The sequence below is a fragment of the Hemiscyllium ocellatum genome, chromosome 12, assembly GCF_020745735.1.
Source record: "Hemiscyllium ocellatum isolate sHemOce1 chromosome 12, sHemOce1.pat.X.cur, whole genome shotgun sequence".
Lineage (NCBI taxonomy): Eukaryota > Metazoa > Chordata > Chondrichthyes > Orectolobiformes > Hemiscylliidae > Hemiscyllium > Hemiscyllium ocellatum.
The window spans coordinates 59,302,074-59,446,252 of NC_083412.1; the positions used below are offsets into that span (position 1 = coordinate 59,302,074).

The window sequence follows — 144,179 nt, forward strand, 5'->3', positions numbered from 1 at the left end:
GATTTGGGTGCACTGCTGTTTGTCATTTTTATAAATGACCTGGATGAGAGCGTAGAAGGAGGGTTAGTAAATTTGCGAATGACACTAAGGTCAGTGGAGTTATGGATAGTGCAGAAAGATGTTGCTGGCTATAGAGGGACATAGATAAGCTGCAGAACTGGGTTGAGAGGTGGCAAATGGAGTTTATTGTGGAAAAATGGTGAGATGATTCACTTTGGAAGGATCAACAGGAATACAGGGCTAAGTTTCTTGGAAGTGTAGATGAGCAGAGATCTTGGTGTCCATGTACATAGATCCCTGAAAGTTGCCACCCAGGTTGATAGGGTTTTTATGAAGGTGTATGGTGTGTTAGCTTTTATTGTTAGAGGGATTGAGTTTCGGAGCCATGAGGTCATGTTGCAGCTGTACAAAACTTTGGTGCAGCCGCAATTGGAGGATTACGCACAGTTCTGGTCATCGCTTTATAGGACTTAATAGAGACATATAAGATAATCAGAGGATTAGATAGAGTGGATATTGAGAGCCTTTTTCCTCAGATGGTGATGACCTGCATGAAGGTACATAGCTTTAAATTGAGGGGTGACAGATGTAGGACAGATGTCAGAGGTAGTTGCTTTACTCAGAGAGTAGCAAGGCAGTGGAATGGCCTGCCTGCAACTGTAGGAGACTCATCAACTGTAGGGGCATTCAAATGGTCATTTGAAAAACATATGGATGATAATGGAATAGTGTAGGTTAGATGGGCTTCAGATTGGTTCCATTGATCGGCTCAACCTCACGGGCTGAAGGGCCTATACTGCGCTGTAATGTTCTATGTTCTATGAAGGCCATGATAACTCTCCTCAATGTGCCTAACTTGACGTAAAAAAGAAAATGTGATGAATTTTCACTCTTTTAACTGACTGTGCAGTGGCTGCTGCCAAGCTGGGATTGTGTGAGTGGATGTGGAAAGATAATGGGATTAGATTTGGTAGTTTCATGCTTGAATCAGTGATGCACAGGTTGGGTGAGATACTGCACGGACTGTGGCTCTCATGGAATCAAACCCATACAATGTGCTTTCATGAGAAACTCGATGACTTTGCATTTCTCAACACTTGGTGTTACATGATACTGTACAGCTCCTAGACCTTCAAGCTTTTTAATATCAGTGCTGAGAATTTGGGTCTGCTCGCATTTTTAACTATTATCACCAGTTTCTGATGCAGGGAGAATCATTTGAAGAAAGTTAGTCAGCAGCTGAGGGAGATGCTGGTAGAAAGCAATAATCAGAACACAGAGGGTACAAACCATAATCAGAACACAGAGGGTACAAACCATAATCAGAACACAGAGGGTACAAACCATAACCAGAATACGGAGGGTACAAACCAAAGCCAGAACCCAGGGGCGGGGAGCGGGGGGTACAAAGCATAGCCAGAACGCGGGGGGTAAAAACCATAGACGTAACACAGATGGTACAAACCATAACCAAAACACAGAGGGTACAAACCAGAGCCAGAACAAAGAGGGTACAAACCATAACCAGAATTCAGAAGGTACAAACCATGGCCAGAACACAGAGGGTACAAACCATGGCGAGAACACAGAGGGTACAAACCATAACCAGAACACAGAGGGTACAAACCATAACCAGAATTCAGAAGGTACAAACCATGGCGAGAACACAGAGGGTACAAACCATAACCAGAACACAGAGGGTACAAACCATAACCAGAAGACAGAGGGTATAATCCATAGCCAGAACACAGAGGGTACAAACCAGAACCAGAAGACAGAGGATACAAACCATGGACAGAACATACAGGGTATAACCCATAACTAGGACACAGAGAGTACAAACCATGAGTCAGTCCATTAAATTCAGTACTTGAGGATATTACATTTCTCCATTTAGGTCATTACAGCCTTTTGTGACAGGGCCTACTACCAGCTAGCACCATGCTTTTCCAGAGCCTTTCAAAGTCTAATCCTGAAATTGTTTAGGAAGGAATTTAAAGACAAAAAATGTCCCAAAAGACTGCAGGTGCAGGAAATCAGAAAGAAAAGTAGATATTGCTGGAAAATCTCAGCAGATAGGGCAGCATCTGTGGAGAAAAAGCAGAGGTAACATTTGGGTTCAGTGACCCTTCTTCAGAACTGATACTATCTAGGAAAAGGTTGATATATATGTTAGGGGGGTGGTGCGGATGGGGGGGCCGGAGGGGAAGGAGTAAATGATAGGTGGCGATGAAGACCAGAGAAAGAGAAAAATAGTCAGACAGGTAAAGGAATGGGTAAAGATCAGCCTGGGAGAATGAATAGCTTCTGATGGTAACCATTACAGGCTGACAATGGGTTGCCTGTGGTTGCAGCCTACGTGATGACATGCCTGATGTATAGGGATTGTGGTAAGGAGTGTTCAGGTCTCAGAATTATTGAACTTAATGTCACTCCAGCCAGCTGCAGGGTCTCCAAGTGGAAATACATGTAGAAGGTGGTGCTAAGGCTACCTGATTGAGACAAAAAGACTGTGGATGAACTTGACAGCAAGTTAATATGTCGCAATATGTTGAACATTTGGATCCAATGACATCCTGAAAGGAACCAGTAAAGCTTGTTCCCATCAGTTGTTGCCAAATTTGACTAGCATTTAACTTGTTAAAAGAAAACACTCAGAACTTCCCTAACCGTACAACACTGCTGAATGTGAAAGCTAAATTTGAGTCCCCTCAATGTCCAAACCCCTCCTCATTCCTAGAGCTTCCCTCTTCAGATTCCAACCACTCCCCCCCTTCTATGTTCAAAATTTTGTAAGACTATTCCCCCAAAACCAGAACTTTGCAGTGCTCCCACAAACTAAAACTTCAATGTCCCTGCGCACTAGGATCATTCTGCTTAGGACCCTGCAACTAACCTTGCCAGTGTGGGACTGCAGGACTCCTTCTTTCATAGTATACACTCTGAGATTCCAACCATCTCCAACACTGCACTGCTCCCTCACCTATAGCCCTTTCCAGCACTTCCACATCCATCTGATGTTAGTACATGAGGGTAGGTCATGCAGCATCTGTTCAAAGAGATGGTGTTCACGTTCCAGCTCCTGAAACATTAATGTTTTTCCTCACTGTGATGATGCTCCCAAAGCTGCTTTTTCCAGAATATTTTTGTTTTTAATTCAGATTTCCATCATTTCAGCATTTTACCATAATGTACTAAATCATTACCCCCGTTGATTTGATGTATAACATCTGTAATCTTCAATTTATTGCTGGCAACACAACATAATATTATCTAAACTCAAATAACTGAAGTGTTTTATTAATGGATTTTGCCAAACTGGATGTTAAAAGGTGGTCTAGGATGTCACCTAGTGGACAAAATCTGCAATCACGTGTTCATTGATCCAAGCCTAGGTTGTTCAACTCATCCATTTACTCCATTCCTTTGCTATAATAATATGAAATTATTGCTTTAGGCATAGCAGAGAGTACCAATTTGATCCAATTAAGTTATTGATTTTTCCTGATGTTAATTTCTTGCATGCTCTCAATAAACACAGTCTCTCAACCTTATGACTCAATTATACAGGGTTGCTGTCTGATTTATGCTGTTGAGACAAATTAGCTTTCAGTCAGATGAGCAGGTAAAATCAGACTGTTGAATGAAATGAATAACTTGGACAGAAATGTTTTTAAAAAGATGTTTTTACCAGTTGTGCATGCTGGTACATTTGATTTATTTACCAGTTACGTCATGGAATTCCCTCAACTGTCCACCATAATTTTATCAATGCTCTTGAGTTATTATATCTCATAACCATTTATAATTGGGAAAACATCCATGGAAATTGAATCCTCCTCTGCAACTGCAGTAGGTATAACGTCTACCTGTTTACTCCTCCGCCCTCAGTATAAGGCCCCAAACACAGCTTTCAGGTGAAACAACACTTTGATTAGATTACTTACAGTGTGGAAACAGGCCCTTCGGCCCAACAAGTCCACACCGACCCGCCAAAGCGCAACCCGCCCAGACCCATTCCCCTACATTTACCCCTTCACTTAACACTATGGGCAATGTCACATGACCTAACCTGTACATTTTTGGACTGTGGGAGGAAACCGGAGCACCCGGAGGAAACCCACGCAGACACGGGGAGAATGTGCAAACACCACACAGACAGTTGCCTGAGGTGGGAAATGAACCCGGGTCTCTGGCACTGTGAGGCAGCAGTGCTAACCAGTGTGCCACCCACTTTATCCGCACTTCACTCACCTTTGCTGAATTTGTTGCTCACAGTATAGTCTCCTCTACTCTGGGGAAGTGAAGTGTAGATTGGACAACAGCTTCGCGGAATAACTATGATCTGAGACCCTGAGCTTCCAGTTGTCTACCACTTTAACACTGCACCCTGTTCTCTGGCCAACATCTCTGTCTCAGGCTTGCTGCAGTGCTCCAGTGAAGCTCAGCGCAAGATGGAAGAACAGCATCTCATTTTCTACTTTGGAACTCTGCCTTCTGGATTTCATTTCAAGTTCAACAATTTTAAGGCTTGAGCACCTTTCCCCCTCCCCCACACACCAGGTCTTGGTCATTATCATCTTACTACCATACACTACTCATTGTCAGCTACTAAGTCTCCATTAGCAGATATTTATTCTTTCAGACTGATCTTTAACTACTCCTTTGTCTGTACAATTGTTTTTTCTCTCTCCAGACTCTATCTCCACCTATCATTTACTCCTCCCCCCACCCCCACACTCTACCTTCTGCATAAAAAACAAACTTTTCTGAGCTACTATCAGATCTGAAGAAGGGTCACTAGACTCGAAACGTTAACTCTGATTTCTCTCCACAGATGTTGCCAAACCTGCTGAGTTTTTCCCGCAATTTCTGTTTTTGTTTCTGATTTCCAGCAGTCACAGTTCTTTCAGTTTTTTGTTATGGAAATATAACTGCTTGTAGGTGTTTTAGCAATCAACAGGTTAGAAATGGGGCAGCACGGTGGTTCAGTGGTTAGCAATGCTGCCTCGCAGCACCAGGGTCCCAGGTTCAATTCCAGCCTCAGGTGACTGTGTGGAGTTTGCACATTCTCCCTGTGTCTCCGTGGGTTTCCTCTCACAGTCACAAGGATGTGCAGGCCAGGCGAATTGGCCATGCTAAATTGCCCCTAGCATTAGGTGCATGAGTCAGAGGGAAATGGGTCTGGGTGGGTTACTCTTCAGAGGGCCAATGTGGACTGGTTGGGCCGAAGGGCCTGTTTCCACACTATAGAAAATCTAACCTAATTATATGTATATTCAGTTTAAGAAATTTAAACAGTTATTCTGAATTTGTTAAATAAAACTTCAAGGGACTGATTGCTGTCTCAAAGTTATTTGTATGTATTTCTTCTCCCAAAGTTAAAAATCACACAACACCAGATTATAGTCCAACGGGTTTAATTGGAAGCACACTAGCTTTCAGAGCATCGCTCCTTCATCAGGTGGTAGTGGAGAGCTCAATCCTAACACACAGAATTTATAGCAAAAATTTACAGTGTGATGTAACTGAAATTATACATTGAAAAATTAATTGTCTATTAAGACTTTCATCTCTTAGATACAGTGATAGTTTCACTTATTTCACCACAAAACCTTTTTTTTAAAAGTTGTATTCTCAGGTTAGTTGTTAACAATGGTGATAGCTAGACAATATGTTGAAGGTGTTAGCCCCCTGTGTTCTCTGTCTATGCCATGATGGTTAGATTGATTCTAATCTAAAAAGTGAGATAACAGAGCTTTACATGAATGCATGCAGTTTTCGAGCAAAGTACAATGTAATCCTGCAAGTACAAATTCACCCCATAAAATATATGTGTGCATGTGGATCTTTGTCTGTGTGTGTGTGTGTCTGTCTGGGTTGGGGGTTGTGAGTGTGAGAAAGTGTGTGTGTAGTGAGTGTAGACTGTCTTAAGTCTGTGAAGGGGTGCATGTATGAGTGTGGGAGTGTGTGTGTCTGTAAGGGTGTGTGTGGGTGTCTGTGTGCACGTCCGTGTATATGTGTGTCCGTGTGTGTGTCCGTGTGTGTCCGTGTGTGTGTGTGTGTCCGTGTGTGTGTGTGTGTGTGTGTGAATAGTGCAATGGTTGTCACCCGTAATGTGACATGAACCTAATCATCTCATTCTCCCAAACATGCCATGTAAGCTGAATATTATAATGTGTATTTCAGCATATTGTTCCTTTGTTTAATTTTTCCAAGATTTGAGGGTTCAGTTTGTTTGACTTTGTGACAGCAGATGCTCCAACACATTTGATATTTTGAGGGTTGAATTTATTGCACAAACATAGCCCATCTGATCTATGCTAGATTTCACATTCCCCGTGAGTTTCCTTTAACCTGCTTCATTCAGATTGATGCGGATAACCTTTTATTCTTCTCTCCGTCATGAACTTACTTAGCTTCCACTTAAATGCACCTGTACTATTCACCTCAACTACTTCACAAGATCGAATATTCCACTTTCAAACCATTTAGCAAACATGTTTTTTTTCTGAGTTCCTTGTTCTATTTGTTTACAATTATCTTATATTTATAATCCATAGATCTGGATTACCTTGTTAGTGGAAATATCTACTCTGATCTCTCAACCCCAACAGAATCTTAAAGATCTCTCTTCAGTGCCTTCTGCTTTCTGTTTTCTAGAAAAATAAATCCCAAGCTATTGAGTATTTCTTGATAATTATTGTTGATATGCCTTTACTTTACTGTTTTGTCTTTGTTAGAAATAAAATGTAGACAGAATATATATGAATTGTATTTTCAAAGCAATGACACTCGTAATGTTATTGAAGGATCACTTTCAAGAACAGGGATATTACAGTCTGCTTTAAAGGTAGGTTCATATAAATAAAGAAGGCGGAGAAATGTGGAGTTTAAAGAAGCTGAAACAAGAAAGTATTTGTAATACACTGTTTGGATTTCTATCTCAGCAGGATTAGAGTATCACAGCCTGTTGCCCACAAAGCTGCAGCTTGAGGACTGAACTAACAGTTTGGCTTAGAAAGCCGAAGAGCCTCCGATCTCTGTTCGACAATCAACTTGTGCCCTTGGGTAGTAACAAAACTTTGGCTGCATTCTCCAGGGAAAAATACTACAGAAGAGCACGATGTGAAGAAATCGCACAATTCTCTTTACTTAGACAGAAAAAACTTCTCTCACTTTCCAGACTTGATGGTATGAGCAGGTTTGAAGGATCCACTTCTGGGTGCCCATTCCACAGTGAACTTAGGGAATTGTATTAGTAGATGGTCAGTTAGGTTGTTTAAGATTAAGGTTTCATTAATAATTAGTGAATTATTAAATATTTTACTGTCTCTAGATTTGTGAATATTTTTAATGAACAAAGGATTTTTCCAACAGCTTGGCCGGCCAGTCAAGAGCTATGATTAACATAAACATTGAATCAGGGAACTGCCCAGCACTAGTGGGATAAGACACACATGTCAGTAAGAATATGAAGTGCTTCCGCTCAGTTATGTAGCATATACCTCAGTATTCAATCAGGCACCATGACGAACATCGCCTTTGTAAGAGATTTGTTTGCTTAAACTCAAACAGGACAGTAAAAAGTAGCAACATAAGTGACACAAAATTGGCATGGAGTTGCAGGAGTGAGATCCACAGTGCCACTCAGTCAGCAGTTAAGATATCTACTGGGATTATCAATGAACTTGAGAGTAATCCCTCCCTACTGTATTCAGCGCAATTACATCAGATCCTTTGCTTGACAGAAAACGAAACAAAAATATATTTGGGAGGTTGAAGGTTTGTATTAGCCTTTTTATGCCAAACAAATAGTTTGCAGTTAAATAATGATTAACTGTTAGATGCAGACAGAGTAGGTTCATGTTGAGGGAGAGAAATTAATTTTAAGACCAAAACAAACATCAGTGATCTATTTTGCTGTCGGAAAATGGGATTGCAATGAAAGCAAATCAGCTGTTCTTTTATGTTTCATGTGCTGCTTCTATAAGTATGTCTCCTCTCTGCAGTTTCATGCTACAGTATATCTCACCAAATTGAGAGCAGCTGAAATCTCTGTGATCTCTTTCATCACCATTAGGAGCAACGTAAATATGTTGCTTCCTTTCTTTTCCAAATATCAATACTGTCTTGTATTAATTAATTATTTTATCTGGCATGTGTTGTGGTTGTGCTCAGTGAAACCATCTGGGATTAGTTCTTCTTACTTGTATTAGTCTAAATTATTGATATCAGGCAGGCAAGGATGCCCACACAAGGCCTTCAGCAGAAGAGAGGCTTGGTCTTGTTGAACAGAAGAATTTTATTATATTATACATTAAAACCAATTAGACTATATCTGATGAAAGCAATGTCTTTCAGCGTTGGAGAGCTGAAATAAAAATGGAAAGTACAGGAGAAACTGAATAGGTCTGGCAACATCTGAGGAGAGAGAAAAACAGAGCTAACATGTTGAGTCTGAATTTCTGAAGGAAAGTCATAACAGACTCAAAATATTAAGCCTGTTTCCAGTTCCACAGATGCTGCCAGACGTGTTAGGTTCCTCCACCACTTTCTATATTTATTATGATAGTCTGTTGCCAGAACTCAGGTGAGAATTAAGTGTAAATACACAGTACTGTGTTTTTTAATCTACATTGAATTTAGCTCTAGAACAACAACTGGTACCTATCCAAGCTCTTCCAAGGAATAGTCCTTTACCCTAACCTGAGGAACATATCTCGTGATGTCAGTTAGACCTTTCAGGTACTAACTACCATATACAGTACAACATTAAGTACATCTGTATAGTACCTTTACTGTATATTGATTTCCTCTGGAGATTAGTGTTGAGGTTTGAAGTTTACCGTTCAATGTATCTTATCAAATTATGAATTTATAAATGTTGCATGTTTACAAATGACCAATTTGAAAAACTGCATACGTAATCATGTCTTGGAATTATTACATATAATTTGGCATGTTTCAGTAAATCAACTATAGGAAAGAATCAGTAATAAAAGTCAAACGAGAATAAATAAGGCTTGAACATGTCAGTATGTTATTTTTCATTTGCTCATGGGTTTTGGATGGTATTGACCAGACCAGTAGTTATTACCGTAACCAGTATCTATCATTACAGTGAAGAAGGTAACGGTGAACTGCCTTCTTGAACTGCCATAGTTATTGGGATACAGGAACACGGAGAGTGTAGTTCGGAGAGAGTTCCAGGATTTTAACCCAGCTCCAGTGAAGCCGTGGTGATAGATTTCCAAGTCAGAACATTCAAGTGGTGAGGTTCCCGTGAATATGTCACCTTTATCATCTAGATGGGAAAGTCATCAGGTTTGAAAGGTGCTACTGGAGGAGCCTTGGTGACTTAATGGCATACATCTTGTAGATGATACACACTTCTGCCACTGTGTACTGAGGTGAAGAGAATGAGGGTTAAAGATGATAGGTCAAGCGGGCTGTTTTGTTCCAGACGGTTTTAAGCCTTTTGAGTGACGGTCAAGTTGGACACCTCCAGGCAAATGCAGAATATTCCATGTGCGCTGTAGACGGCAGATAGACATTAGGAAGACAGGAAATCCTATTCACATAGAATGTGTAAGCTTTGAGCTGCTCTTGTAGCTCCATTCTGGCTGGGTATTTATATGTCTATTGTAGTTCAGTTTCTAGTCAATGGTAACTCCCATGATGCTGATAGCAGGAGATTTAGCAATGATAATGGGTTACTCTTTGGAGGGTCGGTGTGGACTTGTTGGGCCGTGGGGCCTGTTTCCACATTGTAGAGAGTCTAATCTAATACAATTGAATGTCAAGATGATGATTAGATTTCCTCCTGAGGGAGATAATCATTGCCTGGTGCATGTGGCATATTTGTACTTACCATTTATTAACTCAAGCCTAGTTGCTGTCCTGATCTTGCTGCATATGAACACAGACTGCTTCAATATCTGAGGAGTTCACGAATGGTGCTGAGTATTGAATAATCATCAGCGCACATTCCACTTCTGACTTTATGATGAGATAAGGTTACTTACGAGGCTGCTGAAAATGGTTGGAACCAGGACACTACTCTGAGGAATTCACAGTGGTCGAGTCCCTGCCTCTGGGTGAGAATACCTAGGTACAAGTCCCATCTGTACAAGGAAAATTGCGTAACATATCCAAACAGGTTGGTTCAAAATACTTATCCCAAGTAACTGCTGCATTGATGTCCTGAGACTGAAATGATTTGACTTCTGACAACCCCAAATATCTTCCCTTGTGCTAGGTATGACTCCAACCAGATTAGGTTATCTAGGGCTGATAATTCAATTGGTATGACTCCAACATGGTTCATGATGCGTGATTACCTTGTGCTTGATTCAGTTGAGGCAGCCAACTTGTGAATTTTGTGCTGCCCCAGTTCATTCAACAGATGTGGCATGTAGCTGAGCACAAAATGTGCTGCTGAGTGGTTACACAGTATGATTATTTTCTTTTTTTTTATATAGGATGTCAGCTATTGGCAAGGCCATCATTTACTGTTCACCCCTAATTGCCCTTGAATCTCGAGTGTCTATATCATTTAAGAGGGCAGTTGGGTAAAGTTATCAAGGAATTTTCTTTGTACTTTTGTTTTTGAATGTTCATCAAAAACTGCAGCAATGATCCCTCGGAGACAGACAGATAGTTGGGAAATTTTGCGACAAATGCGGAAGAGATTTTCTAGGAACTGCAGTATGATTAACTATTCAAGGATATCTCATCTGAAGCAAAAAGGTTCCAGGTGCTCCCTTCCTTTCTTTTCATTTTTGCACTCAACTTATTGAGCCCCTCTTTCTCTTCTGCCTCTGAAGGTACACACTGTAGAGATAGTGGCATGGCTGTGTATGAGAGTGAGAGAGTAAGGTAATGAAAGATGCAGTATCCATGTCTCCACGAACTTGGAGAAATGCTGCAAGAGTATTGGCCTGACCACACTGGAAGTTGTCCAGGCAGACAAATGATTGTTTTCTAATATGTTTGGGTTGTTCCATGAAGAGCCTAGTGGCAGCATGGCTTTCATTGTAGGCACACTGTCCACTTGTGGTCACTGAAAAACCAGATGTACAATGTGTACTCTGGTCACTAAGCAGCCAGAGACTGGTTTACCATCGCTCACCATCAAGTATACTGAATATAGCTGTCTATTGAAGATGAAAGTATTTAACCTGTTGCCAGCACAGCAAACATTTATCAGCGCAATGTTCTGTGCATAATGTTACAATAATATGTATTTTTTTTTCATAATGCAGTTTCTATTTTTTCTTTTCCTGTCTGATTTTTTTGTTTTAACACTGACCGACCGTGGACAATCCTTTTTTAAAAAAGACAGACTCTACCAGCATGCCCACAGCTGTAAATGAGCAAGATTTGTATTCCTGAAAGTGGGTGTGATACCGGGGAATCAAACCCCTAGGGAACATGAAAGGCCAAATCTCCTACTGAATTAAACCACTTTTTCAAATGTTTCTGAGATCAGATATCCAACTACAATTACCTTTTTTTTGAAGTAATAACTGCTGCAGACATGAACAAATAGAATATCTGTGAGATATACACATTAGCAGAGTTCTTCAAGGGTTTTGCCAAGGAGGAAGATGAGACCAAGATAGTGATGTGTATGCTCTCTCTCTCTATCTGGAATGATGTGCTCAGTTCTTCAAATGTGATCAGAATTGACAGAAAACTAAGATCTTTTAAAACATGGAAATCTGCCTGATGTGACTACATCCAGGAAAACACCTGAATTAAACGGTAATAACATGAATTCACTGCACTGTGACCAATCAAAGAATAACTAAATGTATATTCCATTGTTTCAACTTCCATGAACTGTAAAATCCTTGTATGTCTGGTCTCTTACTCTTCTGACTGTCCTTTCATACGCGTGGGCAAAGACAGAGTGTGTGTGACTGTATGAATGGGATTGTGTTTCCTAGTGTTTCTCAGTTCAAGGAAAAAAACATTTCAATATATTTATCTTGCTCTTTGTTTAACCGAAGTAAACTAGTCACCGTAAATCTTTGTAGCCTTAAAACACTTATAAGATATACCGCACTATCAAGAACATTTGCTAACGTGGCGCATCCATGCACTTCCGAGTATGAACAAAGTCTATGAAATTCTTCTTGTATACAGAGTCTCTGATATTTCTCTGACGCAGCAGTACATGGTGAACTGTAATGTTGCCATTGTCAGCTGTACCCTACCTGGAAGGGTCCACTGGCCCTTGTAGATCTGTTTCAAGGATGTGGCATGGTTCTGTGACTGTATACTTGGTGAAAAACAGCTGCCTCAGACACTGCTGCTGACTAAGCTGTAGGTGGGGATACCCTCAATTTCCCAGGTTAGTACAGTCTCCTACTCAGAACCCATCCAGTCTTCATCCCTCTAAGCGGTGCTCCCATCTCTACACTCCATATCCCTGTCATGCTGCACTCCAAGAGAAAGTGAAATTCTGACCCCTCTTAGTGGAAGTAGGCCTTCAAAATCCTCTAGCCTCCTTGTCAAAACCCAACATTCTGAATTACTTGACTGAAACAGAACAGCAGCAAATGAAAATCAAAAGCACCTCACCGAGTAGTTCCATGGTGATTCCTTTAAATAGCATGATTTAAGGTGGGAGGGGGAGATGGTGTATTACATATACAACAAACATCACAGGTTTTTAGTTGGGATTATTAAAAAGAGGCCATCAGCCAAACCTGTGGGGTTGATAATGTCAGGTCAGATACCAAATCAGTAATAGACATTATTGATATCACTGTCAAGTGTGGTGCTGGAAAAGCACAGCAGGTCAGGCAGCATCCAACGAGCAGGAAGCTCAACGTTTTGGGCAAAAGCCCTTCATCACAACTTATCCACTCTGCATGCTGTCAACAGACCCTTACAAATGTACTATTTTCAAGGCTCTTAATGGTGGTACGGAGTTTAAATGTGTGGTCCTAATGTTAAAAGTGTGAGCATGGTTGTTAAATGTAAGTTCACTCGAATTTACTCTCATGCAAATGTTTGACGCTGTGTTTTTATTCAATTAAAGAAACAGGGTATGGATTTATTTTGACTGTTATTTACATTATACTACAGCTATCAAAGGTAAAGCTGCTTTGAAGAATTGCGAAATCATGAATTTAACCTTTTCAAAGTATTCACATTTTTAATTGACTGAACAACTCATGTGGAGCTGTTATTGTGTTGGCTGTTTCCTCCTCAAACCCAAAAGGGTTTTCACAGATAGAAAGTCATTAATTCCTTCTATTTGCTTTATTGATTTTTTTCTTAAAACATTAGCTTGAAGCAATACCATCATGCTTCTTACTGCAATAGCTCTGATGGAATAGGTTCCTCAAGGCAGAGAGAGCAAGGTGATTGATAGGGATAGTGAAGCATGATGTGTGCATTAGGGCAGGAATTAAATATACACCGTGTTCAAATTGGAAGAGAAATAAATTTCACAACCCAGAGCACCAGTGAGTATCAGACTTGTTTAATACTAAAGTAGTCAGTGAGACTGAGACCTTAAAACACCTCAAATTTTGATGTCAATTAAAATTGTTTTTTTTAAAATGGAAGTTTTTTCCACATTTGGAAGTATGACCACTAATGGAAATGTATCTCCAAGAATTGATATTAAAAAAATTTGATATCAGAATGCTGCCTGACCTGCAGTGCTTTTCCAGTGCCACACTTTTTGACTCTGATTTCCAGCATCTGCAATCCTCATTTTCTGCAAGAATTGTTATGTTAAACACACTGCTACCATGAATCCTTTCAGAGGTGCTAAAATATCTTTTTCTTTTCAGATCATAAATTTGTATACTTTCTAATAAATTCCAAACTGTATGGAGTGTTATGAACAGTTCTGAACAAGAGTAAGACAGAGTTGGTGTAAGTAGTGGTCAGAAGCAGGTTTCCTACTCAGTGATACTGATAACAACACAGAAGGATCAATTTGAGGAACAAAAATGGTGTAATATTAAGATATAGGAATAAATAAATGCAATGGAGAAATATTGAGTTTTAAAAAGGATTAAATTGTTCTAAAGCTTATAGTTTCATCCAAGCAGAGTAAAAATATCAAAGGTTGTTTCTTACAACAAAGGTATAGCCTGAGGAAAAACAAATAACAGGAATTAGCAATATGGCATGAAAAGGCACAGACCAGTCATCTTTCCGGCAATGACTTCAAACACTAGGTGGTCAAACAAGCTCATCTAGGTTGTATTCAGCATGAAAAGAATTATAAAATAAAACATTATTACATATGTCCTATTCTCCCCGTTCCTTCATCTACATCGTATCTGTTCGAATGATACCAACTTCCAAAACAGCGCTGCTAAATAGCTTCGTTCTTTCATAATCATGGTTTCCCATCCACTGTGGCTAGTATGGATGGGTCGGACTGAGGGAGTCAGAGAGTCATGGATATGTACAGCATAGAAACAGATCCTTCGGTCCAACCCGTCCATGCCGACCAGATATTCGAACCCAATCTAGTCCCACTTGCCAGCATCTGGCCCATATCCCTCCAAACCCTTCCTATTCATATACCCATCCGAATGCCTCTTAAATGTTGCAATTGTACCAGCCTCCACCACATCATCTGGCAGCTCATTCCATACACATACCATCCTCTGTGTGAAAAGGTTGCCCCTTATGTCCCTTTTATATCTTTCCCCTCTCACCCTAAACCTATAGTTCTGGACTCCCTGACCCAAAGGAAAAGACTTTGTCTATTTACTCTATCTATGCCCCTCATAATTTTGTAAACCTCATAAGGTCACCCCTCAGCCTCCGACGCTCCAGGGAAAACAGCTCCAACCTGTTCAGCCTCTCCCTATAGCTAAAATCTTACAACTGGCAACATCCTTGTAAATCTTTTCTGAACCCTTTCAAGTTTCACAACATCTTTCTGATAGGAAGGAGACCAGAATTGTACACAATATTCCAACAGTGGTCTAACCAATGTCTTGTACAGCTGCAACATGACCTCCCAACTCCTGTACTCGATATTCTGACCAATAAAAGAAAGCATACCAAACGTCTTCTCCACTATCCTATCTACCTGCGACTCCACTTTCAAGGAGCTATGAACCTGCACTCCAAGGTCACTTTGTTCAGCATCACTCCCTAGGACTTAACCATTAAGTGTATAAGTCCTGCTAAGGTTTGCTTTCCCAAAATGCAGCACCTCGATTTATCTGAATTAAACTCCATCTGCCACTTCTCAGTCCATTGGCCCATCTGGTCCAGATCCTGTTGTAATCGGAGGTAACCCTCTTCGCTGTCCACTACACCACCAAGTTTGATGTCATCTGCAAACTTAGTAACTGTACATCTTATGCTCGCATCCAAATTATTTATGTAAATGACAAAAAGTAGAGGGCCCAGCACTTATCCTTGTGGCACTCCACTGGTCACAAGCCTCCAGTCTGAAAAACAACCCTCCACCACCACTGTCTGTCTTCTGCCTTTGAGCCAGTTCTTGAGCCCGAGATATTGATTCTCCTGCTCCTCGGATGCTGCCTGACCTGCTGTGCTTTTCAAACGCCACACTTTTTGACTCAAACCTTCCATACCTGGCAAATCTTTTCTGAATCATCTCAAGCTTAACAAAATCCTTCCTATAACTGGGAGTCCAGAACTGGACACAGTGTATCAAAAGAGGACTCATCAATGTCCTGTACAACCTCAACATGACTTCCCAACTCCTATACTCAAAGGACTGAGCAATAAAGGCAAGCATGCCAAATGCCTTTTTAACCAAACGAGTTTTACATGTGTGTGATGTAAACTTCAAAGAATTATGCACCTAAACCTCAAGGTCCTTCTATTCTACAACACCACCCAAGGCCCTACCATTAATTGCATAAGCCCTATCCTTGTTTGTTATACCAAAATGCAATACCTCACATTTATCCAGATTGAACTCTATCTGCCATTTTTCAGCCCATTGACCCATTTGATCATGATTTCCTTGTATTCTTAGAAAACCTTCTTCACTGTCTACTATGCAACTAATGTTGGTGTATTCTGCAAACTTACTAATCATGCCTTCTATATTCTCATTCAAACATGTATGTAAATGACAAATAAAAGAGGACCCAGAACAGATCCTGCAGGTGACAGGCTTCCAGTCTAGTCCGTCATCCGTCTCTAGGAGAAAGTGAGGACTGCAGATGCTGGCAATCAGAGCAGAAAATGTGTTGCTGGAAAAGCGCAGCAGGTCAGGCAGCATCCAAGGAGCAGGAAAATCGATGTTCCTGAAGAAGGGCTCATGCCTGAAACATTGATTCTCCTGCTCCTTGGATGCTGCCTGACCTGCTGTGCTTTTCCAGCAACACATCTTCAGCATCATCCCTCTCTGTCTCCTGCCATTAAGCCAATTATGTATCCAACTGGCAAGCTCATCCTGAATCCCATATGACTTAACTTTACTAATTAGTCTACCATGTGGAACCTTGTCAAAAGCTTTACAAAAATCCAAATAAACAACATCCACTGCTCAATCTTCATCAATTTTTGTTCACAGGTCTTGACAAGTTGACAGGTTCAAGGGGTTTAATCCACCTTTTATGCACAATCTTCTCTACACTTAACAGTCTAAAAGGGCAACCAAACCCGAACCTCAAAGGATATCAGCCTCTACACAAAGACTATCTGAAATGCACCGAAAACAGACCTGCTCTTAACTGATCTAATCCCCATGCTCTGTGTTCCATACTTCAGGGACTTCAAAGACACACAACATCAGATATGTTACTAACTGTGAAGAATAAGTACAGCATAACCAACTATCACCTGTCTCAGAGTGTCTCTTAATCACTCTGAAATTTCTCTCACTATGTCCAAAAGACTGCCAAATCACCAAGTCATGAGTGAGCATCACCTGCAAACTTGCTGCCACAAGTTGAGGTGAAAAAACTATTGTCTTTCATACTTCTTCATAGCCCTGGTCTTCTGGACTGCCAAATGCCACGCACTCACCTGAGCTTTAAGTTGTCAAATTAGTGTTTGAGCTTTGGGTGCAGAAAGTGTGGCTGGAAATGGTGAGAAAATATTAAGAATACGCGGTCAGAGTAGAAGCACGGACATTTCAGAGTTACAGGAATAAACTGTGAGAGAGTGGTGCAAAATCATCCTTCACCTAATTAAGAAATTCTTTTTCCAGTCCATCTTTGCACACATCAATAATTACCTTAAATATTAATTAATGATAGTCACAAGGCATTGGTGAGGACACTTTTAGAATAATGTGTTCAAATCTGGTCTCCCTACTATAGGAAAGATGTCATGGTTCAGAAAAGATTTACAAGGATGTTGCTAGAGTTGGAAGGTTTTGGTCTATAAGGAGAGGCTGAAAGGCTGGGGCTGTTTTCCCTGGAGCATCAGAGTCTGAGGCATGATCTTATGGAGGTTTATAAAAATATGAGGGGTGTGGCGGTGTCAATTGGAGCATACAGAGCCCAAAGCTCAGCAAACTGGTCCCAGAGTCTGCGCTTGGACGTTCCGATGTAGAGGAGACCACATTGGGAGCAACAGAAGCAGTACACCAGGTTGGAGAAGGTGCAGGTGAATCTCTGCCAGATTTGGAATGATTGTTTGGGGCCTTGGATGGAGGTGAGAGAGGAGTGGAGGTGCATGTGATGCTCTTCCTGAGGCTGCAGGGCAAGGTGCCAGGTTGAGGAGGTGTGGGTGGGGAGTGTGGAGCTGACGAGGGAGTCACAAAGTGAACAATCCCTGCATACAGTTTACGTGTTTTTTTAGTACATCCAGATCTATCAAGTAAGTTTGTGCATCAGTTCTGCTGAAGTATGACTCCACAGCCACACCTCCAAGCGAGGTGGCTCCTTTACTGAGCTCACCCTTCACCCAATCACAGGGAGGGAGGCCAATCTGACCCCGCCCATCGGCGTCTCCACATTCCAATTGGTTCAGATACCTGTCGGTCAGCTGCCGGACGTTGGATTCGGTAATGCCCGGATGGGGCTGAGCCCTGGTCCCTGATTGGATGAGGTGACCGAGCGTCATCAGGAATCACGTGGTCTGTGGCATGGGACACTCCGCAAGTTCAGCACCGCTGACCGGGGGATGAGGGCGGAATGGAGAAGGTGCTCTGTGAAGAACATGGTATGTTACAGTACTCCTCGAGTTGTTCAGGGAACTGCCTCTGTTTGTGTGAGCTGAGCTCTCCAGTCAAATTGGAATAAATCCCACCTTTGGTTTGAACCGTTTTAACTTTAGGTTAGCAGGCATTTTAATTGGTCGTCGGAGTAGCCAATCGGCGAGGGCCCTGCGCTTTAAACCGGTCGCGGGGGCGGAGCTCTGAGGGGAAGCCTATGATTGGACCAATCAGTGTTGTAGGATGTGTACTTCCGGTTATTTCCCACAATGGGAAATGATGCAGGGACCATTGTCACCCTCTAGCAGCTGTGCTACTGAGGAGAAATCTCATTGATTCAGTGTCTCCACCCTGAGCTGAAATGTTGAAGGCATTTTTTTTCCTCTTCCACCCTTGCTTTTGGATAGACAAAGCTAATAATCATACAGCACCAGGTTTATTGAGCAATTAATTGCATGATATTATGAACGTCTGCTATAAATTCCTTGTCTTATGATCTTGCTCCACTAACTACCTGATGAAGGAGCAGTGCTCTGAAAGTTAGTACTTCCCAATAAACCTGCTGAACTATAACTTGATGTGTGATTTATAACTTAGACTACCAGAGTTGAATACCAGCACCACCTCATCACTTGGAAACACGGGCAGTGCTCCCAGAGTTATAGAACAGTACAACACAGAAGGGGTTTATTTAACCCATGTACTAGCTGTTTGCAAGAGATTCTTGGTTGACGTAACTATCTTGTCCTCTATCCCCCAAACCCTGCAACATTTAAGCTATGTCTGGTCAGATAGTTCATGCCAGCTTTTTCACAAATAATTTTTCTTCTGTGCTGTGTTGATTATTTCATCATGTGGAGGTGCTGGTGTTGGATGGGGTGGACAGAGTTAAAAATTGCACAATGCCTGGTTATAGTCCAACAGACTTATGTGGAAGCTCAGCTCCTCCATGAGCTAGCTTGTACTTTCACAAACCTGTTGGACTATAACATGGTATTGTGTGGTTATTTCAAAGTTCACATAAGGTAATGCCTTCTGGTAATCAACTGTACTGTTAAGTTGCCCTTGTCCTTTAGATTCACTCCATTGGCTTCTGTACTTGATGGATCATCCTCTATTTTGACACTATTGCTAAACACATCTTCTTTGAAATTTTAGTGACCTGTAGGGAACTTCCTAGTCAATTTTTTAGTCAGTACCTTCCCCTACTATGGCATGTTTATCTGCAAATTTAGGAGATATAGTACCTCTCTCACTTTATCATCATTGATGCTCCTAAATGCTCTTTCCAAATGGAATAGACATTTATTTCTCCTTACATTTTGATATAATATTCTTCACATATTTCTATGACCTCAAACAAAACACTGCTTGTGATCCAATGTTTAGGAGAATCAACCCTCAGTATTTACATTCTGATGAATCAGCAGTCCAAAGCCTATATATATCATTCCTAAAGGCAGAGTTCTGAACTATATATTGTAGTATCATTATGTGCAGCATTCCAAGGCTTTATGTAAGTCTAACAAAGCATTTTCCCTGCACTTTCTAGCAATTTTCATGCCCAAATATAAACAGTCAACATTCCATTAATCTTTATTAATTATTTCTTGCACATGACTGATATAATAATCTATTTCGATTTCCCAAATGAGAATTTGTTTACAGTGCAGAAACAGGCCATTCGGCCCAACAAGAACACACTGACCCTCCGAAGAGCAACCCACCCAGACCCATTTCCCTTACACCTAACACTATGGGCAATTTAGCATGGCCAATTCACCTGACCTGCACATTTTTTGAACTGTGGGGGGAAACTGGAGCACCTGGAGGAAACCCATGCAGACAGTGGGGAGAATGTGCAAACTCCACACAGACAGTTGCCTGAGGTGGGAATTGACCCCAGGTCTCTGGCATTGTGAGGCAGCAATGCTAACTGCTGTGCCACCATGCAGACTTGGGGTGTGGGGGTGTGTTATTTTAATTTTGAAGTTTTTGATTTTTGAAAGGAATTGATAAAGTAGTTAGAACAAAATTGTTTCCATTGATGGACAATAGAACGTAACAATAAAATCGGAACCCGACTATTTGGAAGAAGTTAAAAACACTCCTTTAGAAAGGGTGGTAGAATTGTAAAGTTCTTTTCCAACAAGAAACTGTAAATGCCAGGTCTCCTAACTTATTCTGAGCTTAATAGATTCTTCTAGTAAAGGGTATTACAGAATCCATTGTGACTTTGTGACTCACAACACATGTTACAGAATTCATTGTTGTTAAGTGGAATAGAGAACAGCCATGGTCTCATGGGATGATGGGATAGACTCATGGTGGCCTACTCCTGTTCCTTTACTATCAACAAAGGTTGGAATTGCTGACCAAAACCACCAAAGAATTTCAAGGTGCAGCACGTTTGAAATATGCTGACCAAGAGCTTGAAGTAAAGATATTACATGTTTTGATCCAAACAGGAAACATTGTAAAGGAACAGGAATAGGCCACCATGAGTCTATCCCATGAGACCATGGCTGTTCTCTATTCCACTTAACAATGGATTCTGTAACATGTGTTGTGAGTCACAAAGTCATCCAGAGTGCATTTGATGTTTTGGTCCTTATGTAATTTCCTGTTTGCCAGAGTTGATTTTAAAATAGTTCACTTTTGCAACTAAATGAAATGTGCCTTCAAAGTAGTGTAACTTATCAAAATAACAAATTCTCATTTAAATTCCTTTTAAGAAAATACCTTTTGTGCCTTGAAATTGACAGCGATGGTCTAGTATCAACAATCTTGCTTCCTGAGATAGTGGATTCAAATTCCATTCCAACGATTTAAGCAAAAAACATCAAGGGAATCATTCCAGTTACGTACTCCGGGCGGTGTTGCAATACTGGAGGTGCCAACTTTTGTTTCAAAATCTGCCCTCTCAAATGATCTTAAAAGATTCCATGCACTATTTGCAGAAGGGCAAGGGTGTTCTGATGGTACCTTGACAAACATTGATTTTGAGCCTATAGCCAAAATATATAACTTGAATACTTTAACGTTGTTACAGCTTTCAGTGTGCAGATTGACTGCTGTGCCTTCTACTTTATACCAGTGATTACACTTTAAATGTAGATAATCAGCTGACATTTGACATTTAGGATAGGTGCAATATAAATGTAATTTTCCCTGATGTTGACATCCTAACTCATTTCTTGATTGTGCTTTTCTATGTACTGCAGGAACACCCTGCTTTCTGAAGACTGGCGTCAGAGATGGAGCAACCAAAGGAAAGAGTTTCTATATCTGTGGAAACCGTGGTGGCTCACCGTGTATGTTCACACAGCTTGCTGAGTACGTATTGTTTGTTCAGGATCCTGATATTGAGGATGAAGTGCAAGTAATGATCGTTTTAGAGAATATTTTTAATAATGTTGGAACATTTTGGTCTGCAATGCAGTCCTTTGGTCCCACCTTTGGTGCCAAACGCAATGTGGAGTTCCAGGGGTTGTTGGAAATCAATGTACTGGGAATGACAACATTAAGTATCTTATGAATTTCTGTTATTGGTCAAAACATTTCACAGAATTACAGAATTGTTATGGTACCGTAGGAGGTTATTTGACCTATTGTCCTTGCATTGGATCTTCAAACAATTATTATAGGACAGATCTCCCCTATTGTTTTGACCAACATCTCCCTTAAGTAGCACCTGAATAAATCAATTATCTAATCATGTCTGCAATATCTAACTGTATGCACATTTGAAACAAAAGTGACTGTACTTCTAAAGTAACTAATTGTCTATAAAACATTTTGTCATGTCCTGAATGTGAAAGATAATTGTAACAATTCACATATCTGCCCAAAACGTCTCCATTGGTTATTCCTGTAAGTGAATCCCAAATATTGTTTAAGTGGGAATGAGATGATGCAATATGTACACCATGTCAAACATCTAATTGAGATATCATAATTGGGGAAGTAACACTAGTCTCCTTTGTGCTATGAAATGGAATCTTTCACATGAACTCTTGTTTAATCACTGAGAAATACTATTTTTTGTGAGTAAAGTCAGAAAGTTGCAGCAAGTGAGTGTAGAGTAATAGTTAAAATCAAATGTCCTCTTGATCTGCCTCATTTTCATTTCTATTTCAAAATGAAGAAAGTGAATAAGATACGTTTCTTTATTTGCAGTCTCCAAAAATTACTTTCCTTGTGCATGCATTTTTCTTTACAATCTGGACGGCTAGCTAAGTTATTGATGACTTTCTGGTTAAAAATGATCTTTCCAAATTTCACTGGTTTCCCCCTCCATGATCTCCAAAATCATTCAGCAAGATTCAATGTTTTATTGTCCAGTTTCCTGTCCCACAGCAAACAAGTTTGATTCCTGATCCATCTTCATATTCTTGATTGTCCAGTGCTGCTGATCAAGCTATTACTAAGGCATCCCAAATCTGTGTTCCAAGATAACAGCTCCAATTCTTAAACTGAATGAGACCATTTGGCCTACTGAGTGGAATTTTAATTCCCTCCACCCTAGTGAGATTAGTGGGGCTGGGGGGGGGACGACGGGGACATGTGTTGGGTGGGAACCAGCTGCTTTCCCACCTGTTTTTGATCGGAAGAAAGGCCCATGGATGGTTTTCTCACACAGCTGTCAGGTAATGCTGTTAATTGGTAATTAATGTCTACTTAAGGAGTTCATTGTGCCTCCATTGATATGGATGTGTTTAAAAGAATATTCTCCCAAAGAAGGGTGGTAGTTTAGATTTGGTTCTTTATAAAAAGATAATCTCACCGTAAGTTTAGTTTGAAAGTTCCAAACCAGAATTGTTTATCTAAAACCCGTAAGGTGTTGTTTGCAGCTGAAAAAGTGTAAACTCAGTTCTATGAAGACCCGAACAAGAGGCTGCCAGAATCTCAAGACTGGAAATTGAATTATCACTGAATTTAAGCCCTGTGGGTGTGATAAAGAAGTGAACTTTCTCTAGAGTTTGAATATTGGCAAGGGGTGCAGTTGGAATTAATGATATTGTTTTACTGCATGTTTTGAAATCTTCCAAAGTTTGTGATCTTTAAAGAGTTTGGTTCACTCTTTTATGTTTGTTTCTTTTGTGTAATAAATGTCGTTTGTGTTTTATGTTTAAACAAGATATGCAGCATTACGTGCTTATGTTTCAGTAAAAGACCACCTTGGTAAAAACAAAATACAGGGCGACCCCCATATCCGCGCAATCATTTTCTGCGGTTTCAGTTACCTGTGGCCCAAACATATAAAGGGGAATGTTCTAGAACCAAGGACCAGAAGGCTGCAGGGAAGGTACATTTCCCATTTAAATGAATGGTTTCACTCCTATCTGCAGATTTGGCCTTCCACGATAGGTCCTTCCTGGAACATATCCCGTGGATATAGGGGGGACTACTGTATACATATATGATCAATTAAGCTGGATTTCAGTCTAGTTGGAGCTGATTTGATTTGATTTATTGTTGTTGTCATGTGTACCTAAGTAGTGAAAATTTTTGTTTTGCAAGCAGTAGAGGCAAATTATAACAAACAAGAACATATAGATCATAGGGTGCTTGGACAGAGCGAGGCATACAACATCACGACTGCACAGGAGGTGCACAAAAGCAAGGTCAACAAATCTAACCTGACCAGTGATAACATCAGCTGGGCCCACAACAATGGGCAACTCTCAAAAGATGCAGTGTGGTTCTCTCGCTGCCTGTTCCACCAGCAAGAGTTACCTTAATGCTTCCATTATATCAAATAAATCTTGAGTAAGCTTATTGTATCTACCACCTCTGTTCAAAGTGGAATATAAAGAGCAATGTTCCACAAATTTGTTTACACAGCTTTAATATAGACACTGACTTCTCCTTTATTCTATGTGGTTAACCAAATGATATGTTAGTAAATTACTCCAAGATGCTTGTGAAAATCTCATGAGAAAATCTCAATGTCAGTACATGAATACAAAATTCAATGGTAGCATCAAAATTCATCTTTATTTACAAAATAATGACAATTACACTATGAATGTTGCACATGTACGATTGTAATTTTTTTGTTTCGAAAATAATCTTTGGATTAAATGTACCCTGTGTATTTATAAACTTGATTCCCCTTCTGATTTCAGTATAAGTGATGCAGACTCACATTTTTCAGGATAACAGTTAACACTGAGAGTCTTAACTAATTTCCTTCTCTCTCAATGTCCACCTTGCCTCTTTTGGGGATTCTGACACCAATTACAATGCCTATCATGTATTCTGTGGTTTGTGGTGATATTATCTGTCTTTCACAGCATTCCTGTGTCTCACTGCCTAGTACATACAGACTCAGTTGTGGAACTTCAGGCTATCTCTGCAAAATCAGGCACCCAGTCTTATTGGTAAGATTTACTGTTACTATTATGCAAGCAACTCCAATTTATATTTCTCATGAGCATGAAATTCATGTGGTATGCTTCTTACTCTGAAGGGCAGGTGATAGAGGGAACCTTATCATTTTTGCATTGCTTCCTGTAAATCTTTCTAGAAGTTTTCCAAGCTGATCTTGTGGAAGAGATGCATTAATTCATAGACTAGTGGAGATATTGCAGTTTCTTCTTTATACTGTGGTTTGGATTCTTTGGACATATTCTCCTTTCCAAGTGGAGTGAACTGATTTAGATATATAACCTTTTTGAATCCCAAAGTCTGGCTGTACAGCCATAGGCCTTAATTTTAAGTCGCACTGTCTGAGACAATATTGTCATTGCTCACTTCCACAAAGCATCATAATCGTTGTTTTGCTTCTGTGTACAATAGATAGCCACTGACTGAACTGGTTTAGTTTTCTCAATACAGTCTCCAATATGTGTTGGCATATATAGGTTTATTGATGTGAAGCATTTATCAGCATATTAATTTCCCTCCCAAAGCAGAACGATTATATAGGGCCAGAACATTTCTGATTTTCTGTACTTATCCCCTGCTTTTTCTGTAGGTTATACTATCGCTGTGTGAAAGGGAAGGCTGATAATCTGAAATGGTGTGGAAATATTCCTTGGCAGGTAAGGGCAGTTAGGAATTTACATTTGACATTTGTCAAATAGCTATGTTTTTGTAATGCTGATGACCAGTTACATTCTGACAAAACCAAAGACTTACATTATTGTTATTTTAAGATGTTGGAAAGTTTTGCCATGGTTCCAAGTTTTTGTTTTTGAACCAGTGTCATCAAAACACAAAGGAAAACCTCACTTTTTTTTTAAAAGTGTCTTCCTTTTATCCAATTAACCTGTTAATTTTTTTTCACTGTTAAGGAAAGCCACATGAATCCAAAACTGCAGGTTGGACATTAATTCCTGTGCTTTACTTAAAGTCTCTTCATTTATAGTTACAATTTACAGGAATGTAAACCCAACTTTGTGAGGATATTATTGTGTGAAGCCTGTGCACGACAATTGCTGTTGGTGAATTCTCCCGACTCCAGTCTTCCTTTCCATTAAAACTAATAAGACAGGTGAATGTTAAAATTCCCTGCAGAACATGATAGGGAATGCCCACAATTATAGGTAGCCTCCAGAATTGTGTATTCATATTTTCTCAATTATCCATGAACCTTTCAGGACAAAAGAATTGATTATGCTTTTAAAAAGAAATCGATTCAGCTTTGTGCACAAATTTTTTGCTTTAACTGAGAGGCTGAAGGTTTGCTTCAAGCAAGACCTGAACAGTGTGAACAGCAATATTTTTCACTTTGCCTAAACTGGTGTAGAATTTGAACCAATGGTGCTCATAAGAAACATGGTTACTGTTTCTTTCTCAAACCTTTGCTATCAATACCAGTCAACTGCTTATCTGTCTATTAAAGCACTGCACCTTTCAGACCTGCAAATGCAAATCAATTTGTTGATATGGCGAATCTCTGTTGTGCTAACTAAATGAAGTCACATTCATTAGTTGGTATGATTCAATTGTGTTGATATTGAAATTACTCTTCAATCTCTTTCAAAGAGACCAAAGAATAGAATCAGAGAATTATTACAGCCCAGTAAGAAACCATTCAGTCCATAGTCTCCGTGCCAGCTCCCTTCAAGAGCAGCTTGTCTTGTCCCACTCCCCTACTTTTACCTGTAGTCCTGCATTGTTTTTTTGAAGAGAATGATCAAATTCTCTTTTGAACGCCTCAATTTAAGTTTGCATCTGCCATGCTGTCATGGAGTGAAAGTTTGGAAAGTGGAACTCTTCTGTAAAGCTATATACTTTTATTGTGCTTTCAGTTCAGGAGCAGTGTGAATGTTATGCTTTAAATACTGTGTCCTGTATTCGATCTTTGCTCTTCTCGTGCTGCCAGCATATGAGGCTGACCTCAAATGCAGGAATGGTTAATTATGCATTTAGGACTGGCAACCTTGTCTTGATAAAGAAACAATATTCCACATGGATTTATTCAACTGATTCTCAGATAAACTACAATTTGCCAAAATAAAATAGTAGACCATGTGTAGCATGCATTCTTTTTTTGACTGTAAACAGGACATTGATGTTTGTATTTTCCAGGAACCAAATTCAACAGAGAGCAGTACCCATCATGATGGAGAACTGTCCCACCGTCATGAAAAACATAATCGAAATCCTTTCCGAATACCGAGTGGAAATGGGAGTTCAAAGCCTTTTACCTGGAAAGCTGCCGCTGCTAATAGTAACAAAGAAACATCTGAGTCTGCAATAGATAAGAAAGATAATAAGGATGGTGATGACTGCTTGAAGTCAAACGGTTTACCAATTACAGATAAGCAAATAGTGAAGAAGTCTCCTGATGGGTTCAAGATCAAGGAGAAGTCATGTAGTGAGGCTAGAAAATCTGTTACTAAAGGTTCTGAAGGAACTCAGCATGATGTATCTCATCTCCCTGCATATGATACTCATACAGAAAGAACTGATTCTTCCAAAAAGGAGAAGGGTAACCATTTACAATATATAAAGCCATCTAGTCTCTTGGAAACAGACAAAGAAAATGTGTTAACACCATCCCCAGACATGGACAAAATGAAGGTGCAGTTAGGAACTGAGAAAAAGCATGTTCATGAAGAGTTATCTAAGCACTCACCACATCATGGGGATACTGTAATCAAGAGCAGTGTGCTCTTGAAAGGGAAACAACAAAGGGACACACAATCATCAAGCAAGAATGGTGGATTTAGTTGCAAAAGTGAAAAATCAAATAACACTCTGAATTGCTGTACAGCCAGGATCCCCCAACAGACCAAATCAAAAGACAATCTGGAAAACTCCCCAGTACAGACTCAAGGCACTAAAGCTGAATGCACTGCTACTGCAGACAATTCAGTTCTTTGTACGCACAGTTCTAACTCAAATAGTAAAACGAATCAGGAGCTGAAATCATATGGGCAAATTCATGCAGAATCACCTGTCTGTATTACAGCAGAAAATAGCTGCTCCAAGTTAGAACAAAGTACAGATGGCAATCAGTTGGTGGACATTAAGCAGAGAGCAGCTACTGAAAAAACAGATCTAAGTAATGGACAGAGAACGATCACAGCCTTTCCTGGTTTTGAGTATAAATCGACATCCATGGAGACCAAGGAATCTGTGGCACTACATAATCACCTGACTGCTCAGCTTAAACAGAAAAAGGTAATAAGCACAAGTCGTGATAACACAAGAATTAGACATCAGCGTTGTTTTATCATTCTTAGGAATGGCAAAGGTGCTTACATCCCAAACTATCCTTTTGAAGATGTGATGGGCCTCTTGAATTGGAGGAACTTGCTGGATGGGCAATAATAGGATTAAAACATTTAAAGTCAGCAAGAATGCTTACTCCTTTGAGTGTGGAAAGGAGTTAGAATGTCATTGTTGAGATTGTACAGGGCGTTGGTGAGGCCTCGTCTGGAGTATTGTTTGCAGTTCTGTTTGTCCTGTTATAGGAAGGATATTATTAAATTGGGAAGGGTTCAAGAAATGACTTACCAGTATGTTTAGATTAGATTCCCTACAGTGTGGGGGCGTGCCTTTGGCCCAACAAGTTCACACTGATCCTCTGAAGAGTAACCCACCCAGACCATTTCCCACTGAATGATGCACCTAACACTATGGCAATTTAACACAGCTAATTCACCTAACCTGCACATCCTTGGACTGTGGGAGGAAACTGAAGCACTCGGAGAAAACGCACACAGATGTGGGGAGAACATGCAAACTCCACACAAACAGTTGCCCGAGGCTGGTATTGAACCTGGGATCCTGGTGCTGTGAGGCAGCAATGCTAACTACTGAGCTACCGTGCCACCCCTACCTCAATAAAACAACAGATGACACAGTGTTGCTGGGATCGGAGTGTGAGAGTTATAAAAATAGCTTGGGAACTTTGTCAGTGGAGTGTAGGAATTGAGGGATGGCCTAGAAGTTTATAAATCACGTAGGACATAGACAAGGTGAACAGCAAAGGCCTTTTCCCTAAGGTGGGGAAGTTCAAAACTAGGAGACATACTTTCAAGGTGAGAGGAAAAAGATTTTAAACAGGACATGAGGGGTTAATGAGTAGAATTAACTGCCAGAGGAAGTGGTGGATGCAGGTGCAGTTACAATGTTTAATAAAAGAAATTTGGAAAAGTACATGGATGGGAAATATTTAGAGGGATATGGACCAAACTCTGGCAAGTGGGACTAGTATAGTTTGGGAACATGGACTAGTTGGATTGCAGAGTCGGTTTCCATGCTATATGACTGTGGAAGAATGAAAGAACAGCAATGTACTTCTGATCTGGATGGTGTCAGTGCTTCATGCTGTGATGCACTTGTCCTTTTAGGAATGGAAATAGCAGCATTGGAAGACGCTGCTGCAAAAGCCTTGGTGATTTGCTACAGTATATCCTGTAAATCAATAACTTGAGTAACTACTAAGAAATGTTTGAACTAAGTACACAATCAATGAGTATATTGTGATGCTGGAACAGAGTTTGCATTGAAATGTCATTTGTTGTTTTATTGAGGTTAGTGTAGGAAACCACATATGTAAGAAGATGGTACTATTCTTGTAAACAAATCTGCCAGATAATCATTGCGTTAAAGTCTGGTTAACATAACTTTTGAGGAAATTGCATATTTTAAAAGCAAGTTGGTCAGAATATGTACTTTATTTCCCGTATGAACCTAGGCAATTTATAAAAACTTTGGTGTTCTGTGATAATTGTGATTATACATTTCATGGTCACTGTATAGTATGTGAAAATCTTATTAGTACTGAAGGAATTTGTGTTAATCCTATTCATTTGTATTACTAGTCTGTAATAAGAAATTTCAAAGTAATTTCCTGAATTCTTACGGTGCAACAGATGAATATTAGAAAAATATTTTTATTTTGGTAACTCCCATTTCCTGTCACTTCTGTTTATCATTGATCTAACCAGCATCACATCTGCTTTTCCTACAGTCAGGACGGTGAGGTAATTTGGAACGTGGGAGTATCCCTAGCTGGATTTTAATGCTGTCTGTTGATTAGATTAGATTTCCTACAGCGTGGAAACTGGCCCTTCAGCCCAACAAGTCCACACCGACCCTCTGAAGAGCAACCCCACCCAGACCCATTCCCCTATATTCACCTCTGACTCATGCACCTAACACTATGGGCAATTTAGCATGGCCAATTCACCTGACCTGCACGTTTTTGGACTGTGGGAAGAAACCAGAGCATCCGGAGGAAAGCCACGCAGACACTGGGAGAATGTGCAAAACTCGCATAGACAGTTGCCCGAGATGGGAATTGAACCTGGGTTCCTGGTGCTTTTGAGGCGGCAGTGCTAACCAGTGAGCCACCATGCCACCCATGGGCCAGCGTGAATGGAATGTATCAGTATCAAGTTTAATCTGACGAAAGCCACATACCATGGCTTTTGGAAATCTGAAACAAATAGAATGCAGGAGAAACTCAGCAGGTTTGGAGCATCTGTGGAGACAGTTTTAATTCTGAGTCCAAATTGACTCCTCCTCTGAACTGATTTAAATTTAATCTGTTTCAAATATGTGGTTATTTATACTGCTTTATCCTTACTTTATCACACAGTGAGTTACCAAAGAGACCTATGAAGAAGTTCACGAATAGTTTATTACATTCATGATTGAACAGCAGGAATAAAAAGACCTGCTTAGTTTGGGAAAGAAAAGTAAAGGATAATAATACTTGGAAGTAATGTTGTTTTCAAGTCTAAATCTTTTTGTCCAGAATACTCTGAGAACAGTGAATGTTGCTGCCCTCCCTGATAAAGGCCAGAGGTTAATAAATCAAGTTAAGGACCTGGAGGATGCTCTTGGTGCACTTTGCCTGACTCCAACAGATCTAAATGAGGAAGGTACTGTGTTGCATTTAGAATTAACAAAACACTTTCTTGAATGGGCGAGCGAAATATTTTCAAAGTTGTAGGACTGTTTTATACAGTGTTAACTTAAATCTCATAATGAAAATGAACTTTATTCACTGAAACTTTTTTTTAAAAGAAAGTCCATTAAGCCCCTTGAGCCTACTCTGCTTTCCAGTTACAGAGGAACCTCGATTATCCAAAGGACACAGGCGGGGAGTATTTTGTTTAGTTAGTTTGAATGCCGGCTAGCATAGTTTAACCAAGCTTCAGGACCTTGCGATCTTGCCGGATAATCTGATGCTCAGATAATAGAGGTTCCTCTGTAGATTAAAGCTGATTTGAATATCTGTTCCATGAGCCCACTTGATTCCATATCCTTGTAGTATTCCTGAATCTCAGAAACTTATCCATTTAAATTTTAAAATTTTCAATCGGTCTTGCCTTATGGGCCTTTTGGGGATGAGGATGTTAGATTTTTCTATCTCTTGCTTGTAGAAATGCTTCCTGGCAGCTCAAATTGGACATGTGCATGTTCTGGCCATGCTTTTCCAAGCAGGCAGCAAGTTTTGCTCTGATTTCATGGATTGGGAATTTGCGTTCAAGTAGATCAGAGACCCTGAATCTGTAGTGGTTTGTCAGTCAAGATACTGTAGTATAGCATTGTACTATATGAATTGCTACGTAATTTATAACTCTCATCTCAATAAAGTCGTCAAAGTTAAGTACTTCTTGGAAGCCGGGGTCATCTTTTATGCAATCGGAGTTGGTAATGGTTTATCTCTATTCACATTGTGCTGACAGTTAAGCCATAAAGGGAATTGAAACTCAAACTCAACAAAGTCTTTCTCTGTAGACGATGAAACAGAGAATAGTCATATCAACCCCTTCGACAAAAGTGGCACCATCTTACAGACCAAGCTTGCACCCCATCAGGATCCTCCATCTGATGCAACAACTTCACATTCCAATTACACTTCTTCCCTGGGATCAAGTCAACTTCATAGCCAGCTGTATGGAGGTAAAATATTACAAGATAGCATTTTTCTAAGAAAAAAACTGCTGTTAAGGAATGGTACAGCATACAAACAGGCCAGTGAACCTATTTTCTTTTAAGACCTTTTACCATTCCGAGTATACTGCTATTTTGGGACATAGTTTGTTTTACCTGGCATGGTTGGGGTAAGTTTTATAGCATAGTTCATTCTGTCCTCTACAAAAGTTGTCTTTGTATGGAGGGAAGGTCACCTGTGTTACATTGTTTATTGTTGAAACCTGATCTGGAGCTCAATTAAATGGAGATAAAATTGCTTCTCGTTATAAATATAGAAATTATAAATTTCGGAGAAGTATGCAATGAGAATTTGAATTACTTTTCTGTGGATTTGAGGACTTGAGTTTGAATTTTGTTGTCAAATACAGAATGTGAAATGTTTTTAAGCTGCCCTTTCTTGATTTCCTGTAGTCCCACAAGGAGTGTAATTCTCTTTGCATATTGTGAATTGACTAATTTTTATGATTTCAGCTCATTTTCAGCAACAAGTCCTATATGGAGGACGGATGACAGAGGAAAGACTCCTTACTGTCAAGAACATAACCAGTGAAGCTATTGAACAACTCCATAGATCATTGGAGTCTTGCCCAAATGCATCTGAAGAGGCTGAAGATCCACCATATCTAAAGGTAATTGAAAATGAAATGTAGTCCAGAACAATTTCCTTACTTGGTGCACCATGTTGAATACACAAAGTATAGGATATTTTTCCAATATAGTGATCTTCGTCGTCTGATTAATGTTTTTTGTTTAAAGCTGCTCAGTACAGTTAGATGAGAGAGGCAGTTTCTCTCGACAAATTCAGACTTGCCTTTTTGTGTGTATGGTTTTCTTGCTAGGTATATTAATTGTCCACTACTGTTATGCTTATGCTTAACAAGGTCTTGTCTCTGAAATGATCATTATGCAGCAACAGATAGGTAAGCGGAGTGCTGGATTTTGATGAAGTAAGATATCCCATACTTCTGCAATCCTCGGTGGCTTTCTTCTGAAGGTTTTGAAGCACTAAATATTGTAGGTTGAAGCTGTAAGACATTTGTACCTAGGTTTTGAAATGATTTGCATGATATAACACTCCAGAAGATGTAAAGTATGGGGAAGTAAAATCCGTTCCTTCCTACCATATTTTAAAACTTGTGTTGACCATCATGTATAATGGCTGCTTGTTAACTGAAAATTGCTTCTTCCTCTCAGTGTGTTATTTGGAAAACCTGGACTGCTGGATTTAATTGAAGAATCCAGTGTCAACACTGAATAAGATAAATCGGCATCTCCTGGTTGTATTGTTCTTCCAACTTTTTTTGTGGAATTCAATTGTAACAAAATCAATTGTAACGGTTTTGTTTCAAGATTCACTTTTTGAGACACAATTTCTTTCATATAAAGAGAAACACACAAACCATGATGCATGAACCCTATTAGTCCACGAATTACAGAACAGTACTTATGAATATTGTTTTTATGATAAACCAAGAGCTGGAGTAGATTTTTAATTAAGTTTGCATTTTGTAATTTTAAGAAAAATGTGTAGCATTTAGTTAACCTTGTTTTATATCTCTTGTGACTTTAGGTGTCCAGGTCAATATCAGGAATTTTGTGTTCACTTGCTTTTGTTTTTAAATGAGATTTTACAACCTCGAAATAAAGAGCAGGGGGTGAATAGCTGAGCGCACTGAAAGAAGGTTGAGGAAAAATAACCTGCTGCTGAGCAACAGGGATCCAGGGATTTGGAAATGGAAAAATACAGAAAGTTGGTCAGTTTGTGTGTGGGTGTGCTAGAAAGTGAAAACTGAAGTGTTAAATTCTTTAGCCAGGGATCCAGCACAATGACTGCTCGAAGGTTCTTTTATAGAACTCCTGCTTGCTTTTGAAGTTGAAGTTATAGTGAGTTTAGTTTAGCTTTGTTTTTGGTGTCTCTGCATGCAGTTTGAAATTTGAATGGGAACTGGCTGCATCTGGTCCAACCTGAGTAAGATCTTTGATATGGAGGTAGTGGCAATTCTTTAGAGTTTTAGAGGTTTGTAAGGGTATTACTGGGCTAAAAGGGGTAGTGTAAATGTGAACGATTTTCTTATGGAAAATTTCAAACCTTATCTAATATACTATAGTTCATGCTTTAATTTGTGTAATAAACATTTTATTCTTTATGCTAAAAATACACTGGCAAGCTTTTTTACCCCTGTAACAACAGACTCCATAGTTTTTTTTTTAAAAAAAAACAACTTTTTAAAAAAGGTCTGTGCTCCAATAAGCCATATTTACCAGGTGTGATCTGACTTGCCCAGAATGAACCTCAGCTGGAATCCTAACTGTTTGCATAGTGCAATACCAGCTTTATTGAACTTCAAACATCGTCATTTGTGGTCAGTTTTCTCTGACTATGTTATCAACCCCCCTCTCTGTCAAATAGAATTTGAGTTCAATCTCTTTTCGTTTAAACTGAAAAGCAAAAAGACTATTTTGAAGTACTGGTTATAGTTCATGTCTAAAAAGTTGTAAAATCACTATTACAGATTCATAGGCTGCAGCAGATTTTCTCTTGTCATCACATTACTAGTCATGTCTGTAAATGAGCATTCCATCTCCTATAATCTTTGTTATTCAGTATCTAATTAAAATATAGCATAACATAGAGACCTTAACAGTAAGCCAAAAGTCATCTAGCATCTCTCAGTTAATACATTTTATTTGTAGATTCATAAGGTGCCTTAAGAACACAACAAAAATATAAACAGTACAGGAAGTCCTTCAGGCAGCAAGAATATGCATTATATCTTGGAGAGGACAGGTTGTGATTTTATATTACCATCTCACTAAAACGCATTACCAGATGCGCACACTGGATTTGTGTGACATTATTGGAATAGTTGAGCATGATGGATATCATGTTGTGCAATGCATTTTAATGTGGAATAATACTATTGTTATACATTCTAGCCACAACTGATATGGATATTATGATCTGGATGCAGTCAAAAAACCTTTTTAATTGATGAAGCTGATATGTCTATTTTCTTGCAGGTCTCAAACCATCAAACAGAAAATTCATTGATCATTAGGATCATACAGCTTCTTGTTAGTTTGCTTATGACACTGTGATGGAATTATATTTGCTCCTTTTGATGTCTCTATCCCTGAAGGCAGACTTAACTGATACAAGGTTGAGATATTGTTTGTTTTAATCTATCAGCTGTATGTTCCATCTGAAATTGCATTGCACCAGACGACATCCATCATGCTCAACTATTCCCATAACATTCCACAAATAGAGAGACTGTGTGTAGTAGCTCATTTTAGTGTGATGGCAGTATAAAATCGCAAACTGTCCTGACCAAGGTGTAATGCACACTCTCTTGCTGCTTGAAAGATAACCTGTAGTGTTTTTGGTTTGATTTTATTTTTAAGGCACTTATTTTTATGAGGACACAAATTTATGAACCAAGAGATGCTAGATTTTTTTTAATTGGCCAGGCATTGCATTACGTGAATGTAGGTTTGCTTGCTGAGCTGTAAGGTTAGTTTTCAGACATTTTGTCACCATACTGGGTAACATAATCAGTGAGCCTCTGGATGAAGCACTGGTGGTATGGCCTGCTTTCTATTTGTGTTTGGGTTTCCATGGGTTGGTGGTGTCATTTCCTGTGATTATCATTTCATGTGGTGACACCATTTCCTGTTCTTTTTCTCAGGGGGTGGGACATTGGGTCCAAGTCAATGTGTTTGTTGGTAGAGTTCCAATCTGAATGCCATGCTTCTCTGAATTCTCGTGCGTGTCTGTTTGGCTTGACCTAGGATGGATGTGTTGTCCCAGTCGAAGTGGTGTCCTTCCTCCTCTGGATGTAAGGATACTAGTGAGAGTGGGTCATGTCTTTTTGTGGCTTGTTGATTATGTAACCTGGTGGCTAGTTTCTGCCCGTTCATCCAATGTAGTGTTTGTTACAGTTCTTGTATTTTGTAAATTACGTTAATTTTGCTTGTTGTCTGTACAGGCTCTTTCAAGTTCATTAGTTGTTTTAGTGTGTTGGTGGGTTTGTGGGCTACCATGATGCCAAGAGGTCTGAGTAGTCTGGCAGTCATTTCTGAGATGTCTTTGAGTTTCTGGATGTGTGTGCTTGTTTGGGTTTGCTGAGAAATCGGCAGACTGTGTTTGTTCGTTGAGTACCTGTTCTTTCTGAATACGCTGTCTCGGTGATTTTTGTTTGCTCTTCGTAGTTTTTCTGTGCTACAGTGTGTGGTGGCTCATTGAAGAAATGTTCTCATGCAGCTTCATTTGTGGATGTTGGGATGATTGCTTCTGTAGCTCAGTATTTGGTGCGTATGTGTTGTTTTCCTGTAGACGCTGGTTTGAAGTTCCCATTGGCTGTTCGCTCTACAGTGGCATCTAAGAATGGCAGTTTGTTGTTGTTTTCCTCCTCTTTAGTGAATTTTATGCCAATAAGGGTATTATTGAAGGTGTCCTCCTAATTTGTAACGTTTAGTGATGACAAAGGTGTCATCCACGTGGCGGACACAAAGTTTGGGTTCGATGATTGGCAGAGCTATTTGTTTGAGTCTCTACATTATTGCCTCTGCTAAGAACCCTGATATCGGAGATCGGTGTTCAGTTTGTTGTAGGTTTTGTTAAAGGTGAAGTGGTTGGTAAGGCATAGGTCCACTGGCTTGACAATATTGTCCTTGCTGATGTAGTTGGTGTTTGGCATCATGGTAGCCCACAAACCCACCAACACACTAAAATGGCAGCTAATGAACTTGAAAGACCTGTAGAGATGACCAGCAAAACTAATGTCATTTACAAAATATCTTACAACAACTATAACAAACACTACATTGGACGAACAGGCAGAAAACTAGCCACCAGGATACATAGAACATAGAACATAGAAAGATACAGCGCAGTACAGGCCCTTCGGCCCTCGATGTTGCGCCGACCGAATCCTACCTAACCTACACTAGCCCAATAACTTCCAAATGCCTATCCAATGCCCGCTTAAATGACCATAAAGGAGGAGAGTTCACCACTGCTACTGGCAGGGCATTCCATGAACACTCAACCCGCTGTGTAAAGAATCTACCCCTAACATCTGTCCTATACCTACCACCCCTTAATTTAAAGCTGTGTCCCCTAGTAACACCTGACTCCATTAGCGGTAAAAGGTTCTCAGTGTCGACCCTATCTAAACCCCTAATCATCTTATACACCTCTATCAAATCTCCCCTAAACCTTCTCTTCTCCAATGAGAACAGCCCCAAGTGCCTCAGCCTTTCCTCATAAGATTTTCCTACCATTCCAGGCAACATCCTGGTAAACCTCCTCTGCACTCGTTCCAATGCCTCCACATCCTTCCTATAGTATGGCGACCGAAACTGCACACAATACTCCAGATGAGGCCGCACCAGAGTCTTATACAGTTGCAACATGACCTCAGGACTCCGGAACTCAATTCCTCTACCAATAAAGCCCAGTACACCATATGCCTTCCTCACCTATTTACCTGGGTGGCAACTTTCAGAGATCTGTGTACATGGACACCAAGATCCCTCTGCTCATCCACACTACCAAGTAGCCTACCATTAGCCCAGTAATCCATCTTCTTGTTACTCCTACCAAAGTGAATGACTTCACACTTAGCTACATTGAATTCCATTTGCCACATTTCTGCCCAGCTCTGCAACTTATCTATATCCCGCTGTAACCTACCACTTCCTTCCTCACTATCCACAACTCCACAGACTTTTGTGTCATCCGCAAACTTGCTTACCCAGCTTTCAAGCCCTTCCTCTAGATCATTTATAAAGATAACAAAAAGCAATGGTCCCAAAACAGATCCTTGTGGTACACCGCTAGTAACTGCACTCCAAGATGAACATAGTCCATCAACTACTACCCTCTGTCTCCTTCCAGCCAGCCAATTCCTAATCCAAACCTCTAATGTATCCTCAATGCCATACCTCCGTAGTTTTAGCATTAGCCTACCATGGGGAACCTTATCGAACGCCTTACTAAAATCCATATACACAACATCTACTGCTTTACCCTCGTCCACTTCCTTAGTCACCTTCTCAAAGAACTCAATAAGGTTTGTGAGGCACGACCTGCCCTTCACAAAACCATGCTGGCTATCCTTGATCACGTTATTCCTATCCAGATGTTCATAAATCTTATCCCTTACCATTCTCTCTAAGACTTTGCCCACCACTGAAGTCAGACTCACTGGCCTATAGTTACTAGGGCTATCCCTACTCCCTTTCTTGAACAAGGGGACCACATTCGCTATCCTCCAGTCCTCTGGTACTATTCCCGTTGACAATGACGACATAAAAATCCAGGCCAATGGCTCTGCTATCTCCTCCCTAGCTTCCCATAGGATCCTAGGGTAAATGCCATCAGGCCCAGGAGACTTATCTATTTTCATCCTCTCCAATATTCCCAGAACCTCTTCCCTGCATATTTCCAGGCCATCCATTCTAATCATTTGTGACTCCATATTCACATCAGCAACAGTGTCCTGTTCCTGAGTGAATGCTGATGAAAAGTATTGATTTAGTGTCTCTCCAATCTCCTTCGCCTCCACACACAACTTCCCACTACTATCCTTGACTGGACCGATACCTACCCTAGTCATCCTTTTATTCCTGACATACCTATAGAAAGCCTTTGGGTTTTCCCTAATCCTACCAGCTAAAGACTTTTCATGTCCCCTTCTCGCTTCTCTTAGCTCTCTCTTTAGATCCTTCCTGGCTACCTTATAACTCTCTATCGCCCCAACTGAACCTTCACGCCTCATCTTTACATATGCCGCCTTCTTCCCTTTCACAAGGGATTCCAATTCCTTACTAAACCACGGCTGCCTCACAAGGCCCTTTACACCATGCCTGACTGGTACATACTTATCGAGGACACGTAGTAGCTGCTCCTTGAACAATCCCCACATCTCATTAGTGTTCTTCTCTTGAAGCCTGTTTTTCCAATCCACACATCCTAAGTCATGCCTCACTGCATCATAATTTCCCTGCCCCCAGCTATAACTCTTGCCCTGCGGCGCACACTTATCCCTCTCCATCACTAAAGTAAAAGTCACCGAGTTGTGGTCACTGTCCCTGAAGTGCTCACCATGAACATCAACTAGCCACAAAACGACATCAACTAGCCTCTTTCACTAGTATCCTTACATACTAGGAGGAAGGACACCACTTTGACTGGGACAACGCATCCATCCCTAGGATAAGCCAAACAGAGACATGCACGAGAATTCCTAGTAGCGTGGCATTCTAACTGGAACTTCACCAACAAATACATTGACTTGGATCCAGTTTACCACCCCCTGAGAAAAAGATCAGGAAATGATGTCACCACATGAAATGACGTTGCTAACCCAAGGAAACCTAAACACATAAATAGAAAGCAGGCCATACCACCAGTGCTTCATTCTGAGGTTTATTGATGATGTTACCTAATATGGTTACAAAACGTCTGAAAACGAACCTTCCAGCTCCGCGAGCAAACCTACATCACGAATCTCAACCTGAGCTACAAATCTTCTCAAAATTCGCTAATTGCATAACATGAATTAAAACAAAATCCTATCTTTGGCAAATAGATGGCATTTCCAGATAAGTTATTCATATTCATTTGCTATTAATCAATTGTAGCTGGAATATATAGCAGTAGTATTATGTAAATGATCAAGGTTGCTTATCTTCCTGCTTAGCACCCCATGTTTCTTAATATTTAATGACTTTCTGCCTTAATGTTTCCTTGTGAATTCCATGAACAGTTAAGTTACATTATAACGGTCACATGAGACCATAAGACATAGGAGTGGCTGTAAGGCTATTTGGCCCATCGAGTCCACTCCGCCATTCAATCATAGATTAGATTAGATTACTTACAGTGTGGAAACAGGCCCTTCGGCCCAACAAGTCCACACCGACCCGCCGAAGTGCAACCCACCCATACTCCTACATTTACCCCCTACCTAACACTACGGGCAATTTAGCACGGCCAATTCACCTGACCCGCACATCTTTGGACTGTGGGAGGAAACCGGAGCACCCGGAGGAAACCCACGCAGACACGGGGAGAACGTGCAAACTCCACACAGTCAGTCGCCTGAGTCAGGAATTGAACCTGGGTCTCAGGCGCTGTGAGGCAGCAGTGCTAACCACTGTGCCACCGTGCCGCCCATAGTTGATGGGCATTTCAACTCCACTTACCAGCATTCTCCCCGTAGCCCTTTTATTCCTCGTGACATCAAGAATCTATCAATCTCTGCCTTGAGTCCCGGCCTCCACTGCACTCTGCGGCAATGAATTCCACAGGCCCACCACTCGCTGGCTGAAGAAATGTCTCCGCATCTTCCCTTATGTGTTTGAAAGGGAGATAGAATTAGTTACTTGGTTGCAATCTGGTTACAGTGACCTTTTGCTTTTGTTTAGTTTCTATATTTTGACAAAGTTGAAAAAATTGATAAATGTTAGAAATTTTCTGCATTAAAATGTTCATTTTTATAGGTCCCATTGCTGGTCCATCAGAAACAGGCATTGGCATGGTTACTGTGGCGGGAGAAGCAAAAACCATCAGGTGGTATTCTAGGTAAGAAGGAACCTTTTTTTTAAAAATTAATAAGGATGGCGTGGTCATGGAAGAACAATGAGATCAGAGTCTAATTTGAGATGATACAAAGCACAAGCTTAATACACTACCATCTGTGGGATTGAACTGATCTTAATTATTTGTGATTCACTATTATGAGCTAGATATCATTTCAGTATTAAGTCAATGTACATTGATAAGCAGGGTAATAAATTTGTATTATGCTAAAATTAATCAAAATAATAACTTTGATTTATTAATCACAGAAGAGGGGATCAGAATCTACAGTTGTCACTAGGGCCAAATAAAAGATATTTGAATTTGATGTATTTGTAAGTGTCTAATTTGGAGTAACAGGAAAATTTATGAATTTTTAAATGATTGCCATTTATGCTTCTCTTTTAGCGGATGACATGGGTTTAGGGAAAACGCTAACAATGATTGCACTCATCTTAGCACAGAGGTGCAACAGGAAGGAAGAAAAGGAGAAAAAACCCGATGAGTGGATCTCAAAAACTGGTAAAAAGTGTTAATAATTTACAATGATTTCAGTAACTGATAAAACAATGCACAGTGTAAAACCTACGGGATGGTTAAGCTCCAAAGCAAGTGTATTTTCACAAGTTTGAGATTTGAAGTGCTGCATTGTTGGAAGTACACCCTATCTAATGGCACGGTTATCTATATACAGGTAGACGATCCTTTATCTGAAATCCCGAAATCTGAAAAGCTCAAGTCCAACGGTTTTTTTTTGTGAAGTTTTTTTTTCTCATTAACAAGGTTGTTTGGGATGCAGACAGTTAACCCAAGTCGACACCCACTTGATGCGTATCACTCAGATGTAACACTGGGTGGCGGGTGGCCCAGCACTGGCAGGCCTCAATTCTGTCTCAAGGCCTGTTTTACTGAGTGAGTCTGCTACTCTAGTAAGATTTTTTAAAAATTTCACCATCAAACTGTCACTTATACTGAAATTTGAAAAATTCTGAAAACCAGCTGGTCCTGAGCATTTTGGATAAAGGATTGTGCACCTGTACCTGATTAGATGAAATCTGGCGCTGTTGGTGCCCTGACACACTCTTGTCCTGTGTAACTGCATTGCATAAAAGGTTGGATGTCTGTCAAAGTAGTTTATTGAATGAGAAGTGCTTTTTTAAAAAATTCATTCATGGATATCACTGACTAGCCCAATATTTTGCCTGTCCCTAATTGCCCTGGAGAAGCTGGTGGTGGTGAGCTACCTTCCTAAACTACATCAGTTCTTGGGGTGTACAGACACCCACAGAGCTGTTAGAAAGGGAATTCCAGGATTTTGACCCAATGTTAGTGTAGTGTTTCCATATGTCTACTGCCTTGGTCCTTGTGGTTGGTAGATGTTGTGGGTTTGGGATGTGCTGTTGAAAGGAGTCTTGAGTTATATTAAATACCTGATTTTCTGACATTGACATTTATTTTTAGTTAAAACATTTAATTGGGAGTTAAACTAGTTTGTTATTATCATTTTGTTGTTGTACCTGATGTTGTTCTGTCTTGCAACCTTGTCTGATCCAAACCTAATATTGCATTCTAATATCCAACTTTCTACAGAGCACACACATGTCACCTCCTCTGGGACACTTATCATTTGTCCAGCATCTCTAATTCATCATTGGAAGAAGGAAATCGAAAGGCATGTCTCTGTCACAAAAATAAGCATTTACATGTACCATGGGCCAAAGAGAGAACAATCTGCAAAAGCGTGAGTAATTTCAGAAATAATGTTTCTGTCCTGCAATAGAATTTGCTGATCTGTGTATATAATGCTTTGCTCTGTGTTTTTGATAGGCATAATATTTTAAAAGACATGATTATTTTAAGTTTGCACAACTTTTCTTTAGAGAGTTGTGGTAGATATTTCTTGCAAGTTAACCTTTTCTAGATTGCTTTGTAAATGTTATCTGGTGGATCACTACATTCATCATGTGTCTTAATTAAGATACAAAGAACGGTACAGCACAGGATCAACTCCTTCCAGTACAACAAGACTGCACCAACACAATGCCTTTCTGTGCTAAAATCTTTATGCCCCTATGCGGTCTGCATGCCTCAATTCCTTGCCCATTCGTATATCTATTAAAATGACACTCAAATGTTGCTATTGTATCTGCCTCCATGTCCTGTCGCAGCACATTCCAGACACTAAACACTTTCTGTTTTCAAAAAAAAAAATTACCTCTCTCATCTTACTCCCTTATACCTTAAACCTGTATCTCTTTAGCAATTGACATTTCTACCCTGGGAAGAAGACTCTTATCTATTCTATTCATGACTTCCATAATTTTGTAAACTTCTATCAAGTTGGCCTTTATCCATCATTCAAGTGAAAACAAGCCGAGTTTGTCCAATTTCTCCTCAAAGCCAGGCAATATCCAGTTAAACGGTTTCTGTCACTCTCCAAAGCCTCCCCATCCTTCTTTTGGTGTGGTTACCAGAACTGTACACCAACTCAAAATTAACAAACTCAAAAGTTAGCTTTTTAAACTTTGAAATGATGACAGATTAAGCTATCATTTTATGCAATAGTATTATGTAGATTAATGTTCCACAGTAATCCCCATTGGAGTTTCTGCTTTTGATTCTATTTTGAAGAAGACATCAAACAAGTATATGTTTCTGCTATTATCAATACATATCCTTTCTCAGATAAAAGAAAAAAAAGTAATCCAGTCAATTTGCGGTCGTCGGATACTAGTTTATTTGCAGCTTTGGAGATGAGGGGAAGTAAGTGCCATGGTGCCAGTCAATTTAAGGACATCACACATCAGGGTGTCCTAATGACTGGAAAGGAATGTCATCCTGGAATGTCAAAGTTGACATTGAACAGCTGCATCCAGAAAAAGGAATTTAACTCTAAACTAAAAGTGGTATTTAGAAACAGTTTTATTGGCACTGGTCTATGACGTTTAAACATTTTTCTTACAGACTATCAAAATTTGATGTTGTTGTGACAACATATAGCCTTGTTGCAAAGGAGATCCCAGTGAACAAAGGAAATAGCCATTGTGCAACCAAGGATGACGCGACCGTAAGTTGAGCATTTGTCAGTGATGTTAGTGGTACCACTTGCTGATATGAATATTATGTAATAACGTGTTGGATGCGTTTTTGCATTTGGCTATCTCTAACAATTGCTGCTTGTTAGAATAGTCACCAAACTAACAAATAGCAGCTCAGCCTTGCAGATTATCTGAGCATTTTTACAGTGGAATTGTGCTCTTAGCTCTTTTTTTTTTGGACTGGGCGTGTCAGGCCAGTTATTAGTATGCTTTCTGATTTGGTGATTACACTATCTTTTTATACTACCAAAGAGCCAGTGGAATTACTGGTAGATTTCTATTTCCCCTCAGAAAATCTGTTAGTGTAATTGAGCTTGTGAGTGATTAGGGTGCTTCATCTTTTTAATCCAAACACGCTGCGATGAAAACTACACACATCTTTAGTTTCTTTTTGTTTTTCAGGCCTTGACTGAGACAAAGTCTTCTCATTCTCCTCTGCTGAAAATAGCATGGTCTCGGATCATCCTGGATGAAGCTCACAACATTAAAAACCCCCAAGTACAAACCTCAATGGCAGTGTGTAAACTCCAAGCTAAAGCACGCTGGGCAGTCACAGGAACGCCCATTCAGAACAACCTGTTGGATATGTACTCTTTGCTGAAGTAAGAAAACAGAACCAGAGTACCTGGGTTAAGCTTAATTATTAAGTTGTGTTTTTCAGATACGTTATTTTTGTCAGCATTGCTTCCAAATAATTGTTACAGCATTAAAACAAATATATTATTTCCATATTGTGGACCTGCCCCTTTTTAAGACAAATCACCTAAGTTATTTGAGATATTTGCTCTCAGTTTGTTTTGTTGTCAATTATTGTTCTTAACAATGGAGTTTGGGCTGATTTCTAAGATCTCATTGCTCTCCTTTTTCTAACTTTTTCCATATTGTCTCAGGTTCCTTCACTGTTCCCCATTTGATGAGTTCAAGCTTTGGAAGAATCAAGTGGATAATGGTACCAGGAAAGGTGGTGAACGCCTTAATATTATCACCAAAAGCCTTCTGTTGAGGAGAATGAAAGACCAGCTTGATGCTAATGGCAAACCTCTGGTAGCTAAGCCTATTGTTATTTTGACCAATAAAATCACATGTTCAGTTTTGCACCATTCGAAAGTGATTTTGACTTTATGCCAATGCTAAACTGCAGTACGGTGCTGTCTTTGGATCCAACACTGATTCCATGAAGAGTGTATTTAAATTTGAAGTTCCTTCGCTGTCCTATCATCATGGAAACAGACTAAACATACCATAGAAATGGAATGTGGGATCATTCTCCACAAAGACACAGTATTATTCTAAATATCACTTTTTGTGACAATTTCTGTGTAACTTTTGTTTCCGCAGGTTGTCCTGCCACAGAAATGTAACCACACTCATAAGCTAAAATTGTCAGAGGAAGAGGAAGCTGTTTATAATGTCTTGTTTGCTCGTTCCAGGTATGTTTTGAGGAATTGTGTGTTCTTAAAATATCACTGCTTCCAGTTAGGGAACATACTTTGGTTAATCCTATCCACTATCTTGTGGATATTTTGCTTAATCTCCTATTATAGAAGTTGGGAGGGAAACATTTGCCAAGCTACACAGACCTGTGCTGATTGCTCAGGTGAATGCTGTGTCATGGGCATTTTTTTTATGGATGAAGCAACACTGTTCTTTTTTGAATAAAATTCTCCCCTACAGTATTCAAAGTCTTTTCCTATGGGGAATGAAGGTGACTGAAAAGATAACTGCTTCCTTTTATCATGTTAAATAAAATAGAACATAGAACAATACAGCACAGAACAGGCCCTTCGGCCCACAATGTTGTGCCGAACATTTATCCTAGATTAAGCACCTATCCATGTACCTATCCAATTTCCGCTTAAAGGTCACCAATGATTCTGACTGTACCACTCCCACAGGCAGCGTATTCCATGCCCCCTCCACTCTCTGGGTAAAGAACCTACCCATGACATCCCCCCCCCCCCCCCCAATACCTTCCACCTTTCACCTTAAATTTATGTCCCCTTGTAACACTCTGTTGTATCTGGGGAAAAAGTCTCTGACTATCTACTCTATCTATTCCCCTGATCATCTTAGAAACCTCTATCAAGTCACCCCTCATCCTTCGCCGTTCCAATGAGAAAGGGCCTAGCACACTCAATCTATCCTCGTACGACCTATCCTTCATTACAGGCAACATCCTGGTAAATCTCCTCTGCACCCTCTCCAAAGCTTCCACATCTTCCCTAAAGTGAGGCAACCAGAACTGCACACAGTACTCCAAATGTGGCCTTACCAAGGTCCTATACAGCTGCAACATCACCTCATGACTCTTGAATTCAATCCCTCTGCTAATGACCGCTAATACACCATAGGCCTTCTTACAAGCTCTATCCACCTGAGTGGCAACTTTCAAAGAGCTATGAACATAGACCCCAAGATCCCTCTGCTCCTCCACCTTACTAAGAACCCTACCGTTAACCCTGTATTCCGCATTCTTATTTGTCCTTCCAAAATGGACAACCTCACACTTGACAGGGTTGAATTCCATCTGCCACTCCTCAGCCCAGTTCTGCATCATACCTAATAGAACAGAACATAGATGTGACATCATATATTTCAACACTTTTTTTTTGTTCTATTGTGTATTTGAAAGCTTAATTAAAAAGATTGCCAAACATATTTTCATGAAGGTGATAATCTCTTAAATAAAGATTAGATTAATTCAGACTTATCATACTCCACTGAAGTGTGATCTTTATTCAAATGTTAATTTTGAAGAGCTTTTTAACAAGTAGAATATCCACCAATGAATAAAACATTGAGAAAACTGCATTTATCTTGATCCCATAAAGATGCTTTAATCCAGGACCAAAAAATTCAGCTTGTTGTTTTCCTTTACAAGATAAAAGCTCTTGCTGTAGTAATTAATCAATTGCAGTTGAAGTTTTGTGAACATGTTGCACTATCCACCAAAACAATTTTACCTGTGGTGCCTGAAAAATGCAATTCACCAATTATAGTTCCTATTTGTAGCAGTTGCTGAGGTAGAATGTTTCATTCATTAATAATTAATTAAACATTCATTCATCAATAAACTTAATGCTGCTATCTAGGTTTAATGTTTTTAGAATCTATTGTGTGAGCCATACTGTTTGCTCCACCACTACTTCCTTTTTTTGTGATATTGAGCGATGTGTACTGCAGGTTGTAAACTTGCCTACTGAGCTGTAGTTTTGTTATCGGACGTTTTGTCACCATGCTAGGTAACATCATCAGTGAGCCTCCAGTGAAGCGCTGGTGTTCTGTCCTGCTTTTTATTTGTGTGTCTTGGTCTGTTGTGGTGGGTGATATCGCTTCCAGTTCTTTTTCCCATTGGTTGGTAAATGGGTCTAAATCAATGTGTTTATTGATGGAGTTCTGGTTTGAATGTCAGGCTTCTAGGAATTCCCATGCATGTCTTTGTTTAGCCTGTCCTCGAATGGATGTGTTGTCCCAGTGGAAGTGTCGATGAAGGACACCACTTCGATTAGGACAACGCGTCCATCCAAGGACAGGCTTAACAGAGACATGCATGGGAATTCCTAGAACACCAGCACTTCACCGGAGGCTCACTGATGATGTTATCTAGCATGATGATGATGTCCGGGTGAGACAGGCCGCTTACTTGCGGAACGCTTCAGAGAACACCTCTGGGCCGCCCAAACCAACCAACCCAATCACCCCGTGGCTCAACACTTTAACTCCCCCTCCCACTCCACCGAGGACATGCAGGTCCTTGGACTCCTCCACCGGCAGAACACAACTACACGACGGCTGGAGGAGGAGCGCCTCATCTTCCGCCTGGGAACCCTCCAACCACAAGGTATGAATTCAGATTTCTCCAGCTTCCTCATTTCCCCTCCCCCCACCTTGTCTCAGTCGGTTCCCTCAACTCAGCACCGCCCTCCTAACCTGCAATCCTCTTCCTGACCTCTCCGCCCCCACCCCACTCCGGCCTATCACCCTCACCTTGACCTCCTTCCACCTATCCCACCTCCATCGCCCCTCCCCCTAGTCCCTCCTCCCTACCTTTTATCTCAGCCTGCTTGGCTCTCTCTCTCTTATTCCTGATGAAGGGCTTATGCTCGAAACGTCGAATTCTCTATTCCTGAGATGCTGCCTAACCTGCTGTGCTTTGACCAGCAACACATTTGCAGCGATGATGTCCGGGAACAAATGTACTAGCTCAGTAAGCAAACTTTACAACCTGAACCTCAACCGGAGCTATAAATCTTCCCCGATATCGCATTGTGTACAGCATTGCACTTATTTTAGTGGTATTTACCTCCAAGAATACATGACTGATTTTAGCTACTTCATTTGAACTTCCTAAATTCAAGTTAGCTCAATTCCATGTCAGATTGCATTTGAAATACTATTACAGACACCTTTTCCTGTAGGGCTTACTGGGCTTTGTGTATACCATGGCACATGGGCAGGAGGCATGTGCAACAAATCTGAGAAGCAGCCCTATGGTCTGCAGCCATCGCTGTACCATTAGAAAGTGCTTCATTGTGACAGGACACAGTATCAAGGATTAGTAGACCTGTTTCATTGCTCATTCTAACTGATTCTGTTTCAACCTGAAAGCCAGGATGTGAACCATAAACTGATTTTTCTATAAGTATAGATTACGGTGATATTGAAATATTCCTTGTGAAGGAAAGTGTTGAATTCCATTTTACAAACTGTTGCTAGACTCCCCTTTTGAATAAGTCTTGCATCATTACTACTAATTTAAAAGCATATTTTGCATTTGCCAACTTTTTAGTAGAAATGGAAATAACCGCACGTATGCATACTTGAATGCTGGTTAATTATTTGTGTTTATTTTAAATTCATACAAAAAGGTGAATATGTTCAAACAAATTACATTACAGCTATTAGCTATGATGCATTTTCCGTTGCCAGGTTCTATTAATTCCAGTGTTGTGACTATTATTGTAGTCCATTGAGTGACATTTTCGTTTTTATTCTCAATTACCTTCATCATTACATATTCCACTAAGTTTTCTGTTTTGCTTCACTGAACCTTTTTGTTTCGACAGACAAACTATTTCATAATTTCTAGTTAACATCATTTTTGACTGAATTCTCTTAAATAATATTTTTGAAACCGCTTTGTTAGTTCAGCTATTTTTTTCATTACATTTCCTCTCCACAGATCAACCTTGCAGTCATACTTGAAGAGACATGAAGGCAAGGATGACAAAGCTAATTCATCACCAGATACTGATAACCACTTCAGCAGAGGTAAAAAAAAATCGATGCCCGCTCAAGAAAGATAAATTCTGCATATACCAATAATCTGCAGCAAAAAAAAAAGCACTCAGGAAATGCAAAGCAGTTAGGTCAGAAATGATTAACCCTATGCATGAAAATCACCTTAACTTTTTCCTTTTGTCATAAACTCTAAACTTTACAAGGTATTAGGCTTTAAAATATACCCTTAAAGTTCACAATGCAACAGAGCATTTTAGACAAGCACCCCATCTTGGAGTTTCGCCCATGTGATCCATTTGCCAATTAGATCTGGTGTCTCTGGTTTGAAATGCACATAATAATCCATCTTGAAAGGTTTGTTTATAAATGTTTTGAGTGCTGATAATATATTTGGCAATTTGTCAACTATTTCTAGCACCCATTAATGGAAGATGTTTAGGAAGCTTTATTATGATAAAGTCAAGTTAACTATCTTAATGTTATCACTTCAATCCCACTGAAAATCAGCCGCTTATTTCTGTCAGATTTTTTTGTGATTTCAATACCATCTATTTTTTTGTTGTGGGTTCTAAGTATTGATCTGTGCAAACTTGCAAGAAGTTTGGTTTTTTGACCTGTGTTTTCCAGGATTTGAATTGAAATTAGTGTTCCATTCATTGGGCCCTTGCAATTCGAAAACAAAGAAATGTTGCTGTGACAAATTCAATCCCATGTGCAAGAGGTGAAATTGAGAAAGTGAACAGTGCTGGAGAGAGACATATACTGAGCTCAAGTTTCTTCTGAGCTTTGAGATTCCAGTGTCAGGAGAACTTATATTTACTAATGGAGCAGCAAACAACATGACCTTCCTGTTGGCAGCCTCTTAATTGACTGCCAATTGATTCCTATTGAAGATGAAATGGGTTTTCTGCTGCCTGCAATATTCCAAGAGCCACCAGTTCTGAAATTGCAGCAAGCCCCACAGAGAGCTGGGTGCTGCTAAGGCAGTTTGATTATGCAAGAGAGGCCCTCAGTTTTGGAAGTTTAAATGTAGAAGCTAATTTTGATGAACCTCTCTTACTATCTCATCCTTTTTTTTTAACCTGATGTTCTTGGTGCAACAATGTCGTCTTTTATTTTTAGTTATTTAAACTCCAGATTTATTCTGTAATTCATTTCAATATCATTCACGGTTTACAAGTTTTTTTTGTCACTCGTGGTATTTGTTTTCTTTCATGGGATCTGTAAGATCAGCATTTGTTGCCTATTCTAATTTCTGTTGACTGAGTGGTATCCTAGAATCCCTACAGTGTGGAAGCAGGCCATGCAACCCATCTAATCCACACCACTTCTCTGACCAGCATCCCACCCAGACCCACACCCCCCTACCTTATCCCTGCATTTCTCATGGCTATTCCACCTAACCTACACATGCCTAGGTACTAAGGGCAATTTAGCATGGCCAGTACACCTGCACATCTTTGAACTGTGGGAGGAGACTGGAACACCTGGATGAAACCCACGCAGACACGGGGAGAATGTGCAAATTCCACACACAGCCCATTTCAAAGGGTAATTTAAGTCAATTACATTTGTGTTGGTCTAGAGGCATATGTAGGTGAGGCATGTGTCATGTTGGTGAGCCAGATGGGTTTTTTTCCAACAATCAGTGGTAGTTGAGATAATTACAGAGACTGGCTTTCAATTCCTTTTGTAAATGCCCTGGTAAAACTAAAGACTAACTTGTAGTTTGTTTTCTGTTTTCATTCAGTAGCTTGTGAGTTTGGTATTGCATCTGTCGGTGGTGGTCCTTCCTCTGTCCAGAAGAGTTCTCAAACATCAAGCACTGCACACATCTTATCCTTGCTTCTCAGACTTCGTCAGTGCTGCTGTCACCTCTCTCTGCTGAAGACGGTAAGAAGTAATTGCACAATACAAAAGTAGGTGCAAGTGAACAAATTCTCATCTTTTTCATATTATAGGTATGCACAATTTCTGACATTAGAATACAGAAATAAATTGTTGCATTTTGAAAATTTATGACTGGAGTGCAAGCAGAAAATCCCTAATAACGTTTAGGCTTTCCTTTGTGGTACATGGAGAGCTCGGCTGGAAGGTGTGAATATTATCAAATGCAGTAATTAAATCTTCCTTTGTGTAACACAGTTCTGAGTACTACAAACATGTCTTCATGTATGGTGAGTTGCAAAAAGCAGGCAACTGGGACTTGGGAAACCTGGACAGATTGACAGAAGGATCTGTTTCCATGTTGTATGACTCTATTAAAATAACTAAGAGCAGGGAATTAAAACGAATTATCTTTGGCCAGCACTCTAGTTTACCTTATACATGATGAAGAAATAAAAACGCAAATACAGATGCTGAAGTTAACTTGCTTCGACTAGCTTGTGTCTTCCACAGAAATAAATCTGCAGCTGCTGAATTTATTTTGGCTATGTTTCTATTTATTTTTAAATGGTTTTTGTCCTGACTTATAGGCTCTCAGTCAAAGTGAGATGGAATCTGAAGGCATCACCCTCTCGCTGGAAGAGCAACTCAATGCTTTATCATTATCAGAGGTCACAGCCTTTGACAACAAGCCAGCTGTTAGCCTGAATGGTACCAGCTTCAAAGCAAACCTGTTTGAGAAGACCAGAAAGAGTACTAAGGTATATCAGAGATAGCTGAACACAAAGTTATAAAATTCATCTCAATGGACGTGCAGTTTTTAGGAACATTTTTGCTGTGAACACGAGCAAAAGCAAAGCTATAAATTTTTGATTCTATGAAGTCCACATTGATGCCCTGGGGTTGAAGTGTTCCAAGGCGGAAGATGAGGCGTTCAACCCCAGGGCATCAATGTGGACTTCACCAGTTTCCTCGTTTTCCCCTTCCCCCACCTCGCCCCAGCTCCAAACTTCCAGCTCGGCACTGTTCCTATGACTTGTCCTACCTGTCTATCTTCCTTTCCACCTATCCACTCCACCCTCCTCCCTGACCTCCATCCCCACCCCCATTCACCTATTGTACTCCATGCTACTTTCTCCCCATCCCCACTCTTCTCTTATTTATCTCTCCACCTTGCAGGCACTCTGCCTCTATTCCTGATGAAGGGCTTTTGCCTAAAACATCGATTTTTTTTATTTTTTTTCCCCTGTTCCTCGGATGCTCTTTGAACTGCTATGCTTTTCCAGCACCACTGTAATCTAGAATCTGGTTTCCAGCATGTGCAGCCCTTGTTTTTACCTAGAGGATGATGGCAGTCTACTTGCCCATAGAGTTGTAGAGATGTACAGCACGGAAACAGACTCTTCGGTCCAACGCGTCTATACTAACCAGATATTCCAATCTAATCTAGCCCCATTTGCCAGCACTAGGCCCATATCCTTCTAATCCTTTCCTATTCATATATCCATCCAGATTCCTCTCCACCACTTCCTCTAGCAGCTCATTCCATACTCGCACCAACCTCTGTGAAAAAGTTGCCCCTTAGATCCCTTTTATACCTTTATGCCCTCAAGTTCTGGACACCCCCACCCCAGGGAAAAGACTTTGTCTATTTATCCTATCCATGCCCCTCATGATTTTACAAACCTCCTATAAGGTCACCCCTCAGCCTTTGCTCCAGGGAAAACAGCCCCAGCCTAGTCAGGCTCTCCCTATAGTTCAAATCCTCCAACCCTGGCAACATCCTTGTAAATCTTTCCTGAACTCTTTCAAGTTTCACAACATGCTTCTGATAGTAAGGAGAAAGTGAGGACTGGAGATCAGAGCTGAAAATGTGTTGCTGGAAAAGCGTAGCAGGTCAAGCAGCATCCAAGGAACAGGAGATTCGACGTTTCGGGCATAAGCCCTTCTTCAGGAATGAGGAAAGTGTGTCCAGCAGGCTAAGATAAAAGGTAGGGAGGAGAGACTTGGGGGAGGGGCGTTGGAGATGCGATAGGTGGAAGGAGGTCAAGGTGAGGGTGATAGGCCGAAGTGGGGTGGGGGCGGAGAGGTCAGGAAGAAGATTGCAGGTTAGGAAGGCAGTGCTGAGTTCGAGGGATTTGACTGAGACAAGGTGGGGGGAGGGGAAATGAGGAAACTGGAGAAATCTGAGTTCATCCCTTGTGGTTGGAGGGTTCCCAGGCGGAAGATGAGGCGCTCTTCCTCCAACCGTCGTGTTGTTATGGTCTGGCGATGGAGGAGTCCAAGGACCTGCATGTCCTTGGATGTGGCTTCCTCTATATTGGGGAGACAGGCTGCCTATTTGCGGAACGTTTCAGAGAACACCTCTGGGACACCCGGACCAACCAACCCAACCACCCCGTGGCTCAACACTTCAACTTCCCCTCCCACTTCACCAAGGACATGCAGGTCCTTGGACTCCTCCATCGCCAGACCATAACAACACGACAGTTGGAGGAAGAGCGCCTCATCTTCCGCCTAGGAACCCTCCAACCACCAGGGATGAACTCAGATTTCTCCAATTTCCTCATTTTCCCCCCCCCCCCACCTTGTCTCAGTCAAATCCCTCGAACTCAGCACCGCCTTCCTAACCTGCAATCTTCTTCCTGACCTCTCCGCTCTCACCTTGACCTCCTTCCACCTATCGCATCTCCAACGTCCCTCCCCCAAGTCCCTCCTCCCTACCTTTTATCTTAGCCTGCTGGACACACTTTCATCATTCCTGAAGAAGGGCTTATGCCCGAAACATTGAATCTCCTGTTCCTTGGATGCTGCCTGACCTCCGCTTTTCCAGCAACACATTTTCTGCTCTGATAGTAAGGAGACCAGAATTGCACGCATCTAGTTCAGTATCTTTCAGAATGAAATGCCTGACTGGATAATTCATTTTTGATCATGCCGGTATGGGATGATTAATTGGGTATTATTGGAATCTGTCTTCTGTTTGAATAGTTTGAGTCCTTGAATCCATGCGACATTGGGTAGGCTCCTGAGAAGACTCATGGACTGTTTATAACGGAAACATCATTACATTTCCCATGTATCATAAATCACTCTAAATTGATTACTAAATGATGGCAAAAATAATGAAAGTTTAAATACTATTGCAACATATTATAGAAGTATAATTGTACAACATGTAAATATGTATTGCCTTTATAGAAACCAGGCATTCTGTCACGTTGAAACAAAAATGGACCTAGAACCAAAAGAGATTTAGATAACGTGAAATAAATTTTGGTGAAAAGCAGGGTTATATGTAAGGGCCTGTAAGTGGATAAACAGAAACCCTTAGAGCATGGCATGAGGCAGGTGAACGAATCCCTTTTCCTTCAGCCTATAAGAGATTGGAGTCAGGAATGCTGAAGAATGTTGCACAGAGAGGAGTACAAGGTCTTGGTGGGGTTTAAACCCAGAGTTCGGAAGTAAGTGTTGAATGATGAGGGGATCATGTAGAGGCTTTTGTGTGATCCAGAATTTCACAGAAGACTGGGTACAAGCATTGGAGTTTAGAAAGAGCTGAAGTTCTGAAAGCTGCTCAGGAAAGTGGCAGATAATTGAGTGTATAAGTGGCAGGAGCCTGAAATGAGGGATTAGACGAAAAAAAGTGAGCTGGGTTTGGGATGGAATGGATACTGTTAGAGATTAAATCAGTGATCTTTATGGTGGAGGAAAGACAGGTTATCAACTCAGTTAGAGGTTAAAACTCTTTCTGCAGAAGCTATTCTTTGGCTCAGCCTGACACTGCCTGGCAAAGGAAGAAAGTCCATATAAAAGTTATGGAGTTAGTGACAGGTACCAGTGTGTTGTCACAGGAAATTTTGGTTTATCTAAGAGTGAAAGCTGAGCATGTGGAGACATGAGGATGTGATGGATGAGGTAGAGCAAACATGTGGAAGATGATTGTCAACAGTTGATCTCGAGAAACATGTGCATGAGGAAAGAAAAGGGTGTTGAAGATATCTTGTGGACATCAGGAAGTAACTATGCAGAGAGGAAAGGCAGACTATTTGCAAGAATTGCTCTAGGTCATCACTAAGTAAGGAGGCTATTTACTTTGCAATAGATATAAACTGAAAGGTGAAATCTTAATGGATGTATGTTTAGTGGGCTGCAATCACCTTATAAACTAAGGAATCAGTAACTTAGTAACTTAAAGTTGCCAGCTATGGACCACAGATATATTGACTGAATACAAACACAGACGAGTTAAAATCAAGGGGAGGCTATTTGACCCCTCAAGCCTGCTCTGTGACTGAATAGTATCATGTCTGATGTGTATATCCAAAATTCCACATGCCCACCTATCCGTGATAACCTCTGATTCCCTGCCTCACAAGAATCTCTCTGAAAGTACTCACTAACTTCACCTTCACCATCCTGGGAGGTGGAGTATTCATGAAAAAACTTTCCCCATCCAAAAGAGTACATGCGATAGTTTTGGCAAATACGGTTCAGGAGAATCCAAAGTGATTTTATAAATATATTAAGAACAAAAGGGTAACTAGAGAGAGAATAGGACCCCTCAAAGATCAGCAAGACAGCCTATGTATGGAACCAAAGGAGATTGAGGCAAAACTAAACAAGTGTTTTGTATCAGTGTTCACTGTAAAGAAGAACATGGAAGATATAACATGTAGGGAAATAGATGGTGACATCTTGAAAAATTTAGAGGTGGCAGTGCTGGATGTCTTAAAACTTATAAAAGTGGATAAACTTCCAGGACCTGATCAGGTGTATCCTAGAACTCTGTGGCAAGCCAGGGAAGTGATTGCTGGGCCCCTTGCTGAAATATTTATGTTATCAATCGTCAGGTGAGGTGCTGGAAGACTGGAGGTGGGCTAATGTGGTGCCACTATTTAAGAAAGGTGGTAAGGAAAATCCAGGAAACCATAGACCAGTGAGCCTGAAGTCAGTGGCGGGCAAGTTGTTAAAGGGAACCCTGAGGGACAGGATGTACATGTATTTGGAAAAGCAAGGACTGATTAGGGATATTCAACATGGCTTTGTGTGTGGGAAATCATGTTTCATTAACTTGATTGAGTTTTTTTAAAGAAGTAACGAAGAGGATTGATGAGGGCGGAGCTGTGAACATGATCGATATGGATTTCAGTAAGGCATTCGAAAAGGTTTCTCAGAATAGACTGGTTAGCAAGGTTAGATATGGAATACAGGGAGAACTAGCCATTTTGATATGGAACTGGCTCAAAGGTAGAAGACAGGATGGTGGTGGAGGGTTGCTTTTCAGATTAGAGGCCTATGACCAGTGGAGTGCCACAAGGATCAGTGCTGGGTCCATGAATACTTGTTATTTATATAAATGATTTGGATGTGAATGTTAGGAGATTTGCAGATGACACCAAAATTGAGCGGTGCAGTGGACAGCAAAGAAGGTTACCCCCAAGTATAACGAGATCTTGATCAGATGGGCCAATGGGCTGAGGAGTGACAGATGGAGTTTAATTTAGATAAATGTGAGGTGCTGCATTTTGGAAAGGCAAATCAGGGCAGGACTTTATACACTTAATGGCAAGGCCCTGGGGAGTGTTGCTGAACAAAGAGTGCAGGTTCATAGTTCCTTGAAAGTGGAGTCGTAGGTAGATAGAATCATGAGGAAGACGTTTGGTATGTTTTCCTTTATTGGTCAGAGTATTGAGTACAGGAGTTGGGAGGTCATGTTGTGACTGTACGGACCTTGTTAAGCCAGTTTTGGAATATTGTGTGCAATTCACCCTCCTATAGGAAGGATGTTGTGAAACTTGAAAAGATTCAAAAAAGATTTGCAAGGATGTTGCCACGGTTGAAATGTTTGAGCTATAGGGAAAGGCTGAATAGGCTAGAGCTGTTTTCCCTGGAGCATTGAAGACTGTGGGATGACCTCATTTAAGAGGTTTATAAAAACATGAGGGACACGATAGAATCAATAGACAAGGTATTTTCTGTGGGGTGGGGGGAGTCTAGAATTAGAGGGCACAGGTTCATGGTGAGAGGGGAAAAATTTTAAAGGGACCTAAGGGGTAACTTTTTAATGCAGAGGATGATGCCTGTACAGAATTGGCTGCCAGAGGAAGTGGTGGAGGCTGGTACAATTACAGCATTTTAACAGCACCTGCATGGGTATATGAATAGGAAGGGTTTAGACTAGATTAATTTAGGATAACTAGTTGGCATGATCAAGTTGGACTGTGGGGTCTGTTTCCATGATGTGCATCTCTATGACTCTATCTCACCCTAATTTTTAAATAATAACTTCCCATCCCATTCTCTCCACCTCCACCTTTTATCAAGACCATTCAGGTTCTTTTAAATTATAATCAAGTCAAGCCTTTTTTTTTCTGAGCTCTCATGAACATAAGCCCAGTTTGGACATCCAGGTACCAATCTGGTAAATCTCATCTGAATCCCATTCAACGTTTCTTCATCCTTCCTTTTTGCGTAAGGAAACCAAAACTGTAAACAGTATTCTAAATGTCTTCTCACCAGTATACCTGAAGTTAAACATACTACTTTTATGTTCAATTCTTCTTTCAATATTCTCACATTGGCTTTCCTGATAAATGCAGTATCTGCATAATAACTTATTGTGTCTCAACATGAATGAATGTTTAACAACTGTTTTCTCCTTGGATTTTGCTGGCAGATTTCTGCACTCCTGGAGGAATTAAAAGCAATAAGAAGCAGCCAAGATCCACAAAAATGGTATGACTCTAAAAGGGATCAAACTTTCAACAAATTATTTATATACGGGAAGATATTTTCTGTGTGGTGAATATAGGCTGTGCATGTTTTGGATTTTTCTCTGCAGCACTATATATGGTTATAACAATGTTATTGAACACCCAGTATCTGAAAGTGAACACCAAATTGTATTAGTGCCCAGCAGACTTTCAGTGCTATAAAATGCAGGATCACCTCATTTGAATAACTACTGGTAGTTCATGTGTAATATCACTGTCACTGCTGAACATCAAAGTATAATTTTAAAAATCAAAATATTAAAATCAAAGTATAATTCTAAAAAGCCATGCCTGGCTAAAGATTGTAAGTGCAAGCTAAGAAGAAGGGTAAGGCTAAGGTAAATGGGAAAGTAAGACCATAGGAAATAGGAACAGAAGTAGGCCATTTCAGATCCTCAAACCTCCTCCCTTGGTCAATCCTTGGTTTGCACCACTCTCCCCACCAAACCACCGCCCCCCCCACTTTCAAAACTTGCAATATTAAAAGATGTAAAACCTACCAGCACACCAATCCCTGACCTCATCCAGGACTCAAAACATTCCTTCCAGGTGAGACAGAAGTTTACCTGCGCCACCTCCTACCAGGTTTACCTTATCTAGTAGTCCCGATGTGGTCTTTTCTACATCGGGGAGACCAAAAGTAAACTAAGGGCACTTTTCTCTGATCATCTCAGTCGGGCCCACAGGGGCTGACCTGCATTCCCAGTCAACGCCCATTTTAATTCCCCTTCTCACTCCCTTTCTGAAATGACCAACCTCTGCCTCCTCCATTGCCACAGTGAATCAGACTGCAAATTGGAGGAACAGCACCTCATCTTCAACCTGGGCACCACACAGCCCAAAGAACTCAACATTTCAGTTCTCTAATTTCTAATAACTCCCCTTCCCATCCCAGGTTCCCTTTCCAGTCCGTCCCCCTCTTTTCCATTCCTCTGACCGACCCTACCTTCCAGTTACCAACCAGATTCACTCCTCACATTGACCAACCAGGTTGTACCCTCTATCTGTGTTCATCTCTCCCTACCTCACCACTCTGCCTCTCCCCCAGCCCTCCCATTTTATCTGCAGCTCTCCTTGCACTCACCCCCAATTCTGTAGAAGGGTTGCACCTGAAATGTTGATTTCTCCACCGCCTGATGATGCCTGATAGGAAGCCTCAAGGGTATTGACATCTTCACGGAGCCTGTCACAGTGCTGCTAAAGATGTACTAGACTTTAGTTGAGAGATACTGATTTTTGGTGGTGACAGCAGAAAGGGAATAGAAGAATGGCAAAGGAGTTGATCCTCCATGACCAAAGGAAATATTTATCTTAGTAGAAGGAATGAACCAACTCTGGCCTCTAGCGAAAATTCAGAATAGTGTGCTGAGAAATCCGGCTGTCTGATGAGCACAAGCTTAATAACACTCCAGCTGCTCGCTTCTCCTGGTTGGTTGTCAATACACTGTTTAGCCACCACCACCTTCAGTTTGTTCACGTTTGCAATATACCGTGATACCAGCAGTGGGTTCAATTCCTGCACTGGCTTAGGTTACCATGAAGGACTTGCCTTCTCAACCTGTCCCTTCAGCTGAGATGCAGTGACCCTCAAGTTAAACGACCATCAGTCGTGTCTCTCTAATGAAAGAGCTGCCCTATGTTCTGGTCTGGTAAGACTATGAGAAAGTGAAGGCTGCAGATGCTGAAGATCAGAGTCGCGAGTGTGGTGTTGGAAAAGCACAGCAGGTCAGGTAGCATCTGAGGAACAGGAGAATCAACATTTCGGGCATAAGCCCTTCATCCTCGGATGCTCCCTGGCCTGCTGTGCTTTTCCAGCACAACATTCTACTCTGGTAAGATTATGGTGACGTTATCTTTTACATCAATCTGCCTCTTTAAACCTATGCGTACAATGCATAGTTTGAACATGTTTCCTGAGGATCTAATACAGCCATGATGATTGGGGATGAATAATAGGAAGGAAATCACCTTGTGAACAAATGAGGGTGAAGATGTTGAGGGTCAGTAATTTATAAGGAGCCAAGCCAGGGTGGCATGGTGGTACAGTGGTTAGCACTGCTGCCTCACAGCGCCAGGCACCTGGGTTCAATTCCCACCTCAGGCGACTGACTGTGTGGAGTTTGCACGTTCTCCCCGTGTCTGCGTGGGTTTCCTCCGGGTGCTCCGGTTTCCTCCCACAGTCACAAAGATGTGCGGGTCAGGTGAATTGGCCATGCTAAATTGCCCGTAGTGTTAGGTTAGGGGTATGGGTGGGTTGCGCTTCGGTGGGTCAGTGTGGACTTGTTGGGCCGAAGGGCCTGTTTCCACACTGTAAGTAATCTTAAAAAAAAGCCAAGTAAAATGCATTGGTCTTGTGGGTATCAGATTTACAGATTTTCTCTTTTACTGCCTGAAATGACTGGCTGCCACTTTTAAGTATTAACTTCATAGTCACAAACGATTGGCAGCATTTGTGACGTGCATCTTTCAGGACCCAACACAAGATGGAGGGGTGGGAATTTTGCTGGCTGTCATTCTCAACTGACACTGGGACCCGGGCTCCACCTAGTGTCAGGCTCTGGTTAGTGCAGATAGTTCTGCACTGCTACCAGCACCAGAATCAAAATGTAGCGCTAGAAAAGCACAGTAGGTCAGGGAGCACCCGAGGAGCAGGAGAGTCATTGTTTCAGGTATATAAGCCCTTCATCAGGAAAATGGAGGGGAAAGGGGTTGGGGGGATATTAGGTGGGAGGGTAATGGAGGATGCAAAGGGGAGTTATGATAGGTTGCTGTGGCGGAGGATGGACCGGTCAGGAGGGCGGTGCCAAGTTGGAGGGTTGAATATGGTTGAATTTTACGTATAATTTGAGAGGGAGAAAAATGAGTCCAAGACTACTATTTTGAATTGAACAAGGCCAGTTATGAAGGCATGAAAGCAGAACCAGTGATTGTGAACTGGCAGCTTAAGATAAGGGATAAGTCAATAGAGATGTAGTGGCAAAGATTTAAGAAAGCAAAGATTGAATATATTCCAACAAATGAGCAAGATAAACCAACTGCCCGTAAGAGTATCTTAAGTTAAAGCTTCCATCAGGTGAGTCTAACCATCGGGCATTTATTTACAAAGATTATTTTATCTGGAGATGTTAACCAGTTTAAGTTAATATGTTAAGAAATGCCATTGATTTAGCAGCAGCTTGCTGCTGTCACATCCATGTATTTTACCACGTTCTGACCTTCAAATTGTAAGTTATGAAGATGTATTAGATATTGCAGTTACTTATGTAACGCAAAGATAATTGTTTGGCTGTAAAATGCTTCAATACGTCCTGAACATATAAAGGGTTCCATATAATTATTATTTCCTCAATCATATTAACTCACAAACATTTTCTCCTATCAATATGATTATGTTGAAGTCAGTATCTGAATTAGACCCCTATGTATGTAAGTTATAACCTTGTGCGCTCTTTTTTTTTTCAATTTTCCTATTTCAATTGTTTGTTAAATACATAAGAGATACTGAAGCTTCAATAGTCGTTTTGTCCTATGTAACTATATTATTTGTCCATCTCTGTCAGTGTAATAATTTCTCAATGGACCAGCATGTTGAAAGTGGTAGCAGGTCACTTGGATCAAATCAGGCTGAGCTACATCACACTTGATGGCAGTGTGACTCCTAAACTTCGTATGGATTTAGTGGATGAATTTAACACTAACCCTAAAGGACCTCAGGTACCATCTAGTTATTGTTTTGAATTTTCTTCTCAACACTTATCCAGAATACTAATAGGGTGATAACTTAGTTGTTGAATTCCCTCTGGTACTGAACACATTTGAGAACTAGACTGGGTTTAATTTTGATACATGTACCTTCCTTATCTTTATCCCCGGCAAATAATTTGCAATATAACAATCTAACTTCACGTCAAGAATGATTGCTTCCATGAAGTACAAGAATGCTGATTGTTACCATAGGACTTACCCAAAGTGAAATGAAAGGAAGGTTGGATAGTAGAAAATATTTACCTTTTGGATAGTGCTTTATGCATTAGAAAGTTTAATAATGGGTTCGAATAATTATCGAAAATATAGTCAGTTGCTTGGTAGCACAGTGAGCATTAGAAAAGAACTAGACTAGAGCAGGTATACAAACACAGCAGACAAAGTGAGACTTCAGTGGTCAGGCAGCTGCCACCAGGAGCCTGCATCCGGTATGGAAATTCAAGGTGTGAAAACATAGCAGCACGGTGGCACAGTGGTTAGCACTGCTGCCTCAGTGCCTGAGATCCGGGTTCAATTCCCGACTCAGGCAACTGTGTGGAGTTTGCAGTTCTCCACGTGTCTGTGTGGGTTTCCTCCGGGTGCTCCGGTTTCCTCCCACAGTCCAAAGATGTGCAGGTCAGGTGAATTGGCCATGTTAAATTGCCCGTAGTGTTAGGTAAGGGGTAAATGTAGGGGTATGGGTGGGTTGCGCTTCGGCGGGTCGGTGTGGACTTGTTGGGCCGAAGGGCCTGTTTCCACACTGTAAGTAATCTAATCTAATAGCAATGGTTAGATCATTGCCAGCTTAGTATTTCTTATTTCATCTAAACGAGGAATATTCAATTGGGACATGTGGAGCATCAATTAACCTCCTGAGGTGGTGGCACCGTGGCAATGTCAATGGACTAGTATTTCAATGATTGCTATTCTGGGGACGTGGCTTCAAATCTCATCATGGCAGATGGTGAGATTTGAATTCATTAAAAATCTGAAATTACAGGATAGTCTAATCATGACATGTAACCATTGTTGTAAAATCCCATCTGGCTCACCAATGCCCTTTACGGAAGAAAATCTGTCATCCTTACTTGGCCTGGACTATGTGTGACTCCAAACGCACAGTAATGTGGCTGACTCTTACCCCTGTTTGAAATGCCGTAGCAAGCCAGTCAATGGATAATTAGGGATGGGCAATAAATGCTGGCCCAACCAGCAATCCCCATGTCCCACTAAAAAATAAAAACCAGTTTATTTGTAATGAATAACAGTACAGACATGATTAGAGGCGTTCATTAAAATTTAACTGGTAAAATATTAAAGCATATAAATATGGCTGGGAAGTAATATGTTGCTGTTTCAGAATGTGGGTGTTCATGCATTATACGCCCAATATGAGAAGTTTATTGGTTTTATTTCAACTTTTCACATCCCTAAACCCCACCCCACCAATTAGCTGTTCACTCGTATACTGGCATTCCTAGCCTCTGGGACAGTGACTATTCTGATCAGATAATTGTTCATTATGTACGTATCAATTCAGAAAAGGGCCAAATGCTGCACTTTCAAACCTGAAAACTTTGTCTACCTCAAATTATCCATGAAAGACAAAGTTTCTCAAAAAATATAAAAAGGTGAAGCAAGCTGTTTAAGGCTGTTTCTATGCAGTGATTGCACAGTTTCCATTAACAGAATATCACTCGGTTCAAAAAGGTGTTCCACCTACTACATAATGACACAGTCTATGAATTTCAGGTAGTACCAGGTATGTACATTGTACATCCCAGCATTCGACATTAAATCATTTACTTCTTCACTTGTTCATAATAGGCAGTGTTCACACTGTACTCTGCAAGATCACACTTGCTAAACCTAAAACAAAGCACACATTGTTAGTTTCTGCAAATTGGTAGAGCTTGTTGAACAAACCTAAATAGACTGATAGCTGCTAACCTTAAACACTAGTTTATGACCATCATTCCTGTTATGATCTCAGCTGACAGTATTTGACAAATCAGATTTCATAATAATACCTGGTTTTATAGAGGATTTTTTTTGTTTGCAGTTTTGTTACTATGGTGGTCACTAACTGAACATTATTTGCATAATGTTGACAATCTACTTTCAATAAAATAATTTTTATTTCATCAAAGAAAGAAAGACCGTTTAGAAACATCTTATCATGAGCAGCTTAAAAAAGTTTTATTTCCCAGAAATTTCTTTAACAGACAATCAACTCCAGTGGAGTATCATTCGTACCTTCACTTTCAAATTTCTCACTTAACTTATGAGGTTGTAACTGTTTCCTTTTGGTGTGATTCTCTTCTTTACTATTTTCCCTGAGACACAAACAGGCTACCTCACTGGTCTTTCTGACTTTGACTGTTTGAAGCTGCTAAATCAACTTCAGACTTAGTTTTAGCTCTATGGCCTGAAGCGTTCCAAAACTAAACCGCTGTTCAGGGATATTACTATTCTTCTCAACAGAAACCTGAATATGTCTGTCTTTCCCATTTGTCTTACTGCACATCAGACATTCAACTTTATAAACATTTATCAAATAACTCCCCGTGTAGCTTAAGTTTCATGCTTTATGCAAATGAGTTCAAAAATGATGCTGTGACCCTTTTGCAAAACAAAAGTGTCGCCATCATTGTACTAAAATCAAAACCCCACCCACCTCTATTTTTATCCTTTGGGAATTCTGGTTGTAATAACATTATGTACCTTTTATCACATTGTCATGTGGCTGATTGTCACTTGATAGAAATGACTTACTTTTATACGTACGGACTTGCATCGTTTTTGAATATCTGAGGATGGCAGGTTATAAAACCTATAGTTTCCCAATGGTTGATTGTTCAAGGTGCCATGGAGAAAGGAGAGTCAACTTGCCAACCAATCAGCACACGGTTCGTCTACATTATAACCTCTTGTGGTTGTTTGAAATTTAGCATTTTTGCATTGTTCCAGATGAGTGCAAGGCAAAAGATTTTTGGCAACATCACTCTTATTGCTGAGAAAAGAAAAGTATAATGTATTTTCACTCTGACAACGGGAATTCTACTGATCTAAGCAAATATACTTGCGTCAATTGCGGATTAATTCTGAAGATCCTTCATTCAAACCTGACTTTTGTTTCCAGTATTATGTCATTTATAACATTTAATTATTTTGGGAGTGGCTTCTTTCTAATTTAGTTTTTCTCTCTTAGGTCATATTGGTCTCTTTGTGTGCTGGGGGTGTGGGTTTGAATCTCATTGGAGGCAATCACCTGTTCCTGTTGGATATGCACTGGTAAGATGTACTGCAAGTAGTTACTCACTAAAATAAAATGTCTATTGCTAGAACACCTATTCCTTGTTGTTCTGTGCATGTCAGTAGTTTTGTACTGCAGGGGTGGTCTCCTGGTAATGTCACTGGACAAGTAATCCAATCTATAGGTGCAGCCTAATGCTCAAGGGGACATTGGTTCAAATCCTGACAAGAAATTTAAATTCAATTAATCTTAAATCTGAATATAAAGCTAATGGTGCCTGAAATGTTTGTTGTTTGCTGTGAAAACCCATTTGGTTCACCTAATGAATGTCCTTTTAGCGAAAGAAATTAGATTAGATTAGATTAGATTAGATTACTTACAGTGTGGAAACAGGCCCTTCGGCCCAACAAGCCCACACCGACCCGCCGAAGCGCAACCCACCCATACCCTTACATTTACCCCTTACCTAACACTACAGGCAATTTAACATGGCCAATTCACCTGACCCGCACATCTTTGGACTGTGGGAGGAAACCGGAGCGCCCGGAGGAAACCCACGCAGACACGGGGAGAATGTGCAAACTCCACACAGTCAGTCGCCTGAGTCGGGAATTGAACCCGGGTCTCAGGCGCTGTGAGGCAGCAGTGCTAACCACTGTGCCACCGTGCCGCCCACAATCTGTTATCCTTTCGTAGTCTGGTCTATATGTGACTCTAGACCCACAATAACATGGTTGACTCTTGCTTGCTATGTAAAATGGTCTAGTCAGTTACTTCAGTTCAAGGTCAATTTGAGGAATAGCAGCAACAGCTGACCATGCTAGTTACACCCAGGTCCCATGAAACTGTAAAAGGAAACATTCTGTCTGACTTCAAATATTTTTAGTTATCAACATATTAAAATATTTTAATAACTCAGCACTTATTATTGCAAGCTTTCAATTATAGCATTAATTATAGGTATCCTTGTATCAAAATGACCACATATTTGCATATCACATTTCAATTCAATCCTTAATGCTTTCTTTTACCAAGTGCTTTGTGAAGATGTGACTTTTGGAACTGATGTTTTCCTTCATTCATAACAACACACTTTTTCTTGAATAATTGAGAATTTTCTTATTTATTTCAGTTATGATATTAATTCCCACCTTCCTTTTAGATTCTTCTGTATAGTCAGATTCCACTTGTACCTGTTTTGATCACTGCCTCCTTAGATTTGAAGGTACATAGTAACCTAATCCTGGGCCTCAATCGGTGCCAATCTGATCACAACATAACTCTTATCAATTTTCCTGAGCTTATTTTAAATGTGTTGTCCCTGATGCTTGGTAATGAAACCATCTCTGATCAGAGCTTTACCTTCATGCACTCTTTGTCTAATTTCAATAAATCTTCTTCATATAATAATGTGGATTCATTGTAAGATTGATGGAATGCTGTATGCGTTCGGTATATTTTATACTTTTTTAACCAAATTCCATTGCACTTTGTTTCTTCTATAGTAAAATTTGCATTTTTTTTCTTGCAGGAGGTCTTTGCAAAGTGGCTACTTTGCAAAAGGTTTTTAAATCTAAAGCTACGTTAATTTTAGAAAAGGTTATGTTCATTAATTAAAGATTGATAAAAATTAATTAAAGAAGGAAGCGTATGTCAGATATAGACAGGATAGATTGAGTGAATCCTTAGAGTATAAAGAAAGTAGCTGTATACTTAAGAGGGAAATCAGGAGGGCAAAACGGGGACATGAGATAGCTTTGGCAAATAGAATTAAGGAGAATCCAAAGGGTTTTTACAAATATATTAAGGACAAAAGGGAAACTAGGGAGAGAATCGGCCCCCTCAAAGATCAGCAAGGCAGCCTTTGTTTGGAGCCACAGAAAATGGAGGAGATACTAAATGAATATTTTGCATCAGTATTTACTGTGGAAAAGGATATGGAAGATATAGACAGTAGGGAAATAGATGTTGACATCTTGCAAAATGTCCAGATTACAGAGGAGGAAGTGCTGGATGTCTCAAAACGATTAAAGGTGGATAAATCCCCAGGACCTGATCAGGTGTACCCAAAAACTCTGTGGGAAGCTAGAGAAGTGATTGCTGGGCCTCTTGCTGAGATATTTGTATCATCGATAGTCACAGGTGAGGTGCTGGAAGACTAGAGGTTGGCAAATGTGGTGCCCTGTTTAAGAAGGGCGGTTAAGACAAGCCAGGGAACTATAGACCGGTGAGCCTGACCTCAGTGGTGGGCAAGTTGTTGGAGGGAATCCTGAGGGACAGGACATACATGTATTTGGAAAGACCAGGACTGATTCGGGATAGTCAACATGGCTTTGTGCGTGGGAAATTATGTCTCTCAAACTTGATTGAGTTTTTTGAAGAAGTAACACAGAAGATTGATGAGGGCAGACCGGTAGATGTGATTTATATGGACTTCAGTAAGGCATTCGACAAGGTTCCCCATGGAAGACTGATTAGCAAGGTTTGATCTCAAGAAATACAGGGAGAACTAGCCATTTGAATACAGAACTGGCTCAAAGGGAGAAGACAGAGGTTGGTGGTGGAGGTTTGTTTTTCAGACTGGAGGCGTGTGACCAGTGGAGTTGCCACAAGGATCAGTACTGGGCCCTCTACTTTGTCATTTACATAAATGATTTGGATGTGAGCATAAGAGGTTTGCAGATGACACCAAAATTGGAGGTGTTGTGGACAGTGAAGAGGGTTACCTCCGATTACAACAGGATCTGGACCAGATGGGCCAATGGGCTGAGAAGTGGCAGATGGAGTTTAATTCAGATAAATGTGAGGTTCCTCACATTTTGGGAAAGCAAATCTTACCAGGACTTATACACTTAATGGTAAGGTTCTCGGGATTGTTGCTGAACAAAGAGACCTTGGAGTGCAGGTACATAGTTCCTTGAAAGTGGAATCGCAGGTAGATAAGCTAGTGAAGAAGGCGTTTGGTATGCTTTCCTTTACTGGTCAGAGTATTGAGTACAGGAGATGGGAGGTCATGTTGCGGCTGTACAGGACATTGGTTAGGCCACTGTTGGAATATTGTGCGCAATTCTAGTCTCCTTCCTATCTGAAAGATGTTGTGAAACTTGAAAGGGTTCAGAAAAGATTTACAAGGATGTTGCCAGGGTTGGAGGATCTGAGCTACAGGGAGAGGCTGAGCAGGCTGGGGCTCAGAGGAGCGTCGGCTCGGAGGAGCGTTGGAGGCTGAGGGGTGATCTTATAGAGGTTTACAAAATGGAGGGGCATGGATAGGATAAATAGACAAGGTCTTTTCCCTGAGGTCGGGGAGCCCAGAACTAGAGGGCATATGTCTAGGGTAAGAGGGGAAAGATATAAAAGAGACCTAAGGAGCAACCTTTTCACTCAGAGGGTGGTACGTGTATGGAATAAGCTGCCAGAGGATGTGGTGGAGGCTGGTACAATTGCAACATTTAAGAGGCATTTGGATGGGTATATGAATAGGAAGGGTTTGAAGGGATATGGGCCGGGTGCTGGCAGGTGGGACTAGATTGGGTTGGGATATCTGGTCGGCATGGACGGGTTGGACTGAAGGGTCTGTTTCCATGCTGCTCATCTCTATGACTCTATGACTGTATGTTTTGACAGATGAGATTGATATTCACTCAACTGTTTTTACAGGAACCCAGCATTGGAGGAACAGGCATCTGATCGAATTTATCGTGTGGGGCAACTCAAGAATGTAACTGTGCATAGGTAATGAATGTTGTCAAGCTAAAGGTGCAGTGTTCCTTTTGCGTGAAAATGAGTGGAAGGATAAGTTAAAATAATTCTTGTGCATTTTTGCTTAACTCTGCATTTGAAAGTCAAAAAGAAAATTAACTTATTCAAAGCTACAACTGCGACACTTTTGAAGGACCTACTTGGATTTTAATTCTTCCTATACTAAGCTGCAAGCAGCATCACCATTTGGAAGGAAACATCTAACAACACTAAGGCAAATTGTAAAATGTTGTTCAAACATGACTGGTTAAGGATAGAGTTGGGTCCCTAAGGGCCGACCAGGGTAAGCTGCGCACTGAAGCAACAAGTATGGCAAAAGTATTAAATAAGTACTTTTGTTTATGTCTTTACCAATTAAAAAATACTTCTCATGGGTATGTACCTAGCTTGCACCCTATTCCTCTTTTTTGAAAGTCTCCCATTTTTCACCCACTGTTTGTTTAATACACCAAAACATACTTCCAATCAACCTATTCCAGTTCAACTTTTGGACTCCTAAAATCTGTCCTCTTTCTTTTTGGGATTTTAACCCTTGACTGATTTTTAAACTTCTCCAACTTTGGTTCTGTCTTTACCGAATTTGAAAATGTTGACAATGGTAATCGAAAATGTGGGTATTGAGCAACTGAGCAGTGTAGTGATAGATAGAGATGCTTTAAAAAAAAATTGTAGGCAGCATTCCAGGTAGAAAAATCACCAGGCCCAGATGAGATACATCTAGATTACTGAGAGGGATAATCAAGAAAATTGGGGAGCCATTGACAGAAATTTTCCAGGCCTCTCTGAGCACAGGATTAGTTCCAGGGTACTGGAGGATTGTAAATGTAGTGTTGTTGTTTAAGAAAGGGGCAAAGGATAACCTTAGAAACTACAGACCTGTCAGCTTGACATCAATAGTGGGAAAACTGATGGAAGCCATAATCTGGGATATGGTAAATATCCATTTCAGAGACCAATAAATTAATACTGTATGCAGTCAACATGGCTTTGTCAAGAGCAGGTCATATCTGACAAATTTAATTAAGCTCTTTGAGGTGACACAGGTAGGGGATGAGGATAGTGCTGTAGATATTGTATACGTAGACTCTTAGAAAGCATTCAGTACGTTGTCACATGCCAAATTGTTTAGCAATGTGGGATTGATGGGTCCTTGGCATCATGGATTAAAAGCTAACTAAAAGAAAGGAAACAGAGTAGGTATAAATGGGCATTTCTCAGACTGGAGACAAGTTGAAAGTGGTGTTCCCAGAAATTGCTTTTTCTTATTTTTATATAACTGAAGATGGATTGAGGATACAATGCCTACATTTATGGATGATACTAAGCTAGAGAGAATAGTGAATTGTGAGGATGATGCTGAGTGACTTCAGAGGGACCTTGACAATTGGCCAAATGGGCAGACACCTGGCAGATGAATTTCAATGCAGAGAAATGGGAGATAATGCATTTCAGTAGAAGAAACATGCAAAGACTATACAGGCTCAATGGTAAAACTTTAAGGGGAGCACAGGAACCTTAGGGTTCACATGCATAAGTTCCTGGAGATGGCCAGGCAAGTTGAAGCAGTTGTTAAGAAGTTTATAGGATCCTTCGGTTTATAAATAGAGAGGTAATAGCTGACTTTGATTTTTAAATTTAGAATAGTAAGCCAAGTAAATTAGATGTGGGATGAAAAGCAACTGAGAGGAAATTTAGCTCTAGTCAATTGTTGAAAGTTTTTCAGTGCATTAGATAGTTTTCCAAAGCAAAGCAACAGGCCACATTTAAATACTGATGCGCACAGCGAAGATAAATACCCACTTACTATGAGATAAATATTCCTTTACTATTAGATTGTTAATAAATGATTATGTTTGATCACATTTAATGCTAGCTTTGTAAGGTAACTTGTATGATTAATCCAATGGTCCATCATTACCTGTAACCGGATTGAAAACGAACCTTCCAGCTCAGAGAGCAAACCTATATCCAGAACATCAACCTTAGCTACAAACCTTCTCAAAACTTGCTATTACCTGTAACGATTCTAGTAATGTGGGTATTTAACACCAGGCTGTTGATACTGCAAATTATAAGAAGGAAATGGTAAACAAGGGAAAGAATAAGATGTGTCTGACATTCTAGTTCTATGAGTCAAAGATTGGACCTTGCAAAGTTTAACATAAGGAAGAAAACCATACCAGAAAGAGTTATGCCATTTAAAGACCGACAAAGCCCTGTGAGCTGATTGTTTCCACCTCCTGGTTTTTTGAAAGAAGGCAATGAGGAAACTGCTGATGCTTTAGCCTTAATCTTTCAAAGCCTGCTCTTTACTGGAACTGACCCTTTTAACTTGGAAAATTGCTAATGTAACTCCAGTAATTAAGAAAGGGAACAGGAGATGTCACAGTAGACAAGGATTTAAAAAGACGTGATATATATATATAGACTTCAGATGGCATTTTGTAAGATTCCACTTAAGAAAAGCTTATAGAATTGAAGGCAGATCATTGCTTGAATAGGAAATTGGTTAGTTGTGAAGTAGAGAATGCTGGAATTGTTGACTAAAATTTTGTGCAAGTTATGCTTTTGTGCTGATGGTTGCTAAAGCTTGCAGGAGCAAGCATAAGTGGAAGTAGGACCATACTACAGTTGATAGAAAACGGAGTAAGCATAATGGATATGTACATCAACTGTAGGAAGTAAACAGTGCGTCTATAACATTAGTTTGTTCTGCGGCCTTTATATTCACTGTTAATAACTTGGTCAACATAATGGATTGGATTTTCCAATTATCAGACGGTTGTTTCTGAAGTGGAGATAGGAGTTGCACATGGGGACCCTGTGAAATCCCTACTTCAGAGGAACTGCCCTGGAAATAAAACTGGAGATTCTATTGAGGAATCCCCTTTCATGTGGAACCCACTGGAAATATCCATTTAAAGAGGAGAATCCAGAGTGTGTTGCTGAAGTTTGTTAAATAATTACTCAGTTAAGACTATTAAATCTCTTGCTTGTGACTGATTTAAACAGATACTCCACCTTTATCTCAGCCAAAAAACGAATTCCCACAACCCCTGGGCACCAGACCTGATAGCTCCTGCAACTGAACCCTGACATCCCTCATAATCTCACCTCTCCTCTCTCTCTTTTCCCAAGTAACACTCCCTCTCTTCCCAATTATCTCTCTCACTCACTCACAATCTCTCTCACTCACTCACTCACAATCTCTCTCTCTCTCTCTCTCTCTCTCTCTCTCTCTCTCTCTCTCTCTCTCTCTCTCCCCCTCTCGCGCGCGCGCTCTCGCACACACACACACACCTGCTATTTGTACTCTGTATCAATGTCTGGGATACCACCCCTCAAGGTCTGACTTCTTCACCTTACCTGCTTCAGACAGGAGTTCCCCACCCTTTTCCCTGTTCCAGACCTGACCCCACCTCACTGCTCCATTCCTTACCCCCTTGGCAACTTACCCATCAAACAGCCCGACATCCCATTTACCTTGTGCTAACCATATCATTTTGACAGCAACTCTCAATGGCTCTCTGATTCTGGTCCTTTTAAATTTCAGCGTGTAGCAGCTGACTGCTATGAAAGATGGGATACTGGCATAGTAATTTGTGTGAACAAGAGCATAGAATTGCAAAATTGTGACAGGTAGATTTGAAAACAAAGGTATTTTGAACCTAATGGGTAGGGATATTGAGGTTTTTTTTAGGGTATTGAAAATCCAGATGGCTCAAAGGGATTTGAGGGATCTATGTACTCGACTAATATTTATACTGAAGTAAAAATCAGTCAAAACAAGTGAAAGGAGTTTTTGCCTTTTATTTTGCTAGACAGGAGAGATGGACAGACTGAAACCGCCAATTCTCTTGGCTTTCTTTCCATAATCAGTGTAGTTTTAATATTTTGATAAGGCTGGTGTCTGTTTCCAAACCTTTATTAACATGATCAATTTAAAAGTCTTTAGCAGTCCTTCATAGAATTAAACAAGGAATATTATTTATTCTCGCACACACACTTGCCCAGAAAATCTCTTCACTACATCAAAAATACAATAAGCCCCAAAGAAAGGTACAATAAAGGAAGGAGCAAATGTCTACTAAACTTTTAAGTCCAGTGAACAAGGCAGTTGATGCTCAGGTGGCCAAGATCTGAATCCAGGTGAATTTGTCATCATTCACAGTAAGGGACTGTTCAGCAGGTCATGCGATCAGCCCTGATAGCTCCTGTAGCCAGGAGTTCAATTTCTTTGCAGGTAAGCTGCATTTGTTTGAATAGGTTCTCGGAGTCTTTTCAAAAACAACTCAAAACCTCATTTCTTGAAAAGGCCACACCTCTCCACTTTTCTCTTCAGTTGCGACCTTGTTGATTTCTAGTTTGTGGACTGCCTCAAAGCAGGCAGGAGTTTGTAATAAAAAAATTCAAACTTTGAGTAGCTTGATTACTGGTGAATGTCCATTAACATAGAATCACAGGTAATTTTGATCTTTCACAATAACAGTGGTTTAAATTGAATCCAAAAAAAAAATTGACATGCAATAGAAGGTAGGGGTTTTTAGCGCTGCATTACAGGTAACCAGTCTCGAACGCATCCTGAAGCTGCAGAGTCTTGGAGTTTATTGTTCTGGAGTAAACCTTAACGATAGGAGTGGAATTCCACTTAGCCATGGCTATTCTAGATAAACTTTAGAAATTTCCAAAAGCTTGAATAGTCCTACAATTGGAAAGAAAGGTGATAATTTGACAGTCAGCTTATAGCCTCTCCTAGTCAGTTTTAAAGCAGATTACAGACTTGCATGGGGACCGCATTATCTAGAGGCCTAGAATATAATGAGGCTAGGTTTCACTACATCTTTCCAAGCCTTGGTTAGACCACATCAAGAGCATGATGTAAAGTTCAGGGTACCACATGTTGATAAATGCCTTGGGAGAAGTGCTGCGCACATTTATCGGGACTGAGGATGTTAAATTATGAGGAATGTTTACATGTGCTTGATTTATATTCTTGGAAAATGCATTTTTGTAAGATAATGTGATTTGAGGAGTTCAGGATTTCGAGAGGGATTAATACAGTAATGGAGAGAGACAGGTTCTGCTGGTTGGAAAGTGTGAAGACATGGGAAGACAACCTTCAAATTAAAGGCCTTTCAGGAGACAACACATCACCCAATGGCTGATGAAGTTGTGGAATTCTCTCTCAAATGCTATCATATTTATTTAATTTTAAAACTCCGATCAATAGACCTTTCTCAATGAAGGAAATTTGGGATATGGAGTCAAGGCAAATAAATAGAATAGGACATAGATCAGCTATGAACTCATTACGAGGGCATTGAGCTCACCAGCTCAATAATGTGTTACTGTTATTTCACAAACCATTTCCTTTAAAAATTGGAATATCAAATACATCACTGATCAATTTGTGCCAAAGCCATATGTCACTTCAGTTAATTTGAGCTCATGTACAAGAGATCGTACATCAGGGTCTCAGGCTTTACTGAAAAGAACAGAGACTATGTTCCGCAATGAGGTGAAAATCTGCTATCATTGGAAATATAGCATTCTATCTGGGTCAGACTGTCCTTGAATTGTTGTCAATTCACACTCATCTCAGGCGGATCAAGTCAAATTGTGACTGAAGTCAGAACTTGGTTTTCATTAATTTGTGTGAAATTGTTGTAAATATCCAAATGCAATGAGGTTTTGTAGCAAATTGGACATCGCTATGAAAGGTGTTTTTCAAAACAAAATGTTTTACTAAAGAAAAATTGTTTCTCTAGGTTTATCTGTGAGGGTACTATTGAGGAGAAGATCTTTGAGCTTCAGGAGAAGAAAAAGGATCTAGCAAAAAAGGTTTTAACAGGAACTGGAGGATCCTTTACTAAACTTACACTGGCTGATCTGCGAATTCTGTTTGGTGTCTGAGCTTCAAAGAAAAACAATCCTGCCATAAAATTATATTCTAACAAATTATAGTCAAAACTCAATGTGTCTGTACATTTGACAATTTGAGGCATTTCTGTATTTTGGAAACATTTTTGTGTCCAGCATAATATGAATATTGTGCAATTATGGTTCAAGTTATAAATCCTTTAGTGTACATGTTTGTTTGGTATATCTCTTTTTCTGTTGAAAAAAAACGAAACACAAAGTTGCATCTTCCCAATCCCTGGAGAAAAGTATTCGTTACATGATTTCATCGTTTAAAAATAAAATACTACTTTATTTTTGTTAATGATGGGAAAGTGTTCCCAATGCAAATGATTTTTATTTTACATATGATTTCATTTGGTCAGAATAGGTGCTTAACCTGAACTTAACATTCTTTAAAAACGGAATGTGAGATGGCAAGTTAATCATTAAAATAAATTTGGCTTCTTTTGCAAAATACTTTGGACAAGACTTTGGGGTATGTATTGTTTTTTCAACAATTAATCCATTTCATCCTTACCGTAACTTTTCACCTGCAATTCTTTAACCTGTCATGGATTTAACAAACTAGGTAAACATAGCACTTTTACTGTAATGAAATAGCATAGTAAAACAAAGTGTGACACCCAGTTCATGTAAGCAGGAACTGTCAGATCATCAAAATCTAGTTCAGAAGAATGTTTTAAGCTGATTTTTAATGTAGGAAAGTGAGGTGAAGTATAGAAAACAATTTCAGTTTTTGTGGCTTAGACAATTGAAGATGTGGCTACCAAGAGTGGAATATTACTGATTGGTCATGCAGTACAGACCAGGATTAGTGGAGAGCAGATCAGAGTTGTGGGCTGGATGAGATTACAAAGATATGGAAAGGAAAGGTCTTGGAGGGCTTGAAAACCACGGTAAAAACTGGGACAATCAAGATGCCATTTGACTGAGAAGCAATAGAAGTCAGCAAGAACTCGGGCATGGACGGCAGAGTTTTAAATGACTGCAAGTTCAAGGGGGGATCAAAGATGGGAGATCACCCAGGAGTAGTCAGGTCTAGAGGTAGCACAGACATGGTTGAGGGTTTCAGGAGCAAAAGAACTGAGACCGGTATATTAATGGAGATAACAAATGATGACACAAATGAGGTTGAAAGATCACCTGTGATTTCAGTGTTGTACAATTTATGAAATTGTTTCCCTGTGAGTTAATGTACTGTTTCTGAGATGTGTTTAATGCCAGCTCCAATTGCAATGGGTATCCCCATTGATGATAGAAGGGCTTCTTATGAAATGAGTTCAGGTAGGCTTGACACATTGGTAAATAACTAAGTCTGTTGCCCAGAACAGCCAACAATTCATCAGAAGTTGGCATTAAATGTTCAGTCTTGTTGGATAGCTGACCAGTTAATTGTAGGATTAATTAACTAAATTCAATAGGCAATCACTAAAATATAAATCCAATTTTTTTTTAATGCAAGCCCATTTGATGAGGGGATCTTGATTTATCTTCTAATCGTAAATATTGGAAATTCTTTTCTTGCACTAAAGAACTAAAACAAACAATTACTCTATATAAATTCTTATGTCAAGTATTATTATTCATGTAAAATCCAGAAAGATTTTAACTGTTGAAAATCCTTGAATTGTTTATATTAGTGCTTTTCAAAGTGTTGTGTGGAAGGTCCCTTCCATATCTAACTAACACTCCAAAGCGCCATCAGTCTTTGGTTTTCCTAATGTGATCCAAGACCCAAACACATTGTCCTGCTTAAACTTTTCAATTAGTAATTACCAAAATGAATACCATAAGAAAGCTGGTGTGCTTGTGCAAACCTAAATTTTAGGTTGAGCTCAAATCCATTGAAATATAGCTTTTTTTCCCTTCTAGAAAAGTGTTGTGCTTTAATGGCTGATATTTTGTAAGCAGTTGAGGTCATCTGTTTCTTTAATTCTCCAATACCTCCATTTCCTGAAAGTTGTCACTTATCTGTGCTTGCAGGTGAAAATTATTTTACCTGTTGGCAATACATAGAGGTTATACATAAACTAATGCAGGAACTCCAGTATTTAATGGATTGAGGAAAGTGAAGTCTGAGACCAATTTGAATTTATAAGTTACTGTATGAAATTATCATAAATCATTAGCAACAAAACTAGTAAGAAAAGTCAGAGACAGAAGAAAATTGCTGGAAAAGTTTTGGGGAAGAATCACTTAACTTGAAACATTAATTCTGACATCTATACACATTTGCTGCCAGACCTGCTGAGCTTTTCCAGCAATTTCCACTTTCATCTGATTTACGGCATCTGCAGTTTCAGTTTTATGAAATCAGAAAAGTCCATTTGTATCATTTATGCAAATCTCCTGATTATTTCAATGGGACTGGATTCCACAAGAGCTTTTGAGGAATAAAACAAAATAATGTAAATTTATATCTCAAAACAAAGCTAAACTTTAACAACTTACCGCTTAACAGAAAATCTGAACATAAATCATTACCATCACTAACAAACTCAATCCCACAAGGATGATGATGTAGCGTACTGCGGTAAACCGGCTACCTGAAAATGGAGTTCATAGGGTAAGAACACCTGGCTTTGATAACAGATTGACAATATATTAACTTTTAATGGGCTATTTTGTGGTGCAGTGGCAGTATCCCTGCCCTTGTTCAAGTTGAACCTGCTCAGGTTCAAGTTACACCTGCACCAGAGGTGTGTAATAATGTCTCTGAACAGGTTGAATCGAAAAATTGGTTGAAAAAAAAACTCACATTTCAACATTCTTTTTTGTCCTTTTGCTTTTAAACAGAGACACCTACTTTGAATTAATTGATTTACCTGAGTAATTTATGGTCTGTCATAGCTAATTTGGAAGTTTGTGTCTTTCAATCCTTCAATAATTGAGCTAAACATCTTTTAATGGAGTTAACTCTTGTTACACTCGATCAACTAATATATTAACATTACTTGAGTTCAGACAAATGTTTCTGCTTGTAATCTGGATATGATATTTATTTTACAGCTATTTCCTTAAGCATAACTTGATAATAATTTGATTGCACCAACACTTGAGTAAAAAAAAAGCTGTTTCATTACACCACAAGCAGAGCACACAGTTACATTTTGAATCATTTAAATCAATTGGCCAATTTATTTTCCCATGTGAACATAAAATAACATCCCACCCTTCCTCTGCATCAATAGATTTTCTATTAAGACTTACTGACTTAAACACGGCACCTTTCTCACTACCCTGCAGCATTTGTAAACATTCAGGCATAGTAAAAGCACTGAGAACTCTTAAATTTAAAAACTGTTCACACAAATGAAGAAAAGAATCAAAAAGGTCTTAATGTAACACATTCCAATAAGGGCAGATATCTTAATGGGATGCAGATCCTGACATTTGTAATAACAACTTGTAAATCTGATGATATATAATTTACTGGTCTGAAAAATCATGCATTGAAAATGTAACTGGTTTTTGAATCATTATTTTTAAATGATTTTAGAACAATACCATAAATTATATTAATCTGGCAATTCTGTATTAGCCAAAATTCTGTGCTTCGCAATTGGAAATGTTCATAGACAAAAATAGAAATTGCTGGAAAAGCTCAGCAGGACCGGCAGCATCTGTGGAGAGAAATCAGTTCACGTTTTGGGTCGAGTGACCATTCCTGAGAACTGGAAATATTTATAATTGGAGTGTGACTTTTACATTCACGACTGCCATGCATAAAAATAAATCTGTGTTACTTGCCCATTACAAAAGAAAATTTAGTTTGATGAGTCCAGGTTAACAGTGGTATATTTAGCTGGACGTACTGTTTACATTGGTTGAATTGCCAGTTAACATTGCTTGAAATATATTGTGATTCAGCTAATGTTATTACTGGACAAATCAGGTCTCAGACTAAAACTTGACTTGTTCGATTGAAGCTTATTTTGTTTTGTTTTAGCTGTAACAAAGTGATCTCTCAGTAAAACATATGCATGCAGTGCTGCAGATATTGCTTTAACAAAAAGCAGAAGTTCATTAATAAACAAATCAAGATAAATAGATTAAACCAAACTATCAACTTGTAACAAATTCATATCTTAAAACACACAATAAAAGTAAAATTCCATTAATCCCAAAACAATTTGCAAAGAAAAACATCAATTCTTATTTTGTACCCAAAACACAGTTACATCATATATTTTGCGAAGTACTCAAAAACATCACACATACAATAGTTATAGAGGCATAGAGATGAACGGCACAGAATTAGACCTTTCTATCCAATTCGCCCATGCCAACCAGCTATCTGAACCTAATCTAGTCCCTTTTGCCAACACTTGGCCCATATCCCTCTAAAAGCTTCCAATTCATATACCCATCCAGATGCCTTTTAAATGTTGTAATTTTACTGGTCTCCACCACTTTCTCTGGCAGCTCATTTCATACACGCAGCACCATCTGTGTGAAAAACTTAACCCTTAGATTCATTTTAAATTTTCCCCCCACATCCTAAACCTAGGCCCTTTAGTTCTGGACTCCCCCACCCAATGGAAAAGTCTTTGTCTATTTATCCTATTCATGCCCCTCATAATTTTGTAAACCTCTATAAGGTCATCCAGCAACCTCCAATGCTCAAGGGGAAAAAAGCCGCAGCCTACTCATCCTCTCCCTAAAGCTCAAATCCTCCAACCCTGGCAACATCCTTGTAAATCTTTTCTGAACCCTTTAAAATTTCACAACATCAATCCAATAAGAAGATGACCAGAATTGCACACACACACACACACACACGAGAATCCCTTTCTCTAACACCTTGGTCAATTTGATTGTTATTTAACTTCTAGACTGGAAATGCTGATAACTTCTTCCTGGACCTATTTTGTTCATACTCCGCTTTAAGCAATTTCGGTAGGGTTTTATCGCAACACTTCTTGTCTTGTGCTATCATTAACTCTTTACTTCAAAGTATATCCTTTCTCAGGAGCATATTGTGATACAAGCACTTTTATCAAAGGACCTCACAGGATTGCTCAAAACTCATTGTAAATCTTTAAGCTATGATTGTTCCTTAAACTTAATATAATTCCAGAAGCTTTTTGTAAATCTTATTTACATGGCTGAGTCACAAAACAATCTAAAGTAAACAAACTGCTGCAAATGTGTTGCTGGTCAAAGCACAGCAGGTTAGGCAGCATCTCAGGAATAGAGAATACTCAGGAATACTTAAAGTAAACAAACATTGAGCACAAAATCTTCATTAATTCTAAATCTAGGCATCAAAGACTCCTATCAATAAACTTTCATTGTTTAGTTAAATGTCCAACTGTCCATCTGCTCAATTGTTTTTCCTGTTTCATTTATTTTTTTCAACAAATACACAATTTACAAAACAATTAACAATAACAGCTGTATACAGAGAAACAGCAATTTTACAAGGGAGAGGAATGGCAAAGCCAGGCCCCAAACCCTAACGTTCAACTGGTTTTCAGGGAAATGAGGACAAACCTCAAACCCCCTGCTCAGTTTTTTATTCAGTCTTCAGTCCCAGTAATTGATTAGCTATCCATGTGAGCATATTTGTGCTCAAGGCAGATTTCTCGATCTTTGTGCATAAAGATTTGATATGAAATACAAATTCATTGTACTGCATACGTAGCAGAATCCTCTGAGCACTACTTTTTGCACATGGATATTTAGATCTTAACATTCATACTTTTGTCTTTTTTTGAAAATTTCTCCTGTCAAACCAACAAAGTTGCTAATTTTGGGCTGTGTTTCAGGAGGGCACTTACCTGTGTCCAATCATCCACCTTTAATTCTACACTTTTGTCCTTACTAGCTATCAATCGAGTCATAGATTTATTTATAGTATCGGTTATGCTATTTGCATTTTAACGGGCAAGTTTTTCATTATATTTGTAAAATTAATTCCTTTCAATTATAAGTTTTCATAAGTTTCATATTTTTTGAAATGTGCTGTGCTGCAGAGTAATCTAGTTATACATTTTAGAACTAATCCAATACTATTTCATTAATTTAAAATGAGAATTATACTCTAAGTTGGTAGCTTTTTTACAACTGGTCATTCTTTAGTTATATGAGGTGAAAGTTAAATGTTCATTATTGTTGGGAGGAGTTTTTTAAAAATCATAACTTAAGATTAATTAGATCTTATGGAAGTAACCAGTTGAATTTATCCTGCTCGAAATCCTTGCATTGTTGAACAGCATGAGCAGTTCATGTTGGGAGCAATAATATTTAAAGAAAAACAGTATTGATGGATTGGAATCACTTTTTTGTTTCTCACTCTAAAATCAGGCCATGATTTTCATACAAACATATGAAACGGTAGCAAAATACAGTTTATTCCCCCAGGGGTTCTCCAGCATTCAATAAAGTCATTCTGATCTGCCTTCTAAGATCAGGAGTTCCAAAGTTACGTAGTGCTCTGATTTTTTTTTAAAAACTTCTAATTGGTCCAAACCAGCTGACCTAATTTCAAAATATTTCTCCCGTGTTTTGAATTTAAACATACAGACCGGGCATTCACCCAAACAAGCTAAGAGAACTTCATACTGATTGGACAATTGCAGAGGCTGATATTTCTTCATTCTGGATTCCCCTATCAGCCTCCCTCACGCACACACATATTTCTGTCCCTGATTAAACAAGAAGACTCTATCCTAAATGCTCTGACTACCTCCTGATACCAAGAACCTTCGTAACTTTCTTTCAGCTTCCAGCTCACAAACTCTGCGCCAAAGCATCTGAAGCTTGAAATGTTTCTGCTGAAGAGTTTGCTCTGGATCACAATAGCATCCAGAAGCTCCCACATACTTTAGCCTCGACACTTCACCTGTCTTCCCATCCTGTGTGAGGTTAAATTAATTGTGCAATTATGTTATAAACTTAGGTTCCTTTTGATATATTTTACCGACATTATGACTAATTCATACACTGTTAAAATTAAAAATAAAATAGACAACCGCTTACCAGATACTCACCAAAACGTTAATCCTTTCCCAAGAATAGAACAAGAGCTAATTCTGACGGGACAGGAAAGGTAGAAAAACAAAACGAATTACACACTTTCCTTCACCGCAACTCCCCAATCTCCAGACTCCAGGATGCATTGAGTTTCATTAATCTGTGTGTATCCCTTGGCTACCCTTTCAGATTTTCACAAAGCACCCCATCAGGTGCCACACAAGCGGTGCCACAAGCTCATAGCAGGGGTGGAGTACAAGCTGGGTAGGGTGCCCGCTGAGTAGGGGGTAGGGCGCCGGGCAAGTCGGGGGAAGGAGGGAACAGGTCAGATTCGATTTGGGTTTCAGGTCCCACATGCGTCAGGTCAGGACCTGGGGCTGTAAGTGCTGTGGGGATCGGTGGAGTAAGGGTGTGCCAGGTAACCGCGGGGGGCAGTTTAATACAAGGTCTAACCTCTCTTGAGCAATAATTTCCTAAATTGCATCAGGACCCTCCACATGGAGACTTTTGGAGAGTTTGAGGCGAAAAGGATATACCCCCAGAACCTTCAATGTCTGCTACAATCGGGATTCCACAGGATTCCTGCACACACTTCCCAGTCACTGGAATGTTGGCTGTCTGGCCATGGGAAAATCTGGACCATTTTCTTTCTACACTGGACGTTTCAGAAACTGCTACTTATAGATGAGATGTGGTTTTACGAACAAAATTATCATTTTAAACCCTCCAGGCACCTGCCTCCTGTTTGCGCCGTTCCCTTTCAGCCACACATTGTCAGGTTGACTGGAGAAACGCAATAAAATACTCTTTATCTCCAAAAACGAGAGTTGAAAACATTCAGTTTCCCACTGTACTTTAGCAACGATACACAGTCAGGTATGTATATAAAAAAATGCACAGTCCGCCACACGACATGATGGGAGAACTCAAAAGGGTAGAATTGGGCCCGGTTCATAAATTGTGCACATTCAGCGATTCAACTTCATATTTTCACTTAGATGAGTAAATGTTACTTAAACAAATCTGATAAACTTGGACCAGATATGCATTTTTAGAAAGTTAATTTCTCATTTAAACAATTCAGTTTTAATAAGTCTGAACTTACAATAAATGCCGAGGCGCTATGGCAATCCACCTGCAATAGAATCGAATATTCTGCTGACAACTTCCTCTGATTTCCTGACAATATCTTGGATCGCGCTGTGGCCGACACTTTTTGTACGTTCATCAGACAATGTTGATCCATTTAATCTTCTCTACATAACCCGACCACTTAATATTGTGCCTTCCGATCTATGCATTAACATTTATCATTTCACAGTTTGATATGGACTCACTGGGAGTCCTGTGGTGTGGTCAGTATTAGTGAGGCACCTACCTGGACTGGCTCTGAGCCTTGTCCTCACTGACCCAGTGAAGGTGCTGTGCTGAATGTGACAGGAGACGGCGGCTCCCTGCTCCCGCTGGGGCTTTGCAATCCGCAGCCGGGAGCTCAGGTTGTAACTGCTGTCCGTGTTTACTGTCAGCGAGCCCGGCTCCTCCTGGTAGGAGACATCCCCCTCAACAATCCAGGAAATGGTCAGATCCCTCGGGAAAAATCCCGCAGCCAAACAAGTCAGTGTCTGAATCCCAACACCTTCATCCTGGGGATCCGCTGTCAGATAGATTTCAGGTTTCGCTAAATAAACACATCAAAACAACACACATTGTGTCAATCTTCATTGTAGCAAATAGAAATCGGCAGGTAGCAAGGAGAGGGATGGTTAAAACAGCCTGAAACTTGGATACTCAATGGGACAGTGCAGAATGGGTTTAATAAATTGTACCCCGATTACCAAATCACCGACACCAGGAGACAGACCCCTCCTCACAATGTGGGTCAGAATGAGAACCGGGACCCTCAATCCGTTTCATCCCGACACGCACTGGGGTTGTGGTTTGTTTTGGAGCAGGATGTTCAAGGAAGTAGGAAAAGTAAACTTTTTCATAAAATGGAGTCATAGAGGTCTACAGTACAGGAAAAGGTCCTTCGGCCCATCCATTCTGTTCCGGTTTAAAAAAACTATTGGGAGCCCATTATCCAGTTGGCGTTGTATGCCTTGTATTGCACGTGTACATTTAAATACTTGTTAAATGTTATCAGGGATTTTGCCTCCAACATCTTCACAGGCAGCGAGTTCCAGATTTCCATCATCTGATTGAAAACCTTTTTTCCCTCATATCCTGCCAGTCTCCTGCCCCTTGCCTTAAGTCTCTGCTCCCCGATCCATTAACCAGTCCAACAAGAGGAAAAGCTCTTTCCTGTCCACCCTATCAACGTCCCTCTTAATTTTGTACATCTCAATCATGTCCCCTCTCAATCTCCTCTGCTCTACTGCAAACCAATCTGTCCGATCTGTCTTCATAACTGAAACTTTCCAGCCCAGGTAACAGCCCAGGGGCGGCACGGTGGCTCAGTGGTTAGCACAGCACCAGGGTCCCAGGTTTGATTCTAGCCTCGGGCGTCTGTCTGTGTGGAGTTTGCACATTCTCCCCGTGTCTGCGTGGGTTTCCTCCGGATGCCCCAGTTTCTTCCCACAATTCAAAGATGTGCAGGTCAGGTGAATTGGCCACGCTAAATAGTGTTAGGTGCATTAGTCAGAGGGAATGGGTCTGGGTGGATTACCCTTCGGAGGGTCGGTGTGGACTTGTTGGGCCGAAGGTATGGAATCTAATCTAATCCTGGTAAATAGAAGTTACTGGAAAAGCTCAGCAGAATTTGTTCTGAGGAAGGGACACGAAACGTTAACTCTGATTTCCCTTCACTGATGTTGCTTTTACAGCGATTTCTGATTTTGGTTTTGATTTACAGCATCCGATGTTCTTTCCGTTTTTATTTAGCATCCTGATAAATCTCCTCTGCACCTTCTCCAATGCAGTTACACCTATCCTATAATGTACTTTGCCTGTTCTTAAACGTTATGCCAAAGGCAAACATATTATATGTCTTCTTAAGCACTCACTCGGCCTGACGTTAGGGACTTGTATGACATGCACACCAAGGTCCCTCTGATCCCCAATGCTCCCCAGGGTCCAACCGTTCCTGACCGATTCCCTTGCCTTATTTGTCCTGCCCATGTGCGTCACCTCACATTTATCTGGATTGAATTCCATTTACCGCTGACCAACCCACCTGGCTAACAAGTCTATATCATCTCCATCAATTCTGTTTTATTTGGCACTATACTTGTTGGAAATCGGATCTTTCGGGTTCAGCTTTGTCTTTTGGGTGGTTTTCTTCAAACTAAGTGTTGAAAAGGATGGGACTGAAAGGATCCGATCGAAAAGCAGGTGTTGCTGGTGGGTGGTTAATGTGAGATTCCAGGTAACCCCCGGGCAGACCCTGTGCTCCCACACAACATCCCAGCGTGGGCTCTGTCTCTGTGATTCTGGGCACTGTTTCTGTTTCCTTCTCTCGCACACTGAGTTATTTCACTCTCCCTTCATCTTCTCAGAGAAAGCTCCCTGCACAGAACCAGGCCATTTGGCCCATCGTGGCGAAAGGGAGGACTGCAGATGCTGGGGGTCAGAGTCAAGATGAGAGTGGTGCTGGAAAAACACATCAGGTCAGGCTGGAGCTTCAGTGAGCCTGACATGAAGGGCTGCTGAAGGGCTTTTGCCCCAAACGTCGATTCTTCTGCTCCTCGGATGCTGCCTGACTTGCTGTGCTTTTCCAGCACCACTCTCACCTTGACATTTGGCCCATCGTGTTCCTGCTGGTTCGACAGCCGCCTTATTCGGAAACTCTGAGAAATGTTTCTCTTCAGAATGTTTTGAAATTCATGATGAAATCTGTCTCTGTCCCAGTCCGGGGCAGTGCGGGTAAAACCGAGCCCATATGTGGACTCTGTTTCGGATGATCTTCAGTGTGAACCTGTGCCGCTTGGTTTGGGACATGGGGATAGACTCTCCCTGTCTATTCTGTCCAGACACTGAATCAGCAACAAAACCTCGCGGATTCTGGGAACACTCAGCAGGTCAGGCTGTCTCTGGGGCACGGCTCAGATAAACCACTTTGATAAACTGTTCAACTATTAAACCTTCAACTTCTTCCAGTTCTGACTAACCTGACCCATGACCTGTTTCTCTCTCTCTCTCCAGATGCAGCCCTTCCTGCTGAATATTTCGGATCTTCCACAATTACCTTGGATGTTCAATGTTGTTCCATTTCCCTGGAAGTATTTCCAGGGCCGAGGTTTCTCTCTGAGAACCACACAGCGGTAAGTGTCAGAATCATTCACCATCAGCTCCCGGATAATGAGGAAACTCTCTGACACTGACACTGACACACGAGGGCTGTTTTCCAGGAATTTCGTGGATCCTTTGCCGCTGAAGTCAGGATTGTCTCTTGCCCGACACCAATAATATTTCACCAGCTCCGCCCGCTCCTCTCCCGGTATCAGGCTGCAGTTAATCCGAGCGGTCTGTCCTCTCAGGAGGGAGAGAACTGGAGGAGACTCAATCACTTCCAGGGGGACAACAGGCCCTGGAACATAATGTGACAACAAATGGGAACATCATCTCCACAGAGCCCGAGTCTAACTGCAATGACTGTTCCCTGGACTCAAAGGCAATCCTTACCTAAGAGGAAGAGCCAGAGCCTGAGAGCTGAGCCCATGTTCCTGAGGATGACGCTGTCTCACTGGTTACTTGGAGCTGTTGGTCATTGAGTAAAAAAATGAGGTCTGCAGATGCTGGAGATCACAGCTGCAAATGTGTTGCTGGTCAAAGCACAGCAGGCCAGGCAGCATCTCAGGAACAGAGAATTCGACGTTTCGAGCATGAGCCCTTCATCAGGAATAAGAGAGAGAGAGAGCCAAGCAGGCTAAGATAAAGGGTAGGGAGGAGGGACCAGGGGGAGGGGCGATGGAGGTGGGATAGGTGGAAGGAGGTCAAGGTGAGGGTGATAGGCCGGAGTGGGGTGGGGGCGGAGAGGTCAGGAAGAGGATTGCAGGTTAGGAGGGCGGTGCTGAGTTGAGGGAACCGACTGAGACAAGGTGGGGGGAGGGGAAATGAGGAAACTGGAGAAATCTGAATTCATACCTTGTGGTTGGAGGGTTCCCAGGCGGAAGATGAGGCGCTCCTCCTCCAGCCGTCGTGTAGTTGTGTTCTGCCGGTGGAGGAGTCCAAGGACCTGCATGTCCTCGGTGGAGTGGGAGGGAGAGTTAAAGTGTTGAGCCACGGGGTGATTGGGTTGGTTGGTTCGGGCGGCCCGGAGGTGTTCTCTGAAGCGTTCCGCAAGTAAGCGGCCTGTTTCACCAATATAGAGGAGGCCACATCGGGTGCAGCGGATGCAATAGATGATGTGTGTGGAGGTACAGGTGAACTTGTGGCGGATATGGAAGGATCCCTTGGGGCCTTGGAGGGAAGTGAGTGTGGAGGTGTGGGCGCAAGTTTTACATTTCCTGCGGTTGCAGGGGAAGGTGCCGGGGGTGGAGGTTGGGTTGGTGGGGGGTGTGGATCTGACGAGGGAGTCACGAAGGGAGTGGTCCTTGCGGAACGCTGATAGGGGAGGGGAGGGAAATATATCCTTGGTGGTGGGGTCCGTTTGGAGGTGGCGGAAATGGCGGCGGATGATACGTTGTATGCGGAGGTTGGTGGGGTGGTAGGTGAGAACCAGTGGGGTTCTGTCTTGGTGGCGGTTGGAGGAGCGGGGCTCAAGGGCGGAGGAGCGGGAAGTGGAGGAGATGCGGTGGAGGGCATCGTCGATCACGTCTGGGGGGAATCTGCGGTCCTTGAAGAAGAAGGCCATCTGGGCTGTGTGGTGTTGGAATTGGTCCTCCTGGGAGCAGATGCGGCGGAGACGAAGGAATTGGGAATATGGGATGGCATTTTTACAGGGGGCAGGGTGGGAGGAGGTGTAGTCCAGGTAGCTGTGGGAGTCAGTCGGTTTATAATAGATGTCTGTGTTGAGTCGGTCGCCCGAGATAGAAATGGAGAGGTCTAGGAAGGGGAGGGAGGAGTCTGAGATGGTCCAGGTGAATTTCAGGTCGGGATGGAAGGTGTTAGTAAAGTTGATGAACTGTTCAACCTCCTCGTGGGAGCACGAGGCAGCGCCGATACAGTCATCGATGTAGCGGAGGAAAAGGTGGGGGGTGGTGCCAGTGTAGTTGCGGAAGATGGACTGTTCCACATATCCTACGAAGAGGCAGGCATAGCTGGGGCCCATGCGGGTGCCCATGGCAACTCCTTTAGTTTGGAGGAAGTGGGAGGATTGAAAAGAGAAGTTATTCAGGGTGAGGACCAGTTCAGTCAGTCGAAGGAGGGTGTCAGTGGAAGGGTACTGGTTGGTGCGGCGGGAAAGGAAGAAGCGGAGGGCTTTGAGTCCTTCGTGATGGGGGATGGAGGTGTACAGGGACTGGATGTCCATAGTGAAAATAAGGCGTTGGGGACCGGGGAAGCGAAAATCCTGGAGGAGGTGGAGGGCGTGGGTGGTGTCCCGAACGTAGGTGGGGAGTTCTTGGACTAAAGGGGACAGGACCGTGTTGAGGTATTGGGAGATGAGTTCGGTGGGGCAGGAGCAGGCTGAGACAATGGGTCGGCCGGGGCAGGCAGGTTTGTGGATTTTGGGCAGGAGGTAGAAACGGGCGGTGCGGGGTTGTGGGACTATGAGGTTGGAGGCGGTGGATGGGAGATCCCCTGAGGTGATGAGGTCCTGGATGGTCTGGGAGATGATGGTTTGGTGGTGGGAGGTGGGGTCGTGGTCAAGGGGGCGATAAGAGGAGGCGTCCGCGAGCTGGCGTTTGGCTTCAGCGGTATACAGGTCAGTGCGCCAAACTACCACCGCGCCTCCCTTGTCTGCGGGTTTGATGGTGAGGTTGGGATTGGAGCGGAGGGAGTGGAGGGCTGCACGTTCTGAGGGTGAGAGGTTGGAGTGGGTGAGAGGGGTGGACAGGTTGAGTCAGTTAATGTCACGGCGGCAGTTGGCTATAAAGAGGTCGAGGGCGGGTAGGAGGCCAGCACGGGGTGTCCAGGTGGATGGGGTGTGTTGGAGGCGGGAGAAGGGGTCGTCAGAGGGTGGGCGCGAGTCTTGGTTGTGAAAGTAGGCACGGAGGCGAAGGCGGCGGAAGAATTGTTCAATATCTCGGCGCGTGTTGAACTCATTAATCCGAGGGCGTAGGTCGAAACGTCGAATTCTCTATTCCTGAGATGCTGCCTGGCCTGCTGTGCTTTGACCAGCAACACATTTGCAGCTGTTGGTCATTGTGCAGGAAATGCCGGTCACAGCGACCTTGGTGCGGGGGGTGGACCGCTCACTGACTCACATCACACTCACTGCTGCTCACAGACAGAAAGGAATAGCAACACTCAACCGGTCAGTGCCGGGATATTCACTGCTTCTCACATGCATAAACCCATCAACTTCCGCTACTCGGGGGGAGGAGGGTGGCAGTTGAATGTGAGGGTGTATGAAAAATCACATTCTTGTACGGATTCGTTTCTTTGATTTTGATTTGTTGTGAAATGATTATCAATGTAGTGCGTAAATGTTCTGCACCTATTTCTTTCTGCAGTTTGTGATATTTTTGTGTTTGAAGGGCTATTGTTGGTGGTGGTGGGGTGCAGGGGCTTGGGGTAGGGGAGAGGTTTGGGGTGGAGGATATTCCTTGAGGTTTACAGACGGTATAGAAAATATAAATGTCTTTCAACAGGGACATGATTTCATTGCACTTGGAAAATCAGGAGTAAACAGAGTCAATCCGACCTCACTTTCGCCTCATAATAAGGTAACCTGTTTCACAAATGTTTAGTTTTTGAGGATATAGCTAAAGGGCAGATAAGGGGCGAAGACGCATTTGGATTTTCAGAAACCACCGAATAAAGTGCTACACACGAGGTACCACAAATTCAGGTTCATATGATAACCAGTAATATGGTAACATCGACAGGCATTGTTGGGTTGACAGACTGTATCCAGTAAGTAAGTCAAGGACCTCAGCTATTATCCATATCAAGAACATGATGAGGATATGAAGTAAAATTATCCAAGTTTACTGTTGATGAAAAACTGGAAAAAGAGAAAATAAAACTCGCATTTGAAAAGCACCTTTTACATTCTCTTGTGATTTGCTTCTTATTTATTCTGGTGAAATGGAATCAAATTTATTGATTTCATAATCAATTATAAAATTGGTAACTGAAATGCACAGAATGGCATTTCCCCCTGAAGGTTACGCACAAACTTACAAAAACTAATTTCGGAGAATTGTAGAATCTAGGACACTAAAAGTAAACATGCCGAACTAATTGCTGATCAATAAGAGATAACTTGAGGTTGAAATTAACGGAAACGATTCAATACCACGATCTACTTCCAAAGACACAATATGCTGTTAGTTGCAGAGAAACAATATTTTTATTTGTAGATGACTTCTCATTTCACAAACACTGAGTCTAATATAATTTAAATCAAAATAATTCTGATTTAATTCAATATCTATTTTGAGGACTCCTATTTGGGAAATGGACTTGGATCGATATTGTACTCAAAAATAAAATGCATCATTGTGTTTCATTGCCTTTGGCTAAAGCAGACATTTAATAGAATCTTAAAATTGATTATACAAATACAATTCACAGAGAGATCGACAATTGAAAATTATGCTTATGCTTAAATGTATGATTTTCAGTGTTCTGTATGGAGGGTCCCTTCAAGATCTGCAAAATACTCCACACGACCATCAATCTTGACTCAGAAGAGCATTCTATGAGCTATCTAAAGGGAAGCCACTGTTGTCCCAATAGAAATATTAGCAATCATCAAAATAAGCATAAGCTAACAAATGAAAAAGGTTGACGATATTCTCCGATCTGGGTTGAAAAACATGGTTTGAACATCATCTAATGAGTTTACCTAAATGACTCGTTGTCACTGTTAATCTATGCTATTAGTAAGCTATCGTGATGGTCTTTGTTTAATTCCATAATTCATGCCTTTTCTGAAAGCCGACAGCTACCAATGCTTGCAGACAATATCTCACCAGCCTGTTTGCAATCATCTCAGATTCGAAATAAACTTATTTGGAATCATTCCGTTATTTCAAAGTTTCAAACTGAAACCTCAAATACTTACATATTTTATTAAGTGAAGAAATTGTCATGACAAATCATTTCTACCACACCTGTAAATATAACCAAAAAGGTTCTCTGTGTCATTATTTACGCACCTCCCTTAATCCCCATGAGTTGACAATGCTCGCAGAACGTTTGAGAAATGAAGTCAGTCAGGCAAACGTTTTTCGTTAAAAAAAAAGTCTGTTAAATAGTCTAATCACCGACTGTTCACTTGGGGAGCTGAACACAGATCATTGCGACAGAAACACTCATGCCACAAGAATAATGTGGTAGTTGTATAATTACTGGGATGAAGCAGTGACCTGGAAATGAAGTTCACAGGGCGAGATCCAGTGATGTGACCATGGACTGACAGTCTGTTAAACCATTCTTCTGCCTCTTTACTTTTTTAACTGAGGCTTAAGACTGATTAATTCGTTTGTCAAAATGACTAATTCAGGTCTGTCATAGATTCTTCCCGCGTGTCAATAGCTTTAAACTCTTTCTAAAGTGATCCGAGTGCCACTTAATGAACGGACTTAACAGCACGTTCCTTCATCTTGTACACTAGCGTATCTGACGGTATAACAGAATTACCGACTTGTGGTCTAAACTTGACAACTGATGTTTAGTTTGTGCATGTTGTTTTGACCTTCGAGAAATGGAGCTCGCTAACAGTGGTGTAACGAGATCGGGATGAAATAGAGACAGAAAACAGCAGGATGCTGGAATCCAAGGCAGGTAAGCAGGAGGCTGGGAAACCAGGCAGCTTCAGGAGGTGGAGAGGTCAATCTTTCGGGTCTTACCCTTTCTTCAGGACTAGATGTAGGGGTAGGGGGAGTTACGGATAAAGATTGAGTGGTTGGGGTGGGGAGACTAGTGGAATGGTGAGGTAGTGTTAACACAGGTAGTGGGTAAGACCTGCTTGGTGAATGGGAAGGGTAGATCCATTTAGAAGCTGGAAGGGTTCGTCGTGGACTGGTGGGAAGAAGGTGGCGCTGGGAAGGGAATCCGGAAGCGGGGGGAAGGTGATTTAAAATTCAAGAACTCAAGGTTAAGTCCCTCCTGGCTGTATGCTGCCCAGGCGGAAGATGAGTTATTGCTCCTCTAATTTGCAGTCTGATTGGCTGTGGCAATGGAGGAGACCAAGGATGGTCATGTCTGTGAGGGAGTGGGAGGAGGAATTGAGATGGGCGGATGGGCGGTTAACGGCAGGTCAGGCTGGCCATTTCGGCCTGGTCTCCCACATGAGTGCTGAAGAAACTCAACTTGTCTGGCCGCATCTGTAGAGCGGGAAACTGCGTTCATTACACTTGTGATCATACTAGCGATAAACATGCAGTATTAGAATTACTGTCAATAATGATCTTATGTATATTTATGAAAAACAACCATTTGTCATCAACAAAAGAAAAATAAACTTACTACTATTTTTAAGAAATTATCCATTTTTGAGTATAACATGCGTCTGTCTAATTAATTGCGTAATATTTATGTGAAAAACAATGATATTAACATTCACATTAGTTTTAGAATATGTTGATCCCCGACAGCAGATGGATTTATGGTAGAACTTTAGTTATACTTGAAGGCGGCCGTCCATTGTTCAGACAGTTAGAACATCGAACAATACAGCACAGAACAGGCCCTTCAGCCCTCGATGTTGGGTCGATCAAGTTAATTAGGAGAAAGTGAGGACTGCAAATGCTGGGGATCAGAGCTTAAAAATGTGTAGCTGGAAAAGCGCGCTTCCGATCAAGTTAATGCTTTGCATAGCTGCAGCATGGCTTCTACTCAACTGTCTACTGTTCCTGTAAATGTAAAGGCCAGCCTTGCTTTGAGATCTGTTCTGTAGAAGACCATGACACAGTCATGTTCTATGTATGTGGACCCTAAATATCTTTGGACCTCCGATATTTTTCAGGATTTAGAAAGTATCCTGTTCTATTCAGTATTGACCCAAATGCATAACTTCAACATTTCTATGTTAAAAAACCATTTGCTATAGTTTTCGCCATTCACTGAATTTATTATTATGTTTGTAATTTAATGCTTCTATTTAGAATTGGCTTCTCTGATACTTGCCTCAACTAGTCCGTGTGGTTACAAGTTCCAGAGTCGGACTTCTCTTTAGAGATTTCTGCTGGGAATTCTTAATTGAATTTATCAGTGGCAATCTTATATTTATGGTTATATTTATCCTGCAAATCTAAACAACATATCAAAATCCTGTTACGCCTCAATGTAGTAGCACAGTAGAAATCAAGCCCCATTATTCCTGGAGTTGACACAAATGTTAAACATTTAAAAGAATTCCCTAATTTATCTCTCTTTTTAACGGGGGTTGACAGAAAGCATGACCCAGGTTTCTGCACTTCACAACAATTACATTTTGTTACAAATAAATAGATTCTATCTAAAGAAGTACAGTTATGAACCATTGATCTATAACTCTACATGTTAAAACTTTAGAGTCAAAAGATTTAGCACTGGAAAAGCACAGCAGGTCAGGCAGTATCCGAGGAGCAGGACAGTTGACGTTTCAGGCATAAGCCCATCATCAGGAATGTTAAAACTCTAGCCCAATAATAAACTCCCCATCAGCACATACATACAGTCAGACACAAAATATATTGGCATTATGGGCAAAGAGGAGGACTGGAAGGCAGCACAGTGGGTCCTGTTTGCAGGGCTTTCTGAGATGATCCTTATGATTAGAAACTGCTTCTTGATCTTCCTTCTCCTGGTTCTTTCATTGTTTGCAAGAGACACTGGGTAACTGGGTGACAATGATAAAGATCTGTAACCTATTATTTAAAATTCATAGTTAAGGCACTGATGAGGCAGAACAAGCCACCTATTTTTAGGCTTGAGATGCTTTTTCCTGCTGAGTAAAAATAACTCCTTCACTTCCAGATGTTTTATGGTTTCTGATCCAAACAGTCACATCTTCAACCTGTTTAACTACCGGAGAGCCAATGGCATTGTCTTGGCAAGCAGAAAGTGTTTGTCCTCAATAACTGGCTAATCTGCTACATGCCTCTGGCCAAATCTCCATTTGTCACACACTGGCTCTCTAGCTTTTCTGCAACTTATCCAGCCCCCACAGTTTGAACCAACAGCTCTTTAAACAGCATTGACAATGAGTGTCAGATTACTTGCTTTTAAAATGTGCAGCAATCCTTTGAAAATCCTTAGCTTTTGAACCTTCCAGTCCAACGTCAAAAATACAGAAACATAAAAATGATATGATCTTTACAATCTACGTTGCATGCCTAAAATGGAAACAATTGGTGCAGGCCAAACAAATGCTTATTGGTCATACAAGATGACTTTGCGAAAGAAGGTGAATGAAATGTTAGGATAATGTTAAGATTAAAAAAGCAGAAGTACTAGAAAGATTTGCTGTGCTTAATCTGGGTAACTTATCCGATTCCAAACTGAAGTAATTTATAATACTGGCGATAGAAGGGTAGAAATTATGAAGCTTTTGGGCACAGTCTTCTCACCCACGTATCTACAAAACTGGTGCCAAAGGATTAGAAAATTACAAATGGTACACTTTTGTTCAAGAATTGTGAAAAAATAACCTTCGCGATCATGACCAAGTCAGTTTAGTATAAGTGAGGGGAATCTTTTGATAAATAATAGTCTGCAAGAAAATTAACAGTTACTTGGACTAATAAAGTTGAGTCAGCCTTGATTTGTTAAGGACAAATTGTGTATGATTACTTTGATGGAGTTTCATCTGATGAGGCAATAAAGAAAACTGATGACGGCATTGCAATGGATGTTGTGTATACGGACTTCCAGAAGGTTTTTGATAAAGTATAAAGCATGAGAATTCCTAGAAGCATGGCATTCCAACGGAACTCTATCAACAAACACATCGAGTTAGACCCCATCTACCACCCCATGAGAAAAGGAACAGGAAGTGACTTCACCACAGGAAATGACATAATCACAGGAAATGACATCACCAACCCAAACAAACCCAAACATATAAATAGAAAGCAGGATTTTTCAGCATTGCTTCACATGAGGTCCACTGAAGATGTTATCTAGTAAGGTAACGAAATGCCTGGAAATGAACCTTTCAGCTCAGCGAGCAAACCTACATCCAAAAGTATAATACTTGACATATTAGCAAAATTGAAACATGTAAGATAAAAGCACAGGATATGGAACAGAATGTGATAAACTGTTTTTTTTAAACATACTGGACGGAGATATGCAGTTTCTTAAGGTTCAACAGTAGGATTGTTGTGCTCTTGATTTACAGTAATGACTAGTATTGCAATAATTTTCATTTCAAATATTATCCAGTATCAACTTTTGCTAATTCCATTCCATATCATTTTCTTTTAGCTATTTTTGTCCAAATTACATTTTGAAAAAAACTGCAGAACCATCATTGCTGCTTAATTGTCATGGAGATATTAAAGGTAGTTACTAATCTGTTCCGTACAGCTGCCAGTGGCCAGTGCACATCAGATTAAATACATAACTATTCTTGATTCTTTTGCTTGAAGCATTGACCTGTTTTAGTTTTGGATAGTCCAGTTTTGAGATCATCTGAACAGCACTACTAAACATCTTGCATTAAATATGGAATGAAATATTAAGTCTAGCAGCTAGTACACGGAGCAACTCAATATCAAAATACATTTGTGCAAGCCTATTTCCATTTCTCTTTTTCATAGATTGGAACAACCAAAAAGTAAATTATTCAGCCCATTGAGTGCATGCCAAATCTTACAAAGAGCAAGCCAACTATTTGCCACTTTCCCTGAATGTGTTTCTCCCTCAAATACTCACCCAATTCTACTATTATTGCATCTATATCACAGAATAGTTACAACACATAAGGAGGCTGTTCAGCCCAAGCTGTTTAAGCTGACTCTCTGCAATAGCAACACACCCTGACCACATTCTCTAGACTTTTTACAAAGCCCTGCAACAGTAGGTGAGATGATATTAATTCTATTTGTAAAGAACCTAATGCCATAATAAGTAAATCTTGCTGGACTTTCTTGAACATGGTGGGAAAGAGACAATTAAAACCTGCACATGTTATTAACCGTCAATCGCAATTTTCCTGCCTAGATTAGTTTATGTTGAGAATTCTTCTTTGTACTGGGGAGTCTAACACAGGACAGGTGGGCTCTTGTTTTAGTTGCAGATATAATCACATGCTTAAGACATTGTGTTTGACCGTAACATTGGACAGCGGACCTCAATGAAACAACATCTTATTTTTCACCTGTACACTTTTAGTGTGCCAGCTGACATTGCTAAATTAACATCTTGAAGATAACCTATGTTTACTCACAGAAGGGCACATATGTGATGTGTGACATGTCTGTCTGTGGCTGTTAGGTAAACAAAGTAACATTTAGGTTTGAAACCCTTCAACAAACATTTGGTTCATGTGTGGTGGGTGATGTGCTGCTGGAGGGAAGGGCTGGAGTGCATTCTTATTACTGACTTATTTATTTCTCTTGTACAACCTTCTGCAATAAACTAATAGATGGCAAGAGTCTTGTCAAAAAGGAACAACCACAACTGAAGAAACTTACTGAAGTTAAGAATCTAAACAAGGAAATATCAATTAGGATGCTTAACTTACTTTTAAAATTACATACAGAAATAATATCAGATGGTTACAATAAAATTAGATTTAGAGATAAAATGCAATATTCAGCAAAATATTTAAATCTCAAATAAAAACTTTAAGCTAAAGGAACAGCACTACATCCTTGGAAGGTTGAATTTTCAGGGTGAGGAATTTTGTTTGGAAGTAATTAAAACTTACTATGTCATTAAAAGGATACTTGGATTGGAATGGATGAGCTCTATTTTAATGTTGAGCACACTAAACATGGCTGTTAAATCTTTAATCAGTTACAATGAGGATGCAGGTTTTGATTGATTAACATGCAAATCCCAAAATTTCTTTAAAGTCACTGTCCTGAGATAACTTAAGGTTTCATCAGCATAAAAGAGGTGACATCTCAGGTCAGGCAATGCATTTAGGCGTGAGGTCTGGTTTAGAGTCTGTCTGGGTCTTAACCTGAAGTCAGACTGTTTAACAGTCATCTTAAGTGTGCTCGACTTGTTAGCATCAGTTGTATGATGATCTTTTACTTATCTTTGATCTTTTACTTATAAAATCTGCATCAAAGGTCCTCTTCTCTCACTAACACGTGAAAAAGGAGTGGGGCTCTGAAAACTTGTGTTTTCATATAAACCTGTTGAACTACAACCTGGTATATTGAGATTTTTAACCTTGTCCAAACCAGTCCAACACCAGCACCTCCACATCATCACCTTACTCAATACATTTAATTATGAGTCCAGTTAGTTAAAAATCGCACAACACCAGGTTATAGTCCAATAGGTTTATTTAGAAGCACTAGCTTTTGGGGCACTGCCTCTTCATCAGGACAATCACCTGATTTTTAACTTTGTCCACCCCAGTCCAACACTGGCACCTCCAAATCCAGTCAGTTAGAAATTGTTTTTGCAAACTTTACAGGGATACAGATTCTCATAGACAGCAACATCCAAACTGTTAAGTTTAATTATGTGGAGAGGTTGATTTCTGAACTTTGCAAAAAGTATTGGTGTTGGTACTATGATCATTAATTTCATAGCAAAAAAATCCCTAATATTGATTTATCGGTAGGTTGGTTAACATTAACACAAGTACGTTTACTTTATTATCTCTGATATATGCAAGTTCGTTTGATTAATAAATCCTGAAAGGGCACACTAGTAATTTAACAAACTGTGTAAGGTTTGGTTATAAATTTTATTGCACACCATTTCCATGTTAATGCCCAAATACTTGTATCTGAAATTCAAAGGCATCGATGCAACTTGGATGAAGGTTCCTGTTTTAATTTCTCATCATCTTGAAATTAAGTAATCTTTAGAAGATGCAATGAATTATCAGAAAACTAAACAGGGAATTTTAAGAATATTTTAAAGCCTTTATTCCATTTAGCTTATCAGACATTTACATCAATGTCAGTTTTCAGCATTTACAAGGCTGAAACATGCCCCCTGTTCCAATGGTAAAGGTCTTTCTATATATAACAATAACATAATATTCTTGTCTTTATTGGATTATTATCCAGTTACCTTTTCCAATAAAATACTGAAAATCAATTACTTACACTTTTTATTCCTAATATTCACTGTTGTGAAGAGGAAGTCTTGCTGCGCAGTTTAACCATGGTAATTTTGTCAGTAAGTGTATAGCAATGTTATCTGCCATTTGGAAATTGGGTAGGGTGGGGGCATGGTTGTGGATTGGAAGGAAGGGGCACTTTATTGTTAATAAGGACATCATATTGCGTGTATTTAGTATCTGTATCTATTCTGTTTATGTGTAAATCCCTTGTATGCCTAAAAGGTGCACTTTGGTTAAAAATGTGCCTCCACCACAAGCATGCAAAGTCCACACTGAAAAAAGTTCAAAGAACAGAAAGTTTAACACATATAGAAGTGCTTGGTCTGTGGACTGCAGTTGTATATTTTTCTGATACAGCACTGAAAAGCACAGTCAAAAAACATTCCGATTAGCTATGTGGTTGATGTAGACCTAACCACTTAAAAGTGTGCAGGCGTTGCATGTACTTAGCAGGAGTAAGAAACTATCTGGTAAATAGCCTTAGCATTTGAAACTTGTGAACTTTCTGAGTCAACTCTGGTGATTGTGGTATGTAACAAAGTGAAGAGTTTGCAGGCAAACAAGATCCATGCTATGGTTTTCAAGCTGCCGTCAAGGTGAAACATATAACAAATAATCAAAGAGACAACATGACATCTAGAAAATATTGGTTCACATAAACCGTATGCATTTAGTGTCTTAACAAGTTTTTGGTTTTTAAAATAACTGTCCCCAACTGAATTTGTATCAATTCAGTAAAATTTACATGCGGAGGATAGAAACCTTGTCAGCAGTGAATGGATTTTCACCTGTAACTGAACATGTGCAGGGAGGACCAGAATGGAATGTACTGTCCAATTTTACTTCTCTTTAATTTAAGTAACTAATTTTATCTAAATGCAATAAATTGGGAAAGGGGATGCAACAAGACCAGGGTGTTCTTGTACATGAGCCATTGAAAGTAGGCATGCAGGTTCTAAAGAGGGCAATGGGTATGTTGGCCTTCATAGTGAGAGGATTCAAGTATAGGAGCAGCGATGTTTGCTGCAATTGCACAGAGGCTTGGTGAGACCGTACCTAGAGTTTTGGTCTCCTTATCTGAGGAAGGATGTTCTAACTAAGGACAAAGTGAAATAAAACTGTACCAGATTGATTTCTATGATGGCAGGGCTGAAGCAAGACAGGATTGGTTAAGGACTATACTCACTGGTGTTTAGAAGAAACCTATAAATTATGAACAGGCCAAGGCAAGTTAGCATAGGAAGGATGTTCCTGGTGACTGGGGAGTCCAGGTTCAGGGGTCACATTTTAAGGATATAGGATAGGCCACTTAGGGCAGAGATGAGGAAATATTTCTTCAAGCAGAGTGTGGTGCACCTGTGGAATTCGCTGCCACAGAAAGCAGTTGAGGCCCAAATATTGAATGTTTTCAAGAAGACATTAGGTATAGTTCTTAGGGCTAATTTGATCATAGAGCACGAGGAGAAAATAGGAATAGAATATTGAGTTGGATGGTTAACCATGGTCATATTGAAATGGCAGAGCAGATCTAAATGGTCAAATTTTCAACTCCTGCCCTTATTTTCATGTTTCTATGGGCAAAGCTGGCTAGATCAGCCCTTACTGTGCTTCCCCAATTGCCATTGAGAAGGTAGTGCTGGGTTGAATTCTTGAATGACTGTAGTCCATTTGTTGCTGATATGCCCATAATGTTGTCAGAGACATAGATTTTGTATCAGCAATAATGAAGAAATCGAGAGTGTGGCACTGGAAAAGCACAGCAGGTCAGGCAGCATCGGAGGAGCAGGAGAATCAACGTTTCGGGCAAAAGCCCTTCATCAGGTCTCCTGCACCTCAGATGCTGCCTGACCTGTTGTGCTTTTCCAGTATCACACTCACAACAAATCTCCAGCATCTGCAGTCCTTACTTTAGCCAATAATGAAGAAATACCAACATAGTTCAAAGTCAGGTTAGAGAATGGCTTTAGAGGAGAATTACTAACAGTGGAGTTCCCATGTATCTGCTGACCCTGTACTTCTAGGTTGTAGAAATCACTGGTTTGGAAGGTGATGTCCAAAGACAAAAACAGAAATCGCTGGAGAAGCTCTGCAGATCTAGCAGTAGCTGTGGAGAGAAAACAGATTAAACATTTTGATCCAGTGATGATTCTTCAGAACAGTTTTGAAGAACAGTTTCTCCTGAAATTTATGTTTTTGTTTCAGATTTCCACTACTTGCATTTTTTTTATTTTGTGGTGTCTAAGGAGCTGTGGCAAGTTGTTGCTGTGTCTTTTGCAGTACACACTGCTGACACCGTGTGTTCATGTATAGGGAGTGAATATTGCAGCCGTGAGATGGGGTGCCAATCAAACAGGTTGCTTTGACCTGGATGGTGTCAAGCTTCTTGAGTGCTGTTGACCATGCTCTGAGATGTTGGAGATTGCTGTCCAAGATGGAGGCACAGAGGAATAAACAGCAAGATGGAATCACCAGATTACTGCTCTGACTTTCATGTCAGGACTTGACCCTATCTAGTTTCCTTCCATTCATTGGGGCTAAAGGAAACTACACATCAATGAGGTGGAATTAGATAGTAATGGCATGCTATTACATGCAAATGGGTGTAAATACCCCTCTAGTTGCTTAATACCAAGATTCTTGTCTTGCCATTAAAAACTGATGAATCTCTTTTGTTGATGCCAAGAATCTAATTTCTGCCATTTCCCCAAATGACTCATCAATGCTCATGTTGTTCAGGGCTGGGAGGATTCTACCAATGGTGCTATCTCGAAGAACAGTGAGGGAGTAATCCCTACTGGCCAAGCCAATAATTACCCCACAACAACTATCACAACAAGAAGTACTGTGACCCTTTTAGCTCTGGCTGAAGGGGAAACCTATGAAAAGGCATTACAGAGATGCTGTGCACATGGAATTGGGCACAAAGTGAGTCAGATTAAGTGAAGGGTAGACAGATCGGAGGCTGGAAAAACACAGCAAGCCGGGCAGCATCAGAGGTGTAGAAATTGACATTTCGGGTGTAACCCTTCTTCAGGACTGGGGGTGGCTGTAGGGGCATCTGCAGATAAAGGGAGTAGTGCAGGCAGGGTGCCGAAGTGGGGATAGGTGAAGACAGGCAGAAAGTATGACCTGGTTGGTCAATGGGGGAATAGATCCAGTTGGTGGCTGGGAGGAGTGGAAGGGACAGAGAGGGGCTGGGAAGAGTGTCTGGGATGGAGAGGGAGGTATTTCAAATTGGAGAACTCAATGTTGAGTCCTCTGGGCTGTTGGGTGCCCAGGCGGAAGATAAGTGTTGTTCATCCAATAGGCGCTGTATTTGTTTTGGCAATGGAGGAGGCCAAGGATGATCATGTCGGAAAGGGAATGGGTGGGGGAACTGAAATGGGCGGAGACTGGGAGGTCCAATCGGCCCCTGTGGACCCGGCTGCGATGCTGAGTTTATGTTCAGTCTCCCCGATGTTGAGAAGATCACACTGGGAGCACCCGATGCAGTAAACTAGGGTGGAAGAGAGGCAGGTGAACCCCTGTCTCACTTGGAAGGACTATTTGGACCCCTGGATGGAAGTGAGGGGGTGCTCTACTGGCACGTCTTGCACCTTTCCTAGTCGCAGGGAAGGTACCTGTATGTTCGGTGGCAGGGGTGGCGTGAACCAACGAGTGTCGGAGGGAACAGTCCTTATGGAATGCAGAGAGGGATGGAGAGAGGAAGATGTTCTTAGTGATGGGCTCTAGTCGGAGTTAGCAGAAATGTTTGAGGAAGATGCGTTGAATGCGGAGACTATTGGGGTCCAACGCATCCAACACGTCATCCTCAAACACTTCCACTAGACCCCAACACTAAGAACATCTTCCCCTCCCCATCCCTCTCTGCATTCCACAAGGACCGTTCCCTCTGACACTCCTTGGCTCATGCCACCCCCGCCACCGAACATCCAGGTACCTTCTCCTGCAACCAGAAAAAAATGCAAAACTTGCCAGTACACATCAGGTGCTCCCGATGTGGCCTTCTCTACACTGGGGAGACCAAAAGTAAGCTTAGGGAAAGCTCACCGAGCATCATAGCCTGGTCCACAGGGGCCTACTGGACATCCCAGTGACCACCCATTTTAATTCCCCTTCCCACATCCTTTCCAACATGTCCATCCTTGGCCTACTCCATTGCCAAAATCAAGGCACCTGTTGGAGGAACAACACCTTATCTTCCGCCTAGGCACCCTACAGCCCAGAGGACTCAACACTGAGTTCTCTAATTTCAATTAACCTCCCTTTCTATCCTCTGACTCCCCTACCAGCTCCTCCCCCACCCCCCACTGCTCCCTGCCACCAACCAGATTCACTCCTCCCATTGACCAACCAGGTCGTACCTTCTGCCTGTCTTCACCTACCCCCCTTGACCACCCTAACCCCACCTCCCTCTTTTATCTTCAGCTCCTCCCCACTCCCACCCCAGTCCTGAAGGAGGGTTACAACTGAAATGTGGACTTCTCCACCTCCTGAGCTGCCTGGCTTGTTGTGTTCTCCCAGCCCCCTGCTTGTCTACCTTGGGTTCCAGCATCTGCAGTTTTTTTTTGTCTCTAGTCAGATTAAGAGAGGAGTCCTGAGATAGAGGCTGGTCAGTTAGAGCAATATCAAATTGTGTTTTGTGGGTTCTTGCTGGAATTTCTTACATTAAAATCACGATTACAATCTAAAAACTTCATTACAAAACACTGTGAAGTGTTTTGTAATGAAGTGCTACATAAATGCAAGTGTTTCCAATACTGTCACAAGAATGCGATTTGGAATTGTTTACATCCCCAAGAGAGTAGATAGGGCCCTGGTTTACCATCTCATCTGAAAGATGGATAGCTCAAACTCCCTCGCTGAAGTGACAACGTGAGATGATCTCCTCGACTTCGATTTGAATTCACAACCTTCTACCTCAGCGATGTGGGCCCTACCAGCTGAGACAAGGCTGCTGCTTACTGATATGTTGATTTTTCTGTTCGCTGTACAGATATTCCTAAATAATTGCAACATTTTGTGCAAGTTTGGCAGACTCGTGAACGCGCATGGAGATGACATAAAAAGGGTAGACTTCTTGTCACTTGCCCTCCGATCCTGCACTGGCAGCACCTTGCAGACACTTCTGCCTGAAATGCCTCTTGGAAAACTCTTGAGCATTGAGCATCGACCAAGCGCTTTCTGGGATCGACCTGAGTGTGGGAACTGCTGGTTGGCTTGGCTCAGCTGTCAATCACAAAGGAAGTTAGGGCGGTGAGGAGTTAGAGTGAATAGTTTGGAAGTTTCTGTTGGAAACTTTACTCTGGACCAGCGGTGTTCTTTGTTCGGATTTTAAACAATGGAGAAAACCGAAAGAAACAAAGTTATGGAAAGTTGGTGGAGTCGGTGGTTGTGGTTGAGTGAATAGCAGGGATTGCGTTACGAGTCGAGACCAGGTTAATTTATATTTAGCTGACGGGAAATCGGCTGTTTCATGTTAGATGGTGGTCCGCACTATAATGTCAATCACTGTCGCAATTTAATGAATGATGGCAAAGTCTTTCGAAATATATCGATTTTAAACATTTGACAACAAAGCCTAACGCTATATTCAAGTTAAAAATACCATTCTGCGGCTGGAAACATGTCTTGAATTTTTAGCCACCTTCCTGTGAATGGACTAGGATTTTTTTGGGAATATTTAATACATGTTTGCGAGCCTACAATATTCATCAATGGGCAGCTTAAGTAAAAAGCAGAAATAATTAACATTTCAGATCTTACTTAACCAACTAGAATACTTAAGTTTGTGTTTTGGTTTTTGAGATGTTGAATATACATAGCATTTAGGAATTTGAATTAGATTTAGTTGTGTGCATATTATCCAAAAATGTCAGAGAGTCAGGAAAATACCTTTGGACCAAGTTCAAGGAGCTGCAGGACAAAGTGTTCGATTTGTAAAAACATGTACACTGACCCAAGGGTCTTGCCTTGTCTTCATACATTCTGCCTGGATTGTGTGAGTGGCTTAGAGCAGTTCTCCATTGCCAGGACTCAGAGGGAGGATGAGTCTTGGTCACTCAACTGCGCCGAGCCTGGGACCTGTATCCTGTGTCCAGTCTGTGACTGTGAAGTGAATGTACCTGCTGCTGGTCTGCGAGAACTGACCAGCAACCATCTCATTCAGAATGAAGTTTTCCTGGAAGGTCTGAGGAGACCTGACTACCGGCTGGTCTGTGATCTTTGTAACGATGGGAATGCTGAAACAAGGTGTCACATCTGCTCAACAAATCTCTGTGACTTCTGCTCTAAAGCACACAGGTAAAACCCAGCTCTTTGGGGATGTTACCGGTTTCTGTTAAAGTTTTGTTTATCATGTCTGTCAAACAATGATTCTGATGAACTAACTATTTGTTATTGGGAGAGGCGAAGTAGCTAGAGTGTTTTAATCCCTGGAGTGTGGGAGGCTGTGGGGTGACCTTCTAGATGTTTATAAAATCATGAGGGGTGGGGTGTAGAAAGGGTGGAGGAGTTCAAAAATGGAGGGTGTCAGCTTAAGGTGAGAGGGGAAAGCTTTAAAAAGGACCTGAGGCGTAACTTTTTTCAATCAGAGGTTTGTGCGTGTATGAAATGAGCGGCCAGAGGAAGTGGTGGAATTACAATTAGGGTGGCACAGTTGTTTGCACTGTTGCCTCAGAGCACTAGGGACTCAGGTTCGAATCCATCCCTGGGCAACTGTTTTTGTGGAGTTTACACATTTTCCTGTATCCACATGGATTTTCTCCAGGTACTCTGGTTTCCTCCCTCAGGCCAAAGATGTGCAGGCTAGTTGGATTGGTCATGGTTAATTACCCATGATGTCCAGGGATGTGCAGGCTAGGTGGATTGGTCATGGTTAATTACCCATGATGTCCAGGGATGTGCAGGCTAGGCGAATTGGTCATGGTTGATTACCCATGATGTCCAGGGATGTGCAGGCTAGGTGGGTTAGCCATGGGAAGTGCAGGATTATGGCGACAGGCTATGAGGCATGGGTCTGTGTGGGGAGCAGGGCTGAAGAAGGTCTTCTGCCCGAAACGTTGATTCTCCTGCTCCTTTGATGCTGCCTGACCTGCTGCGCTTTTCCAGCAATACATTTTTAAGTTTAATACTTAGCCAGACAAGCAAATAATAAGGCAAATGATGCAAAGTGCATCAAAGTAGATTTTGAAGAGTCTTTTAACTTATGATATCAAGGTAGAGATTGAAATCTAGAGTTTCGGTCCCAGGTAGCTGAAGGCACAGTCACCATGATGGAACAGTTAGGACTGGAAATGCTGAAAGCAAGAAACTAGAACTAGAGGACAGCAGGAAGGTGGGACTGGAAGAGCTTGCAGGGATAGGCGGGGTGAGGCTATATGTGAGAATAAATATCTGAGGGTTCGGTGGCTGGGGGAGATAAGGAGATGAGACCATAGAGTGATTTGAAAGTGAGAATATGTATTTCAAAATAGAGGTGTTATTTAACCCCAACCCAATATAGTCCAAAAATCACCAGATTGGACATGAAGGGGAGGTTTGTTAGGGCTGATCTCAGGGTAACAAAGCAGATAGATGAAGTCTTTGCATAATTTGAGCTGAAACAGTGGTGAGGGTCAGATGATGTTACAGTCTGAATGATGCTGTGAATGCATGGATTGGAGCTGATCTTGGCATCAGGTGTGACAAGCAGACCTCACTTTTTACTGTGACAAGAGGTTATGTACATCTGGTTTACTATTATACGTTTGGATGGTGCTGGGTGGTAGAGTTATTGACAGGGAATGAATGCAATGGTTTTGGTCTTTATAATATTCAGAAGGAGAACAGACAGTCTAACGCTGGAGAGGTCACGAGAAGTTGTGGTTGATAAAGCTGAGTCTCGTTGTTTGGATGATGTACCTCACTGACAGCCTGTATAAAAGAATAGGAAGGGGCGAGGTCTGAAGTGTTCAGAAGCACCAGAGGTGGTAGTGTGGGACTGGGAAGATAAGCCACTGCAAGTAGTTCTCTGACATTGATTTGAATAGTGATGTCCACATCCCATGAGTGAATAATTAAAAGGTCTTTGTCCCAGGAATCAACCCAGTGAGCCTTCTGTGAACTGCCTCCAATGAAATCTATATCTCTTTAATGAGAAGTTCAAAACTGTACACAGTACCCTAGGGTGGTCTCATCAGTGCCCTAATGTGTTGGAGCGATACGTACCTACTTACATATTACAGCCCATTTGCAATAATAGTCATTGTTCCATTTCCTATTCTAATTACTTGCTGTAACATATGGTGACACCCAGATCTCTCTGTACTGCAACATTCTTCCAGCTTTCCACTTTAAAATATTATGCTGCTCTTCTTCCTACCAGCGTGAATAATTTTTGATTTCTCCCACAAAATGCTTTTGCTAAATTTATCCCACTTAACTAACTAGCCTATGTTTTCCAGCTTTCTGTTCCCTTCTCTTCTGGATAGGAGTTTTACATTTGTCATTTTCCAATCACCTGGGAACTTTTCAGAATTTAGGGAATTTTGGAAGATTACAATCTATACATCTCTTATCTCTGCAGGAACTTTGTCTGTCAGCTGTTAGACTCACGAGTTTGTCTATTACTGTTTCTCAAGTGATTGTCTGAAATCCTCCCACCTTTTTGCCTCCTGGTTTTCTTCTACTATAGAGATGGTTATAATTATTTTCTCACAAGAATTTGAGATTTTACAAAAAAAAACTGCTGGAGAAACTCACCAGGTCTGGCAGTGTCTGTGGAGGGAGATACAGAGACAACCTTTTAAATCCCATTCTACTCTTCAGTAGAACTGAAGGGGGCTGGAAAAGTGAGCCTTGTGTTCCATTTTCATTCTGTGGGTGGAAAGGTAAGAGTGGTGATGGCAGAAAATGTAATTGAAATCTAATCTTGTCTGCATTTCTCTCTGGGTTTTCAAACTGCTCAAATTTATAAAAATTATATCACACACCTATAATTGAAGAATATGAAGTTTTGCAATGTAACACTATTATCCTATACTATACCTGTACTGAAGTCTGATTCCCTTGCTGTTGATGTAAGAACATTGAAGCATAGTCTGATACGACAGTGTCCACCTGCAAGAGACAGTCAAAACATAAAGATTCAAAAAGGACAATACGTGATTCACTGTTTTTAATGTTTCTGTGAGTTATACTGCTTGAACGTGTGTAATTTTGTTTTGATAATATGTTTAATTGAATTTCACCAGCAGCTTCCCCTACTTTGCAAACAGAATGAATGTTAATGTGGTAGAAAAGCCGTAAATTAATGAGTGAAAATGAGTCATTCACCTGTTAGCCAGCTTTGATAGACAATGGACTGGATGCTGGCAGGTGAGACTAGATTGGGTTGGGATATCGGCATGCACGAGTTGGACCGAAGGGTCTGTTTCTATGCTGTACGACTCTATGACTCTAAGGTAGAATTAACATTTTCGTCCCAAGTCTCATCCATTTACTAGTTTTCCATTGCTAATAGTATAATATATTAATATTTACTTAAGACAGTTTGTTTTATATACTTATGGAAGCTCACTGCCTTTTGTATTGATGTATTTTGCATTTAGTTTCCTTATCTATTTTTCAATTTTTTTTTTACAATCTCCCTTGGTTTGTTTCAAAACTGTTCCTAACTTCTTGCCAACCTCTAATTTCTGAAATTAACATGGTCATTCTAACAAATGAGAACCTTTAACAAACAATCCAGGGCTTTTTTCAATGTATAATTTCAGTTACATCACACTGTAAACCTTTGCTATAAATTCTGTGTCTTACAATCTTATACTCCACAACCACCTGATGAAGGAGCAGCGCTCCGAAAGCTAGTGCTTCCAATTAAACCTGTTGGACTATAACTTGGTGTTGTGTGATTTTTAACTTTGTATACAACACCGGCATCTCCAAATCATGTTTAATTTCCACAGTATTTTACACTTGTTTTCCATTTAATGCCATCCATAACTTCCTTAGTCAGCCACTATGGTTTATTCTTCTGGCTGAGTCTTTCTTTCTCAGCAAAATATATCTTTGTTGAGCATTATGATGTGAGTCATGATCATTTTAGAAATAAATGTATGTAATTAAAAATATAAAAACATTCTGGTCATCATATTAGTGGGCGGCACGGTGGCACAGTGGTTAGCACTGCTGCCTCACAGCGCCTGAGACCCGGGTTCAATTCCCGACTCAGGCGACTGATTGTGTGGAGTTTGCACGTTCTCCCCGTGTCTGCGTAGGTTTCCTCCGGGTGCTCCGGTTTCCTCCCACAGTCCAAAGGTGTGCGGGTCAGGTGAATTGGCCATGCTAAATTGCCCGTAGTGTTAGGTAAGGGGTAAATGTAGGGGTATGGGTGGGTTGCGCTTCGGCGGGTCGGTGTGGACTTGTTGGGCTGAAGAGCCTGTTTCCACACTGTAAGTAATCTAATCTAATATTGTTAAAGCTCTAAAACAAATCTCTTCACCCCCTGCAGGAGACAGAAGATGACTGCTTCTCACAATACAGTGGCACTAACAGACCTACAAGGTGGAAATGAGAGAGTCAGTAAGTCCATTATGTGCTCTGCTCATCCTGCAGAGGAGCTGAGGCTGTTTTGTGAGACATGTGATCGTTTGGTATGCAGGGATTGTTGTGTGGTGGATCACCGTGATCATAACTGTGATTTTGTCATGAGTGTCATTAACAAACATGGCGGCTTCATCAGGCAACTTCTGAAGCAAACACAACCGCATATTTCTGGATTGCAGGAGACTTTGCAAAGGATTGCAGATACAAGGCAGCTGGTGCAAAAGCGACTGAGAACTGTGACTGAAGAAATTAATCAGTTTACAGAGGATTATATCAGGGCATTGGAGAAACATCGGAGCAGGCTTTTGAAAGAACTGGAAGAGCTGAGGATCCAGAAGGAGAACTCCCTGAATCTTCAGCAGATCCAGTTACAACAGATCCTGGCAGATATGAAGACTGGAGTGGATTTCACTGAGCACTTGCTCACCAGTGGCTCTCCTGTGGAAATCCTTCTGACCAAACCTGTGGTGGTCAACCGTTTGAAGCTGCTGAATAAGACAAGTTACAGCACTCACCCCAGAGAGGATGATGGAGTACAATTCCAGCAACAGGAGAAAGCAGGACAGTGCGACGGATTTGAGGTATTCGGAATCATTGTCACAAAGACACTTGATCCCAGTAAGTGTCTCCTTCAGGGTGAAGGTAAGTGAGAGAAAGATGATCACAACTTTTCAACTGTGGAATTCCTTTTAAAAGCGTTTGAAATATTCTTCCTCTTCAAATGGATTTAGGTGCAGTGTGAGAATTGAGGATCATGTTACAGACTTCAGTGTGAGGTTGTAGCCAAATGGAATGGTGGAAGTGCTAAATATGAAATAAGGACCGTCCATTCGGATGTCTAGCAAATAAAGCATTGAGAAAGTCTGTGATAAAGAAAGTAGGTAATGCTGGTGGTCCCAGGGTGGTAACATGCTGGACGTGTTATGAAGGTAAATCAAGGCCACATCTGTTTTCCAGGTTTGCTTAGCACTATAACGAATGGGTGAAAAAAGAATATCTTGTAGACTTGGACATTTACAGCACAGAAGCAAGCCATTTTGCCCGTAATGTCTTCCCCCACCAACAAAGATCTGATTACACTAATCTCACATTCCATCTCTTGGTCCATAAGCCTTGAATCTATTGCACTACAAGTAAATATGGAACTACAAATTAAATATGACAAGTATTTCTGACTCAACCAGCCTTTCAGGCCCTAAGTTCCAGATTCCTGCCATCCTTTGGTTGAGAAGCATTATCCTTGACTCTCTTCTTAGTCTCCTATCTTTTACCTTAAATTTATGGCACCTGGATATTGACCTAATTTCTAATGAGAAGAAGTGCCTTTGTATCCATCCCATTTATGCCCCTTAAAACCCTGTATACACCCCTACGTAGTCCTTTCTCAATCTTTACTACTTGAAGAAGAACAGTTCTAGCCTTTCCAATTTTTCCTCATGGCTCAGCTAAGTTTCCTCCTGATAAATCTCCTTTGCATCCTTTCTAGTGACTAGAACTGCCTGTGATACTCTGGTTGTGACCTAACCAGTGTTTTATACAGCGGAGTTATTTCAGCCTGACCTCCTTGCTTTTGTATTCTGTACCTCGCTAATAAAGGCAAGTATCTTATATGCCTTCTTAATCACTTTATCACAAACCTTGCGTCTTTCAGGGAATCTGTGAGCATGCACACTGAGGTCTCTCTGATTTTCAGTATGTGCTCAGGTCCCAGCATTCCACGTGTGTGCTTTGCATTGTTAGCCCTCACTAAATGCATTAACCAGCTGAATTCCAGGCTGCATTCCTTTTGCCATTGCTGCATAATTGGTGTCCTCCTATAGTTTATGGCTATTCTCCTCACTTTTTACCACACTACCAGTTTCTCTGTCATCCACAAACCTCTGATCATACCCCCTACATTTAAACCAAATCATTAACGTGCATCTCCACAGCAAGGGCCCCAATATTGACTGGAAATAGACTTGTCACAGAATTTTTCCTCTACCATCACCCTCTGTTTCCTGCCTCAGCCAATTTTGGATCCATTGTTATCACTTTGCCGGAAGCCCTTGGACACTTACCTTCATCATGTTTTATCAGTAGCAAGAACAAATCATCACTCGATTCAGTCAGAATATTCAGACAGGGTCAACATTGAACTAATCAGAAAGCTCATAACTGAGGCTGTAGAAACTTAAAAAAAACTCTTTTCACGTGAACTTTGCTTTGGTAACAGTGGTGAGACTGTCAGTGTTCTACAGAAACTGACAGCAATTTTAGGAGTTCCCATGTGTGCAGAATAACATGGAAATCCATTCGTTGCTGTCAGTGATAATAACAGAAAATTCAGTAAATAATCAGCAGTTCAGGAGCCTTGGTGGAGGGAGAAATAAAGACTGGAATCTTCACCTCCCTGAAAAGCAGCAGGGAAAGTATTGGGGTGGGAATGTAATTGGGCAGGTTGGCATCGGGGGAGATCCTCACCAGCTTCCCAGCACACCAACAGCCAAGACCCTTGACCTCTTCATGTCACTGCCACTATTAACTCTGTTCCCAGGTGGCAAAAACACTGGCCACCTCCTCAATGGGTCAAAACCCTTGCAGCCAGATTAGTAAGTGGCAAGCCAACTCCCTGCCTTTGTTTCCGACCCTGTGACTTTTGGCCTCTGACTGGCAGCTCCAAGCAGGTAGGGCATCACAGTCCCAGGTGGTGATCCAGGCTGAAAGCCCATCGAGTGGTTTCTCCAAGCCTGACTGGTGGGCCTTTCGGTCCATCTTGATGGGTTTGGGGTCGGGCCCTCATTTATTCTTACCACTATTACCACTGTTACAGAAAATTCAGTCCAAGATTAATATTTCAGGTCACAATCTTCCATTATAACCGGGCAAGTGAGAAATGTAAATGTTTTAAGCAGTTGAAGAGTGGATAGGGTTTATTTTAAAAAAAAAGAACAAAAGGGCAGGTCAGCGATAGGGTTGAAGGCAGGAGAAATTAAATGACAAAAGTCTTGATGGTGCAAGGCAAAAGAGAGGTTTTAACATGACAAGTAAAGAAACAAAAGATGTGTTTAATGGAGGTGTGAGCTTCAGAATCTTGGGAAACTGCCATCTCAAAGGGTTTAAAAAAGAGAGAAAGCAAATCTAGCAAAGTGAAAGCAAGCAAGATTTCGATTGCAATTGCGCTCGTGGAGGGCAGTGTATAACAGATGTTGCCACCCGCTGGGGTAGTGTGCTGTATATTGAACCCTAATATTCTGAGAATTGTGCCAAATGTGAACGTTTTTTTAAGGTACATACCTCACTTCATCTGACTTTCAGACCAAGGTTGACATAAAGTATGGACCAGGTTTCTGTACCAACCAAGAATTATTATTTATTCCAAGTAATTCAACTTTAGCTGCATGGATATGAACTATTGACATATAACTAAAACTCTAATTCCCCTATAAGCTCCCTTTATACACACCTGTACAAATAAATAGGGAAAATACATTATTATCAGAGATAGAAAAAACTGCAAAGTCAATTGAGTGGTCTTTGTTTCCTGGTTCCAATGTTGAAGTAATTCATAATAAAAACTAAAAGACCTGTGGATGCGAGAAAGCAGAAACAAAAACAGAAAATGCTGTAAGAGCTTCGCAGTTCTGAGGAAGGACAACTAGACTGAAATGTTACCTCTGATTTCTCTCCATAGCTGTTGCCAGACCTGCTTACCTTTTCCAGCAATTTCCTTTCTTATTTTGAGGTAGACCTTCAGCTGGCCAGATTCCTGTGTTAGTCAGTTATCTTTCCCTGGATTACTTCTGCCAGTCGATTTTAAGAAATACAGAGTAACTGATTCAGTTGGAAAATATCTCTGATGTATCAATTCAAAAGTCACAGGATATAGCAACTGCTGTAAGACAAGTAATTGGTTTCCTTCAGGTTTGAACTGATTTATTGACTGTTAGTCAGCTGAAAACTACAATCAGCTTCACTTGTAAACAACCCCTTGGTTTCTGATTATCTGGACATTGCAGGAATCCAAAGCCACAAAAACAGAGTTCACAACAGGTATTAAATTCCTTGTTGTGAAATTCTGCAGCCATCCTGGTAAATCATGTTTTTAAAAACAGCTCTTTCTCATTGCAGTTTCCGTTATCTGCCCCAGTATCACCGTTGTAGCTGGTATGATGCAGAGGGTGTAGGGCCCATAGATAGGCTATGGCCATGCTAACTTAACTGGATTTAACATCTCTTTCCACGACCTTCAAACCCATTGGTGGGGGAAGCGTTAAATCCAGAACATGGTTGCAGAGTGGCTAAGTTTGGGAAATAAATAATCCAAGGTTTAGAAGTGATGGGTAGAATGGAAAAGGAGGAGGGGTTAGAACAAATAATAAATTATGGAATATATTCAATAGAGACAAGGAATCACTGCCCAGCATATCAAGGAGTAGACTACTTTGTGTAATAGCTTAGAAGCAACAAGGGGCAAATATCCCTAATGGGAGCACTTTATAGCCTCCATGTATGCTGTCAAATGGAATATAAATCAGGAAATTAGAGGGAGACATAATCAGGGTAATAAAGAAATCATGGGCATTTTCAATCAACTTTTTAAAGATTGTAACTAACAAGTTGCTAAAGGGGAAACCAGTGAATGTATTGTGCTTGGAATTTCAAACATCATTCAATAAAGTGGCACATAAAAGGGTAATAAAGTGGCACATACCCAATATTAGACTCTTAGGATAGGCTCAATAGTCCTCATTAATGGAAAGTGATTCTCCCAGACTGACGATGACCCACTCCTGCTCAACTGTTGTTGTTGTTTCTCTCTCTGGGTTTGATCTCCACCCATTGTTTGCACCTCCTCCTCCTTCAACCCCTATCTTCAACATCTCTGCCAACCTTTTCCTAGTACACTCAGCCCTAAAGGAGGGTCACTGGACCAGAAACATTAACTCTGCTTTCTCTTACTGTACCAGCAATTTCTGTTTTTTGTTTTCGATTTCCAACATATGCAGTTCTTTGGTTTCTTTGTGTAATATGGATTGGGGATTGGCTAATGGACAAGGAACATAGAGTAGGAATAAGTGAGGCATTTTGGGGTTAGTAGGCTTTAACTAGTGTGGTCTCAGAAGGATCAGTACTTGGACAACAGTTTCATACAATCCATTGACTTCAATGAGGAGGATATGTAATGTACAAGAGTTAACTGATGATACAAAAGTAAATAGAAAAGAAGCTGAGTGAAAGTCACAAGGATAATGCAAAATGATTCAGAAAATTTAGCTGATTGAATATAAAAATGGAGAAGTGTGAAGCTACCTACTTTTATGGGAGTAGAAATACTTTAAAATGGTGAGAGACTGGTAAATATTTGCAATCAGAGATTTGAGAATACTTGTCCATGAATCACAAAGTTGACATGCTTCATCAAGTATTTAGTAGAACTGATTGTATGTTAGACTTTGGTATGTAATAAAAGGATTCAATTATAAGAGTAAGTAAATGTTATAATAATTATAGAGAGCAGGGCTTTGTTGAGACCACACCTGAAGTATTGTATATGGTTTCAGTTTCCTTGCCTAAGAACTGACAATCCAGAGGCAGTAACAGGATTTATGGATCTGGATTGTAGAGAGGCCACCCCAAACCTTGAAGTGGCTTTGGATTTTTAAAGTTGCCTTATCCTAGTCAAATTTATAATGGTTTTAATCAGTTAAAAGTTTTAAAAATCATATCTTCTAAAATAATGGAGTATTGGCTTGTTAGGGCATGAAGACAGGCAGCTGAAGCAAAGCAGAGCATCGCGTACTAAATAAGCAACTTCATGCATATGCGCGAGCATACACACGTACATACAAGCACAATGTTGAAAGGGGATTGTGACCAGTAAGACAAAAATAATCAATGATTTAATGAAACAAGGCTGGCTTCCTGAATGCGGTCACCAGTAGCAGGTTTTGCAATTATTTTGAAATCCCGTCCTTCCTGGTTGTATTCTTCATAACTGCTTCTGTGGGAACCAGGCCATTTACTTGGAGTGAGATTGGATTCACACACACATGGGCGGCATGATGGCACAGTGGTTAGCACTGCTGCCTCACAGCGCCAGAGACCTGGGTTCAGTTCCCGCCTCAGGCAACTGTCTGTGTGGAGTTTGTACATTCTCCCTGCGTCTGCGTAAGTTTCCTCCGGGTGCTCCGGTTTCCTCCCACAGTCCAAAAATGTGTAGGTTAGGTGAATTGGCCATGCTAAATTGCCCGTAGTGTTAGGTGAAGGGGTAAATGGGTCTGGGTGGGTTGCTGTTCGGAGGTGAAAATGTGTTGCTGGAAAAGCGCAGCAGGTCAGGCAGCATCCAAGGAACAGGAGAATCGACGTTTTGGGCATAAACCCTTCTTCAGGAGGGTCAGTGTGGACTTGTTGGGCTGAAGGATCTGGTTCCACACTGTAAGTAATCTTATCTAATCTAATTTAATCTAAAATTAAACTATTGAAGTGCCCCAAAGTAATCAGTGTTCAATGTTCATAACCAGATTTACGAATAACCAAGCCCAGAGTAATTTAATTTCAAGACATTGGTTTTGTGTCTCAAACAAAGGGCGTAACAATTTATTAACTAAAAACTAACATTAGCAGAGAGAAAATTAAGCAACATGGTAAGCTGATTAACATCTGTGCTTTAAACCTAAAACATTTGATTTCTAACCCATTCATGGATAGGCAGACAAACAAAACAAGCACAGTTAAGGGAATGAATAAAATTACAAAACTGGCCAGATTAGTTAAATGGCTTTCACAATGCATTGTCTCACAGGCATAAATGTGGACTCCTTGGCTAGTTTTCCTAAAATGTTGATCAGGGTCATCTTTTCAGCTCATTCAGGTAAATACAGCAGAACAGTTAATGCAGCTTTTGTCTCTTTGGGTTTCCAGAAGTTGCTGTGTCATATTAGGCAGTGTTCTTCAAATCTTCATTCTGTTGTAGCTGCAGCCCAAAACCATTTCTCAGAAAACATAGTTTAAAAAACATCACTTTAATTCTCGTCCTGCCCTGATTGACTTACTAAGGCAGTTCAACAGCTGTTATCTATTGAACATGGGTCTCCTTCAAACACATTGATAGTGACCTCATTAAAGGCCAAATTGGTTTGAATGCCTTGCTCTTTCTAGGGAGGGCGAACGTGATTGGGGTCGCTGTGACTGTTAAAAACATTTTAATCAAGTCTCAATCTTCAACTCGTCTCCAGGCTTAGCCTCACAAACAAACAAAGCTTGCCTGATATTTTCTTTTATTTCCCAAAGTCCACCAGTCATTTCCAGCTCATTATTCAAAATTGAAAGAAGAATAAAATAAATAATAATCAGCAAGGGTTTTTTCAATGTACATAATCCATAAAGTTGAATTGCTTCTTCTTCAATTGACTCTTCTCAATGCATTGCCAAAATGAGCGATTTCATTTTAATTATGAAATTTGCTTCATACAAAACTTGTATAATATTAGAACAATGCATAAATTGGTTTCCCTCCTGCTTTTTTCTATCAAAATCAACAGGAGATTAAATTAAATTAGATTACTTACAGTGTGGAAACAGGCCCTTCGGCCCAACAAGTCCACACCAACCCGCCGAAGCGCAACCCACCCATACCCCTACACCTACCTCCTACCCAACACTACGGGCAATTTAGCATAGCCAATTCACCTGACCCGCACATCTTTGGACTGTGGGAGGAAACCGGAGCACCCAGAGGAAACCCACGCAGACACAGGAAGAACCTGCAAACTCCACACAGTCAGTCGCCTGAGTCGGAAATTGAACCCGGGTCTCAGGCGCTGTGAGACAGCAGTGCTAACCACTGTGCCACCGTGCTGCCCACAAATGATATCAAGAATTTTTCAAATCCTTTATTGCATGCAATTGCCTCTAAAGTAGTATGGCGATTTTTCATAAAGCAGTAAATTTACCTATATGGATTTCATCAATGAAAACCAACAGGACAGGAAAGTAAATAAGCATGTTGCAGTTGCAGACATATAAAATAGTGAGTCTGGTTACTATAGTGACTTTACATATATTTTGCTGCTCAATGTGTGACTTCCCCACTATGTCTGAAAATTGCTCAGCAAGGAATAAATCTGAGGTAGTTTAAGATATTTGCATTGTTGGATTGAACTCTTGGCTGCCATTTTGTTTCTCCTGTTCAGTGCAACTGAGCAAAAGTTAGAACATGCCCACTGATATCTGGTGATTATTTTGATCTCTATCACCTTGTTTGACTAATTATGGCCTGCATTCTGAAAAGTATTGGCCCTTCCCTTTTGGAGAGATGCTGGTACATTGTGAAAGGAAACAAAATTTTTCATAAGAATGTGAGCTGCTCATGTGAGGATGGTGATGGAAAATGCCCTGATTCCAAGACCAAGCAGACAGCTGTAGCCAAGAGAATTGAATGCTGTTATATTTCTTGCCAGTGAATGGATAGGGAGGTGAATTGTTCCTGAAACAAAAATAGAAACTGCTACAGTATCTCAGCAGATCTGGCAGCATCTGTGGAGAGAAATCAGAGTTAACATTTTGGATCAAGTGATCCTTCCTCATGAGAATTTTTATAGGTATAGGCAGGTTGGGAAGAGTTAAGTTCTGAGTTTTGTGAACCAAGATGTTTAGCTGAGCATGACTCAGATCAGATAAGAACTTACAGTTAACAGTGGGGTGCAAGAGTAATGGGTCAACAAGTGGAAAAACAGTCATTATGTGGAGCCATTAAGCAATATTGGAAGCATTCAGTATGTAAGGTCAGTTTAACAAGGTGAAAAGTATTCATTATGTGAAGCCAGTTAAAGTTCAGAACATTCATTGTGTAACACCAGATGGCTTAATCTTTGCTAATGACACTCGCTGATTATAACAGTCACCCAATTAATATGTATGTTGCCTTATCTGGATGCTCCTTCCTGTAAAATGATTATGTGATTAATTAAGAAACTGCTCTTCCAGAGAAGACTGAAAGCTCATGTCCGTGTGCACATGGGCGATTATTCTTTCTCTCCCTCAAGGACCCAGAATAAAGATGGAGGTAAAATTATACTGTGTCTGAGTAGTTTCCTTTGACTGAGAGAGGAAACGGAACGACACTCAGGGCTCTGATTTTTCTCCACAGCTGCTGCCAGACCTGTTGAATTTTTATAGCACTTTCTATTTTTATTTCTGATTTACAGCATCCAGAGTTCTTTCAGTTTGAATTGTCCCTGACCTATGTTCAGACAAAGTACTTCCACAGCACCTTCTAGTCAGTGCAGTGTTAGGGTGTGGATGGAGTCACATTGATGAAATTCATGATTTCTGTACATATTGGGCAAGTGGGACCTGTAGGAATATGTGATTTTTGTGTATATATGTATTTCTTGTGTCAGCTGTTTTTGTACATAGGCAATTGAATTCTCCATAAAACAATGTTAACTTGCTTACACTCAGGCCTCCATGTGGCTCGGCAAGACCAGCCAAGTGTATTCGTACTGGTCTGTAATGACCAAACTGGGCAGCAGATGGGGCGAGGAGGTGAATCCATTCAGGTTGCCATCTACAGCAAGAAAAATAAAGAATGGTGAGCAATTTAACTGTACTGTAAATTACTGCCTGACAAAATGTAGCACGAATACTACATAAAGTGGGTTAAGTTTGAGTTACTGAACAGCATGTCCACCCCTTGGAGGAACTCTGAGGGACCCCATGTACATCCCCTGTCTAGTTTGGAAAATTTACTGTCCAGCCATTGCACAATCTAGGCCAACGTTCTTGTACGTACCATAGTTTATTTACCAAAGGCACAAATCACAGATAATCGCTCAAAATGCTTCTGCTCCTGAATCCTTTGAAAACAAATTCATTGACTTTAAATGGTCAAAGTTATTTAAAGATTGTTCCTAAATCTTTAGAGTAGTTTCTTAAAAATAAAATTGCTTACCTTCCTAAAATTCCCCATAGACTAAATTTAATTATCCGCCTATGCTGATTGTACTGGCTATTTACAAAATACTTGCACTATTTGGTTGATCTCATTCCAGCCTTATTTTCTTGTTCAAGCTGTTCTTGTACGTAATAATGAAGCTTTTAAAGCAAAAAAAAAAGCAATGCTTTCATCTCCTTTCAATGACTTGCTGTTTTCTCTGGATGTTTCTGTAGATCCCTTTGTAGGAACAAGAGAAATGCAGCATTGCTACATGGGCAAAAAGGCCAAGATCCCAATTCAACTTCCACTGTTCTGATCTTGATACAATCCATGACATAGTGATGGAGTTGATGATTAATCATGACAGCTAGTTTCTATCAATTACTCCATAACAGGTCCAGACCTGAGGTCAAAAAGTCTCTAGTGGAAAAACTTTCTCAAAATAAGTCCAAAGTCACCTGTTTTTCTCCCAACTATGTGTGCATAATGTATGCCATGCTCCACATTACTCCTATTATGTGGGGCTTCAATGATTGAATGTACTGATGCATTTAATTTATATAACCTTACAATTTATTTTTGGGTTATTCTGAGAAATATTGAACTGAAGTTCAAAATTCTTAAGAAATTGAATATTAAAATAGACCAGTTGCTTACATTACATTTCAGTAATGGAATGTGAGTAATCCAGATATGAGTGAAGTCATGTGGTTTCCTCTTCTCATTTTGTGTCCACCTATATTTGTATGCTTTTTTAAAAGGAATATTCAATCCTAAAATACTTTAATAGTAATCCATTGTTTAACTGAATGGAAAATGTGTGAATACTTCTATTTCATGCAGCAGTCTCAAGACAATACTGCACGACAATCATGATGGAACTTATCGATTTATGTACACTCCTCGAGTATCAGGCTTGTATGAGGGATATGTCTGTGTGAAGGGACAGCATGTACAGGTGAGTGAACAAAGGATGGAGGCCACAAGGATGTATGTTGTCTTGGCTCTTCATATCTTTTGGATCCTGGCTTGAACACAACCTTTTCAGAGAGAGTTTAAAATAGTTCCTCTGTGTCTCTAAGTGAGTTTTGTGGTTGCATCTGACCACCTAAATATACTTGCCTCTGGAAAGCATACACATGACCATGTAAAATATACACTTCTGATATACTGTACACTTTACTCAAAAAATGCCCCTAGAATATTTAATTAGAAGCATTGTTGTTTTGTGGTTCATTTTAGCGTGTGGAGAGTGAAATATAAGGTGTTTCTTTGTCCTTATGTGGATTATTTTATTGAGCTGTTTCACAGCATTGCAATCTTTGCAGTAAGTTCTCTCTTCCTGTTTTTAAAAATTAGTTCATGTTGATCAAATGTTGATTTGTTGTCAAAGGCATTTATTTTTTTTCTCACCTCTTGGGTTCCGCTGTGTTCCACGCTTGGACCAAAGCTGTAATGAGTTTGAGCTGAGTGGCCCTGATAAAACCTAAACTTGGAGTCACTCTCGGGTTATTGCAATGTCAGTACAACTTGATGGCACTGTCATCGACACTTTTCATCAGGTTGTCGATGACAGAGGTAAGTTAAATGGATTGTTGAGGAAAGATTATCTCAGCTCTGAGACATCACTGCAGGAGTTCCTCAAGATGGTGTCCTGGACTCAATCATCTTCAGTTTCATCAATCACCTTCCCTCCATCATAAGGTCAAAACGTGGGGATGTTTGCAAAATATGCACCACCATTTGCAATTCCTCAGATATGAAGCAGTTCATGTTCAAATGCAATGAAATCTGGGCAATATCCAGGCTTGGGCTGACAAGTGGCAATTAACATTCATACTACACAAGTGCTAGGCAATGATTATCTCCTATACAACACAATCTAACCAGTGCTCCTTGACATTCAATGAGGTCACTGTCTCTGAATCTTCCATTGTCAACATCCTGTGGCTTACCATTGACCAGAAACTCAACTGGACTCACCACATAAATACAGTGGCTACAAGAGCAGGTCAAATGCTAGGAATACTGTGGTGACTATCTCACCTCCTGACTCCCCAAAACCTGTCCACCATCCACAAGGCACAGTTAAGGAGTGTGAGAGAATACTCTCCATCTGCCTGAATGGGTGCAGCTCCAACTGCACTCGAAGTTTGACACCATCCAGGATAAAGCAGCCTGCTTAATTTGCTCCATGTCCACAAGCACCTACTACCTCCACCACCGACATTTAGTAGCAGCAGTGAGTACTAGCAGTAGTAGTTGTGTACAGTGCAGAAATTCACCAAAGGTCCTTATACAGTACCTCCCAAGCCCATGACCATGTCCACCTAGAAGGACAAGGGAAGCAGATACATGGGGCCATCTCCTGCAAATACCCCTCTAAAACATTCACCATCCTGACTTGGAACTATTTGCCTCTCCTTCATTATGGCTGAGTCAAACTCCTGGAGCTCCCTTCTTGCTATAGCCTCCTATCATAGGTAAAGTCAGCAAGATATTTCCCAAGGTACTGACCCTTCTGGGATGTGCTTAAGTTCTCTGGTGGAAGGGGGAGGGGTCTAATGTCAGAGTATGGGAGTGTGAGGGAAGTGAAGCTCCAGGACAACCAGTCAGAAATACCATTCCTTTTCTTGGTGCACTTTCCAGAATCACTGTAGCAGTCTCCTTAACATACTTGGCATTTGGTTAAATATGTTTCAGAACTCTGCATCTTCCATTTCTAATTCCTCGTGACTTTCTATAAGTGCCTCACATTTGTTCCATAGCTGGTCACTGATTTAAGGACTTTCCACAATTTGCACCATATGCCCTCCTGCTCCATTCACTGATTCTTCAAAAGCTAACAAGACTTTGAAATTTTTCCTTTGAGCTGTTCAAGATATGAATTTGCTATTGGACAGCACTTATCAAATTATACAGACTGTGCTATGAATTATACCAGGAGCCCTTTAAAATGATCAGCTGACCTTGTAACGTGATTCATTTCTGTGCGATGTAACCAACATGTATTACCGGACAGAATGCTATCTTTTGTAGGCAAAATGATTTTGCATATACATTGCTACTTCTTAATTGGCTTTAACAGAATGGTGCCTGCCAATTTCTATGGCATTCCCGTAGCAAAACCCTGACAAATCAGAGTCTACCTGCTTGTTCTAAAGATGAACAGAGACAGTTAACTGTTCATCCTGCATCTTCATGCCAACAACCAATTGGAATCCTTTCTCAAGCTATAGAAATTAGTGTTCTGCTTTCTTATTTCCAAGTCGCAAGGAATGCAAGTCAAAAAACTTCACCTCTTGTCTCCTTTCAGCAAGGTACAAGTTCTGTAATACCAAGCAATTATTCACTCACTCCCGTCACCAGCTGATCATGAGTAGAGTTTATAACATCTACAAGGTGCACAACAGCAATTCAGAAAGATCTCTGACAGCATATTTCAAATTGATAACTTCTAGTGCCTAGCACAACAAAAGCAATAGGTAGACGGGAACACCACACCTGAAGTTCCCATCCAAGTCACACACTTCGCTGATTTTTAAATATATCACTGTGTTCTTCCATCATTGCTGTGTCCAAATCCTAACTTTTCCCTAGTGTTGTGTGTGTGTGTGCGCCGACCTTCTAAAGCACAATCAGTGATTGGTAGAGTGGTCCACATTCTATAAATTAATCTATAAAAGTAATTTCGAACTCCAACAATCCATTAGTATTTTAAGAAGCTACATGTAAAACATGCTTTGACAACCTGTCAGAAGTGAGGTGCAATTGCCTGTTACTCAGGCTAATTCCGGAAGGCATTTACTGCAGAGGTGATTTATCAACAATACTGTGCAGTTTGTATAAAATCTAATCATTCTTTCTACATCCCTATTAACCTCTAATTATCTGCCCATTTTGATCTTTCACTATTTTAAGTTTGTAAGACTCATTTGGTTTTCTTATCTTCTGCTAATAACCCTTGTGTTTAGTTTACTTTGGTGCACAATAAAAGTAGCTAAATTTAGACTTAATTGCAAAATGCCATTAACAAACAACGAAGAAATGAACAAACAATATAATGCAAAAAGAAGAATCAAACCTGGATCAACTCAATCAGTTGGATCTTTAGAAATTCAAGATTTCAAGAACACTGCAACCCAAAATTACCTCTTTTCCATTCATGAGCTTTGTCACAGAAGCAAGGACCCACAAACATTATGGATTTGGTACAGCACCTCATTTTGAAGAAAAATTGCTGGCTGTTAATTTTAAGAAGGTGTGCACATAATCTTTATCCCACTCAAGTGTATAATTTAACTGGGCATTTTGCAAAGCAGAAATTCTGCTTTGGCTGATTCTATGAAGCGTTTATGTAAAATTGTTTTGTTTCTTTCTTGCAAAGGGAATGCTAAGAGTGATCTTGAAATGTTTTGAAATCTTTGAGAGAATTGTAAGGATTGGAAAATAATAGTCAGAGCGTTTAATATTTATTCCCCTGCTTTTCTTAGCAATCTGGCATACATCTCATCCAGGGCTGGTGATGTCTACTTTCAAAGACTGTAAACATCTTAATATTTCATCCCTCTCTTGTTTATCACATTCAATGTTTCATATTCCTCCTCATTGATGACCGTGTTAAAATCATTCCCCTCTTGGCAAGATAGATACAAACATGCCCCAATTTTTCACCTCCACACACCAATTACCATTTTAGGCTCTAATAGATCCTACACTTTTTTCCCTTGTCATCACCTGGTTTTTGTATTTACAAATATCATTGGATATTATCTCATTCCCTTTGCTTTTCTAATATTTTTAAAAACATTTCAACTTTTATAGCTGCTTTACTCTTCTCAGGCTTTCTGCACTGTTGAGTTCTCAGCATCTGACATAAGCTTCAATTTTTTCCTCTTACCTTACCTTGCATATTCATGGATTGCTCAAGGGTCCTCGATTTGAGATTCTCAGCGTTTATCTTTAAGAACATATTTGCTCCAAACCTTCAGTCTTTATCTTGAATGTCACCCACTGCTCTTAACACTTTCAATTTGTTGTTTTTCAACTAGAGTCATAGAGATGTACAGCACGGAAACAGAACTTTGGTCCAGCCCGTCCATGCCGACCAGATATCCCAACGCAATCTAGTCCCACCTGCCAGCACTTAGCCCATATCCCTCCAAACTCTTCCTATTCGTGTACCCATCCAGATGCCTCTTAAGTGTTGCAATTGTACCAGCCTCCACCACTTCCTCTGGCACCTCATTCCACACATGCACCACCCTCTGCGTGAAAATGTTGCCCCTTAGGTCTCTTTTATATCTTTCCCTTCTCACCCTAAACCCATGCTCTCTAGTTCTGGACTCCCCGACCCCAGGGAAAAGACTTTGTCTGTTTATCCTCTCCATCTCAGCTTCGTAAAGTTGGCCTTGTGCCAATGGATAAGTTTTTTTGCTGGATCTACGAATGTTTTAAAGTAAGTATAAACGAATTATGTTCATTATCAACAAATACTTTTAAGCTAATACACCTTCAACTTGGCTGGCTTCCTGAAGCTAACTAAGATAGTCTTCTTGAATGTATCAGTGTGCACTGATTTTATTCTGGTTAGAATTGGAATGGTTGAAATCCCTGACTGTCACTACCCTTTTGCCTTTGATAATGTTGTTTGATAAAAAAGAAGAACAGGAGAAAGCTTGAGCAGAGCATAAATGGAGCATGGACTGCTTGGGCTGAATGTCCCATTTCTGTGCCATATTCTTTGTGTAATTCTAATGTTTCTGGGTGTACTCTATGAACAAACCATTGCAAAATTTGTCCCTATGTTTTAGAAAGGGTTATTTTTCTCCCTTGTGGAGTAATGTTACTTTGTATTTTTCCAGATCTCTGATTTACAAGTCCCAGGGTCATATGGCATGGAAACAGACCCCTCAGTCCATCAGTCTATACCATTCACAAACTAAACTAGTCTTGTCTGCTTGCGTTTGGCCCATATTCCTCCAAACCTTTCCTATTCATGAATTTATTCAAGTGTCTTTTAAATCATGTAAATATACCTGCATCCACCAGATTCTCTGGCAGTTCATTTGACACATGAACTACTGTGTAAAAAAAAGTTGTCCTCCTATCATTTTTAAATCTTTCTCCCCTCAGCTTAAAAATATGCCCCAGTTTTGAACTCCCCTTCCCTAGGGAAAAGACCCTTGTCATTCACCTTATCTATGCCCCTCGTGATTTTATAAACATCAAGGTCACTCCCTCAACCTCCTACACTCCTGTGAAAAAAATCTTTCCAGTTTATTTTTCTATCTCAAACTCTCCATTTCCTGCAACATCCTGGTGAATCTTTTCTGAACCCTCTCCGGCTTAATAATATCCTTCCTATAACGGGGTTACCAGAACTGTACACAACACTCCAGAAGAGACCTCACCAATGTCCGATACAGCCTCAGCATGATGACCCTTTATAAATAAAGCTATCGGTTTTAATCTATGTATTTTAACACAAAAGGCCTTGTGTTCCTGATCAGGTGTTACATTGGATTTCTCATCCATTTCGGAGGGTAATTAAAGTAGTCACTTTGGTGTGTGAATGTAGTTACCTAATTCAGGTTAGGTTCAGGTGGATCCATTGCCTAAGCCACATCCTTTGCATTTTTAATGACAATCTCACAGCTTCACAGTTACTTGCTGCAATCTCCAGACTTAAAAGTGAAAAGAAAATCAAATTTCTTAAATTGTTTTGCTGGGATTTGAACTCTCATTCTCTGGAGTAGCCCAGTTTTCTACATTTAAAGTAATGTGACTTATAGTGTCATTCCCATAATACAAACATTATAAATATAACTTGTAGAGAAAACAGAATACTACAGTGATTGAAATTTGCTCTTCAGTTCTGTAGCTGTGTATTTGGTCACTTCTGTGCTTTTGAAGAAGGAGCAAATAACTTATAGAAGGCAGCATTTGTTTTGTTTTTTTTAACATTGAAGAAAATTATTTTGTTTAATATATATTAAATATTGGATGTAGGTTTGCTCGCTGAACTGGAAGATTCATTTCCAGACATTTGTCACCCTACTAGGTAACATCTTCAGTGGGCCTCAGGCAAAGCACTGCTGAAAATTCCTGCTTTTTTTTATATGTTTGGTTTTCTTTGGTTGGTGATGTCATTTCCTTTTTTTTCTCAGGGGGTGGTAGATGGGGTCTAACTCTCAATGTATTTGTTGATAGAGATCCAGTTGGAATGCCATGCTCCTAGGAATTCTCGTGCATGTCCTTGTTTGGCTTGTCCTAGGATGGATGTGTTAGTAGAAGAATCACACCACTCCATCCACTCTACCCAAGAATTCTTGAAGACCATCAAAGACATTAAGATATGAGAGGATGAAAGAATGGTCTCCTTTGATGTAACAGCCCTGTTTACATCAATCAACATTAACTTGGCCAAGGAAACACTGACTACACTATTAGAAGACCCAAAGATATATGCAACAATCACCACTAACTTCATCAACAAGGACAGTATGATCAAGCTAGTGGACCTATGCCTTACAACCCACTTCACCTTCAACAACAAAACCGACAGACAAACCAATGGAACACCTATGGGATCTCGATATCAGGGTTCTTAGCAGAGGCAATAATGCAGAAACGTGAACAAACAGCTCTGCCAACCATCCAACCCAAACTTTGGGTCCACTACATGGATGACACCTTTGTCATCACTAAATGAAACAAATTAGAGGAAACCTTCAAGACCATCAATAATACCCTGACTGGCATAAGGCTCACTAAAGAGGAGCAAAACAACAATAAACTGCCATTCCTAGATGTCACAGTCGAGTGAACAGCCAATGGGGAACTTCAAATCAGCTTTTGCAGGAAAACAACACGTACAGAACAAATATTGAACTACAGAAGCAATCATTCCAACATCCACAAATGAAGCTGCATCAGAACATTATTTCAACAAGCCACCACACACTGCAGCACAGAGGAACTATGCAGAGCACAGGAAAATCACCTATACCATGTATTCAAAAAGAGTGGGTACCCAATGAATACAGTCCGCCTATTTCTCAGCAACAAACCCAAACAAGCAGACAAAACATGTCCGGAAACCCTAGCTACTCTCCCCTACATCAAAGACATTTCAGAAATGACTGCCAGACTACTCAGACCCCTTGGCATAATGGTAGCCCATAAACCCACCAACACACTAAAATAGCAGCTAATGAACTTGAAAGACACTATACAGACAACAAGCAAAATTAATGTCATTTACAAAATACTGTGCAAAGACAGTAACAAACACTACATTGGACAAACAGGCAGAAAACTAGCAACAAGGATATATGAACACCAGCTGGCCACAAAAAGATGTGACCCTCTCTCACTAGTATCCTTATATATGGATGAGGAAGGACACCACTTCGTCTGGGACAATACATCCATCCGAGGACAAGCCAAACAAAGACACGCATGAGAATTTCTAGAAGCATGGCATTCCACCGGACCTCTATTAACAAACACATCGAGTTAGATCCTATCTACCACCCCCTGAGAAAAGGAACAGGAAATGACTTCACCACAGGAAATGACATCACCAACCCAAAGAAACCTTAACAAATAAATTCTAGGCTTTGTGCATGGGAATTCATGTCTTAACTTGATTGAACTTTTTGAGGAAGTAACAAAGAGGATTGATAAGGGCAGAGCAGTAGATGCGATCTATATGGACTTCAGTTAGGCGTTCGACAAGATTCCCCATGGGAGACTGGTTATCAAGGTTGAATCTCACAGAATACAGGGAGAATTAGCCACTTGAATGCAGAACTGGCTCAAAGGTAGAAGACAAAGGGGGGTGGTGTATGGTTGTTTTTCAGACTGGAAGCCTGTGACCAGTGGAGTGGCACAAGGATCGGTGCAGGATCCTCTACTTTTTGTCATTTACATCAATGATTTGGATGCAAGCATAAGAGGTACAGTTAGTAAGTTTACAAATGACACCAAAATTGGAGGTGTAGTGGACAGTGAAGAGGGTAACCTTCGATTACAACAGGATCTTGACCAGATGGGCCAATGGGCTGAGAAGTGGCAAATGGAGTTTAATTCAGATAAATACAAGGTGTTACATTTTGGGAAAGCAAATCTTAGCAGGACTTAATGATAAGGTCCTAGGGAGTGGCGCTGAATAAAGAGACCTTGGAGTGCAGGTTCATAGCTCCTTGAAAGTGGAGTCGCAGGTAGATAGTAACTGAAGAAGGCGTTTTGTATGCTTTCCTTTATTGGTCAGAGTATTGAGTACAGGACTTGGGAGGTCATGTTGCAGCTGTACAGGACATTGGTTAGGCCACTGTTGGAATATTGCATGCAATTCTGGTCTCCTTTCTATTGGAAAGATGTTGTGAAACTTGAAAAAGTTCAGAAAAGATTTACAAGGATGTTGCCAGGGTTGGAGGATTTGAGCTATAGGGAGAGGCTGTACAGGCTAGGACTGTTTTCCTTGGAGCATCTGAGGCTGAGTGGTGACCTTTTGGAGGTTTACAAAATTATGAGGGGCATGGATAGGGTAAATAGGCAAAGTCTTTTCCCTGGGATCAGGGAATCCAGAACTAGGGGGCATCGGTTTATGGTGAGAGAGGAAAGATATAAAAGAGACCTAAGGAGCAACTTTTTCACGCAGAGGGTGGTACGTGTATGGAATGAGCTGCCAGAGGAGGTGGTGGAGGCTGGTACAATTGCAACATTTAAGAGGCATTTGGATGGGTATATGAAATAGGAAGGGTGTGGAGGGATGTGGGCCGGATGCTGGCAGGTGGGACCAGATTGGGTTGGGATATCTGGTCGGCATCGACGGGTTGGACCGAAGGGTCTGTTTCCGTTCTGTATGTCTCTATGACTGTAAATAGAAAGCATCAGTTTTGAGCAGTGCTTCGCCTGAGGCCCACTGAAGATGTTACCTAATAGGGTGATGAAACTTCTGGAAATGAACCTTCCAGCTCAGCGAGCAAACCTACATCTAAAACCTCAGCCTGAGCTGCAAATCTTCTCAACACTTGCTAATATATTAAGTATAACATAACTTTGGTAACTGCTATTCTTTTCCCAGGGATCTCCATTCACTGTAACAGTCACAAGTAAACTCCGTAAGCACACTGGTATATTTCATTGCTGCACGTTCTGTTCTAGTGGTGGACAAAAGGATATCCGTTGTGGTTGCAGAGGCACAATGCCTGGTGAGTTTAATAGAAAATCTCACTTGTAATTGTTCCATTGCAGATAGCCAGACATTGAATGATAAAACTGGGGCGAAATCCATTCAAAATATCATTACTCAGAGATAAACAATACAAACATGAACCTCTTAATTCTACAGCTATAGTTTCATATGCTTTATATTCTGAGAGGTGCAAGTGAAACACCATTTTAATCATCTGAATGCAATGAGGCCTCAATTTTAATACACAATTAATAATAGACTCATGCCTCAGAATATGTAGTATGCATTGCATGATAATTTACACTTGCAGATTCTTTAATACATTGTTGATATACTTTATAAGTGAGTAACACAGCTCACTGATTTTTTAAAAAATTTCTTACTGTGTTGTAAATAAAAGTGATTTGACAGTCCATATAAATAATGTTTGGAAATAGAAAAAAATGAAACAGCACAAATAATGGCAGAGAATAGCTTTTTAAATTTATCCTCCCTAATTTATTTTCTTAAAGTGTGAAAAATCATCTATGCAAAGGGGAGGTTTTTTTTTGTAGACTCTGAAGCTATACATGATTGTTTTGAAGTAATTAAATGTGGACAGAGAGGAAAAGATGACTTATTCATGTATGCTGTTCCATCCAGCTCATGAAAGAACAAAGAACTCTACAGCACAGGAATAGGCCCTTCGGCACTCCAAGTCTGAGCTCACACATTTTGTCCTTCCATACTAAAACTGTCTTCACTTACAGAATCCGTTTCCCTCTATTCCCTTCCTTTTCGTGTATTCATTCAGGTGTTGCTTGAATGCTGCTATTGTGTTTGCCTCCTCCACCACCTCTGACAGTACGCTCCAGCCACTCAGCACTCTGCGTGAAGAACTTGCCTCACATCTCTTTTTTTTTAAACTTCCCCCACTCCCAACACCTTGAACCTGTGTCCCCTAGTAATTGTCCCCTCCATCTTGGGAAGAAAACCTCATACATTCCACTCTTTCTGTGCCATTCACAATCTTATAAACTTCTATAAGGTCGCCTTTCAACCTCCTGGGTTCCAGTGAAAACAAACCTAGTTTATCCAACCTTTCTTCATAGCAAAATCTCCCATAATAGGCAACATCCTGGTAAACCTTTTCTGTACCTTCAAAACATCCAAATCCTTCTGGTAGTGTGGTGATCAGAACTATACAATATTGCAGATGTGGCTTAACTTGTCTATCCTTCTACTCAATGCCTCTTGCACTAAAGGCAAGCATGCCATAACCCTTTCCTACTACCTTATCTACCTGCATTGCCACCTTCAGTGATCTGTGGAACTACACACCCAGATCGGCATATCAGTACTGCTGAGGGTTTTGCCATTCACTATACAAATTTCACTGGTATTTGTCCTTCCAAAATGCATCGCCTCACATTTGTCTGGATTAAACTCCATCTGCCATTTTTCTACTTTTGCCTCCAACTAATCTATATCTGGCAGTATCCTCTGACAGTGTTCCTCACTATCCGCAATCCCACCAATCTGAACAACTTATTGAGAAAATACAATTCAGAGTATAGGGTTGAATATAAACACTTGCCTTTTTATAGAAAGTAGAAATGTAGTTAGTGTGATGAAGGGCATTGTTTCTGACATGACACTGCATAAAATTTACAGGGATTGTTGAATCTACAGTATTATGAAACTTTGTTCTTTGTATTCAATTGGCAGGTGGGTACCAAGGCTGTGGACATGGGCACAAAGGACACCCGGGCCAGCCACACTGGTCCTGTTGTGGAAAGTTGACTGAACATTCAGAATGCCCTGGAACAATAAATAGCAACTCTCACCAGAGCCTGGTTAGAACTGTTGCTTTGTAAAACAAAACCAAGACATGAAAACCACAAACCTAACGTTGATCTTTTAAAATTTTGCATTAAAGTAATGACTGTTCAGCCAATCTAGAAAACTTTGTGATCTTCAGGTATGCTCAAAGATTAGCCAGTTTAATGCCTGCTATAGTTTTTCGTGTAAGATGAGAACGGAGATAGAAAATTAGCTATTGTTAATTACTTTTGGGGTCTTTTCAAAAGGACTAATTTATCCGTAATAATTCCAAGAGAAGTAACTTAAACATTCACTGAACCGAGCCTTTTCAAATAAAAAGATCTGCAATTTAGGAATAACCAAGAAATTACTGTAATTTTGTTGCAGATTTCACAAATGAATACTCTACAGCATAGAGTGTAATAAAGGATCTAGTTATTTTTAATGAATTACCTTGTACTAGAAGTAATGCATTATTATGTTATAATACACAGAAATCATTTCAAAATATTAGAGATGTAATCAAAATACCACGGCCTGAGCAACATTAATGGAAACTGCCATATGGGATACTGTGATATACTTTGAATTGAATCCATTGTTTGTCATCAATCTGGTTCATTCAGACTTTTTTTTGACTAAATGGTACATGTTTTGGAAGTAAAGATCTGTGTAAGGAGACATTGCATGCGCTATTTGTAGAAATGTAGCCAATTAAATAACACGGTAATTTTGTATGTGCATTGAGTTTAGTTTTGTCCAAAGTATACACATGTTGCATGCATACTCTATATTAACATGGATTCATACTGAATGGAAGTTTAGCTCATACTCAAAGCAAAGATTAACTTTAGTGATCTCAATACTCTAATTATAATTAAAATTAAATCAATTTTATAAATTTCAAATAATATCAACCATATAATGTACATTTTAACACCATTTTTGTGCCAATTTGAAATACTCAAAGTTTATTTCAACCATTGTATTACAAACAGTGTATTTTAGGTTGGGGTTCGCAGCTACAGTGTCCAGAAAGCAATTGAGGCACTTAAATAACCTCTCAAGGCCTCATAAAATCATTATTGATATTCAGCTAGCAGTGAGTGGAGGAACTTGCCATAAGTGCATGTAGAGGGAACCAGCATCAGGAAGCAAAGAGAGGGGTCTGTGGTGGTATGAAGCTCTCCCTTCTCTCAACTAACTGTAATACCAGCAGTAGCTGCCACTATTGGTGGCATTGCCATTACTGCTACCAATATTGCGAGCTGCTGGCCTCTGGCTGACAACCCTTGGGCAAAGTGGGGAGTGGGGTGAGGGAGGATACCCAAGATGTGGTAGTGCAGCAACTAAATGATGCTGGGAGATGTACAGGTTCTCAAAAAAGGATACTGGCTGTCGAATAGAAACTTCATCATGATTGCTAGAGATGGGCAAGTGTGGGTGATGGACGACCCAGATGAAATTCCATCAGTAGTGTGTGAGATGTTACTTTATTGTCTACCTTTTATACTCACCACTTAGATTAACACAACATGCTACTTATGGTAGCCTTTATATTGGCTCTGCTTAATCTACACAGCGTTTTGATCATTCAAACTTATGGACCAATACAAAAAAACTGGAACCTGAAGCAATTTGATGTGCCACGTTGAAGTGCTGGATTTTTTTTAATCCATCAGGATTTTCTTTATTTACTTTATTGTGATTTAGTTTTTTTTAAACTTGTACATCAGACTTTTAAAAGCTTGAATTTTAATTTATATGTAATGCACAAATTCAATGTTTAACCCATTTAATAAAACTAATTTCAATGTATTAAGCTTTATCTGTTTGATTTCTGGACTGTGCTTGCATTCGGCATACATAGCTTGATATTTTTATACTGATAATGTAACAGTAAGTGTTCACAAGAATCACCCAAACCACAATAACCATGTATGGAAAGGACTTGAGTTTGACCGATTATGAGACCAGACTGCTGTTATTGAGATGGGGGAACAGTCTATTTAATTTTTTTATCCTTGGATCAGCATGTTCTGGAACTGATGAGAAAACAGATTACATCAACATTGTTACTGTGTGTGATATGACAAAATTAATTAGTGACCTTAGAATAAAGGCACCTCGAGGTAAAAATGAGCACAATATGATTTGAATGTTGCATTCAACTTGAATGGGAAACAATGTATCTAAGACTAGTATTATAAACCTAAATAAAGACATGAGAGCTGCGTTAGCTGAAGTAAACTGGCATACTAGGCCAAGGGATGATCAATTGAAAAGCAGCAACAAGCATTTAAGGTGATATTTCAGAATATGTAACTATAAAGAAACATTATCAAAGGATTCCCACCAACCATGGCTGATTGAAGATGTTAGGGGAATCAACAAACTTAAAGAAAAGGCATATAACTGCAAAGTTGAGTGAAAGATCAGATTACTTGACAGAATATAAAAATGTCTGTGCATGAAAAAAAGGTTAATAAAGAGGAAGAAATTACAGTATGAGACAAAGTTTACAAAAGAATGCATTGCAGGAATTTCTATAGGTATTTAAAAGGGGAACGAGTCAATAAAGAGCGTTTGTTCTCAAGAAGGAGGATAGGGAGTTAATAGTAGATAATAAAATGAAATGAATAAATATTTCCTTCTTTCTTCCTAAAGAGGATAGAGAAAGTAATTCCAGTTTAGCTGAAATCATGAGGTGAAAAGGAGAAAAGAACTTTGTGAAATTGCAGTCTCAAGGGAAATGGTAATTAGCAAACTGATGAAACTGTGGGCTGACAAATCTCCAGGTTCAGATGGACTTCATTCTAGGATCTTAAGAGATGTTGCTAATAAGATCATAGACACCATAAGTTATAGATGCAGTCTTCTCCTTTATTCGATTATGGCTGATATATTTCTCAACCCCAGTCTTCTACCTTCTCCCCATAACCTTCAATTCTCTCACTAATCAAGAACCTGTCTTAAGTGCACTCAATGACTGCCTCCACAGCCTTCTGCAACAATGAGTTCCACAGGTTAACTACCTCAGGCTAAAGAAATTTCTTTTCGTCTCAGTTGTAAAGGGTCATCCCTTCACTCTTGAGGCTGTGGCCTCAGATCCTGGTCTTTTCTACTACTGGAAACATCTTCTCAATGTCCACTTTATCCAGGCTTCTCTGCATTCAGTAAGTTTCAATGAGATTTCTGCCCCACTGCTCTAAACCCTATCGAGTACAGAAGCAAAGTCCTCAGTTCTCATATGACAATCCCTTCAACCCACGATCATTCTTGTAAACCTATTCTGGACACCCTACGATACCAGCATATCCATTCTTTGAGATGGGGCCCGAAATGCAGTCTACCTTAGCAGGACATTCCTGCTGTCATGTTCTAGCCCTCTTGAAATGAATGCTAACAATGCATTTGCCTTTATAACTGACAACTAAACCTGCATGTTAGCATTAATAGAATCCTGAAGTTAGACTCCTAAGTCCCTTTGAGCTTCTGATTTCTGAAGCCTGTCCCAGTTTAGAAAATAGCCGACCCCTCTGTTCTTCCCACCAAAGTGCATAACCTCACACTTTCCACATTGTATTCCAACTGCCAATTTTTTGCCCACTCTCTTAGCCTGTCCAAGGCCTTTTGCAGCCTTCTTGCTTCCTCAACACTATCTATCCCTACACCTATGTTTGTGTAATCTGCAAATTTAGCAACAATACCCTCAATTTCATCCAGATCATTAATGTGTAGTGTGAATAGCTGTGGTCCCAACACTGCTGCAGAACTCCGCTTTCCACTGCCTGCCATTCCAAAAAAAATCCCTTTGTCCCTACTCTCTGCCTTATGTCAGTCTGCCAATCTTCTATCCATGCCAGTATTTTGCCCCTAATACTCTTATCTAGCCAGCAAAAGTGAGGACTGCAGATGCTGGAAATCAGAGTCTAGATTAGACTGCTCCTCGGATGCTGCCTGACTGGCTGTGCTTTTCCAGTACCACTCTAATTTAGACTCTTATCTAGCGGTCTCCTGTGTGGTCTTTTGGTAATCCAATCCACGTCCACTGGTAGATCTACTGATTAATTTTCCAAAAGTCCCTTTATTCAGGAAAGATTCCATCAGGCTGGAAAGTTGCAAATATAACCCTTTAAAAAGGGAGAAAAGCAGGAAATTAAAGGCCTTATCTGTCATGGAGAAGATGTTAGAATTGATCATTGAAGAGATTATAGCTGCCCACTTAAATATAGTTTCCTGAAAGGGAATGGTGTTTAACCATTTATTGGAGTTATTTGAAGGAGTAAGATGTCCTGTGGATAAGGGGGAACCTTTAGGTGTACTTGGAGTTCCAATAGGCACTTAATAAGGTACCACATCAAAGCTCTTTTGAAAAACATCAGGGCTGATTGTTTGGCATAACAAACTAACGGGGTTATGAGATTGGCTGGCACAGCACATATCAAGAAGTCTCATGGCACACTACCCTTTATTATGACAGAAACTGAACATAAACTAAGGAAGTTTTACTCCAATTATACAGGGGATTGGTGGGACCTCTTGGATACTGTGTGCAGCTTTGTTCTCCTCATTTAAGGAAGGATGTAAATGCATTGGAGGCAGTTCAGAGAAGGTTTACTGGATTGTTACCTAGAATGAATGTGTTATCTTATCAAGCATGTTTCTACTGAAGTTCAGAAGTGTGTTGTGTGATTATTTGAAGTGTATGAGATCCTAACTGGTCTTGACAATATGGACATGGAGAGAATGTTTCCTTTTGTAAGTCAGTCCAGAATTAGGGGGCACTATTTTAAAAATTGGAGTTACCATTTTACGACTTTTCGAGATTAGGAGATTTTTGTTTTCTCTCAGAGTATAGTGTGACTTTGCATCTGTCTACTTCACAAGGCAGTCAAGGAGGAGTTATTGAATATTTGTAAATCAGAAACAGACAGATTCTTGTTGGGTAAGGGGATCAAATGTTATCAGGGGTAGATGGTAATGTTGCATTTCAAACATAAATATATTAACCATGATCTTATCAAATGGCAGACCACGCTCATGGGGCTGAGTAGTCTATTTCTGCTCCTGTTTTTTTGTGCCTCTTAGCATTGACTGTTATATCCAATTACCTCCATATTTTTAAAGGATTTCATTTACTTGGAACTTAATAAAAGAAGTTTAGACACATAACAATCATGGTTACAACTTAAACTTTTTACTGTATAAAACTTGGTCAACATAATCAATGTCTTTGAACAAGTTGGAAGAGAAATAAGTGCAATTTACCCTGCTTTTCCTTTGTGTAAGTTTAATCTTAATACATGTTGGTGCCCTGAGCCTGATTCTAACCCCATTGTACCACACGTTGTGCCCAGATGCACTCACCACTGCTGGGATCTCCCTGAAGAGTTGCCATCTTTAAAACAGTGCTGTGTACCTGGACAAGCACTCTTTGTCTGGACATACCCTACATATTTGCTGACACTTTTTCCAAACATACATGGCAAGAAAGAGTTGGCAGGGACCTGGATCTTCTGCTGATCAAGGTGGTGCAGAGGGTCATATCCTCATCCCCCTGGACTAGCAGTGGAAGCCTCAACACCAGACCATGGCAGCAATATTGGAAGAAAGGCAATGACAAAGAACAAAGAAAATTACAGTACAGGAACAGGCCTTTCGGCCCTCCAGTCTAGATCCTGTATCTAAACCGCTCCCTTATTTTCTAAGAATCAGTGTTCTTCTGCTCACTGCCCATTCACATACCGGTCTAGATATGTCTTAAATGGTGCTATCGTGCCCACCTCTACCAGCTCCGCTGGCAGTGCATTCGAGGCATCCACCACCCTCTGCATAAAGAACTTTCCATGCATATCTCCCTTCAACTTCTCCTCCTCACCTTAAATTCATGGCCCCTAGTAATTGAGTCCCTCACTCTGGGAAAAAGCTTCTTGCTCCCCACCCTGTCTATACCTCTCATGATATTTTAGACTTCTATCAGGTCCCCCGTCAACCTCTGTCTTTCTAATGAAAATAATCCTAACCTACTCAACCTCTATTCATAGCTAGCATCCTCCATACCAGGCAACATCCTGGTGAGCCTCCTCTGCACCTTCAAGCATCCACATCCTTTTGGTATTGTGGTGACCAGAACTGTATTCCAAATGTGGCTGAACCAACATCTTATACAACTGTAACATGACCTGCAACCCCTGTACTCAACACCCCATCCATTGAAGGAAAGCATGCCATGTGCCATCTTGACCACTCTATCAACCTGCATTGTCACCTTCAGGGTACAATGGATCTGAATACCCAGATCTGTCTGTACATCAATTGTCCCTAGGACGTTTCCATTTACCATATAGTTTGCTCTTGAATTGGATCTTCTAAAATGCACCACATCATATTTGCTTGGATTGAACTCCATCTGCCATTTCTCACTCCATCTAGCTAGTACACCCTGGACCCCATGCGACTTCACTTTCTCCATTTGCCTACAATGAGGAACCGTATCAAACACCTTACTGAAATCCATGTATATGACATTTACAGCCCTTCCCTCATCAATCAATTTTGTCACTTCCTCAAAAAATTAAGTTGATAAGACATGACCATCCCTGCACAAAACCTGGGCCTATCACTGATAAGCCCATTTTTTTTCCAAATGGAAATAGATCCTATCCCTCAGTATGTTGCCCAGCAGCTTTCCAACCACTGACGTCAGGCTCACCGATCTATAATTACCTGGATCATCCCTGCTACCCTTCTTAAAGAAGGGGACAACATTAGCAATTCTCCAGTCCCCTGGGACCTCACCCGTGTTCAATTATGCTGAAAAGATACCTGTTAAGGCCCTAGCTATTTCCTCTCTTGCTTTCCTCAGTAACCTGGGGTAGATCCCATCCGGACCTGGAGACTTGTCCACCTTAATGTGTTTTGGAATATCAACACTTCCTCCCTCCTTATGCCAACTTGACCTAGAATAATCAAACATCTATCCATAACCTCAACATCTGTCCTGTCTCTCTCCTCAGTGAATACCAATGCAAAGTACTCATTAAGAATCTCATCCATTTTCTCTGACACCACACATAACTTCCCCCCTTTGTCTTTGACTTCTTCTCTCTGTGCCACTATCTTCTCTCAGATACCTCAGACTCACTCTACTTCAACTGCCATACCTACCTTCCAACAAGGCTCATGTTCTACAGCTCTTATTGTTACCTGCAACATCTTCCCTCACTTGCTCTTACCCACTCAAACCCACACCACCACAAACCCTGCATGTCCTCTGCACTGCCTACTGTCTTGGTTGGGAGATCTGCCAACCTACACCAGATGTAATGCGTGTACCACCTATTTCATTTCCCTTAACACCAGTCCCTCTCAAGGAAACCTTCCCTCCAATTTGAAGACAGCATCCTAACTCTGATTGTATTGCATGGCTGATTGACCATGTCCAGCACCTAGCTTGCTATTGAAAGCTGGCCTTGACTTACTTGTTGAGACCCTGCAATCGAAGGCTTTGACCTGACTGAGGACTACTAACAAGCATAACAGGTTTCTTGGCTTTGTGCCTGCACTAAACAGCACTGCAAGCCAGCAGTACTGATAACCTGGTGTCTCTCATTGAGAGGGTAAAGCTCAAAAACTCAAGGCGAGGCAGGGATAACTTTGAGTTTCAAGATAGGCTCAAGGAGAGTGAGCACTATGAGAAGAGTGTGCAAACAGCTGTAAATGCAAGTCCATGAGCTGGGTTCTGTGTTTCTGAGTGTAGAGTGGCCTTGCTGCAACATTACAATGATAGTTGCTGTTTTGCCTCAAGGTGCATATTGACGCACACTAACAAACAGTAAGTGGATTGGATATATGTCATGAAAGTCCCAGAGGCATATGTCCTTTGACATGGGATGTATATGACCAGTTCCTATAAAGTGCACCCTGAAATGAGAGGCCCTTAACAGTCCATGGCAAGCTAATGTTACTAGATACTTGGTCTGATTTTCATATTGAGATTTACCAGCATCAAATTTGCTTGCCGTGGAAGGTAGGATGGAAACATACATAATAATGAGGTGAGATGTGTATTTAATAAAGTCGTTAACAAACAATAATCCCCCACTACAGGCAATCACTGATCCTGAGTGAGAATATCACCTCAATGCCTGAATCTGATTTAAAAGATGCATCAGGTTACTCCCAATATTGAGATAGGCCTCACTGGATTTATTGTGCAATTCTGCCACATTTCTTACAATGGCCCAGATGATTCAGGCTGCTGTAAGATTCAGGCCCATGTCTCGCTTTCAATGTGGTTCTGTGATTGGACAGTATTTCTTGAACATTCCCAATTACTTGAAGATTACACAAACAACCACTCTAAAATTATCAATCAGCCTTGCAATGTGGTTCACTGCTATTTGTTAAAATAGAATGACCTGTCCTTTGTAAGCAGAAAACAAATGTCCAGTCATTGTGTTTTTTTTAATTAAATGGGGACTATGATGTCCTTGGTCACTCTTCACAACAATGCTTCTACCAATCAGAATTGATTTGGCAGCCAATCAGCACCACTTGCTCATGAAGTATAAATTATTACTCTCTTTGAAGTTTGGCATACTTGTATTTGTCCTGGTGAGTGCCTGTCTCAATTTGTATTCAGCAATTCTCAAATTCTTTACTACTAAGGAACCAATTTAGTTGCAACAACAAAACTGAGGCAAGAGGTCAAGTTGCAAAGTATGGCAAAATTTTTGCTTTACATGTATTCAATCTCCTTCCATGCCATATCGAACCATGCAAGGTTACCAGCATAGGTTTCAGTTTATTTAGACTATGGTGTCTGTGCTAACTCTATATACACCATTTGGGTGGCATGGTGGCTCAGTGGTTAGCACTGCTGCCTCACAGCAATATAGGTCCTAAGTTCAATTCCAGCCTCAGGCTACTGTCTGTGTGGAGTTTGCACATTCTCCTTGTGTCTGTATGGGTTTCCTCCCACAGTCTAAAGATGTGCAGGTCAGGTGAATTGGTCATGCTAAATTGCCCATAGTGTTAGGCACATGAGTTGGTGGGTTACTTTCCAGAGGGTCAGTGTGGACTAGTTGGGCTGAAGGACCTATTTCCACATTGTAGATAATCCAATCTAAAGTTTTTATTGCTTGCATATTCATCTTATACTTATTTACATTTTTCCTTTAAAAATACAATTACTCACAGTGACTAGGCATGCTACACTTTAATAACTTACTGTATAATTATTTCTCTCCTAGCCTCTATTCATTCTCTTAGTTGTTATTTTAAATTGATTAATCTTTGTCGTTGGCTCTCCAACTAGACCAAATAGTCTTCCCCTATTCTCCACATTAAAAGATTGATCATATAAAATTCTGTGAGCTAATTTCATGGCTTATTCTGTTCTGGTGTCATTAGTCCAAGTAACATTCAGTGCAGCAAATCAGCTAGGGTGTTTCTTGCCAAAAACTAACCCCTAAAAGTATGTAATTTTATAAACATACATCACTGACCTGACCCTCCATGAATCAACTGATAACCAGTATTTTTGGAAATATTCTTTAAATTCTCAGAAATTCATGGACCAAATAGATTTTTCAACAGAATATTTGAATAAAAAGGGACATTACTGGAAACAATTTTAGTCAAGGAAGTGCGTTTTCTATTACAGAAGAGGAAATGAAATTAATGCAACAGTGTGGCTCAGTGACTTTGATTCATCCAAAACGTGTGGTTGTTTTTATTACTGTGACCAAGGCATGATGTTGACTGTTATGTTGCTTGTGTTTTCAATCAGTGAGTACATCGATTCTACTTTTAAGTAACATGCATGATTAATCATTTCGTATTGTGGCCGTCTTATTAGAATGGATCAATTTTTTTTTACTACCTACAAAATTGTGTTGTAATAGGTGCTGCCACTGAACTGAAGCTGCTACAATCTCCCTCATCACTGAGGCTGCAGGAAACCCATTCTGCCCGTTTCTTTTGCCTTCTACAACACAAAGGTAACGCAGTGAATGGCAGTTTCTATTGGCATCACATTAAAATAACATTTAGTGAATCGCAAGTGAGAAATATCAGTACTGAGGAAGGTGGTCGCATCACTTTCTTCAGTAGCAACGTGCCTAGTTTCCACAGCGTACTGATCATTGAAGACCTTCGTTATACTGACAGCGGTTTGTATTATTGTAACATGATCATTCATGGAGGTTCACATCCGAGAAAGATCACTGGCACTGGGACTCGCCTAATTATTCAAGGTAAGGGAAAATACCTCGATGAAACTCCCTACAAGTTTGGGTTAGGCATTGAATTGGCTTCTAAAAAAGCACATTTTGTACAGCTGAAAATCCTACGCTTGTTCTGTTTATGACCTATTAACATAAGACTGTGAGAAAGTCTGTAAACAAGCCGAAAAGAGCCCCCTCCAGGCTTTTCTGACAGCGGTGTGGAACATTTTCCACTGTCTGGTGTTCTGCCCAGTCAGTTGAACAATCCTTTTTCAACACAGATGAAAGGCTTAACAGACAATCAATTTTTCAATGTATAATTTCAGTTACATTACACTGTAAATGTTTGCTATAAATTCTGTGTTACCATCGAGCCCTCCACAATCACCTGATGAAGGACCGTCCGTCCGAAAGCTACTGTGCTTCCAATTAAACCTGTTGGACTATAACCTGGTGTTGTGTGATTTTTAACTTTGTACACCCCAGTCCAACACCGGCATTTCCAAATCATTCGAATTTAACTGAGAGCCCTTTTTAATAAAATGTTTTAATCGTCCTGTTATAATACACCGCTGAAGGGGCTGAGACTTGAATTGAGGTGAAGCTCAAGTCACACTGTCACCCAGACCACAAGAGCCCGAAATAGCCCGTGATATTGTGTTCACATATAGATGACAAAACAGCCACAAAACTGAGCACAGAAAGGCATTTAGCAACCAACTTTGGGGAAATTGTTTCAGATGTAAGATGTAATTGTACACGCCATAGTGTGTTCCTTCTTAGAATTTCTACAACATTAAAGCGCAATTAAATTATAACAGCAGCAAATGTCCTTTGGTTGATATTTAAGAAATATACGCTGTTACAATAGTACTCAATGGTGGAAAGATTGCAGAAATACAGAAGACCATCAGTTCTCTTTCTCTGCAGGAGCAGTCAGCCTTCCCTTTGCCTGTACCCCTGCCGTTTTTTTTGACCCACCCACAAAGTGATAATCTAAATACCTTTGGAAATTTGCTAACTTTTCAGAAAGTTTTCCTCTGGTCCCCACAGTTTTGGCCAATGGGAACTATCTCGACTCTGGACCCCTTGCGATGTTTCATACCTATCAAAATTCCTCTCAATCTTCTCTTTAAGGAGAACAATCCCAGGACCCAGATAAATTTTATAGGGATATGTATACAAATCCCACCATAGCAGATAGTCAAATTTGGATCAATAAAAATCTAAAATTTTAAAACAAGCCAACTTAATGATGAGTAACGGTGACTGTCAATTATTGTAAATATCTATCCAGTTCACTTATGTATTTTAGGGAAGGAAACTGCTGTCCTTATCTGATCTAGCATACATGTGGTTCCAGACACAGAAATAAGGTTAACTCTTAACTGCCCAGTGACAATTAAGAATGGACAATAAATGCTGGCTGAGCCAGTTACATCCACATCCATGAATGAGCTAACAACAAAAAATGTCCCTTGGCATTCCACTAACGCAGCCTGGAACATGCACACACTTACTGCCAATGAATGATGCACATTGTCCCTTGGTATTAATGCTGAGGAATCCTTTAACTCTATCACCACTTTATCACCCTTCTTCATGTTTTACCATCAAAAAGGGCGACTCATAACCATGCCTTCAAGTGTCAGTATTTATATTATATTTGGAAAACATTATTACATGACAAAGCTGTAACAAGGAGAAAATGCAATTTCAATGCTCAGCCTAATAGAGTAGCCTTTGCCCTTGGCTGATTCTATTTGATCCACTCTTTGTAGACTGAAAGGAGGTGGAAGCATTCTATTGACTTGTCTTAGCTGAGACATCTGCAGTGGTTAACCTCATCATGGATGTACAGACGGGGGAATCGCCAGAGGACGCTGCTTTTGAATCATTGCAAGGCAAGCTTCCTCATCCTGGCTCTGCTGCACAAACGCAAAGGCAGTCACCTCACAAGGAATGCCACATGGTTTCTCCCTGGTGACACTCTCACTTCTTGGTGTGCACTCTGATGTCTGGATGGGAGTGCCAGCAGAGGCCCAACTGAGACCCTCTTGAAATATTAAGGTGCTGCCAATGCCACTGTCAATCTAGAAAACATGAGACTGCATCCTGTGGACAGCAGCACACAGTTCCTTTATGCATTGAAGGTGCTGCCACCAATGGCTCAATGTTGTAGGTGTACTAAATAAATGAATACAGGATTTCAGGAAAACAGGACTGCAATCATTTGTTTCAGACACATATGTGAAGGGAAAGCCTTAATAATGAAGCTTCAAGCTCAGTCTGTTGGCTGACAGAAAATCTTCAAGCTTTATACAGATTAAGCACTTATATTACAATCCCCACACTTTAAGATCCAAATGTCCCACTTTACCTTTGTTTTCCATAATCTTTCATAGGCATTGTCTGTTTGTTCACCTAAGGCCTCTGAAAATATGGCTTCGAGTCACTAACTTTGATAGTCTGAATGCATTTTTGTTATTCATTGCTTTACACATCTGTGCTTTGCTAGCTTTGTGTATTACTGACTGACTGCATGGCTAAAGCTTAACTCACTTAACCCTTTCACTCACCATATGGTTCACCAGTCTTTCATTGGAGAGGCTTATACATACACAGCCCTGAGCCATAACCATGCACATGAACCGGATGGATTCTTACACTTTCAGCTCCTGATCCTGCACAGCCTTGGGATACTGATGAAGGGTTCTGGCCCAAAACATTGAATTTCCTGTTCCTTGGATGCTGCCTGACCTGCTGTGCTTTAACCAGCAACACATTTTCAGCTTGGGATACTCAGACCAGTAACAGAAGTGTTTCTACATTTCACATCAGAAGCTGCATTCCTAGGACTTCGGAGGCTCTGCAGCTGCATATCTCAGCAAAGTTATGTTTGTCCTCCCTCCTTTGGGGGAATTGCCCACTTCTATTTCAGCAACATTCTGATGGCTGATTCATGCTCCTCACCCAAAGTCAGTGAGTGATCTAATTGCGTATGAGAATTCACTAAGATGAACGCAAACATGTACAGATTAGGTGGATTGGCCACGCTAAACTGCCTAGGAGAAAGTGAGGACTGCAGATGCTGGAGATCAGAGTCGAAGAGCTTGGTGCTGGAAAAGCGCAGCTGGTCAAGCAGCATCCGAGGAGCAGGAGAATAACCCGCTCATCATTCCTGATGCCCCAAACATCGATTCTCCTGCTCCTCGGATGCTGCCGGACCGGCCATGTTTTTCCAGCACCACACTCTTTGACCATGCTAAATTGCCACATAGTGCCCAGGAATCTGCAGGTTAGGTGGGTTAGCTCTTGTAAATGCAGGGTTAGATTAGATTAGATTACTTACAGGGTAGAAACAGGCCCTTCAGCCCAACAAGTCCATACTGACCTACCGAAGCACAACCCACCCAGACCCATTCCCCTACATTTGCCCCTTCATCTAACACTACGGGCAACGTAGCATGGCCAATTCACCTAACCTGCACGTTTTTGGATTGTGGGAAGAAACCGGAGCACCCGGACGAAACCCACGCAGACACGGGGAGAATGTGCAAACTCCACACAGAGAGTCACCTGAGGCAGGAATTGAACCCAGATCTCTGGCGCTGTGAGGCAGCAGTGCTAACCAATCAATGTGCCATCGTGCCGCCAAGGGCGGTCTGGGTGGGATGCTGAAAGTCAGTGCAGACTCAGTGAGCTAATTGACCTCTATCTGCACTGTTGGGATTCTGCGATTATATCTGCAATGTACAGATGGTGCATTTGTAAGGTGTGATGGTGAGTGTTTGCTGATCATATTGGCTTATTGATAGAGAGGGAGAGGTCTCCTTATGTGGACATTAACACCTGTGTGTGAGAAGAGATCATGAAATTTAGCATTGGAGAGTAGATATCTCTCTTGGAATGAGGCTTTCCAAAGAAAATTGGTGTTTGGTGTGCAGCTGAGTATGTGGAGTACATTACAACTCCTAATAAGTGCAATGTCAATGTCAATGCCAATTTTTCCCTGACTGACATCTTCATTGTGTATGACTCTGACTCATACTCCCTCTTCTGTTGAGGTAATGATATGAAGATCGGTTACCCTACACCTCTTTGGGTACTCTCTTACGTTTCTGCTCATGGATGAAAGAGAGCGTGACAGAGCACTGTCAGTGGCAGCTGCTCCAGTTCATTGGGGTACATGAATCAATGATGGCACATCCTCAGCAACATTCTGAATGTGAGCCATTCTGAGCATTTCGTCGTGGCCAAGGCACATGGATTCTCCTGGTAAGGAGCAGCATGCACCCTCAGATTCCTCAAAGTCTGTCGGCTGCAGCAAAAATCCAGCCTCT

The 144,179-nt window shown here is 40.7% G+C and overlaps 3 protein-coding genes and 1 long non-coding RNA gene across 6 annotated transcripts; 2 read left to right on the plus strand and 2 right to left on the minus strand.

The window, feature by feature from the left end:
- The first annotated feature begins 18,059 nt into the window (after positions 1 to 18,059).
- Positions 18,060 to 74,134, plus strand: ttf2 (transcription termination factor, RNA polymerase II). Of its 2 annotated transcripts, none has more exons than XM_060833594.1 (23): positions 18,060 to 18,144; positions 21,361 to 21,472; positions 24,436 to 24,522; positions 25,119 to 25,185; positions 26,678 to 27,775; positions 30,363 to 30,489; positions 31,352 to 31,516; positions 32,021 to 32,178; positions 40,061 to 40,142; positions 40,548 to 40,661; positions 41,730 to 41,880; positions 43,104 to 43,206; positions 43,640 to 43,839; positions 44,128 to 44,281; positions 44,576 to 44,667; positions 48,420 to 48,508; positions 50,229 to 50,371; positions 50,956 to 51,126; positions 57,045 to 57,103; positions 60,702 to 60,855; positions 64,097 to 64,179; positions 67,799 to 67,873; positions 73,669 to 74,134. In XM_060833594.1, the coding sequence occupies exons 1-23, from the start codon at positions 18,117 to 18,119 to the stop codon at positions 73,811 to 73,813; spliced, it is 3,657 nt and encodes a 1,218-aa protein (XP_060689577.1). In that variant the 5' UTR covers positions 18,060 to 18,116; the 3' UTR covers positions 73,814 to 74,134. The 2 variants fall into 2 exon arrangements, with proteins under 2 accessions (XP_060689577.1, XP_060689578.1); XM_060833595.1 differs by having other exon boundaries at positions 50,232 to 50,371.
- Positions 74,135 to 76,278: 2,144 nt separating this feature from the next.
- LOC132820583 (tyrosine-protein phosphatase non-receptor type substrate 1-like) lies at positions 76,279 to 85,457 on the minus strand. The gene is made up of 5 exons (XM_060832788.1): positions 85,421 to 85,457; positions 84,984 to 85,325; positions 82,179 to 82,478; positions 80,818 to 80,859; positions 76,279 to 76,368 (listed from the first exon to the last, which is right to left on the minus strand). Exons 1-4 carry the CDS (start codon positions 85,455 to 85,457, stop codon positions 80,825 to 80,827), a joined length of 714 nt encoding a protein of 237 aa, XP_060688771.1. The 3' UTR covers positions 76,279 to 76,368; positions 80,818 to 80,824.
- A 16,834-nt stretch (positions 85,458 to 102,291) lies between these two features.
- Positions 102,292 to 131,370, plus strand: trim45 (tripartite motif containing 45). Of its 2 annotated transcripts, none has more exons than XM_060833076.1 (6): positions 102,292 to 103,394; positions 107,584 to 108,320; positions 117,123 to 117,252; positions 118,441 to 118,555; positions 127,691 to 127,817; positions 129,509 to 131,370. In XM_060833076.1, exons 1-6 carry the CDS (start codon positions 102,964 to 102,966, stop codon positions 129,655 to 129,657), a joined length of 1,689 nt encoding a protein of 562 aa, XP_060689059.1. In that variant the 5' UTR covers positions 102,292 to 102,963; the 3' UTR covers positions 129,658 to 131,370. The 2 variants fall into 2 exon arrangements, with proteins under 2 accessions (XP_060689059.1, XP_060689060.1); XM_060833077.1 differs by having other exon boundaries at positions 118,444 to 118,555.
- LOC132820780 (uncharacterized) lies at positions 105,846 to 117,224 on the minus strand. The gene is made up of 3 exons (XR_009645239.1): positions 117,117 to 117,224; positions 106,119 to 106,190; positions 105,846 to 105,947 (listed from the first exon to the last, which is right to left on the minus strand). It is a non-coding gene; the product is annotated as an uncharacterized LOC132820780 (long non-coding RNA).
- Positions 131,371 to 144,179: the final 12,809 nt, after the last annotated feature.

Excerpts from the sequence above, each read along its gene's own strand:
- ttf2 (XM_060833594.1), top strand. The coding sequence starts at position 18,117 with ATGGAGAAGGTGCTCTGTGAAGAACATG. Across the intron at positions 40,662-41,729 it reads TGAGTGGATCTCAAAAACTG|AGCACACACATGTCACCTCC; the intron begins GTAAAAAGTGTT and ends AACTTTCTACAG. Across the intron at positions 41,881-43,103 it reads AGAGAACAATCTGCAAAAGC|ACTATCAAAATTTGATGTTG; the intron begins GTGAGTAATTTC and ends TTTTTCTTACAG.
- trim45 (XM_060833076.1), top strand. The coding sequence starts at position 102,964 with ATGTCAGAGAGTCAGGAAAATACCTTTGGACCAAGTTCAAGGAGCTGC. Across the intron at positions 108,321-117,122 it reads GTGTCTCCTTCAGGGTGAAG|GCCTCCATGTGGCTCGGCAA; the intron begins GTAAGTGAGAGA and ends GCTTACACTCAG. Across the intron at positions 117,253-118,440 it reads AGCAAGAAAAATAAAGAATG|CAGTCTCAAGACAATACTGC; the intron begins GTGAGCAATTTA and ends TATTTCATGCAG.
- LOC132820583 (XM_060832788.1), bottom strand. The coding sequence starts at position 85,457 with ATGGGCTCAGCTCTCAGGCTCTGGCTCTTCCTCTTAG. Across the intron at positions 85,326-85,420 it reads GCTCTGGCTCTTCCTCTTAG|GGCCTGTTGTCCCCCTGGAA; the intron begins GTAAGGATTGCC and ends ATTATGTTCCAG. Across the intron at positions 82,479-84,983 it reads AACAACATTGAACATCCAAG|CGAAACCTGAAATCTATCTG; the intron begins GTAATTGTGGAA and ends GTGTTTATTTAG.